Source organism: Manis pentadactyla, chromosome 5 (genome assembly GCF_030020395.1).
Source record: "Manis pentadactyla isolate mManPen7 chromosome 5, mManPen7.hap1, whole genome shotgun sequence".
NCBI classification, from domain to species: Eukaryota; Metazoa; Chordata; class Mammalia; order Pholidota; family Manidae; genus Manis; species Manis pentadactyla.
Genome location: NC_080023.1, coordinates 167,600,889 through 167,741,396, shown reverse-complemented (window position 1 = coordinate 167,741,396; position 140,508 = coordinate 167,600,889). Strand labels below are relative to the sequence as shown.

The 140,508-nt window shown below is 42.9% G+C and overlaps 1 protein-coding gene across 2 annotated transcripts; it reads left to right on the top strand.

Moving 5' to 3' along the window:
• Nucleotides 1-46,057: 46,057 nt before the first annotated feature.
• B4GALT5 (beta-1,4-galactosyltransferase 5) lies at nucleotides 46,058-116,114 on the top strand. Of its 2 annotated transcripts, XM_036902019.2 has the most exons (10): nucleotides 46,552-46,691; nucleotides 70,341-70,455; nucleotides 96,531-96,665; nucleotides 105,825-105,938; nucleotides 106,870-106,994; nucleotides 107,988-108,104; nucleotides 108,655-108,842; nucleotides 109,533-109,655; nucleotides 111,900-112,001; nucleotides 112,940-116,114. In XM_036902019.2, coding segments are annotated over exons 2-10 (1,053 nt in total). In that variant the 5' UTR covers nucleotides 46,552-46,691; nucleotides 70,341-70,454; the 3' UTR covers nucleotides 113,088-116,114. The 2 variants fall into 2 exon arrangements, with proteins under 2 accessions (XP_036757912.2, XP_036757914.1); XM_036902017.2 differs by lacking the exon at nucleotides 70,341-70,455 and having other exon boundaries at nucleotides 46,058-46,691.
• Nucleotides 116,115-140,508: the final 24,394 nt, after the last annotated feature.

Here is a 140,508-nt window from a genome sequence, read left to right as displayed (position 1 = left end):
TACCTGGCACATAACAAATATTATGTGGATGTTTTGCAAGTTAAAGTAACCCCCCAGACCAATACCTGTGTGCACAGAGGGGTGATTGCTTCCAAGTGGTGTGAGCCTCTTAATTGCTTCTCCTGGGTTAGAAACACCAGTTGTGGTGACATCTAGCCACAGTTATCTTACCTTATTTAAAGACCAAAAGGGAAATTCCTCTCTATTTCCTAATAGGGGAAAAAAATCCCAGTTATCCATTAATAGAAGAATAAATACAGATACTGAAAATGATTACTCAGTGATGATTTTGGAAGGGGCTTGCACTCTGCCTTGGCGATGTAATGTAGTGGTTAAGGTCAAGGGGCCTTGAAGCCAGACTACCTGTGTCTGGATCCCAGCTTGGCCACCCAAAGCTGTGTGAACTTGGCAAAATAATTTAACCTTTCTGTGTCTCATTTTTCCCATCTGTAAAATGGGGTTGATAATAAATAGTGCTTATCACACAGTACTATTGTTAGGACAAAATGAGTTAATACACAGAAAGCAACTAGCATATGCATTGTAAGTACTCAATAATCTTAGCCATTACTGTTTAATAATAATACTACTAATAATAAAATAATACAAAATTACTTTAAGATTTAAGTATATGTGTATGCATTGAAAAAATTTATGAGATAACTTATAAAATGCTCTAAAATTATGACTGTTTTTTACTCTGCATGCTTTTCTGTATTGTCTGAATTTTTAAAATAATAATAAGCCAATATTACTTTTATAATCAGAAAAAAAATTAAGGTAATTCCATTTGGGGTTGGAGGGTTTACTAAATAATTTCATCCTCCAGTGTTGAGGCAGTCAATGCATGCATTATTTGTCTGTCCTTACCTTTGTTTGTTTGAGGACTGTTTTTTCCTGGAAAATTCTTGCTAGAACATGAAGCTGCCCATGTTTACTCAAGTCCTCTCCCTGCCAATCAGGATGAACCTGTTAAAGTCTGAGGGGGTTCTCTGTCCCCCCATCCTTCTCTGTGTTTGTGATCATACTCCCCAGTTAAAACAAATGAACCAATTATACAATGATCTTTATTCAACGAATAGACATTGAATATCTAGCCACTCTGTTCAAGGCACTGGGGACACAGCAATGTTAAGCAGGGAACAATCCCTGCCCTCTTAGAGCTAATATTCTGGAAGAAGAAAAAGACAGTGCACAAGAAAACTAAATAAGTTAATTGAGATAATGAAAAACTCTATGATGCAAGAGAGTGGGATGGACGCAGAGCTACTTAGATGGGGTGGTCATGGAAGGTCTCTCTGAAGAGGTAGTATTTGAACTCAGAATGTATAGTGTGATCTCATTTTTGTATAAATATTCCTCAGTGTATGTGTATATGTCTGTTTATTTTAAGCATAGAGAAAAAGTCTGGAGGGTCACTCACCAGACTGTTTGCACTTTTAATTCCAGATACTTCTGGAATTCTGTTCCATGCATTGGCCTGGGCAAAATTCTCAGGACACCACATGAATTTGGGCAGGCATGGCCCTGTCCCCAGAGGACTGCCTCCTTTTCTGGTTCCTCCCTCCACTGGCCCAGGCTGGACTCTGAACTCATCATTACAAGCAACAGAACAGCAAACTAGTTTAAAGGAGAATTGGCTCAGATAAAGAAAAGTCCAGTGGTATGACTCATTCAGGAATGGCTGAATCCAGGAGCTCAAGAGTGTCAGCAGGTCTCTGCCTCTCTCCATTTCCCATCTCTGCTTTCCTTTCTGTGGGCTTCACTCCCAGACAGCCTCTTCTTATGAGGTGACCAAGAGGGTCTCCAGCAGCTGCCAGCTTCTGTTCTTTAGGCTCAGCAATCTTAGAAGAAAGCACCCTTTTCCATGACAAGACCAGCTGAGTTCTAGAGCAGCCTACCATTGGTCTAGTTAGGATCACATGCTTTCCCTGCACCAATCCCATTGGCCTGCAGATGTAGGAATCCAAGTGGATAATGCATCTACTCTTGAAGCCAGAAGGCCTCCCAAATGGCTACTGGGAAAGCAAAATATTAAATTTAAAAAGGCATTATCAGCACAGATTGAACATTAAGTATTTGCCACACAATAATGACACAGGATAGGAACACTTACCTTTTCCATTTTACAGAGTAGAACCGAAGGTCAGCAACTTTATTAAGGCCACACAGCTAAAAAGGGGACAAACTGTTTAATGGAATTTATCTGATGTCAAGACCCCCAAATGATGATGATGTTGATAATTATAGTAATAAGAACTGTTATTTGTCGAGCACCTATAATGTGCTAAGCTTTGCAAGCATGATCTCATTCATTTCTCATCCAACCCACTGAGGGGGGTGAAACTGTTGGTTCCTTGACAAGGAGCGTAGTTGCCTCCTTGACATTCATTCATTCCAGCCAGTCATGGGCCTGGGAGCCAATTAGTCTATGTCGATCATAGGAATTGCATCCCTTTGCCAGAGATTGATTCAGAAATGGGCATGTGATGCAAATCTGGCCAGTGAGAAGTGAGGAGATGTTCACCAGAAACGTTCCTCCTCGTTCCTCCAGGAGAGGGTAGGCAAGTGAACCTGTTTTCCTATTGGGCTGAAAGAGGATGACTGTAACCCGGATAGCTCTTGGCAGTCATGCTACCATTAAGAGGAGAACCAGCCTTAGGGTGAAACTATTACCGTGGACAGCAAAACAGGGGGAAAGAGCTCAGGTCCTTGAGATGCAGGTTTCTCTGCCCTCTGAAAGCAGAGCATTCTTTTGTAAGCCAGTGTGGTGTAAAACAAAGAGTCCCATGCTTTCTGCAAGTTTCATTGGGCCACTTCACTTTTACAAAAGACCTACATTAGGACCTGTTTTTGCTAACCAAAAGAAACCCAAAGAGGATTTTTGCTTTTATGAAAAAGCCGTTACCTTACTAATGTTGGTCTTTGGTAAAAGTGAAGTGGCCTAAGGCAAATGTGAGGAAAGCAGAGTTACCTGTATCAGATTCCCGTTGGCCTGCAGCTGGCCTGGCCTGGATATCCTGCAAGGGGAGGCAGGGTGGTCTGTTCTGGTTAAGCCAGGTTGAGTTTTATTAGCTCTTCTTTCTTGCAAAAGGACTCAGTATGGATTTTTAAAATGTTTTTTTCACAGATGGTAAAACTGAGGCTCAGAGAGGTCAAGTGAGTTGCCTAAGATCACACAGTGAGCTTGGTTTGGTCCAGGATTTGTTTGATTCCAGATTCACTAGCAGTATGGTTCCCACACAGCTGCAGCCTTTCTTCTGCTGGCTGAATCCTCATAACTACCCTGCCAAGTAAGTGCTTTTATTATCCCCATTTTGCAGGTCAGAAATTTCCATAGGGGAGAGGAGGCTGCTTAGTGGAGAGGCTTTTGCATGTGAGGCTTTGCTTTTAGGTTTATGATTCAGAGCCAAGGGCAGACCATGGTCAGGTGGAAAGGGATGGGAGGGGGAGTGGGGAGTAAGGAAATCCTGGAGGTTGTAAAATTCTAGGATATTATCTCAATCCTGTTCAAGTATTGAGCAGGAGGATTGGGAAACAGAGCCCCAGAAACTCATCTGTCCTCTCTCAGGGTTGGCTCTTAATTAATTTTCAATTTGAGTTAAGAAAAATCATGTAGGGAATCCATCACCATTTTAGAAAAAAATTGGAAACATAGGCACATAAGATAGCATAATTCATAAATCTTACCCATGCTCCAGCTGTTTAATTATTGAGCAGTTATGCTCAATCTCTTCGTGCCTCTGTTTCCTCTAAACAGGGAAGTCGGGAAAGCCTCTCTGTGGAGGTGGCATTTGAGCTGAGACCTGAAGGATGAGACGGAGCTGCCATGGGAAGAATGTTCCAGGCAGGGAACAGCATGTGCAAAGGCCCTGGGGTGGGAGTGAAGTTGGCTGACTGAAGAGATGGGAGGATGGCTAGTGGGGTTCATGAGAAACAAGGGCATGAGAGAGTCAAAGGAGAAATAGTCAGATCACAGAGAGGGAAATGGGTTTGGGGCTAGGGAGCTGCTCCTGTGCCTGGAACACAGATGATCGGCCAGTAATATAAGCAGGTTAAAAAAACAGCATCAGGCTTCTGGGAGGAAGGGAGAGTAAGAGACGCTGCTGTTCTGTCTAGTACTTTTTACCAAGTGCCCACTCTGTGCCAGGCCCTTCCAAGTTCTTGGCTCGAGGAACATTTGCTGGAAGGTCAGAAATTCAGAGGCAGTCAAGGCTATAAAGAAGCATTTTTCCAAAGGGGACACCTGACTGTCCAACAAATGGATGAAAAGATCTTCAAGGTCCCTCCAAAGCAGGACATGCAAGCTAAAGCACTTAGAGAAGACTTTCACAGCCATGGACTGACAACACTTTGGAAATCAGGAATACTCAAGTATAGAAGAGTATTTAACAGCTCAGACTCTGGAACCAGCCTCTCTGGGTTCACACCACACTGCCGTTCCTAGCTGAGTGCTTTGGGGCTAGTTACTTCACCTCTTTGTGCCTCCATTTCTTTATCTGCCAAATGCGGATGATGATTGTCTTTACATCAGAGTTTCTTGGGAGGGTTATATGAGTTATTTCATGTTAAATGCTGAGAAAGCTACCCGGCATACAATTAGTGCCGTGTGTGATGGTGGTATACTATTACCGGTGAAGAAGCCAGGAAACGGGAACCCTCGTACACTGCTCTTTGGCAACTGAAATGCACCCACCCTGTGTCCAGCAATCCCACTTCCAGGTAGCCACCCTAGAGGAGCTCTAGCATGTACAAGAGTGGGTATGGTGGCTTCACCCATGATAGGCCAAAAGTGGAATCAATTGCTTACGTGTCAGTGGGTGAGTGGGTAAATAAACTGTGGCATACTCCCATAAAGGAACACCAATGAGCAGTAAAAATGATTAAGCCAGATCTAAATAGGTCTTAAATGTCTATTGTTGAATGAGAAAAGAAACTTTCAGAAGTAAACTCTTAGTATGATACCTTTTCTGTAAATGTTAAAGCCACAATATAATGTTACGTATCCATAGTAACAGGAAGGGTGGTATTGAAATATTTTAAAACTGGCATGACACAGACACCAACCAATGAGAACTGAGGCTGAACATATGGGTCCCCATGGGTGGGCTGTGGTGCCCATTGCCCCTAGGATAAAGATGTGGCTTCTTCATGCTCACCAGCTCTCCCACCCACCCAGCCCTGTCTGTCCTTTCTATTGCTTATTACCTGTGTGTTGTTAGGCAGGTTGATTAATCTCTCTGAGCTTCAGCTTTTTTATTTATCAAATAGCATAATGGTTGCAAAAGCTAACCCATATACAGTTTTCCATGTGCCACACTCATTATAATCCTTGTAATAATCCTTTGTGAGTCCTCTTATTACTCTCATTGTACATATGTGGAAACTGAGCCACTGAGGATCCCAGAAACTTGTTCATGGTCTGTAGAACCCAACTTACAGGATCATTGCAAATATATACTACATGATACATGGTAAGAGCTTAGAGAAAGGTTTGGCACTGAATAAGCGCTCAGTAAATATTAGCAGTGGTTATTACATCACTGCTCTGATGTGTCTTTGTAGTTCTCTGTTTTCCTTAGGAGACAGTTTGAACGCCTCAGCACAGACTACAAGGTTATGATCTGTTCGCTTCCCATCCCTCTACCCTCTACCCCATTTCCCTTTGTTCTCTGTTCTCCAGTCAACTGACTTGTCAGTTCCTCCCACAGCCCTCCCCTTCCCTGCCACTGGGCCTTTGCGCCTGATAGTTTCCCTTGCAGGAAATGCTGTTCCTTCCTGCTCTTTTACCTGGTTAGCCTCTGAATGCCTTCATGAGTCACATAAAATGATCCTTCTTTCAGGAGGTCCCACTGGAATGGGTTAAGTCCTCCTGGTCTATGTTCTCATAACTTTCTAACATTTACCTTAACTAATGCTTATTATCCTTCTTAGAATCACTTTTTTGGTGTTTCTTTCCCCTCTTAACTATGAGCTCCTGAAAAGCAGGAAACTTTTCTGACTTCATCATTATTGTGGACCTATGGCAGGCATTACAGGCCTGCCTCTCTTATCCCAATCCCCTTCAAGTGTGGTTTCCTATACCTTTAAGGTTAGAAAGTGAAAAAACACATTTCCCAGACTTCCTTGCAACAGGAGTGAATCATGTGGCCCAGGTTCCCCTGGTGAGCCTTGGAGGCAGTAACAAGCTGTGGGATGCCAAGTGCTGGCATCGTTGGCAAGCTCAGTGGTAGAGATACCTGGTTCTTCTAGAGAACGGTAGGAGGGTTTCAGCAGCCAGTTTTTAGCTTCCTCAGGCCTGGGCGAGGCTGCAGTGCAGCAGTGATGTTTCTGTTGGACTGGTTCAGCAGGGAAGTAGGTAGTTCTGGCTGTGATGCTCCTGCCTGCAGTGTGTGTGGTGGTTAAACATCTGCGATGCTACCTAATACCTTTAATAAATCCCTTGCTATTTAAGCTGGCTCTAATTGATTTTATTGTCTGCAATTCCGAATGGCTTGCCCCAAGCACTCAATAAATATTTGTTGAATGAATGAGTGAATGGTGACCTCTTAGGAACCTCCCTGTTCTTACTGCTTTTATCCCCAAGAAGTAACGTCACAGGCCCTGGATGGGTACCATTCTTTCAAAGGTCAGGGACAGGGAGATGACGCAGCATGCCTTATCACTGGCAGGATGGAACACTGTGGCCTTACAGATGAAAGAGTCCGAGAAAGGAACTGAGGCTCTCCCCTGGGGCAGGCAGGGTTGCTGGCTGGTTCCCTGGGTTGAATGAGCTCAAGGAAAGGTGGATGTGTGTGAAGGAGAGAGCAGGCGAGTGGAGCACTGAGCTGTCCCGGGGCCAGCCTTCTCTTGTTGGGGCCCTTTCTGCCATGCACACCAGTAGGCCAGGGCATGCACTGCCTGCGAGCTGAAAAGCAGGTTGGAAAATATAGTTACGAGGCAAATATTCTTTTTTTTTCCCCTGTCAGAATACTTTTTATTTTCTTTCTAATTTCTTTTATTAAGTTATTATTGATATACACTCTTATGAAGCTTTCACATGAGTAATATTGTGGTTACTAGATTCCCCCCATTATCAAGTCCCCACCACATACCCCATTACAGTCACTGTCCATCAGCATAGTAAGATGCTATAGAGTCACTACTTGTCTTCTCTGTGCTATACTGCCTTCCCCGTGACCCCCTTAATTATATGTGTTAATCATAATGCCCTTTAATCTCCCCTTCTCCCTCCCTCCCTCCCCACTCCCTTCCCTTTGGAAACCTCTAGTCTCTTCTTAGAGTCTGTGAGTCTGCTGCTATTTTGTTCCTTCAGTTTTGCTTTGTTGTTATACTCCACAAATGAGTGAAATCATTTGGTACTTGTCTTTCTCGGCCTGGCTTATTTCACTGAGCATAATACCCTCTAGCTCCATCCATGTTGTTGCAAATGGTAGGATTTGTTTTCTTCTTATGGCTGAATAATATTCTACTGTGTATATGTGCCACATCTTCTTTATCCATTCATCTACTGATGGACACTTAGGTTGCTTCCGTATCTTGGCTATTGTAAATAGAGCTGCAATAAACATAGGGATACACGTGTCTTTTCTTCTGGTAAATTCCTCAGAGTGGAATTCCTGGGTCAAATGGTAATTCTATTTTTAGTTTTTTGAGGAACCTCCATACTGCTTTCCACAATGGTTGAACTAATGTACATTCCCACTAACAGTGTAGGAGAGGCAAATATTCTTAAAGAATTCTTGAACTGTGTGTCAGCCAGAGCACGTTTGGCTGTGAGTGACAGAAAACTGATCTTAAGAAATGCTTCAGCTGATTACCTGCAGCAGCAGGTCTGAGACAAAGATTTGTGTGCCAGTTAGCTATCTAGGAAGTGATCCCAGGGAGCTCCACTGGGGGAAGCAGGAAGTGCTACAGGGAAGGGAAAGAAGCCAATATGAAGAGAACTGCTGAGCAGGTGATCACTCTGGGCAACTGAGGCTCAGCCCTACCATGGAACTCCAGGAAAGAGAATAGAACACATAACAGAACTGTCCACTCAGTGGGCAAGAAAGTAAGGGTGTTTAGCCACCAACTCTGGCCAATTCTTGGCTAAATGGTCCTCCTATGGGAGGATGAACTGGGAGCACCCTAGGCTCGTTTGTGCTGAATGCGTAAGGGGGCAAAGCCCTCAGGCAGAGAGCACAGGGGCTGGGAATTGGAAGCCATCAGGTTGTTGAGGGTCAAATGGTGAGTGCCAAGGGCATCCAGGCAGAGGAAGTCCGCTACAGGAAATTAATCCAAAAAAGGAACCATATTGGTTCCTGGAGAATAACATGTCTAAGCCTAGTGGTTCAGGTACAGCTAGACTCAGGGATTCATCAGTTATGGGGCTGAGTCTCTCACTCTCTCAAGAGCTACAGGCCCTCATCACACTCGTCTAGCACAGCAGAAGGAAAACAATGCAGTGTCAGTGATTCCCAAACCCAAGGCTGACTCATTGGTTTGCTTGGGGTGCAGCCCATCCCTGAACCAGTCTCTGGGGACAGAGGAATGAAGCACTGCTGGCCAGCTGAGGGCATTTGGCCTCCCCTGGAGCCAAGGATGGAGTTAGCCCCATATGCTTCACAGGGACAGAGTAAGGAAGGGAGTTCCCAGGGAAATTGGGGTGCTGTTATGAGAGGATAGGGAATTAATAGATGAAATGGACAAAACCAAGAGGGCAGATGTCCGACCCCACCATGTGCAGATGAGAACCAGCAGCCCAGGGAGGGGAAGGAACTTGCCCGGGTCGTTCAGTTTGCAAGCAGCCAGCCTGTCTGTCTTACCCCAGCATCTCTGCTCCAGGAGCTGTGGCCTCGCAATAAATAGGGTCTGTTTGACCAACACAAACCCTTTAGTGTCCCCCAGTTCTAGCTCCTTCTCTTGATCCAAACCCTATGTGACTCTAACACATATATTCCTGCATCTGTTAAATATTTAAACCCCCGTTTCCCAGGCAGAGAAACAGAAATTTTTTTTTAAATGGTGTGACACAGAAGTTGACAAACCTTTTCTGTAAAGGGTCAAATAGTAAATGTTTTAGGTTTTACAGATCACCTATGGTCTCTGCATATTCTTCTTCCTCCTCTGCCTCTTTTCTTCAACTCTTTAAAAATGTAAAGCCATCCTTAGAGGGCCACCGGGCCAGTTTGCCTTCCCTGGTATAATGGAAGAACATAAGAGTTGGTGTCACAGACAGTGGGCTCTGGCACTTCCTAGCTGCGTAATCTAGAGCAAATCCCGTCATCTCTGGGCCTTCGTCCCTCAGCTATTAAAGAGAGACCATACGCCTTCTCGATGAGGCTGATCTGAGAAGGAAAGATTATGAACCTAAGGTGCTCGATAGTAGAGTACAAACTGCAGACCCCAAATAATCATGGCTTCCCAAAGGAAAACTTTGTGTTTTAAAAACTGAGATAACATTCACAGTTTAGTCACTTAAAAAAACATACAATTCAGTGAAGAGAGAAGTTTTTAAAATTTTTTGGAAAATTCTTCTTGGAACTATGTGGGCATCAGTGCTCCAGGACCAGGACAGCATGACCCCAGGGGGTGGCGGCTCAGGCTCCTGTCACCCTGGTGCTCCTCCAACCCTAGAGAGGCATCCTTGTCCGCATGGTCCAGGATGGCTCCCCAACAGCAGGTCCGTCATTCCAGCCAGCAGGCAGGGGATGAATAAAGGGAAGAGCATTACTGATTCCTTGTAAAGTGCAGGATACAGACGTGGGTCCTGTGGCTATGTGGAGGAAGAGCTTTTCCAGGTGTTCTTTTACTAAGAGAGTGGAGGCAGAGACAGACATTCCTAATTTTCCCCAAAATATCTGACTCAGAGAAGCTCTAAAAAGATAACTGCTATTGTTGTCTCTTCTTTGGAAAGTCCAGTAGGTATCTTTGAAAGGTGCACATAAATGCTGAGTACCAGTACCACCCTGCATGGACTTTGAATCAATACACTGGGTTTAAATCTTTATTTTCAAGCCTTCCTAGGCTGTGTGACCTTGGACAGATTATTTAATCTCTCTGAATTCTGCTTTCGTCGTCTGTCAAGCAGATATAAAGGTATATTACTCATGGAGAAGCTGGAAAAATCAAGTAAGACAATGAACAGAAAGCTCAAGCACAATGTCCTGTTCAAAGTGAGTCCTCAGTGCTTGATTTTATTGATAAGAAATGAAATGTATATGGTGGATAAGAACATGAGCTTTCAACCTAGCTCAAATATAGACTCTTCTACTTCCTATAACCTCTCAATGCCCTCATCTGTGAAATGTGAGTGATAAAAGTTCCAGCCCACTAAAGGTTCTGAGGCTTCAAGGAATGGCTGGCTCATTGCACTGGTTAAGCAAGGTGAGTTACTATTAGGTTCCCATTTCCACTCTGAGCTCATGGAGGACGAGGCAGGGTCAAAAGGCTATTGCTGCAAACATAACATTGGTGTTGGAAATCAAGAGAGTGGTTACCATTGGGGTGGTGGAACAGACTAGACTCGAAGGAGGCTTCTTAGGGACGGGGTATGTTCTGTTCCTTGATCTAGGAGCTGGTTACCTTATGTGTTGCCTTGTGAAAACGTATCGCCCTTTTGTGTGCACTTTTCGGTGTGTATGGTACACTTCAATAAAAGTTTCCTCCAAAAAGTATTTGTGGTCTCTGGGAAGCCAACAGAGGCTGAGGGGCCAAGGCGTACAGGCTGGAGAATCGTTTCCTGCCAACCACCATAGTTTCTGTTTTGGCCCGAGGTACAGGCGATTGCTTCCCTTCCAAATGCTTGACTTGGCACCCACCCCTGGAGCCTTGGGCCTCAAAGTTACCCTTCCCCCTTGTGATGTGGCCTGATTAACACATCTGGGTCTGGTTCTCATGCCTGTCAGACTGACTGTCCATATTATCAGCTCCTGGGAGAGACTTGTTTAGACAGGGAACTCTTAACAAGTGTCTGTAAATGGCAGCCTCATGTAATTGATCTCAGAAGTGGGATTGGTGCTGTCCATTATTCATTTCATTAATTCCAACAATTTGGGGGGTACCCACTATGTATACTCTAGGCAAAGTTTGTGGTTGGTACAAAAACGGTTCATTAATTCATTAATTCATGTGATAAATATTAATTGAACACCTACCAGGCACTGTGGTGAGTGCCAGCCAGAGGCCAGCATCTTCTGCCAGATACATCAGTGAACGAGCCGGATACCTCCAGCCCCCAGGCTTTGCGTTTTCCAGCTGAGGTCCCAGCTATAGGCATATTTAAGCCTTCTCCAGTAAGCCCTTTCTGAATTCCTAACCTATAGGAATTGGGGTAATTTGTTACACAGCAGTATTAAGCAGACAAACTCCAAATGAGGAACATTCTATTGAAACACTGACCTGTGTACTTCAAAAATGTTCATTTCATAAAAGACAAAGAAAAGCTAAGGAATCATTCCATGTCAGAGAAAGCTGAAGAGACATAACTAAAGGTAAAACGTGGTTTTGAACTGCATCCAGTACTAGAGGGACAAAATGCTCTAAAAGACATGAACTGTGATAATTGATAAAATAGAAATATAGATGAAGTATTGTGTCAAGGTAAATTTTCTGCATTTGGTAACTGTGCTTAGTTATATACAGTAATATCCTGTTTGTAGGAAGTATATGCTGAAAAATTAAGGAGTAAATGGGGCATGATGCTATGTAATCTCTTCTCAAATGGTTCAGAAAAATAAATATGAATAATGATATACATATATACATGAAAAGAGGATGACAAAACAAACATGGCAAAATATTGAAAACTAGTAAATCTAGGTACAAGTACACTGGAATTCTCTGAACTATTCTTGTAACATTTCTATAAATTTGAAACTATATTGCAGCCTGTAATTATGGGTGCATCTGGGGAGGAGAGATGGGTGAGAAAAGGAATAGGGAGGAAGATTCACTTTTCACCCTTTTGTACTTTTCAGAAGTATTACCAAGTCAAATAAATCAGTACAAAGTGAAATATATATTATTCACTTAAATCAGTCAAATAAATCAGTAAAAAGTGAAATATATAAGTTCATTTATTAGACACATATTCTAGGCACTGTGTGAAGTCATTCACATGCTTGAGATGATTCTCAATTATTCCTCTCCTCTGTGAATGCAATGGAGGAGGAAACTGAGGCTCAAAGAAGGGAGGTGATTCACCCATGACCGAGCCCAGAACTAGGAACGAACCCAGGTCAGTCTCATCTCAGAGCCCTCAAAATCAGTTGGGCAGGATCTTTGCCTTTATGGACAAGAGATTTCTCAAAACCTTTTGTATTGTTTAAAGGAGAGAAAAAGCATCAGGCTCTTAGCTATGCAGGTGTGGGTTGTCCATTGTGAAGATTAATCAGGGTGTAGCTATTTGACAGATTAGTCATTCAACAGACGTTGATTGAAAATCTTTATTAGGCCCAAAAGCAGATTGACCAGTACTGGGAGGTTTTAGGAATTCTAGAGAGTTTCTGGGTAAGGGGCAGCCAGGGAAGCATTTCTATATAAATTGCCTAAAGAGATCTCAGAAGAAGAAGGTCCTAACTCCCCAAGTGTCTAATAATTTGAGATGAGTTATGTTTTTGTCAATAAATACTCATGTTCCTACCTATTTCGTATTTATAGTTTTGTATTCTTTTTCTAAAATGACATGAACTTTAAAACCCTAACCATTAAGAGTCGAAGAGGGAGCCCGCGGTCTGATGGGACTGAGCAGTTACAGCACAGTGACAGCTGCTCTGCAGGGGAAGTGGGGGCCCCAATCCAGCCACAGAACAAGTCCGGGGTTTCTTTTCTCCTTTCCTCACCTTTGCCTCCAAACTCCTATTTGACCAGCAGCTGATGTTTTTATTACCTGATTTCCTGCTGCCCTGTAAGACATGGGTAACAGATGACGGCTCTATAACATGTGTGTGATAATATTAGATAATATAGTGACTGTTCATTGTGTGCTAGGCATCCCTTCAAGTCATTTACTGAATTCATCTCTTAAGCCTCAGAACAATCTTTTGAGGGACATACTATTACTATCTCCATTTTACAGATGAAGACATTGAGACATGGAAAGGTTAAGTACTTTGCCAAAGTCCCACAGCAAGCACTTGGAAGAAACAGGTGTCAAACCTGCGCAGTGGGTCCACTGTCCCCCCATTACAGTGGTGTGGGTAAAATTGTAATATTTCCAGAATGTCTCGCCTGGCTTTAGTACATCTGCATATCAACAGATGCTCAAGGGTGGAGAGAAGTATGGCTTTAGGTCATTTGCATCATTCCTCAGGAGTGGAGAGAAGTTCATCTCCATATCAATGGGTATTTACCTAGGCAACCGAGGGCGTGTCAACCTGAGAGGTTAAGGGGAGGGGGCTGGCCTGCTTGCTGGATTGCTTCTTCCAGAGCAGAGGAGAGAGATGGCTGCAGACTGCAGTTTGTAGATGAGGGGGAGGGCTGGTTTTGCTTCTGCTGGAGCAGGAAAGAGAAAGCCCAGGACTGCAGTTTGTAAGCAACAAATGGATTTTAAACTTTATTTCTCCCTTTGACTGATTTCTGTTTTTAGAGGTATTTTGCCCTGGGATTTCTTCTCCCCGGACTTACAAGTGGTATCTGTGGCTTGCACCTGCTCAAAATCCCAGTTATCCTTTGGGGATGCACCCACCCCTACTTCAGACTCTGTCATTAGTTGGAGCTGGCCACATTCCTTGGTTCTAGGGTGTGTTGTGTCATAGTCCTAACCCATCAGAGCAATAAATTTTCCTGGCCACAGTGATTAATTCAAAGGTGACCCCAGTCAGATCAATGAGAATCCTCCCTCAAACCTTTACTAAAACTATGCAAAAAGAAGTTTTTCCCAAAGTGGTGGGAATGTGAGAGAGAGGTAGCCTGGAATTGCCAAGGCCATGTTTGTCACCTGCTTGAGAAGGAAGGAACACAGGCAAATCTGAGCATGACAAAGCCCCGTTGACATTGCTGGGCCTGGTTCCAGCTATGCCTGAAATGCCCATGGACTTTTCCACTGGGTGAGCTAATACATTCTGCCTCCTTCCCCCCTTTCACTGGCTCAGGCTAGTTAAGCCCAAAGTAGTATATGGACGAACATCAGTTGTAGTGTCTTCATGGCCACAGCCCCATCCCCTTCGTTTTTTGTTTTTTCTTTTTTTTACATTAAAAAAAATTAAGATAATAATCCACATACCATATAATCCACCCATTTAAAGTGTACAATTCAATGGGTTTGGGTATATTCAGAGTCATGCAGCCATCTCCACAATTTTAGAAACATTTGCATCACCCTAAATAGAAACCTCATACCCATTACTAATCACTCTCCATTTCCCTCTAACCCCTTCCCACCCCACCCAGCCCCTGGTAACCACTAATCTACTTTCTTCCTCTATAGATTTGCCTCTTCTGGACTTTTCACATAAATGTGATCATAGCATATGTACTCCTTTCCCTTAACATGTTTTCAGGGATCCTTTTTGCTGCTGAATCCACCCATTGTGTGGATATACCACAGTGTATTAACCCATTCATCAGTTGTTGAACATTTGGGTTGTTTCTGTCTTGAGCTTTAATAAATAACACTGTTATAAACCTACATGTACATGCTTTTGCGTGGATATATGTTTATCATTCTTGGAGGTATATCTGGGAGTGGGACTGCTGGATGATATGATAATGCTATGTTTAACCTTTGGAGGAACTGCCAAACTGTTTCAAAGTGGCTGCACCATTTTTTATTTCCACCAGCCATGTAGGAGCCGCCCCAACCTCCTACCAGCCAACACACACATCTTACTTTTGTTCTGTGACTCTGGCAAGTTGTTTCAATTATCTGGGCCTTAGTTTTCCTGTATTTGAAATGGGGGTGCACTGTTGTGAGGATTACAAAGAGATTTGGGGCAAATCTCTTAAATTCTGGGCCTCAGTTCTCATCTGTGAAATGGGGATAGTAAAAGCATTTCCCTCGTACGGTTCTTCTTCTGAGGAGACTCAGCTGCTAGAGACAGGACACACTCAATAGAGGGGGCTACAGACCCAGCTGTAATGTGATTACCCTCTTTCAAAATGAACACAGCTTGCCTGTGCCCTGTGCCTCTGGCTGCAGCATATGTATTGATGCTCCTGTGGTTTTCAAACTGGAATTCGTGTGTCATATGAGACTCTGGAAGATTTGTGGTCCATTCCGTGATGATCAGCTGACATTCAGGAACCCACAGAATGGATCAGCGGGGCGATGTGATCTACTGATAAATGACACATTCACTGAGATATGGAAACTGTGCTAAGCTTGAAGGAGGAGCGTGTGAAAACCCCATGACTGAGTCATGGTCCCAGGACTGGAATGGGGGTGGGGAGGTGGGAGGAAGGGCAGGAGGGCGCCTGGATAAAATCAAAATCCTCTGAAGGCAATCTGACTTCTCTCTGATTTCATCACTTCCTCTCCCTCCACCCACAGTACCCAGTCAGACTAAATCATTTACATTTTCTAGAGCAATGAATGCTCTCCAGACTTCTGCACATGCTGTTGCTTCTGCCAGGAGCACCCTTTCTGTTCCTTTTCTCCCTGTCACCTGGCATAGTCTAGTTCAGCCTTGAGTTTTTAGCATAGAGGTCGACTTCTCCAGGAAACTTTCTACAGTGGAGATCTTTATTCTTGCTTGTGCAACATTTATTTCCTAAACACACAAAGGATCAATTTTCCTTTGGGGAAACCACCCTTTCGCTCACTCATATCCTTGGGGTTCCAGTATGGGCCACTGGCTCTATGGGTGAGCTGGCCAGTCAACATATTTTATCCCCTTGGCGACAGTGATTGGTGCTTTGATGGGCATGTCATTCCCAAAAGGCTGATGAGACTCATTCCTGGGACTTTTGCTGGAATTGTTGGAAAAAAGGATTTCCCTTTCTGCTGGGGCTGCCGGTTACAAGAACACAGTGGCTGGCTGCTGGCCGTCTCTGCCACCATGTGCAGAAAGCTTATCTGAAAGTAAATCCGAAGCAGAGGAATGTGGAGCTGAAAGAGGGAGAGAGAAAGAGAGAGATGAAAAGAGACAGAGACATATTTTTTTACATTATTTCATCCTCTGGATCCAGTCATGCCTGAGGTCAGTTTTATAATATGATTTCTTATAAACCAATAAATCACCCCCTCCCCCTTTATTTATTTTACTAGTTTAGTTAGTATTCTGTCATAACTTAAATATACCTAATACTCCCGACCTCATACATGCCTGGGCTAGGGTAGGTCCCCCTTTTTGGGCTTTCACATAGCCCCTTTCCCTCCACTTTCATTGTACTTACTGGATTGTATTCTAATGATCTCTTTATTTGGTTGTATCTCCCCCTGGACACAAGAAGCAGTTGTATCTTGTTTACTGCTTTATCTCTAGCACTTAGTCATGCCTGGCACATAAAACACTTCAATAAATTCACTTTTAATTTCTTTTTTAAAAATGACAAACTATTGGAAAAAAAGAAAAAAGGAAAAAAAAAGACTAACCCATGACAGCATATATGCAAATACACCCAAAACAGTTCTGTAACTTTTCTACGGGTCCACATGGAAATGCACGAAAAAACTCTGGAAAGATACCACCATGCATCTTGGTGTAAATCACCCGGCATCGTGGGTGGTTACAAGAAGAAAAGAATGCCCCACTCATTATTAAAATGAATTAAAAGAAAACTTAACAAAAAAAAAGCAGCACATGCTTTTTGTAATAAGGAGTGCAAACAAGTCAAGTGTATAGCTAAAAGTGAGTTACCTTGCCCCTCCCAATAACATTTGTTGAATGAGGGACTAAAAGTCATAATTATAAATAGCTGATGAATGATTGAATAAGAAAATAGTTCCGTCCAGAGAGACCACAATTCAAGGTGACAGCCCCCACCCCAGCCGCTGCCCAATGGGCCAGCTGGTTTCCCTGAAAGTCTGGGCCTTGGGCCAAGGTTTTATGTCTTTCTGGGATGGGCCCCTCTCTGGGAATTCTATTTCGCTGGAGCCTCAGAGAATGATTCACAGGGTTTTGCGTGAGTGAGTCCCCTAGGGACCAGGGGGTCACCTTCCGTTCCTTAAGCAGGTGGTTTCTGGGAAGGCTCTCCAGGGGGTGGGCTGTCGGGACATGGGGCTCCTGTGTGGCTCTGTGGCCAGTGGCTGGTTGCTATTCCCAAGGAAACAGCCCTTCAGTCCCTAGTTGTGACAGACAGTGTGGACAGTCCGCTGGCCCAGACCCTGGGCTCAAGGTCCAGTCCTGACAATTAACATGCCGTGGGCCCTTCCCACACATAAAATGAAGGAGGAATATGACAGACACTGGCGGTTGCCTATCTAAGAACCATCCTGCCCCTTCCCTTTTGCTTACAGAACCTCAGTTGGGGTGGGAGGCATTGCATGGCCATTTGTTTAAGAAGAAGACTGGGTGTCTTCCCAGTCCCAATTTTCTGTGCTCAAGTGAGTGTATCTATTCACATACATGTACACACACACATAATTCTTATATACCCTAAGTGGATTATAATAACTCTATAACATATAATTGCCAGAAACAGCTTAAAGCATGTAATGATATTTTTCTCACTTTCTATGTAGTTTTGGGCAAGTCACTTAATCTCTTTATGCCTCAGTTTATTCTTTAAAATGGGAATGGTTCTTACATTTCGATGTTTGCTGTGGGTCTTCAAAACAACCCAGCTATAGGGCCCAACATTTAGCAGGAGCTAAAGTAACAATTCTTAGACAAACACTAATGGCTTATCTATTATGAGGACACCTTTGTTCTTTTCATAGACATTCAATGAGTAACTATTACTTTACTACTTGATATTTGAATCCAGCCAATCCCATTTGGAAGATGTAAGAATTATTGCTTTAAAATTAGACTTTGTTCAATGAGCAAGGTAATTTCAAAATGTTGGGGGTGCATATGAAGAGAAAAGCTGTGAGGACAGAAGATGTGGGATGTGAAGTGCTGAGAATTGCTGGTCTCTGGGAAGTCATCTTGTAGGTATACAGAAACTACCAGCCCCTCCCCTAAAGGTTTGATGCAATGGGCCCCAGACACTGGGGCCTCTGTTAAGGATTTATCAGCTGCAGAACTGGGGAATCATTGGTTTAGAAGGTTAATTCTAACCCTGACTTTGCTCTTTATCATCTGGGCAAATCATCCTACTTCCATAAAGCCTGGTCTCCTCGTCTATAAAACGATGATGAATTACCAATTTCAGAGGTTTGTAGGATAGTTTGACAATGGTTTCCCACTGGGGGTGATTTTTGTACCCCAGAGGACATGTGGCAATATCTAGCGACATTTTTGGTTGTCACAACTCGGGGAGGGGTGCTACTGGCTTCTCATGGGTAGAGGCCAGGGATACTGCCAAACACCTGGCAGTGCCCAGGGCAGACCCCAGCAGAAAATTATCTGGCCCCAAATGTTAATTGTGCCGTGGATGAGAAACTCTGGGTAAATGTATTAATGTGCCACGAGGCTGGAGGCCAAGCAGACAGACTATTGCCTTAGCACACAGTTGCCCACAGCATAAAGGTCTCCTCCAGTCCAAGAAAACAGAGTTAAGTTGGGGGTGTGGAGAAGATTGGAGACCCAGAGAGAACCACATTGTTCTGGGTGAAGGGGGTTGGCGAGAGTGGCAGTAGCGCCAGAATCGCTGTGTGTGACCCACTGGGAGGAGCCCAGGCTGACGGGGGTTGCCAGGGCCTCTACTCCAAGGTGCGTTTGTGTCAGGAGCTTGAGATGTTTACACAGATGGTGCCTATGGCTCAGTGAAACGACTGTGTTTTCTAAGTTGCTTATTTCTACGTTTTATAGAATATTAAGAAAATGTCAACCATCTGTATCAGTGGTTCTCATCCAGGGTGGGGGGTTTGCCTCCTAGGGGACATTTGGCAATGTTGGAGTCATGTTTTGATTGTCGCAACAGTGGGGGAAGCTACTGGTATCTATCAGGTAGAGGCTGGGAAGCTGATAAACAGCCTATAAAGCACAGGACCCTCTCCCCTACCCAAGAATTATTTGGCCCAAAATGGTAATAGTGATGATGTTGAGAAGCCCCACTTTATATTAGAATGTCATTGTTATTAGGGTCTAAAAGCTACCCCCAGCTATCAGGGGATGCTGGGGGACAAGTTTGAGGGGGTAGAAATGATGAATTCATTTTTGGACAGGTCAAGTAGACCCTGAGATCATTTGGGAGCCAGAGGGGGCCCTAGAACTATTTTGCAGTGGTTTCTTGAGACCCCACTATATGCCATGCCTTCTGCTTTCTGCTGACTCCAAGGGTGTCTTAGAGGGAACTCATCTCAGCTGTGGAGAAATTTCCAGTTAGCTGAATGACAGACACTAAGGATTTTGAAGGGTGCAAAAGGAAGAAACCTGGGCTGGGAGTCAGAGTCCTGACTTTGTTTCTGTGAGACCAGCAAGTGCCTTCTCTCCCCGGGTCCTTCCTTTCTAGCCCTGCAAGCCTTGGACTCCGAGGGGGTGAGATGATCAAGAGACATCATGGGAGGGACATAGGGGATTCTGGGAGTTGGGCAGAGGTTCTCTGGGGTTCCCAGGAGGCAGGGTGCAGTGAGGGCCAAGAAGGCTCAACAATGAGGACAGAGTCTGAGCAGAAACAGGGCAGGGCAGAAGACCTGGCCACCTTTTAGCCAAAGAGGAAGTGGTGAAGGGAAAGAGGAGGTTGTAAGGAGCAGGAGGCCATACAGAGGATATACTCCTTGGACTGGAGTTAGGGGATGGTGGAAGATCCTGTAGTTGGCTTTAGTATTAAATGTCCTGTGTCCCCAGAAGCCCCTTAGTGCCAAGAAAACTGGGGGTCTGGCCACCCTGCTCAAGCTGCCCATTTCCAATCTCCTTTCCCCTTGCCTTCCTCTACTAGAGAGGTCAGGAAGCTAAATATTTAATTTTCCTAGCTACCTTCTGGCCAGTGGAGGCCATGAGGCACAGTTTAGGCCAACAAGATATAATAAGCTGAAGTCCATTAGAAAGGCTCTCCCTCTGGAAAATAAAGACAAAGCCTTAACCCATCTCCTTCTTTTATTAGCAGAATCCCTAAAATTTAGCTGGACAGCCAAAGACAACATTCCCCAGTACTCCTTGCAGATAGGTATAGCCACTAACTTGTGTGCTGGCTAATGGGATGTGAACAAAAATGATAAGCGGTTTCCACACCATTTCCTTAAAGCAACAGGGCGTGCCTTTCCTATTCCTGCAGGCTGGCAAGTGCGTATGTTGGTGGGAACTGGAGCAGCCATCCTGAAAAGCTGGAAGCCATGTGTTAAATACAGCAGAGCAACCAGCTACAGGAGAGCCTGAGTCCTGGGCACAGTGGAGCCATCTTAGCCCTGGATTGTTTAACTTACATTATTATGCAATAGAGAAATACACTCCTTTTTGAAGTTACAGTTATTTTGGGCCTTTAATCTTTAAGGCTGGATCTTTAATACTGGAGCCAAGCCTGTATCTTAATCCATATACCATCTTATGTACATAAGGTGAAAATCATGGTCCTTAAAAAAACTGAAATCATGACAAAATAGGGTTTGTATGCATAGTGGCTCTCCATATGGCTGAACACTGCTAAGCTGGTCACTCACTGCCAGCACTGGAACACATTAAAATTAGTCGAGCTCCGGATGAAGAATGGCTTGTTTTAGGGCAATACTGAATAAAAATATGTGGCTCACACCATAAGATCAGATGAAGTGAGAGCAGCTGAGGAGCTATCAGATCCGTGTCTCCCACTGCATATATACCCTGAACCAAATGGCAATGGTGGAAGCATTGTTACTATTTAAACCACCGTGGGACTTTTTAGCCTCCTCTCTCATCATTCTCCGAATGAAGTGCTCATCCTGTGGCCTTAGCTCTCCTGCCATCATGTTCACATTCCTGCAAGCAGTCAGAAGAATCACTACCAACTCTAAGGACAAATTCTACAAGTTGGACACATTATCTTACATCCTGTTGACTAGACTGTAGTCACATGGTCACATCTAGTGTCAAGGGAGGCTGGGAAACGTAGTCTTTATTCCAGGTGTCCATGGGCCTAACTAAACTTGAGGTTTCTATTACTCATGAAAAAGAAACAGGGATTGGCGTCATGGGCGTGTCTGATACAATGAGCTGCTACTTATTGAGCTCCATTTGTATACCAGATGCTTGGCACCTTTGTCCATTTAATCCTCACAGTACCTATAGCAGATAAAAATTATGATCTCCATTTTATGATCATAGTTCCTTATAATTCTTTATAAGGAAACCAAATCTTGGAGAGGCAAGGGACTACCCACAGTTACAAAGCTGGAAATGTCCACACAAAATTCCATCTCAGGTCTCTGTATGCTACCCTGCCATTGCTTGTTTGATAGACTCAAAGATGACATGCCTATCAGTCGGTTCCTTAGATCACTATCTGTTTGGTCTGCCTAACACCAGTGCCTTCTTCGGATGACGGCACCCCAGTTTTCCTTTGGAGAAGACAGCAAATGCTATCAGTGCTCTGGCGATTGCCCTATCCTTCAGCTCACACTGGCCCCAGCTCATTTCTTTGTCTGAGGTCACCAGGGACCACTTTGTTCTTGCATTCTGAAAGCTCTGGGAAATTAACCCTGGAAGCAGCTCTCAGACAACGACTCACAGGAGTTGGTAGATAAACCCTTCAGTGCCCCCAACCCTAAAACTGGATAACTCTGAGGTATGTGTTCTATACTGGCTCTGAGTTCCCTGATGGGATTAAGCTCCAACTGCCCACAGTGGTAACTTGCTCAGTAATATATCCTCTATTGACTGCCTTCCCTTCCCTGTCTCATTCCTCAGTCCCATAGTGGTGCTGCCGGGGATCATCTCCCAATCTACTTGTATCTCAAATCCTGTCTTGGAGTCTACATTAAGGGATGAAACTATTCTCCCCATTCTCAGGTCTCCGTGTGTATGGTTAAAGTGGGACTGACCCTGCCTGCCAACTCCAGGAATGGGCACACGACTCAGGCCTGACCAACCACATCTACATACCGCTTTAGCCACGGTGATTGGTTCACAGATTGCCATGTGACTTCAAGCCAGCCCAATGACAGCTTCTTCCGAGATTTGTGCTGAAACAATTGAGAAAGATAATAAGCTTTCTCTGTGATGGCTTCTAAACTGTTAGGACATTGGCTTGGGGGCCCACATTCTCTAAGAATGAAGCCACCTCAGAAAACAGCAGTGCTGAAATGAAAAAGAGAAATCGGATCCTGATGGCTTTATGTGCATCCCTGTTTCCAGTGCTGTGCATTAGTAATTTTAAATGTCATTTATTTGCCTGGAACATGATGAGCTCTTCTGTTTGCCACAAGCAGGACTACCCCTTATTGCTTCATGGGTTTGCCCACCCTGTTTGGCCCCCAGGGGTGGCTGGGCTTGCAATCTCTGGGTTTGACTGGGAAGTAGCTCTTGCTTGAGTGTTCGGAGTGGTTTTAGCAACTCTGGAGCAAGGAGAGTTACCAAAGGGTAACTTGGGGCAGAACCTGATTGAGAAATTGCTTTTCATTTCCGCAACTCCAGAGTCATTGGGAAAGAATGAAAGGTATTTCCCCTACTCTTTGTGATTGAAAGGTTCAGGTTTCTTTTAGCCCCAGGCCTGTTCAACAGGCCACCCTCTCCCCAAGTCACAGAGTCTCAGATTGTGGTTGTACAACCACCTGCCTTGGGGGCCCTGAAGGAACTTGTTCTAAAGTGGAGTCTTAGGCCCCAGCCCAGGTGACCTGGCCACAATCTTTGGGAATTTCCCTTTCAAACATGCTTCTCCAAAGGTTGTGACACTTGGGATTCTTTTATTTGTAAATAACAGAAAACACATTTGAAACTGGCTTATGCAAACAAGGCAACTGATTGGCTTAAGTAACTGAACTCTGGCTTTAGGCCTGGTTGGACCCATGAGCTCAAATGAGGTTGCCAGATAGTCTCTTGCCATCTTTTGGCTTTGCTCTCCAATGATATGGCTCTGTTCTCAGTCTCCACTTGACAAGACGGCAACCAGTAGCTCCAGGCCTGTATCCTGCCAGGTCCAAGTCTGATGGGAAAGAGAAGATCATTTCCTGGAAACTCTGCTGAAGTTCCAGCATTCACTCTGATTGGACTAACTTAAGTCATGGTCCATCTCTGAACCAATCATATTACTCATGGAACACAGTGCTTGATTGTCCAGGCCTGGTCACATGCCTGTTGGGGGAGAGAATTGAACTACTGGGACTGAAAGTGGGGTAGGGGAAGTTCCCCAAAGAAATACTGGTTGCTGTGAGCAAACATGGGAGACAGGCAGAGACAGGTGGTGTCCAGTGTCTGGTCCCTGGTCTAGACCATAAATCTTGAGGGCTCTGGGCTTCTAGGCAGCCTTGTGAGTCCAAGTCGTTCTTTGGTTCGGATCACAAAAGGACAGCCAAGGCACCCACTTGAGAGACCACCGATGCCATGCAGCGGACCTGCTGATTGTTTCATTCCCCTTCCTGCTTGCCAACAGGACTCAGTTATGTTCAGGTGAGAAGCAACATGCAGGGCCGGGCCCTGAGAACCAGGGAGGCCCCTTGGAGGAGATAAGAAACCCTGGGCAGACCAGGAGTGTAAAGTGGCTAAACTAAGTTCATACAGGCAGACAGGAGAATTCCTGGCAACTCCCACCCTGTCATCAACTGACTTTCTGTGACCTTGAAATAAAATCCCGCTTCCTGACTTATAAAACAGATGACAACCTCATCTTTGAGGTCCCTTCACTTGCCAGCAGCTTTCTCTACCGTTTTTGAAGAGGAGTCAGGCTGATGCATTTGAAGTAGACATTTAAAAGAACTTCAAGGCTGTGGGGGGGTAGGCAGCTAGTGCCAGTTTTCTGGAAATCCTTTGAAACATCAGGCTGGGCTGGCTGAGCTGCTAGGTGGCAGGAAAGCTTCTGAATGTCCCTTGAGCTCCACGGTACTGAGCCCCAGATCACCTTCCAACCTTTTAGTAACTGAATTTGTCAACATTTCTTTTGCACTCTAACAGCCTCTCTGAGACTATTTTGGCAATAAACTTACCAGATTAAGTTTATTCATTCCGTGTCTTCAAAAGAAATGTAAAACTCCACTGACTTTTGAAGTTTTATTTTCCAGCTTCTGAAATAGTGAAAGCTGACCCAAGGTAAACAAAATTCAAACGGAAGAAAAATATCCAGAAAAAGTAAGCCTCCTCACCTCCCCTTCTCACTGCCTCCTGTCCGCCTCCCGAGAGGCATTCCCCATTACCAGTCTTGCATCTCTCCTTCCTGGTAAACTTGAGCCATATATAAGCTTATATTGTATTTATTGAGGTGCTTTTGACTGTAAGTACAAAACAATACCAACCTACAAATGCATGACAAACTTATGAGAGGTCTGAACATAGAAGAGTTTCACAGCTGGTTCATTTAGGGGAGCAGTGATGTCATCAGGGATCCAGATTCTTTCCATCTCTCTGCTCCATCCTCCTCAGCAGTATGACCTCTGGCCCTCTACCTTTGTGTCCCAATATTGGGTGGGTCAGTATGTGGGCAGTAGGCGCATCCTAGAAGCCACTCCCAGGACAACAGGAAATATCTTCACTGTGCATAGAGGAGTTTGCGGCCTGATGATTACATCCACTCAACTCAAACTGAATGGATTCCCAATTTGGCTTATCTTTAGCTGATACCTCCCAAACGCCCACGGCTCTCCAATGCCACCTGATGCTGGGGCAGGAACGTGGGGGAGTTAGACTGTGGTCTTGCTGATTGCAGTTAAAACACCTTTACCTTTGCAGATGTTGCAAAATTACATGACCCTATGGCTACACTAAAAGGGCTGTGCAACTGAAGGGCCCTGAATTTTTGCTTCATTCACTTCGTTGAGATCTGCCTCTAGATTTGTAGGAAAGCCAGATAGGACTGGGTGATGGATTGAATATAAAAAGTGAGCGAAAGAGAGAAACTGAGAGTGTTTCTAAGAGCTTTTGGGCTTGAGCAACCAGGGGTTTAGTAAGGGAGATATGGGTTTTGGGGGGTCAGGAATCAGAAGTTCAATTTTGACCATGTTAAATTTGAGATTTCCATTAGACATCAATTACTGGACACATGAAACAGGCATTGATTATCTCCAGACTTCTTGATAAGTAAATCATATTTGTAGATTTGTTTTTTTTGTACTTATAGCCAAAAGCATCCTACCAGGTATAAGATGCACATACATATATATGTGTGTGTATATATGTTATATATATATTTGTCATCTATCTTTTCTAAAATTTACTTGGGGGGTGAGGTATGAACCTAGCAATAGTGCCTGAATTCTGGGGCTGGGAGACGAGGAGCAGTGAGTGAGATGGGAGTAGGAGAGACACTGAGAGACTTACTTTTTCTGGATACTTTTATTTTGTTTGAACAAGGAAATGGAGGCTCAGATGTAACTTGCCTAAGGTCACACAGCAAGTGGGTGACAGAGCTGCCATTTGAAAGGAGGTTGGCCTGGCCTCAGAGAGCAGGCTCCTTCTATTTGAACAGGCTCCCTCCTAATGGAAGGGGAAATGAGTTCCTCCAGGATAAATGCTTGTCTTCTTGCCTGCTTCTCCCTCAGCTGAATCCTCTGTGTGACTCACTGTGGCTGATCATCATTAACTGCCTGAAAGTATTCCTGTCTGTGGCTGGGAAAGACTGTGTGCATTCTTCTCCTCTCTGTTATGAAAACCACAAAGCCTGTGGCTATAGCTGCAAGTGAAAATAGTCCTGGATGGTCCTGAACTACACACCTGCCCCAGATGGATGAATTCCTCTTGCCTTTCTTTATCTGAGGATTAGAGCTGCTTGGGACTTGGCCAGAGAGGCCTGGGTTCTAACCCCAGTTCTACTACTGCTGATGGAGCTACATGTCTTTAGACAAGTTACTTACCTTCTCAGTGCCTTAATTTCCTCATCTGCAAAATGATACTAAAAACAGTAACTATCTCACTGGATTATTGGCAGGGTTCAGTGAGTCAGCAGATGTACATTGCTTGGTTCTCTGTCTACCTGGCTCATCATTAGTCTAGCTGCATTGTTCCTTGCTTGACACGCTCCTGCCCTCTCAGGGCCTGAGCACATGCTTTTCCCTCTACCTGGCATGCTTTTCCCTTCTCTTTTTGCCTAATTAACATCCGCTTCTCTTTCGGATCCTCCAACATTTGACTGTAACCTTCATGAGGGCAGTATCATTTTTGCTCCCTGCTGTGGTCCCAACATCCAGCACATACAAGTTTGGCATACAGTCAGTGTTCATTAAATATTTTTAGAGAGTGAATGAATGGCTAAATGAATAAGTGGGGTAAGTGATCTGTTAATGTTCAACAAATGTTCTTTAAATGAAGATAATAAGTACCTACTTCAGTGTATCATTGAGAAGATGAAAAATGTTACACGTTTAAAATATCTAGAATGATGCCTGGTCATAGCATTGGATAAGGAATACCATTAGCATTATTTTATGTCTTATCATGATTGTTATTTCCCATAGGTGATCTTGTGGCCTCTTGGTGGAATGAGGTCTTCCTGACCTTGTTTTGATTATATACTCCCCCAGGCCCTACAAAGCTCTACCCAGACCTCCCAAAAAGCCTCAGCCCTTCCCCAGAGGCAAGGATGGGTCCTGTCCCAAGGAAACAAATTCTTGGCTCCTGGCATAGGTTCTGCCCACCACCTATTTGTTTGTTTCCTAGATGAGAGGTTCATATTTTATTTTTCCAGTGACATATTTACAGTTGAACATAAATGGGAGGCCTGTTTGCACACCAAAGCCAGGTTCTTTGGGTAGTCATTGCTTGTTTTTATATGGCGCTTGAGCTCAGACATTTTTTACATTTTTTAATGCTTTTAAAAAATCTTAAGAGGGGCAATATGGGTGACACATGAAAATTATATGAAATTCAAATTTTGATGTACAAAAATAAAGTTTTCCTGGCACACAACTATACCCATTTGTTTTCTTATTTTCCTGGCACACAACTACACCCATTTGTTTTCTTATTGCCTACGTCTACTTTGGCCCACAGTGGCAGAGCTGAGGAGATGTACTAGAGACCATAAGCAAAGCCTAAGATATTTACTAAGTTGCTTTTACCTCAAAGATTTGCAGATCTCTGTCTTACTCTATTCTTACAACCTTTGTATCCCCTTGGTACCAATCCTATTTCTGTCTACTATCCCAGTTTATTCCCTTTTTACTAATGAGACAACTGAAAGGTCATGCTACACCGAGGGTCACACAGCTGGAAAAGCTCACCTGGAACCCAGGTATCCTGGCTTCTGAGTTCAGGACCAGCTACTGGCCTGGAACCCTCCTCACAAGCGGTCTCTGGGCTTGAGACTCACGCTGGGAATCCCCAAGCTCACGGCCCATCGGCCCAGTTATAGTTTAGGCCAGGTCCAGCGTGAGAGACTGCAGTCTCCTCTAATGGCCTCACAGGGCACCTTGCCAGGCCCATTTTTCCTCTGGAGCCTGGCCTAGCTTACACAGGCGGCTCTGTGAGGCTGCGGGTACGAGGCCTCTCTCGCCAGCAGGTTCAGTTACCCCAGTGACATTCAATTGTTCCTAAGAGAGGAGGTCTGTTTCTGGCAGCTGCTAGAACTGGATTCCGGGAAGCTCTGCCTGACTCCTTTCCTGTTTGTTTCCAATAAGCAAGTCAGCCTGTATCACTTTCTACCAGGTTGCATAAGTCCACGCCTGCCATTCTTTCTGACCCTTGGTGTCATCTCCATACCACTCTGAGCTCATCGCTGGCCAGGGAGGAAGCCATGGAACTTGGAGGGGGAAGGCACGTCAGCAGGAGTTTATTGCTGCCCAGAGAGAGCCGAAGAGCAGCTTGGCCCAGTCCCAAAGGTTCCAGGGAGATGTGTTTTACCCCAGAGAGAGGAGCCCAGGGTTCTAGCCCTGAAAAGAGGTCCCTGGGGTGGCAGTTCAGCCCTATGGCTAAAGGACCCATGTGTGTGTATCCACTGGCACAGCCCCTCTTCCCTCTGCAGGGTAGTTTGGCAAGAGCTAGGAAAACTGAAATTGGACATGCAACTCTGGAAGTAACTGCCTGAGTTCAAATTCTGACTCTTCCACTTACTGGCTGGCTGTGTGACTTTGGGCAAATTACTGAATCTCCCTGTGTTTCAGTTTCCACATCTGTACTATGCACATAATCATAACTCCCTTCTCCCAATTAGATTAGTAAGAATTGAACATTTAACACATGTAAAGGGCTTAGTCAATGGCTGGCACATAAATAAAGTTTCAATAAGTACAGCGATTATTATTATTGTTGTTATAATAAATAATATTTATTGATATTCACCGGAAAGAAAAGGTCATATTTGTGCCCAAGTAGATATGAACAGTAATATTCATTGCAGCACTACTTTCAATAGTGGCAGATTGAAAACCATCCAAATAGCGTTCAACAGGAAATGGTAAACAAATGTGGTGGTGCATCTACACTATGTGATTCTGGACAGCATTTAAAAAGAATGGGGCAGATCTATATGGCCTGATTGGAAAAGACTTCCAAAATGTAAAGTTTAGAGAAAAAAAGCAGGAAGAAGGATATACAGAGCATGAAAATTTATGTAAAACACAAAAATGTAAAACAGCCCATGAGGAACCTACATATGTAAATGCACAGGAAGAAGTCAAGAGCAGCAGCATCTCATAGGACTGTCACTAGCTATATATAACTATTTACATTAAAATATAAATCCATTAAAATTAAAATTCAGTTCCTCATTGGCATCGGTCACACTACAAGTTTTCAATAGCCCCACGTGGCTAATGGCTAGTGTATCTGACAGTCCAGATACAGAATATCTTCATCCTTGCAGAACATTCTCTTGGATGGTGCTGGTCTGGATGGGTAAAAAAGCCAAACTGAGAAGAGCAATTATCTATCTAATGATCCTTCCCTATGGGTTGCAGGGCATCATTTATTCTTTTAACAGATGTTTATTGAGCATTTAATTGGTGCCACAGCAATGAATAGAACAGACCCAACCCCCTGCTCTCCTGGAGTTTTCATTCCAGTGGGTGGTATATCAAGCGGAAATGGGTGCTTTAGTGAAAAATAGAGTAAGGGGTGTGAATAAATAATGTTGGGAGATGGCATAGGGGGATCATTAAAGACATTTTTTATACCTACCTGCATTTTTTAAAGATGAGGAGACCACCTTACTTGTGTAATTAAAAACTTATAAAGTACCTCAGCCCTGGAGAGAGGAATCCCAGGTTCCCGCCCTGATTCCGTCCCTAATGAGAGCATCCTGTGTCTACTGGCTTAAGCTTTCTGGTCCCCCATTTCTTTATCTCAGTATGCTTCAGACAAGGGCTCTCAGGCCCCGCCAGCTTCCGCGTCCTGCGGTTGGGCGCTTCCATGGGTCTCTCCACCTGTCCAGGAAGCCCATGGATCACTGGAGTCCTTTGGAAGTGGTAATATGTAAAAACTCCTAAGGAACCTGTTCTAAGATCACAACAAATCAAGAAGGAGGAGGAGGAGGAGGAGGAGGGAGAGGAGGGATAGGAAGAGATTTCCCCCAGTCGGGGGAGGCTTCAATGTCCACCAAACTTGCCTGAGGGCTGCCTCCATGTACTGGGGTGAAATCAACACGAAGTTCCTGAGAAATTTCTGTTACAGTAGTGCAGGTGACACTTGGTAATAATAGCTAATATTTATTGAGCACTGACCATGCTCCAGACACTCTTTACATGGATTAAGCTTTTATTAGCCTCTCAACAACTCTATGGAGGTTGGTACAGTTTATCAACCTCATTTTACAGACAAAAAACCTGAGGTTCCTAGAAACTAAATAACACCCAATTATTAGGTGGAGAGGCTGGTCTTCAACCCAGAGCCCACCTCCAGAGCCTTGGCCTTAATCCTTGTTTTAGTCTCTGTCGCTCATAGTCAGCAAGAACGCAAAACAGAAGGAATAAAGGCTTTGCTTGTTTAAAGCAATCCGTACATGTGTTCAGGGTGCCTAGACCAAGAAGAGATTAATTCTGACTGGTTCCAGGGGAAAGGTGTCGCAGAGGCAGAGGAACAGAGAATGGCTCCTTCAAGGGACATAAAGAAAACTAGTGAGGTCCACGTTGCTGAGAAAAGAAACAGAGTGGAAAATGGTGAAGAGGAGTGAGAGAGGTGGGCAGAGAGCATTGGTATGGGGCCTGGCAAATGTGTAAGGGTATTTGGATTTTTTCTTGATGCCAGAGGATTGCTACGGAAGAGTTCTGAGCAAGGACGTATTTGGATTTTCTTTTCCTCAGCCCACTGATCTTCCCAGGAGGCCATGGCTTGACATCCATCTGGGCTACAGGTGACCCTCAGTCCCACCTCCATCACTAACTCATTTAATACAAGTTTTAAAAATTACGTCTTTTTCCATCTTGAGCTGAGTATGTGTGTGTGTTTAAGATTTAATTTCTTTGAAAAGTTTGAGGTTCACAGCAAAATTGAGAGGGAGGTACAGAGATTTCCCTATGCCTCCTGCCTCCCCACATGCACAGCCTACCCTATTATCAACATCCCCCACCAGAGGGTACATTTTTTACCAAAGATGAACCTATAGTGACACATCATAATCACCCAAAGTCTATGGTTTACCTTAGGGTTGTACATTCACCCTTGGTGGTATACATTCTATGGGTCTGGACAAAAATTACAACATATATCCATTATAATAATATCATACAGAGTATTTTCACTGTCCTAAAATTCCTCTGTGCTCTGCCTATTTATCTTCCCCCACCAACTCCCACCTCTACCCCTGGCAACTGATCTTTATATTGCCTCCATAGTTTTTGCCTTTTCCAGACTGTTGTATAATTGGAATCATACAGCATTGCAGCCCTTTCAAATTGGCTTCTTTCACTTAGTAATGTGCATTTAAGTTTCTACTTTTAGCTCTTATGACTAATGCTATGAACATCTGTGTACAAGTTTTTGTATGGACACATATTTTCAATTCTTTTGGGTATATAGCCTAGGAGTGAAATTTCTGGTCACATGGTGACTCTGAGTTTAATCATTCAAGGAACTGCCAGACTGTTTCCCAGAGTGGCTACTTCACTTTACATTCCCACCAGCAGTGTTTGCGGGTTGATTTTTTGATACTTTTCATGTGTGTTGTTTTTTGAGTTACACAACTGTATGCAGGATATGTAGAAAAAGAGCTGAACAAAGGTAGGGATAAGTAGGACCAGAAGAGGCTGAAAAGAAAGGCTGGTAGCTGATCATGCAGGGCCTGTAGGCCTCAGTGAAGTGTGGATTATTGTGATTTCGGGGGGGGCGACTCTCAGAGGCTTTTAAGCAGGGAAGAAACAGCAACTGATTTGCATGTGCAAATGTATGTTTTCATTGTTTTTAAATTTAATCCCTAAACGGGTAATAATTCATATGGTTCTCCCTCTCTGCAACAGGTAACTACTATTTTATTTTCTTATGGTGTTCATTGAGAGTTTTTTTTTGCATACAGAAACAAAAACACACATTCTTGTTCTTGACTGTTTTTATACAAGGAAGACACTATCATACCAGCTTTTCTGCATAACAACATATCACAGACTTTTCCATATCAGTATGTAGGGCATGTCATCATTCTTTTGTTACTGCTGCATAGTATTCTATGATTTGATTAATCACAATTATTCTACCCAACTCCCCTTTTTAACTTAATGTTTTAATTTCATCAAATGTACATCACAGTGGTTCAACAGTCCCCCTCCCCCAACTCCCACCCACTCCCCTCCTCTTCCCCTTGGTAACCACTAGTCACTTCTCAGTGTCTATTGCTATTTTGTTCCTTCTGCTTTGCTTTGTTTTTATAGCCCACAAATAAGTGAAATTATTTGTTATTTGTCTTCCTCTGCCTGGCTTATTTCATGAGCATAATACCCTCTAGATCCATCCATGTTGTTGCAAACGGGAGGATTTCTTTTCTTTTGATGGCTGAATAATATTCCACTGTGTATATATATATATATATACCACCTCTTCTTTATCCATTCATCTATTGATGGATGCTTAGGTTGCTTCCATATCTTGGCTATTGCAAACAGTGCTGCGATAAACATAGGGGTGCATATATCTTTTTGAGTCAGGGATTTTGTTTTCTTCAGGTAAATTCCTAGGAGTAGAATTACTGGGTCTAATGGCATTTCTATTTTTAGTTTTTTGAGGAACCTCCATACTGCTTTCCATAGTGGTTGCACCAATTTGCAGTCCCACCAACAGTGCAGAAGGGGTCCTGTTTCTCCACACCCTCTCCAGCATTCATTATTTCTTGTCCTGGATAGGGCCACCCATCCCATCTCCTCTTAATGGGTTGTTTTCAATTTTTTTTTTTTGCTGTTACAAAGCCCATACTTTTGATAAATCCATACAAATGTCATCTCACACATATGCAGAATTATTTGTAGGATAAATTCCCAGAAATGGAATTGGTGGATCAAATAAAGGTAGATACACTTATCATTTTGATAGATTTTTTGCCAAATTGCCCTTCAGAGAGGCTGGGCCTATTTATGCCCCACGAGGAGTGATGAAGTTACCTGTTGCCTCAAACTCTTACCTCCCAGCTTGTTATCAAGCTTCTGGAATTTGCCAATGTGATAGATGGAATATGGTGGTTCCTGTGATTTTTCATTTGCATTTCTTAGAATGGGAGAAGCTGGGAAGCTTTTCATATGTTTAACAGTCACTTGAATTTCCTTCTCTATGAACTGTCTGTTTACATCCTTTGTTCATTTTTCTGTTGGGTTGTTGTCTATTTTTTTGTTTTATCTGTTTCCAAGTGCTCTTCTTACCTGAGGGAGAGTAGCTCTTTGTGGTGTGAGTTGCAAGAAATTTTCCCTGGCTTGTCAGTTTTGTTTTGACTTTTCCTATGCTGTTTTTTGCTCCCTCTCTTTCTTTTTGCCATAAACTTTTTTTATTTAATGTAGTCAAACTCAACAATATTTTCTTTTATGGCACCTGGACATCAAATCATAGTTAGAAAGGCTTCTTTCACATTTTCTAATATCTATAGTTTATAATTTATAATATAAAATTTATGCTTTATAATATAAAACTATAATATCTATAGTTTATAATTCAGCCAAATTTATCCTTTCTGTCTCATTCTGTAGCTTGCTGTTTTCCCATATTTTTATTGATCATAGAGAAAAGCCGTAGTTCATTCATTTTATCTGCTGCATAGTGTGCCACCAGGTGACTAATAAAACCACATTTTTTTACAGTATATCATAATTGCTCTTTTTATTTTATTTTACTATTTTTTTATTAAAGGATCATTGATATAAAATCTTATCATGGTTTCACATAAACAACACTGTGGTTTCAACATTCACCTGTATTATCAAGTCCTCTCCCCCTCCAGTATAGTCACTGTCCATCAGCATAGTAAGGTGTTATAGAGTCATTACTTGATAAAACCACACTTTATTCATCCATTTCCCTAATAGTGGGATATTGGTTGCTTGCACTTTTTCACTGCTACACTCAACACTGCACTGAACACCCCTGTATATATTTCCTTATATTCAATTGCCAGAATTTCTTTGGAGCACATATCTAGAAGTAGAATTTCTGTCAATCTCTCAAATACAATGTAGAAGAGTATCTGATTCTGATTTTTTTTTCTTTCTTTCTTTCTTTCTTTATTTTTTTGGTATCATTAATTTACAATTACATGAAGAACACTATGTTTACCAGGCTCCCCACCTCACCAAGTCCCCCCCCCCACACCCCACTACAGTCACTACAGTCCATCAGCGTAGCAAGATGCTGTATAATCATCACCTGTCTTCTCTGTGTTGCACAGCCCTCCCTGTGCCCCCCACCAACACTATACATGCTAATCCTAATGCCCCTTTTCTTTTTCCCCACCCTTATCCCTCCCTTCCCACCCATCCTCCCCAGTCCCTTTCCCTTTGGTAACTGTTAGTCCATTCTTGGGTTCTGTGATTCTGCTGCTGTTTTGTTCCTTCAGTTTTTCTTTGTTCTTGTACTCCACATATGAGTGAAGTCATTTGGTACTTGTCTTTCTCTGCCTGGCTTATTTCACTGAGCATAATACCCTGTAGCTCCATCCATGTTGTTGCAAATGGTAGAATTTATTTTCTTCTTATGGCTGAATAATATTCCATTGTGTATATGTACCACATCTTCTTTATCTATTCATCTACTGATGGACATTTAGGTTGTTTCCATTTCTTGGCTATTATAAATAGTGCTGCGATAAACATAGGGGTGCATCTGTCTTTTTCAAACTGGGCTGCTACATTCTTAGGGTAAATTCCTAGAAGTGGAATTCCTGGGTCAAATGGTATTTCTATTTTGAGCATTTTGAGGAAATTCCATACTGCTTTCCACAATGGTTGAACTAATTTACATTCCCACCAGCAGTGTAGGAGGGTTCCCCTTTCTCCACAACCTCGCCAACATTTGTTGTTGTTTGTCTTTTGGATGGTAGCTGATTCTGATTTTAATGTGCATTTCCCTCATTAACCTTGGGACTAAGCATCATTTTCTATGTTTATGGGCCCACTGGGTTTCTTCTCACTGAAATGCCTTTTCAAATCTTAAAGTCCTTTTTCACTGGCATGGTTGCCCTTTCTTACTGACTTATAAGAGCTCTTTATAAATATTTGATATAATTCCTTTGATATATTGACCGTGAGCATCTTCTCCTGGCGTGTCACTTGTTTTTTCCCTCTGTGAGGTCTTTCATCACAAAGGAATATTCATTTTGGAGACACTCCAATATACTAATCTTTTCCTTTATAGCTCATGTTTGTGGTGACTGGTTTAGGAAATCCCTTTCTCTCCAAGGTCATAAAGCTATCCTTCTATATGTTCCTTTAATCATTTTAGAGTCTTTGAAAGCAATTCTTTTTTGAAATCTAAAATGATGCTAAAGGAGACTGAGATGCTTTTATGCTCATTGCAAGGGGGTATTATGGGTTAAGAAAATCGAGCAACAGCTAGAACTTCTGTCCATCCTGTGGCCTCTCACTCAGGGCAGTATTACATTTGCTGTTATTTGGGTTGATTTACTATGGCCAAGCTCTGGGACGGTAAGACCCTAAACTCGCATTTTCTCTCACTGCCTTTGATAACACTCCTCACTCCTGCCTGTGACCCTGAGGCTTAGCTGTGGCCACAGCTCCCCACTCTGGCCCCCATTACTCTCCTCCAAGCAACGCTGCTGCCTCAAAGCCCTCCCCTGGGCCTCTGGGGAAGCGAAAGGGGGAGCGGGAGGAGAGTCAGAAACAGCTGTTTCTCCTTCCTGAGACCATGACAATATCTGATTCCTCCAGACACCTGCCACAGCATAATGTCCTTGGCTAACTGGTTTAATGTGTTGCCAGTGCGGCAGCCTTTCCCCCAACTGGTGGGTGATGTTTGGAGCCCAGTCCATCTCTTGGGAGTTGGGATATTTCCTCACCCCAGCAGTGAATGAACCAAGCCCAGCTTCGGTACGTCGGCATTCTGTTCAGGAGCTGGGCTGGACAGGGGCAGCTGTGGCTTGGAGATGGGAGTCCTCTGACCTTCTCATGGGAACTTACCAGCAACTTCCCTATCAGGGTCCATTTTAGGATCTTCCTGGGCTCCTGACATTGTTAATTTTAAGACCCCATCCACATCCTCTTAAACATAAGAAAATGCACCCATGGTCCACTAGAGACAATTGAGCGTAATCATGTGAATTCAGAGGCAGTTGACTAGTTGACATAATATTATATTTTCTAGACATTTTAGTTAAACATTGATTAATTTCAATGTTTTTACATCTTCCTTTTTATATTTTGGAGTCAATAATGTTTTCAGGTCTCAAACTTCTTTATGTGCACAGAAATATTTGGAGACTCTGGCCTTTGGCCTGTGGTGTCCATTGGTAAAATTGCCCAGCTTTTCTTCATAAGACCGGATTTGCTAAGCCCATTATGGCCCACAGAATCCCCAAGCATTTGTCAAGCACATTTCTGTGTATTAAGTCATGAACTGCTTCCAAATCTTCCTCCTGTGTGTAATAATGAGAGGTATTTGGAGAGATTCTTTGTCCTCTCAACAGAATCGAGGAGTATTTTTGGGACCCCCTTCATCAGTGTAAGATCTTGGAATTCCTTCTAACCCCTCTCCCACATATAACATCGTGAGATCTTTGCAGAATGCCATCTTGTGTGTACAGTCATGGCCTGTTTGCACTGCCCCCTCCTCTGTGTGAAATCTAGAAATATTTGCAGAACATTCTCCTATCTGTAGCATCACTAAGTACATGTAGAGTCTCCTGCCTAGTACCATGAATCTTTACAGGGCACCTCTGTTCTAGGTAGAATCTGGGAAATTAATACCCTTCCCTGAGCAGAATAATTAATTGTTTGCAGAGGTCTCTCCAGGATCACCAAGTGTTTAGAAGGCACATTGGAAAATCAAGCAAGATCTACAGAGCCCTTTTCTATCCATAGAATTATGTAATATTTGTAAAGTTTCCTCCTAGGTATAAAATCATTAAATGTTGACAGAGCACTCCTGTGTATAGAATCTTGGGGTGTTTGCACTGGGTTTGTGTTCAGATGGGGAAATTCTCTAAACTTTTACAACCCGGTTTATTTTTTGACCAGGTATGAATATTTACTATATATAAACCTTACCGAGGCCAGTAGAGAGAACACTAAATAATAAAAATGATTTGTCTCTTTGGAGTAACAGGAATTATAATGAGTTTTGATAATACATTTCAATTCCTGTTGATGGGCATAAAAAACATTAATGATAATTAAAAAAAAGAACTTTGGGATGTTTGAGCAACTTTTCCTTTCTGTATATAAAATTATCAGCTATTTTTGAGGAATACCTTGTGTATATAGAATCATGGAATGTTTGCAGAGGCCCTTCTTATGGTTTGAATCTTATACTGTTTGTAGAACACCCACCTCTATAAAACCATTGAATGCTTACAGAGCCGTTTTACTTATCATTATGGAATGTCTACAGAGCTTTGTCATCTGTATGGCCTCAAGGAATGTTAGTTGAACACACTTCTGTGTAGAATCATGGAATATTGACTGAGCCTCCTACAGTATAGAATCATAGAATGATACTAAGCATACTCCTCAGTATAAAACCTGAAATGTTTACATCCCAACTTACATGTTGGAGAGAAGAGATGCAAAGGGTTCTGGCCAGGTCATGAAAGGTCTTAAAGGTCAAGTGAAGATTAGGCTTTAATCTATAAAGCCTTTGGGAGCCACCAAATTTTGGGAGGCAGAAGAGTAACATGATCAGAATTATGTCCTAGGAATCTTAATATAGTGAAGGATGTAAATGGGATAAATTGAAGAATGGTGACTTTAAAAAATATTTCTTTAAAACAGAACAAAAATTGAGATATTGATTGGCTTTATCAACTGCAGTAATCTGTAGTTAATACTTTGATAAAATACTCATTCTCTAGTGCTGGGGGGTCAGCAAACTACAATCTGGCCCACTGCCTGTCTTTGAAAATAAAGTTTTATTGGAACAAAGACACATGTTTGTAACTGCTTTTGTACTATAACAGCAGAATTAAGTGGTTGTGAAAGAGACTGTATGGCCTGCAAAACCAAAAATATTTACTATCTGGCCCTTTACAAAAGAAGTTTGCTTACCCCTGCCCTAGTGAGGCAGAAATACCCTGAAAAATATTTTAATGTTTGGATTCTTTTTTTCTCACAGCAGATAAGTTGAATTTATAAACAGTTTCATTCATTCATTCATTCATTCATTCATTCAACACCTATTTATTAAGATCTAGCATGTTCCAGGTCCTGTTGTAGGTATTGGGGGTGTAAAGATAAAAAAGAGACAACCCTTGCTCTTAAGGAAATGTGTAATCTACCCACAACTGACATATTTTATGAGAAACCAGCTGTGTGACCTTGGGTAATTTCCTTAATCCTTCTAGACTTCAGTTTCCTCATCTTTAAATGAGGGTGGTGATGTACTATTTCAAGATGTTGTAAAGATTAAGTAAGTTAGTATTTATAAAGTGTTTAGAACAGCCTGACACAGAGTAAGTGTTATTTCAGGGCTTGTTGGATTATATACATACAACATAAACATACATCCACATGTATGGATGTACATGTAAAACAATGTGAGTAGTGCTCTAAAAGAGGTGTCTACAGTCCCTATAACATAGGAGAATTTTATCTGTCAGGATATAGTTCAGGAAATAGTAACCACTTCAGGTATTTTAGGCAAGAAAGGATTTAATCGAGGGACTTAGGTGTTACAAAATCATCAGAAGGGCTGAGAAAGTGGTTGGGGTGACCATTTTATGCTTTTGATTTTAAAGTTCCTCCACCATGGCGATGCTCCATCAAACCACTGCCACTCCTGCCATCACCACTGCCACATTCTACTGCCTCACATGCTCCAAACTGGGGGCTAGATGGTAGTGTCTACTGCACATGTTTCTCCCAAACCCAGAACCAGCTGGTCAGCTGCCACAGCCACAGGAGGAGAACCATGTCTCCCTCCCACCCTCCAGATCTGCAAATGCATCTAATTGACAGAACTTAATTTACCACTGGCCTCCTAGCTGCAAGGGAGTCTGGGGAATGTCGTTTTAAGCTATTGAGCCTCTTCCAATAGAAAGAGAGTGAAATGGAGGTTCAGAGCATACTTCCAAGAATTCTGTGAGATTTCATGATTGGGAAAAATATTTGAGCTGAGTCTTATAGAATGGGGAGAAATGAGAACACAGGGTAGCAGAAACAGAGTATGTAAAGTCATGAAGGCATAAAAAAAAACTTGGTATGGTCCACATATATCTGTTGTTTTTGCTTGCCTAGAATCTATTTTACTGCAGTAACTACATGTTGATTTCCCTTTGAGGAGTTACCCCTCCCCACTATGTGAAGTTGATCTTGTCCCTTGGTTCAAGGTTGTGGGCATGTGACCAGGTCTGGCTAATCAGTATATTCCATCCCCTTATTCACAGTGATTGGTTCAGGGATAGACATATGACTGAAGCCAGACCAGTGAGACTTGATTATAAAAGTTGTTTTTGGCTAGGGATTCCGTAGCTGTGGGGACCACCTGGTCAGGGGGAGCAGGTGAATCCAATGAAGCCAAACCAGAGGAAAGCAGAGCTAAGATATGGAGAGAAATTGAGTGCTGATGGTAGGTATCACATGAGCCCCAGGATCCAGCTATGCCTGAAGTCATGTAGCCCTGCTTTAGGTCATTACTGTAGTCATTTGAGCTAACACATTGCCTTTTTGCTTAAGCCAGTTTGCACTGAAAGTCCTAATACAATATATCAAGAGAGTAGTTTACTAGTATGAAGCCACTGTACTAGAGAGTTTATAGCAGCATTATTCATGGCAGCCTCCAACTAGAAACTATCCAAATGTTGATGATAGTTGACTGGATAATGAACTGTGGTATAGTCATACAATGGAATACTATTCAGCAATTAAAACGAATGACTTCCAGCCTCACTCATCAATGTGAATAAATCTCATAAACATAAGGCTGAGCAAAGTAAGTGAGACATAACTGTATATACTCTATGACTGCATTGATATAAAGTGAGTGCTCTATTTCTTGATCTGTGTGTTTGTTAAATGGGTATATTTGGTTTTAAAAATTCAGCAAGTGATACACTTGTGATATGTATATTTTTCTGTATGTGTGTTAATACTCCCCAGGAACACCCTTGTCACTCAGTAGGCCTTCCCATCCAGGATAGAAAAGACAGTGGCAGAGTTTACAAAAGGGAAGTAAATCAGTCTTTTGACTGCAAAGACTTATCCCTTTATAGAATCAATGTTCCTAGAGGGCTTTTGCTAACTCTTTTTTTATACCAGTTCATTTCTAACTCTCTTCAGAGGGGTTTTGTGACATAAGTATAGAGTCCTGGAAAAGTCTGATTGTGGCAACTGTGGTGAGACAGGAAGTCATGGGAACCCTTGTTCACTGCTTCAGGGAGTGTAAATTGGCACCCCATTTTGGAGAACAATTTGGAAATAGTTAAGCAGAAGATGGCACATTCTATTGCTCGGCAAGTCCACTCTTGTATGTATGTGCTCTGGAGAAACTCTTGCCCTGGTTCACAGGATACAGCATAAAGGTGCTGATATAGTTACTATTGCTATGTCACAAACCACCCCAAAATTGGTGGTACAAACAACCATTTTATTATGCTCACGGATTTGGAAAGGTCATGATGGGGACTGCTTGTCTGGAGGTTCAGTTCAGAAGACTTGAAGGTAAGGTATCAAAGGTTTGTTCTCACATGTCTGGTTATTGATGCTATCAGCTGGGACCTCTGCTGGGACCCTTGACCAGAGAACCTGTATGTGGCCTATCCATGTGGCCTGGGCTTCCTTACAGCATGGGGGACTAAAGGCTCCAAACGTGGGTGTTCTAACCAACATGTCAGAAGCAGCATTACCAAAAGTTGTGCAGTGTCATTTCCACATTTTTTTTAAATTGGCTATAAAGGATTCACAATCCCACCTAGATGCAAAGGGAGGGGAATTAAAAGATGTTCTAGAAGAGCCTGGGGACGGGAAATACTGTCGAGGAAATATTATCTTTGGAAAATACATTCCACCACAGATGTTCATTGCAGCAGTGTTTGTACTAGGCTACCATACCTTATCCAAACTCCCTGAGGCCAGATATGTTTTGCAATTTAGAAAATCTCAGAATTTTGAAAGGTAATATGGTATATACACTGAATATGCATATAATGTCCTTTAAGAGGGAGAGGTCTTCCTGTAAGCAGGCATCTAAATATTTCCTCAGGGGAACATATGAATATTCACATAATGTAGGATAAAGATTATAGATAACTTTCTGTTTATTGAGGTCAGGTTTTGCCACTAAAGGATCAACAGGGTTAAGTCATAACAGCCAAAGGTCACAAGTGACACAGTGCCCTTTCCACCCCCTCAAACTCTACTGGAGAAGCTTCTAAGCACTAACGTTTTTGCCACTAAAGAATTTCAGGTAAGGTCAGGTTTTGCTGCCAAATACATTATGAAAAAACTTTTAGGTTTTAGATTTATTTTAGATTTTGATGTGGTTAAGGCTCTATGGATCAGAAATATAAAAAAAAAAATGGGAACAACCTAAATAGACATCATCAAGAAAACGACTTTAAACAGTGTGGCCTAGTTACATGGTGAAATACTATACAGCAGTAAAAATGAAAAACTTGAGCTATGTTTCATTATGGTTATAACTTATAAAAATAACATTGAGAAAAAGCAAGCTGTAGAAGAGTATACTCATGATCAGTTAATATAAGCCAGGTTGTGCTGTAGTAACAGATAGCTGCTGTATCTCAGAGGCTTAAAACAAAGTTTTCTTTCTTGGTCACGCTACAGGTTTATCACTGCCCAGATGGGGTTGAGGGAGTTTCCTCTTTACTTTGTAACTCCACTGATGGGGCAGCTGTTCTGTGGAACATTAATGGTTATGGAGATAGAAAAGAATAGCAAAAGACGTACCGGCTTTTAAAGCTGCTGGCGGAAGTGATACCTGCCACTTTCGCGTTGAGCCTCAGTTTCCTCTGAAGTGAGCTGATTAGTCACTGCCAGACTAGAAGTTACTAGGCTGAACCTTATAGTCAGTGGTCAGCCAGCTAGGCATTCCTGGCACTGGAGCACTCAGTGCTGAAGCTCCTGGCTGCAGAGCAGTTATGCACATGTCAATGATATTACATTGCATCTGAGACAGTCCTTTCTATATTATCTGCTCATGCCTCTGAGATAGTCCTTTCTCTGTGATGTTATCACACTACTGGTGATTAGTGTTTATAGATTATGCAGTGGCTTCCTCAGAACTGGTGCCTGGAACCTTCTCCAGTACAGTTTGGGGGGTGGGAAGGCATGATGTTACTTGTGACCTTCAACCTTAAGCTGTTGATGCTTTTCTTTATGTGTTTGATTTGAGCAAGCTTGTAAATGGGTGTTGACAAGCACATGAGGCCCAACTTGTGCTGTCCTGGGATTTCTCCAGGGACCTCCCTTTCTTTAGGTCACTTCCCTCCTCTTAAATTTTCAAGGGCTTCCCATGGCCCATAGGAAAACGTGTGAGCGTAATGGCAGCTCCCATTGATTGAGCACCTGCTACCTGCCAGACACTTTATAGATACTCTCTCAACTCCTCACAGCAACCCCAGGAAGAAGGAACCAAATGATCCCCATTTTACAGATGTGAAAATGGTGGCTCAGAGAGGTGAAATGACTTGCTAAGATCACAGAGTGAGGGTGAGGAAGAGGCCTGACTGGTTGGTCACCAGACCAACTCTGACTCCAGAGACCCTGCTGAGCCGCAGGGTCAGGCCCCCTCCACCTCACCCCTTCCCTTTTCCTTTTCCTTGGAGGGACCAGCTGCTCTAGCCAGGCAGGCTGCCTCTCACTGCCCCTAGAGCAAGCCTGTCTCAACTGCCCTTCAAAGACCACCTAGAATCCCTCAGGATGCCCACCCTGACTGCTGGCCCCATGCACTCCACCATGCTCATCGCATTGTATCACAGTTCCCCACTTCCCTGTTGGTCCTGCCACAGGGCTTTGAGAACATCCCCCTCTGTAACTGCCATGCCCAGCATGTGCTTAGTGTACAGTTGCTATTCTTTCAGCATTCCTTCAGCAGTTATTGTGTAGCTGCTGGGCTCCAGGCACCATGTTACAGGCAAGGATACAGCAGGGAATGAAGTAAAATCCTGATCTCACGGAGCATATGTTCTGATACGGGAGACAGAAAACAAAGAAATAAACAAATTATCTATTATGTATAATATAATGTCAGGGGATGAAAAGTGCAATGAAGAAAAATAAAGCTGGGTAAGGTGATAGAGAGTTCTGGGGTGGGGAGAAGGAAGATATTTTAGAGAAAATGTATCTGAGAGGAGGTAACATTTGAGCAGAGACCAGAATGCAGTGAGCTTCTTTGACTGAGCAACTGAAGAGTGAATAAATGAATGAATGAATGCGTGCTGAGTGAGTCAGAAACCTCATCTGGAAAGGAAAAGACAGTGTGAAGGGAGGAATTTGAAGTAGGGACCTTCTGACATCTATCTTTATTCCCCCTTCCATTTAAAAAAATAACCAGTCATTTTCAATGCCTTATTTCAGATGGGACATGAGTAGAGATTAGTTATCAGTATACAGTCCAGATGTAGAAAGTCCTCCTGTCTTTTTTTACAAGGGAACAGGGGAATTCCTTGTCCATCTAGACTAGGGTAGAAGTGGGTGGTAGGGGAATCCAGTTGTAGAGGACATTTCCTGCTTTGAGTCTGCTAGATCCCCACCACCCCGTTCCTAATTGGGTCCATTTTGTGTCAACTAAAGGGGCTAGATCCTCTTTGCCTCTGTCCCAGCATGGTCAGGAGGAAGTCCATCCTACAGATGGGGAATGATGGAGTGAGGGGTCCCAAAAGATTCATCCAAGGCCAGTTAGGGGCCACCTTTGACCAATTCACCAGGGCAGTGGCATTTTTTCCCTTGGCTTTGCCTCTTGTTTCCCCAGCTCCTTGGCAGAGTGACAAAACTACAAAGTCCTCTACAGTTGGATTCCCTTACCACCACTTCTACCCTAGTCTCGATGGGCAAGGGATTCCCCCGTTCCCCTTTTAATGAAGAGAAATTCTTCTTTTAAGGTTGCCCAATTTATCAACATTGTCTCTTTCGGTTGGTGTTTGTGTTCTCTTTAACAAATCTTCACCTACCCCAAGGACATAAGATATTTTTCTGTTTCATTTAAAGCTTTTTCATTTAATTGTTCACATTTAGATTTACAGTCCATCTTGAATTGATTTTGTGGATAGTGTGAGGTAGGAGTGAAGTCTTGTTTTTTTTTTCCCCACTTGGAAATCCAACTGACCTAGCACAAGTTCAATTAAACAAAACATTGCCTGGCCTGTAGGTGTGCCGGTCCATTCTTTCAACTTCCCTATAGGTTTAAAAATATTTTAAATAAAATATTAGGAGAAAGTGCAAAAAAAAAGTAGTGGGGTTATGGGAAATACACAAACACTATGGAAATTATTCCAAATGTAATGTGTAAGGGTTGATTTGATACTGTTTTTTTTTTTTAAAAAAAAAACCAGCTATGAAAGACATTCTTTAAATAAATAGGGAAATTGAGGAATGGACTGCATATTATAGGATATTATGTGTGACTGTTCATTTTCTTGGGTGTGATGATATTATTATGGTTATCTAGGAGAATGGAACTTTCTTTGAGTTTCTCCTGAAGTGCTGAGACATGAAGTACCCAGAAGGCAGCAATTTACTTCTAAATAATTAAAAAAAACCAAAACACTGTACAAATATAAGTAGAAAAACCTGACAAATTGTCAAATCTAGGGGGAAAGTGTACAGGTGTCCCTTGTTCTATTCTTTCATCTTTTCTGTATGTTTGAAAATGTTCATTAAAGACACGATGGGGGAGGGGCCATTGTGTGGGCCAAATGAAAAGCAGCTGCAGGTCAGATTATTCCAGCTCGTTTGGGATTTCTGGTTTAGGCCTCATCTCTGCTATCTCACTTACCAGCCACATTCCTGAGAGTTAAGCAATACTGGGCCCATTTCACAGGTAATGAATAGAAATTCATAGGGGTAAGTGACTTGCCCAGGGGCACATAGCCAGTTGAGACCAAGCTAAGATTTGAACCCACATCTGTTTGAGTCAAAATTCTCTGCTTTTCTTTTTTGTTGTTTAAGCCTGTTTTCTCCCATCCCATTTCTCACATTTTTGGTGAGGTGAGAGCTACGTGCATTAACTATGTGCCAGGGTTTGTTTGTATTACTCAAATTCTCACAATAAACTGATGAAGTGGTAACTAATAATACCTCCCATTTTTACTGTGAGGCACAGAGAGGTTAAGTAACTTGCCCAAGGCCACTCAGCTAAGAATAGAAGAGATGGGAGTCAGGGAACCTGGGTAGTCTGGATCTAGAACCCTCACTATAAGGGCCAATGAAACACCATGAGCTTTTTCATTTAATTGTTAATATAAATCACCTAAGGATCATAAAAAAGGATTACTGTCGGTTTTCACTGAATACCTGCAAAGTCCTCTCTCCTGACTGCTTCTGAAATTCCAAGATAGTGCCCCAGGTTCAGATATATCTGCACAGAGGTCATTTGCTTCCCCAATTCAGAGGGTAGCTTCTGGAAGCTAGGGCTGTCTCTCATGGCCCTCACCAGGAGTCTTTATTGACTGCTTATGGCCTTTGGAGGTCTTCTAGCCTGGGGCGGATCTTAAAGCATTGTTTTGGATGTGGTCTCTGATTATCCTATTGAGTGGGATACCAATTTGCCTTCAGGATGAGAATTAGGGGCCAAATGGAATGCTGAGGCAGTTGCAATTTACTGGTCAAGGGTTTGCCTTGGGAGAATTATTTTTGAACCCTCACTGCAGGACTTGGGTGAATTGCTTCCCCATCTAATAGCTTTAGTTTCCTCATTTGTGTGATAGGAACAAGAGTACACATCTCAGGGCTGTAGAGGGCATTCATTAGATAAGCAAAGCTCAATGTATCTCGAAGAGTCTTCTCATTCATAGCTGTTATCATTATGCTCTTTATGTGCACCCTGAGCTCCAACGTCAACCCTGACACTCTCTTTGCCTCACAAGATTTTATCCATGCTGCTTTTGGGGTCAACCTAGGGACAGACCAGGTCTTTAACCTCAGGACCTTTGCACCTGATATTCACCCTTTCATGTCACCTGCTCAGTGAGGCCTTCCTTGATTACCCTAGCCTGCCTCCCCACACATTCTTCTGTTTTATTGTCTTCACTTATCAGTACCTGATATTATGAATTGATGTTTCTTTTTCTCCTCTCATTTGAGCATAAGTTCAAGAAGAGATTTTGTTTTGTTCTCTGTAGCATCCCCAGCACTAAGAACAGTGTCTGACATATGTCTGGCTTTGAATAAATAGTGAGTTGAATGAATAAATGAATGAATGAAGGTGTATACGGAGCCCCTATGCTTTCACTCCTCGCTCTCATGTCGCAGTGGGCTACTGGCAGCGTCACATGTTACAGACCGCCGTTTCTGCCGGGTTGGGGGCGCCCTTGCGCGGAACCAACCAGCACTAGAGCGACGCTCGCGGAAAGCCTGGGCGGTGGCCGCGCCGGGAGAGGGGCTGTCGCCATTTGTCGACGTTCCCTGCGGGCTGCCGCGCCGCCGCGGGGGCCGGACAGGGGGTCGGGCGGCGGGCGTGCGCGCTGGTTTTTTGCGACGGTGCCCGGCGGGGCTGGCCCCGCCCCCTCCCGCCCCCGCGGCCCGGTCCGCCCCGCCCTCGCCGCTGCGCTCGCTCCGGGCCGCTCAGGCCCCCCGCCCGCTTCATGTGGCCGGGCCCGCGGTGGCCGGCGGCTGGGAGCGGCGAGGCGGCGGCGGCCGGCGAGGCCCGGGAGGTGGTGGCCGAGGCCCAGGCAGCGGCGGCGGCCCAGGAGGCGGCGGACGGGGAGCAGGCCCGGCCCGGCCCTCGAGCGGCCTCCTGGCTGCAGCATGCGCGTCCGCCGGGGGCTGCTGCGGCTGCCGCGCCGCTCACTGCTCGCCGCGCTCTTCTTCTTCTCGCTGTCGTCCTCGCTGCTCTACTTCGTCTATGTGGCGCCCGGCATAGGTAGGAAGGGGGTCTGGGCCCCCGGGGAGATGCTGCTCTGGCCGCAGGGGCGGCCCGGGAATCTCTGCCCCGCCCTGAGGGGACCTCAGCCCTCGGAAGCCCTCCGCCGGGTGGCGACCCCGATCCTGGCCCTCAGCAGACCCCCGGGTTCCCGGCCCGAGCCTCGGGAGCCCCCACGCCTGGCCCTCGGGGGACGCTAGGATATTCCCGCCCTCAGCACCCCGGCCAGGCTCCGGAACCCACCTACGCCGGCCGGCCTCCCGCCCCCGCCCTGCCCTCCTAACCTCACTCCCCGCGAACCCGACGGTGCCTTCCTCACACACCCCCGCTTCGAGCCAGGACGCCCCTTAACCGCCGTTGCCTCCTTGGAACCCCCGCTTCCCGCTCCCCGGCCGGAGAACTCCCGCTCCTCCTCCCCCGGGGTCTCCTCAAGCCCGGTTCCCGGCATTCCGCGGACCCGACCCCCGCCGCCCGCCCACCCCTGTTTGGTCGGCCCTCGGACCGGGTCTCGAGGCGCCCCACCTTCCCGGGTCCCCTCCATCCTTGCCCTGCTGCCAGGGCGACTCCACCGTTTCCTGCTCCCCTAACCTACCCTTCCTTCCCTCCACTTTGCCCTGTTATGTCCACCTCCAGGTCCTGCTCCCCAGCTCACACGTTCTCCTGCAAGCGGCCGGATCCCTTTCCTCGCCGGGGGCCCTGCCCACCCCCCATTCGGTCTACTAACCCCTTCTAACCCCTGACGTCCCTCGCTGCCTCCCCGCCCCGCCTACCCCCAAGGGCACACCCTTGTCACCGCCGCCCCCGTACTAATTACCCTTCCCCAAATCGGCCCCGCCTCGGGTCCTCAGCCAGTTTCCTCCTGAATGAAGACTTGGGAAGGGGTGCTGTCTGGGCTGTTCCTTTATTTCATTTCGTCCCTTTTCTAGCCTTGAGGGCAAAAGGTGGCCCTTCGTATCCTATGGTTCCTGCTCTGGGGACAGAGGGACTTTTAAATTGGCCCTAGAGGAGGAGATATGATAAGGGCCTTGGGGAAATGGTGCCAGGTGGGAAGGAGGAGCATGGAGAAAAGATGAAATGGGTACTTAACTCTTCTCAAAGGCATGTCCTTTAAAGGAAAGACGGCCGATGGAAAAACTGAACCCTGCCCAAACATAGACTTTATAAGACCACAGAGCAGACATTTAGGATGAAGAAGGAGATTAGTAGGAGATACAGCATGAGAGTTAAAGTCAGAGGACATTGAGGTCACACTTGTATTCAAATCCCCATCCTGTATGACCTTGGGCAAGTTACTAAGTCTCACCTTTTCTGCTCTGTAAAATGGGGGTACTAATCCTAATCTCAGGGTTTTAAGGATGGGAATAGATAGATTACCTTTTAAAGCACTTATCACTGTATCGGATGCATAGAGAATTAAAGAAAAACAGTTATAGGTAACTTTAGAGAAAGAAAGGAGTAGGTAGAAGGTTTAAGGAATGTGTTTACCTGACTTGGCATCACCACAGGGCTCTAGAGAGAACTTCAGTTTATGGTGAAAAATGATCAGAAGATACTGTTGCAGGTGGGGCAAGGAAAATAATTCTGCTATAAAAAGTCTAGGTTGTTCAGATGTTAAGAAAGAGTCGATGGTTTGACTATGGATGAGTGCCCCTTAGGATGGTAGTGATGACTGGTGCCATTCTCTCGACCTGTCAACACTGAGCCAGCTGAATACAGAGATTTCCAGATAGAGCAGGAGATTCTCTACTGATTTTTTTTTAAGCCTATCATTTGATGCTTAATATTGATTATTTATTCTAGAAGCTAGGTTTAGGAAAATAGAACAAGCAACATCAGATTGCCCTAACAGTTTCTAAACTGTCTTGGGAAAAGCATCGTCCTACAAAGGTACAGTATGTGTGGTCTAATGGATCAGATGAGGAGGTAGGAATTTTGGCAGAATAAGAACAAGTGAGTTATTAGTGGAATTAATTTAGAAAAGAGTTCATTAGTATATTTGATATTCAACTCTTAATAAAAATGAGTGTGAAATGATGGATTTGGACCTAGAGGCAGTCTTGGAGCCATACCCCTCTTGTGAAACTGACAGATTATTTCTGGTGCGGGTGAATAAATAGCCATATCTAAACAGCAAAATATATCCCACTGGGATGGTAAGCACCCTTTTGCTTAGAAAAGTTAGAAGCCAGATTCTCCAACAAAAATGGAATTTATCAACTTCATTAAAATTTCTCAACAGTAGATTTTTTGGTCAGTGGAACCCCAGTGTCAAGTGATGGGGCTGCTCCCATGCTTAGATTCCTGTCACTGATAACTGAAAAAGATGCAAAGTGCTTATATTTTCACTAGTTTATCCAGAAGTGAAAATACCGTCAAAAAGGTATTTTAGGATTCAAATTCTGTTAGTGAAAAAGGGGAACAGTAAAAAGGATGTGTAGTGGTTTTAGGGCTCTTGAAGCCTAGTTACATTGAGCATTTTGGTGGTTTTGTTTATCTTGACTTTTCTGTTAATGAATTTAGTTTTTCAAATGACCAGCTTTGGACAGTGGGGTAGTAAATCTCAAAAGGTTAAGGTAGTCTACAGAAATACAAGGTTTTATTTGCCTTGGGATAAGACCGTCCATGAGACAATTATTAAAATGAGCTTAGAAAACAATACTAGGTTGAACCATATGAAGTTTCCATTTTTGCAGGTCAAAACAGTTGTATATTTAGGTCGACCTAATACATTTCCAGATAATGACAGTTCTGTTTTCTGGCATAATGGAAAGTGTCAGACCTGTATTTCCTTCCAGGTTTAATTTTTTTCCAGTCTGGCTTTGATTTGTTTTGTATACCCTATGACCATGTTTTGTTCAAGGTCTAAAGAGAAATCATCCCTCCAAGAAAGTGTTACAACTATATTCAGAAATAGGTAGACTTGAGTTTGAGGTTAAAGTCATATTAGTTAAAAATGTTTTATAGTTGTTCATGTACACTGTAACACAGCCACAATTTTAGCCTAACCGTTAACTTAGTATTTTTGAGATCTGTGCCAGCTTTTAATATTAGTGACCCATAGTCTTGAGAGCAAAGGGAAATTTTCTTGGACTTAAGGGTCATCTGAAATGAGGGTAATGGTATCATTTAACCTTGAAAATTGGTTGTGTGGAATATTACTAAATATGACTATATACAGAGTGCTCTTAGTTACTTTAATATCCCCATTTAGTTAGTAATTTTTAAATATGGCTTCATTGGACATTATGTCTTCGTTATTCATTCAGAAGCATGTCTTACCAGTTTAAAAGTGGAAATGAAAAGGATGGGGGCAAAAAATGTGAAGGAGGTGGTGGATTAGAAAAAAGAAGAGGAAGTTGATAATGATAAAAATGCATACATTTTCTGTAGCCTCCTCCCCACAGCCTGAGTGATTCTCCTTAACTTGATCACTTGTTTCATCTGCACTGGTGAAGTATTATTTCAGGGTTCTGAAGAAAACTTTGAACTGACTTATGATCCTTTAACTTAAAAAAAAAAATCTAAGAGCTCAGTACATCTACCTTCCAGTCTGACCAGGTCTTTTCTAAGATAAGAGAAGTGAACTATTTATAGATTGTACATCTATAAAGTGCTGATTTAAAAACATCTTAGTAAGTTTATGGTGCTGTCATAATGGAAGGTTGTATGGAGGTTACTGACCTTTGCAAATTGTTAAAAAAGGTACCAATTTTGAGAGAGGTGCTGGTGCATGGTTAGAGGTAATAGTCACTGCATTGATGAAATTTGATTGAAGTTCTGTCATTTAAACTGATTTTTCTTTTGTCCTTAGATTATTGAGGAGAGGAAATGGGGAATGGTATTTCTCTTTTGGCCTGCTTAGTTCCAAGAAAAGTTTGATTTATGGTAGGAACCAGTCATTCTGGTCCCACCTAATTTGACCAAATGACCTTGAGCAAGACACTTGATTCTCTGATCATATGTTTGGCTAAAAAAAAAAAAGAGAGATGCTTGAAAACTAAAACTGCATCTTAACCAAACTTCTAATGAGATGGTTTTACACATGGAAAATTGTTAATTCATTCATGTTGCATACATACATTGAACCTAAGATTTTAGATAAAATAGGTTTTATATAATCAAAGGCAATATGTTCTAATAACCACATGAAAATTTTAGATTCCTTTCAGTTAATTACATTATGAAAATAGCCTTTTGTTGTTGCTGTTCCTCACATGAAAATGCCTTATAATTGCCTGAGTGCACTTAGTTCCTGAGCTTTTCTGAAATGAAATACATGTGGTGAAGTGTAGGTTATTTTATTTTAGAAAATTAAAAAGCCTCACCCTGTTAAAGACATCTGCCACCCCTGGCCCCCCACAGTGTGTTCTGTACACACTCACTGAAATATTTCCTTTGAGTATTCTGTGGTGTCTGTCTTCTTAGAAGGAAACCTTATTTGGAGAGCAGGTTGAAGTTACAAAATGAAACAGCACCACTTTTGACCAGGACTTTGATGATGCTCTGTGTTCTTCTTTCCTGTGCATAATTTTGCTATGTTGGAAACAAGGTCTTGGGTTTGGAGTTGAAGTGTCTTTAACAGTGAAAATATGCTAGTCTTGGACAATCTTTGGAGGCAGCCATCCAAAGAGTATCAGTTCCAGTTGCAGGCCATCAATACTCCAGCCAGTAGATGATTCTGCTCCAGTCCTGACATTTCCCCCCAAGTGTGACTGGCTAGTGGGAGCAGCATATAATAAATCACTAGGAGAGAGAGAGGGTCCCTTTGTGTTGCCATGACTCTTTAGAGCTCTTCAAGACAGTGGAAATTCCAAACAGGAGAAGCCAAAATGCTGCTGATCAACTTTTTAGTCATGGAAGATATGTTGGACACATCCAACTGTATAAAGCAAATAGAAGTTTAGCAAGCAAGAAGTAAGGAATGTGATGCTGCTGAGGCCTGTCCAAAGAAATAGAGAAAACTGGAGGTTAACATTGGTCAAGATAAAGATATCAGAAGCAAACAGATTGGGTGTTGGCTTGAAAGAGGTTAATGGAACTGTCATGAGAAGAGGCAGGCCTGCGTGTACTATTGATGCACTTTTTTAGCTTCTAATACTAGCCAAATGAAGGTATGTCTGCCTTTGCACATGAGGTGTATTCTTACTGAAAGTTGTGAGAGAACTAAAGAGACTTGAGTTGTGTAGGTCAATAATAATCCAGTATTTGAGTGCCTCCCTGTCTTATTACTGGTTATGGGAGATACTTGAATAGTATATTTTTAACTGCTGCTTTCATTTTATAGATAATCACATAAGCCCAGGTTGAGTCATTAGTTGCCCAAAGTTGACAGTTACATCTTTGAGGCACATACACTCTGGTTGTAAAGACAAGATTAATTACAATAAACAACTAAAGAAATACAGAAGATAGTATATAATCAACTGTTAAATTACATGATGCTGGCCCTTAATGAGATGGAAGTTCAGACACAGGCATTCATTCCTTTATTCAACAGATAGTTTTTTAGAGTACCTCTTCTTGTCATATACCTTTTCAGCTTTTGGGCAGTCTAGAAATGAATAAGGCAGAACATTTCTGCCATTATGGTGCTTTCATTTTAGTGGGACGTTTTTGTGGTGCTTTCATTTTAGAGGGACGTTTTGTGCTGCTCCTATTCTAATGGGGAGACAGCCAATGTACAACATAATTTCAGATAGTGGTAGGGGTGATTGAGGATCTGTTTAAATTGAGTGGTTAGGGAAAGCCTCATTGAAGAGGTGGTATTTGACCTGGAGGGTAGAACCATACTCAGATCTGGGGATTGGGGTTTGATGGGAATGGGGGGCACCCAGCACATGCAAAGGCCCTGAGGCTGGGATGAGCTTGGTGAAGGTTGACTGGATTTTTGTAGTGATGGGAGAGTGATAGATTAGTTCAGAAAGGTAGGAGGGGTCGGGCCATGCGGGACCCTGTGGACCATGGTAGGATGTAGAACAGGAGTGAACATTAGCTTAGCAATCAGCCAGAGCTGGGTTTGAATCAACCCTGACTGAGGGGGCAAATTATTTTCAAGTTTTTCACCTGTGAGATACAGAAGATATTATCTTTCTCGGGGTTGTTGTGAGAATTAAGTAGAATGTGCATGTGAAAGGGCTTAGCACAGAGCTTGATGTAAAGTCCCATATATTTATAATGCTTATTTGTAACCATAGGAGATGTCCTCTTGGTCTAATGCTAGCAGGAAATAGCAGAATTGGGCTTCAGTTGGACTTTAACAATAATGAGATAAGAACCTTTCAGTTTTCTCATCCATAAGCTGAGGAAATGGACAATAGTACAGATTCCAGGGTCCCTTTCAGACCTGAAGTTACACGATTCTGATCAGGTGTGATTCTTGACATAGAAGAAGGAATAATGGCTTACACAGGTAAAGAAACTCCATTTAAAAAATTCGTATTTCTCCTTTGTTTAGCCTCCCACTGGTAATGGAACACTGAGCCATAGATTCTGTGGTGCTGCGGAACTGGGGAAGTGTTTGCATGTAGCCATCAGACTTGAGTTTCACTCTTCCAGTGAATGGAGAGGTTCACACTGTGTAGTGCTATTGTTTTAGGGCTATTTGCCCTAAAAAGAAGACTTAAAATTTCTAATTTGAAGTCTGTTTTTGAAATCACTGTGACAAAAGGAAAAAAAAACTATGTTGTCTTGGACAAAGGAAAGAGTTTTATAGGAATATCTCTGGGTTGTTAAGACCTTTTTTTATTTTGCCCTTTTTTGTCCTCTGGGTTATCCTTTTAAATTTTAATCTGCTTAATCAGTTCTTTCCTCTAGTCACTTTTGCTTTTTAAGCATGAAATAGCACCCTGGACTCATTAGCTCCTGTCCTATCCTCAGGCCTCTAGGTAATTGAATGTTAAATGAAAATGAATATTAAATATTCCATTTTGACCCAGTGACTCTTTCTATGTTGTGGCTTTAGTGAAGAACATTCGTACCTCCTGCTGATCCCATGAATTCAGTGTTTTCCCAGGCATGGGAATCACACTGAATAATTTAAAGTGCTGTCTTCTCGGATTCCCTCTCCCCCCACCCTATTAAATGTAAGCAGTTGTTAGACTCCAGGTGTTGTTCCTCCTCCTTCCCAGGTTACAGATGCTCAGGGACTTTGCAGTAACCAGAAGGGAACCTGGGCATTGTTTCTGAGTTACCCTCATCAATTATGAACAGTTCTCTCAGGTGATTAGTGGCCTAATTATGATGATGAAAAATGTTGTGGAGTATCAGGTACAGGAAAGTGTAGATTGTAGAGAGCTCAGTGTTGTGTTTTAAACAGGTTAATCTAGGGTATACTAGTGAGGACAGTGTTTTTATTGAAGAGCTATAAAACATTTATATATCGGTAAAGAGGGAACTGTTTTTTCATCCTTCAGTTGGTCCTAAAATTATGATAAATAGACATTTAAACCTTTTGTTTCATTCTCATATGTTGAAAAATCATACACTTGGAAAGATGGGAAAACAGGAATATTTTTTCCTCATGGAATCACTAGTTACCCCATTTTGAGGAGTTCTGCTTTTAGCATCAAACTTAAATTATACACATGATTGTGATGTATATATTTTATGACTGGTAGGCATAGGCTTCTGAAGGTCAGAAAATGGTATTTTCCCAAATGCTGTGTTGTGCAGTTAAAAAAAGAAAAGTCCTTTATTCCAGTTCTGAAAAATGACAAAATTGCCAATTTAAGGAAGTTAAACTAGGTGGACAAGATGATAGTAGACTGGCTTTAGGATTCTTGATGTACTTATGAATCTGTGTATTTCATATAAAAGCATTTAATATTTTCACTTTTTAAGAAAAACTCATTTTATTCATATCCTCAGAACTTACAGAGTAATGATAGTGAAGTTTTCTGGATTGTAATTTCCTTGTGTCTGGAACAATGTCTAGCACATAGTATGCACTTAACTATTTAATGAAATGAATGAAGGACTCTTGTCTGGGCAATCTAGCCTCTTCATTTTTGGTTTGCATTTACTCTGGTGAAGGATTGTTTTTCCTATTAGTCCTGATTTTGCAGCCACTTGACTTTGTACTTTTTTTTGTTTACTATTTCTTTGGGGAGAAATGTATGTAACAAAGTTTGGCATGTAATTTGGTAATTTAGTGTGTAATTAAGTGGCTTTAGTTACATTCAGTGTTATGTAACCATTACCACTATTTCCAAAATTTTTCATCACATCTAACTGAAACTGTTTCTGTGAAGCAATGACTCCCGATTTCCTTCTCTCCCAGCCCCTGGTAACTTCTAATTACTTTCTGTTCCTATGAATTTGCCTTTTCTAGGTATTTCATATCATACATAAACAAAGTAAGTTTGGCTTATTTCACTTAACATTTGCTCTTAAGATTCCTCCAACTGATAGCAAGTATCAGAAGTTTATTCTTTTTATGGCTGAATAATATTCCATTGTATGAATATACCACATTTTGTTCATCTTTAATGAACACTTGAATTATTTCTACCTTTTGGTATGTGAATAATGCTGCTGTGAATATTAGTTTACAATATGTATATGAATCCATGTTTTTAATTCTTTTGGGTATATACTTAGGAGTATATACCTACGAGTGGAATTGTTGTGTCAAATGGTAACTATTTAATTTTTTGAGGAACTGCCATAATTTTCCACAGAAACTGCACCAGTTCACATTCCCACCAGAAATATATGAGGCTTCGATTTGTTCATATCCTGGCCAACACTTGTTATTTTGAGGGGCTTTTTGTTTGTTTTTGTTTTCTGAAGTATAGGCTTCCTGGAAGGTGTGAAATGTTAGCTCATTGTGGTTTTGCTTTGTATTTCCTTAATGACTGAGTGATAAGTTGTTGTCTTTTCATGTGTTTATTGGGCATTTGTATATTTTATTTAGAAAAATGTCTATTCTGCTCTTTTGTCCATTTTTAAACTGGATTGTCTGTTGAGCTGTTAGTTCTTTGTATATTCTGAATGTTAACCTGTTACCAGACAGATGATTTGCAAATATTTTCTGCCATTCTGTGAGTTGTCTTTTCACTCTCTTGATAGTGTCTTTTGATGTTCAAAAGTTTTTAATTTTAATGAGGTCCAATTTATCTTTTGTTTGTACTTTTAAAACTCTAATTTGTAAATATTATCACTTAACTTCTGCTTCCTATAGTGTGCAGATTCCCTTTTCTGCCTGTGAAGTTCTGATAGAGATTTCTAAAGTCTGAGTTACTGATACATAGGCATGTCTTATTTGAGCTAGTACTGATCTGCTATTCAGAAAACAGGAGTCAAGGTTTTTTTGGTTTAACTTGAAGAGTTCTGTGACCTTTACTGATGAAAGGGGACTATGCATTTCTTACTTGATGTTTCTTGTTTGTTGATGATTTTGTTCAGTGGGACTGAAATTTAAGCTCAACGTTTTCTGCTTCTAATTGCAGTTCTCTGAAAGTCCACATAAGGTAGGGCCAGATGTTGGGACACCACATTTTTGGTGTTGGAGGCAGTAGAGTTTACCAATTAAACATATGAAAAAGAAGAAAAATTTGGAAAATTTTAAGGATTGGTGAATATAGTTAATGAAGCACTGGCTCATTTTTTTCCATACAGAAATGGAAGAACCTGATGGTTTTGAATGTAGGGAAAAGTAAATTCTGCTTGCTTTTTTTGACCCCAAATTTCCATTAACCAGTACCTTTTATATTTTGTTATTTAATAATAATAGAATGTAGGCCCAGAGGCATGACTTTGGAGTTTGATATTAAGTGTTTTGTTTTGGGTTTTTTGGTCTTCTTTGAAAACTGCTAATTCTTTTTCCACCAGAGTATTCTCTGGTGAATCCCTGCCCAGTCCATGACCCAGGCACAGGATGGCAGGTGGTGGTGAGAGACAGGCGACTGGGATGTTCGCTGGATGACTAGGAGGTGTGTGATGTTAGCACAGTATTTTTTTTCCTGTTTTCTTCATAACATTGTCAGAAAATGAATAGTACTAACGAATGAAGAAATAGAAAAATCTAACATGTAAAATCTGCTTGATTCCCCCAACTCTGACATGGTAAAATTTGGCAATTCGATTTTTTCTTTTCCTGGTATCAGCCGAGCTGCAGTGTATTTATCTAAATGTGAGTGACAGTGGTAGTGATTAAAGACAGGTGGCAGTTAGAAAATTTTTATGTTTCGGGGCCTGTGATAAAAGAAAAAAATTACAAACTTGGCTTTGCCTTTGTCTGATTGGGTGAGCTAATTTCATTAAGTTCTCTGAGTTACATCCACCCCTGCAGTGTGCTAGGCTTAGGATGCAGGGATGAGTGAAGCAGGCGCTGTAGCTCTGTTACTCTTTTAAGTCTTCTGTTAGGGAACACAGCTTCACTTGAGTTAGAGATTGTCAGTTTTCAATGATTTTGTATTCCTGGATGAAGGTGTTCAGTTGAGGGTCAGTTCAACTGGTGTTCAGTTCTTTAATTCTTCATTCCTTAATTGCCAGGAATAATAGTAAATACATTTTATTTTATTTATTTATTTGTTTGTTTATTTATTTATATCATTAATGTACAATTACATGAACAACATTATTGTTACTAGACTCCCCCTATTATCAAGTCCCCATCACATACCCCTTTACAGTCACTGTCCATCAGCATAGTAAGATGCTATAGAATCACTACTTGCCTTCTCTGTGTTATACTGCCTTCCCCGTGTCCCCCCCTACATTATACATGCTAATCATAATGCCCCCTTTTCCCCCTTATCCCTCCCTTCCCACCCATCCTCCCCAGTCCCTTTCCCTTTGGTAACTGTTAGTCCATTCTTGGGTTCTGTGAGTCTGCTGCTGTTTTGTTCCTTCAGTTTTGTCTTTGTTCTTATACTCCACAGATGAGTGAAATCATTTGATACTTGTCTTTCTCTGCCTGGCTTATAGTAAATACATTTTAATTGTAGATGTTGAAAACCACAAAAATATTTTAAGCAATTCTTGGGAAGTCATTTAGTTTAATTTCTTACCCCATTAAGCCCTATTGATTGTGCCAGTTGGTGATGGTGATCATATTTACAGGAACTGTTTCTGCTGTTCAACAGAGTCATGGTGATTGTGGTGAACAATGACTGTGTTTCTTAATAACACAGATGCTTTTTGGACCAGTGGAGGAAGGATGCATTCATATGCTGAGGCCTCCTTTCCACTTTGAAGAGTACCATACTTCGCATAGAAATCTGGCCCTGAGTAGTGCTGTGGAGCATTTGTTAGATATGATGAATCTGTCTCCTCCTCTTCAGTGGCTTTCATTGCCCATAGGATAAAGTTCAGAATCCTTATTGTAGCCTAAAAGCGTTTTCGTGATCTGGCCTCTGCCTCCCTCTCCACTCCTCTATTTGTCTCTACTTGGTTTCCAGCAGAGACTGCCCCCTTTCCTTACTGTTTTCATTGGCTAACTCCTGTACTCCTGCCCACCCCCAGACCTGGAATTCAGTGTTAAATGCATGGGCTTTACAGTTCTTGTTCACTGTTGTGTCCCTGCCTAGAACATTGTTTTGGCATACAATAGGTACTCAAATACTTGGTGTCAGTGAAATAAAGTGGAAGTGGACAGATCTGAGGTCCTGCAAAGTACAAATGGATATATTGGTGGTTTGTCTGGTATCTAAACTTGACATCTAGATGAAAAAAATTGATAAACATAGGAAATCAGTCAGTCCTGATTTAGGATGAGGCATATACAATAATTGCTATATATTGCTATAAGAACATTGTTTCTAATTTTTGATTTTTAATTATATAAGTATTTAGGTTAATGGCTTATTGTTTTCAAATTTATGATAAAAGTTATACCTTTATTTCTTAATGTGCTTGCCAGTCTTTAATTTGAGAGATAATTTTTGTCTAGAAAATTTGAAATTGTTTTATATTTTACTTTCTTCCAAGGAGAGATGAGGAAAAAATCCTTTCTGAAATTGGAAGTCCATATGGATGGTGTGAAAAGTAAGACTGTTATTCATAAACAGCTAGTCTCTTGAGCTCATGCTATTGGATGGAAGGTGGAAATAACCTTGCTTCTATTGCAAAGATCATTTTTTCAGAAGAAGCTTGAGCTTTAGGCCAGCACCCATCAGTTGCTTTGTCTGTAAGGGACAACTGTAATCCTTCATTGCACTGTGTGTGTGTCTGAATGTGAGAGTGTGAGCAAGTGAAATGTTTTGGTTTGGGGATTGGCTTGTTTTTCTATTTCATTGTTGACTTGGCATGCCTGGCTTTCTCATTCTGGTTTTAAGTATTCAGAAATCTTTAAGATTTGTGTGAATTAGAAGATTTGGATTTATTTGAATTTCATTAGGCACTAGAAGAAATTAACTTTAGGTAAGAGCTACTTCTTTGGTTTGCTTTAAGAAAATTTTTTTTCCTTAGTTTATTATTGAAAATTCCAAATAAATACAAAAGTAGAGTGAATAGTGTAATGGGTCCTTATGAACAAAGGTAATTTTTTTTTTATTAAAGCATCATTGATACACAATCTTACGTTGGTTTCAAGTAAACAACACAGTGGTTCAGCATTTATATTACACCCCCTCCAGTGTGGTCACTGTCCATCAACATAGTAAGATGTTACAGAATCATTATTTGCATTCTCTGTGCTGTACTACTGTCCCCATTACCAATCTGCATTGTGATTGCAAATTACTGTGCCCCTTAATCCCCTCACCCCTCTCCCCCATGTCTCCAACCCCCTCTTTTGGTAACTACTAGTCTCTTCTCATTGTCTATGAGTCTACTGTTTTGTTCCTTCTGTTTTGCTTTGTTTTTACACTCCACAAATAAGCGAAATCATTTGGTATTTGTCTTTCTTTGCCTGGCTTATTTCACTGAGCATAAAACCCTCTAGGTCCATCCATGTTGTTGCAAATGGGAGGATTTCTTTTCTTTTGATGGCTGAATAATATTCCATTGTATATATTACCACATCTTCTTTATCCATTCATCTATCGATGGACACTTAGGTTGCTTCCATATCTTGGCTATTGTAAATAGTGCAGTGATAAACATAAGGATGCATTTGTCTTTTTGAATCAGGGATCTTGTTTTCTTTAGGTAAATTCCTAGGAGTGGAATTCCTGGGTCAAATGGTATTTCTGTTTTAATTTTTTGAGGAACCCCCATATTGCTTTCCACAGTTGCACCAATTTACATTTCCACTAACAGGGTAGGAAGGTTCCCCTTTCTCTGCATCCTCGTCAGAATTTGTTATTTCTTGTCTTTTGGATAGTGGCTATCCTAACTGGTGTGAGGTCATATCTCATTGTGGTTTTAATTTGCATTTCCCTGATGATTAGTGTTGTGGAGCATCTTTTCATGTGCCTGTTAGCCATCTGTATTTCTTCTTTGGAGAAGTCTGTTTAGGTCCTCCTTCCATTTTTTAATTGGGTTATTTGGTTTTTGGGTGTTGAGGCTTGTAAGTTCTTTACATATTTTGGATGTTAACCCCTTAACAGATAAATCTTTTATGAATATATTCTCCCATACTGTAGTAGGATGCCTTTTTGTTCTGCTTATGGTGTCCTTTGCTGTACAGAAGCTTTTTGGTTTGATGTAGTCCCACTTGTTCATTTTTTATTTTGTTTCCCTTGCCCAAGTGGATGGGTTCAGGAAAAAGTTGTTCCTGTTTATATTCAAGAGATTTTTGCCTATGTTTTCTTCTAAGAGTTTTATAGTTTCATGACTTACATTCAGGTCTTTGATCCATTTTGAGTATACTTTTGTGTATGGAGTTAGACTAATCCAGTTTCATTCTCTTACATGTAGTTGTCCATTTTTCTAGACACCAGTTGTTGAAAAGGCTTTTTCCCATTGTATATTCATGGCTCCATTATCATATATTAATTGACCATATACCTATGGGTTTATATCTGGGCTCTCTATTCTGTTCCATTGATCTATGGGTATGTTGTACCAGTACCAAATTTGTTTTGATTACTATGGCTTTGTAGTAGAGCTTTAAAGTCAGGGAATGTAATCCCCCTAGCTTTGTTCTTTCTCAGGATTGCTTTGGCTATTCAGGGTCCTTTGTGGTTCTATGTGAATTTTAGAACAAAGGTAATTTTTTGATGTGATCTCTATGAAAAATAAATTTATATTTATGAAAATATAAAGGTGAAAAGGGCAAAGATACCTCCCTCCAAAAAATAAACAAAACCCAAAGTAAAGCTTAGGCTAATTAATAATCTAGATTTTTAAAGCTTTTGGATAATTATATTTCTTTTTTTTTAGATGTCTTGCTGATCCAGTTACCTAAATAAGTGTTTCTTAATATGTAAAAAGGGAAGACAAACAGTCTGTAAACACAGGATAATTGTGGGGATTAAAGGAGAGACTCTTTGTCAGATATTTGCAAGTCTTGGTACTAGTTAGGTATTCAACAGATCAATGTTCCCTTCCCCTTTTGAAATCCCTTAATCACAGGGCTCAGTGGGAGCAGAGAGGGCAGGAAGGGAAAGAAGGAAACTTCCTACCAGCTCCACCGGACCAGTAGTGTAGAAAGGCAGGGTGGGAATAATTGATAACTGTGAAGCTTCCAGAGAATTTGATTTTTTTTCATTACCCTGTCCTTCATTTAAACCCTTGAAATTTAGAGTGGGAAGAACAAGGGTCAGCACATTTGCAAAGGCTAAGCCTTTCCATGCTGTGGTGTTACCTCGAAGGCTCTGCTGAACTTGAGGAGCAGATGCGGTGGCCGAGGAAGCTGAAGTCTCTGAGGCACCCTGGCAGCAGGTGATTACCTGGCAGTCAGCGTGTGTACCACCTGTGTTCTTTTGGTTCCCTTGGCCTTTTTTCCTGACAGTATATTGCTAATTTATGGAGCTATTTGGTCAAAAATGACCAAAGCCAAAGCTTTTAAGGGGAATGGAAGAAGGGCAAAAATACCTCTTTTAGGACTTGTTTTGGCACACATCTTGTGGTTGTGTTTAGTGACATTACCCAGTAACCACAAAATAAACACCACACCACTGATTTAATTGTAGCATTATCAGTTCTGGTAATTTAATAGTTCTATAATTAAAATAGTAAAAGAATTTGCATAGGTCGAAGCTGTAGTTTCAGGTGGTATTGTATGTGTGAAAACTGACTCTCTTCATTGTGGTATTTGAACAAACTTAGCAGTAGTTTTATATAAGTTTGTGTCATAAGAAACATTCCAGAATGAATCATGCTTAATTAGGATCTAACAAATGTTAACCACCATTGTTCTGTTGAACAATATTTTTAAACTATTAAATTTAAGAACAATAAAAGGAAATTACAACAATTTATTCATAATTATCTTTTCACCACAAATATTTTCATTTCTTTGTTTCTTTCTCATCTTTTACACACAGATATTTGAAACATTTGTACCTTGGGAATTGCTAAGCTGAAATGATTGATTTAATAATTGAAATAATTGCTTTCTTCCTATAGACTGCACATTTTTAGCTAACCAGAGGTTGACACAGTGAAACATTTAACCCCGATATTATGAGCACCCCTCCCCCGTACTAGCCCCCCCCCCCGCCCCTTCAGTCTTTTCTGGGACTTAGGCTTTCTCAAACTCCACAGTCCCTATTTCCCAGAAGTGACTATCTTGGTCAGTAGTTTGTATTTCTCTCCCTCCTGTTCTGGCTGGTAATCAGTCCATCTTCCTCTGTGTCCCAACATGGTAGTGGCAGCAGGTGCCACTTCCATTTGTTGAGGCCTTTCTGTAGGCGATGTGTATGTATGATCCTATTAATTAAAGCTCTAGCTTTGTGAGATGTAGGTGTTTTACAGATGAGGACACCAAATAATTTGTTCAATGTCACATAACATATAAGGGGGTGGAGACGTAATTTGAGTCCAAGCCTGCTTATTTTCTAGAGCCTATGCCCTTGAACAAGTCTATGCTGCCTCTATGGGTTTAGGAAAAATTTGATAATATTGAGTTTTTCAGCCACTGTTTTTGATTCCATGTGATTTAGGAAGAGGAAGAATAAACTCTTAAAAGTTATAGTTGGAAGAAGAAAAATAGATGCTAATTAGTTACCTGGAAACACACTTAAATGGCTATGTTACTGGAATGGGCCCAAAGGAGTGGTAGCTGGGAAGCCAAGATAAGCCTGTTTCTTTTCTGATATGGGCACAATTCCTCTTCTATTCATAAAGGGCACTTTGAAGCATGAGGATAAAAACTTTTCTAACTTCTCTTTGGAAACTAATATGAAAATTAAGGTTTAAAAAAGTACTTAAGCTCTTTGATGCTTTTTAAGAAAGAGCAGCTTAGACTTTTGCTGAGCTTACTATCAACCCATCTATCTCAGTTCTCTCTCTCTCTCTCTCTCTCTCTCTCTCTTTTTTTTTTTGCAAGTGGAGTGATGCGGCTAATTTTTAGTTTAAAATGGTTGACCATCACGTGGTTTTGAGTTGTTTTCCAGTGCAGAGATTAATAGTTTTGTGCCTTTTCCCCCCTTCACAGCAGCTGCCCCTTGTGACTGGTGTTAGGCATTTGCGAAGTGGCTCTCTGGGATTGGGGCAGGCTACTTCAAATGCACAGAGTTGTTCTTTATGCAGAACTGCAGGACTGCTCTGGAGGTAAATTGGCACTGTAACCTTTTGCTCTGCTCTCTAACCATGGAGCTGAGCTCATCATATCTGAGCATAAGCATACTGTCAGCCAGGCTTTTTGAAAGTGGTGAGGAAAGTCAGCTTGTTTATTGATGATTTATAACCATGAGAATAGTTTATTTATATAGATATAAATATATTTTTATATATTTATTTAAATTTCTATGAGAACAGGATAGTTATATTTCATACCTAGACTCCCAAGAAATCAGAGGTGTAGAAGAAACCTAGCTATCTTGCTTGCTTCCCCCAACCTCTTTGTCTGTCTCTTTTATCTGTCGATTGATCTATCAGTCCATCATCTGGTTTACAGCCATTAGAAACATCTAAGTTATACAGTATTGTGTCATGTTGTGTTTAAGACAAAGGAAATTCACCTGTACCTGGAAGATAGAAACCACAGTGAGCTCTGGAGCCATACCTCTGACCTCATGTCCCAGCTCTGCAGTTTGCTGATTTTGTGACTTGGGGCAAGTTACTGAACCATTCTGTTACTCCTTCAGTTTCTTCATGAGGTATGAATGACGTGCTTAGCAAGGTCCCTGGTAATGGTGAGCATACCCAATAAAATGTTAGCTGCTACTATGTTTGATATTCCACCTATTTGGAGATTGTAATTTTAGATATGTTTTGGGGACTAATTTATTCATATATACAGGATTTAACAGGATCTGAAGAATTACAACCTAAAAGAGTAGAATAGGCTATTCAGTACTATTGAAACAACCTCTGTATTTTACAGATGGGGAAATAGAATCTTATAGATGGTAAAGGATTTACTCAGTCTCCCAGGAAATACCAAGACTAGAACTCATTCCCAATCTAGTTGTTAAACCAAGGATTTTCATAAAGTTGGCATTGGATGGTGGTGGTCATGATGATAATGTTGATACCAGGTTTTTTCTTTTTGGTTGAGGGCAAGGCACAAAGAGGCTTGTGTATAAATAGAAAAAGCACATTCAACATACTTATTGTTTTTATAATGCAGACTGCAGTGAATAAGCTTCAAAAAAACTTGGCAGCTAGGAATACACCAAAGATGGTGAGAAAGCATGATTGTAGGGTTATAGGTTTAAAACAGTTAAAATACTGTCTGCTGTCCTTATACATGTTGGGTAAGTGGGATGCCAAGGTGTTCTGTTGATGGGACAAGCAGGTTATATGCATCTTTGGGGCAGGCAGTAAGGATCAACAGGTACAAAAGGCATCGTAGTTCCATAATCAGAGTGTGATGAGCATCATTACAGTTCAGTTACTGCTAGGGTTCTGTTTTTTTCCTCCAAGAGATTCCTATTTATTTTGGATTATAAAAGTAATGTATTCAATGTATTAAAATTTGGAAAATACAGCAAAGCATAAAGAAAATAAAGATTAGCCTAAAATCTACATGAACATTTTAGTGATTTTGTTTCATATGTGTATAATTTTTCAAAAACATAGTTGAGCTCACATTATATGTACAGTTTTATATTCCAATATAATGCTAAAGTACAATCTAGAGACAAAGTGACTATCAGGTTTTCAGTCCTATAAAAAAATGTGCACTTTACCATATGCCGTAGAAGAACATTATCTGGTGTGCATTTTATATCATAGTAACATCTAAAGCAGGCTGATTGTGCTGCACCTTTGGTTTTATCAGAATGACTCATATTTTCCCATCTGTGTAGTATCAGAAATGAAAATAATAATAAATTAATCCTCAAGGATATTTTGCCTGGTTCAGCAAACACCATTTTGATCATTTACAGCTCTTATCTCCTGTTAAATAATATTCTAGGACCAGAGCACAGGCATAATCTGTATTTATGTTAAATTAGCTGGTTAATTTAACCAGATTAAACCCAGGTCACTACAGTTCACAGTAGAGAGAGCAATCCATTCTTGCCGAGAGAGGTTCGTTTTCATCATACGCAAAAAAGAAAACCAAGTAGTCAAGGAATATAAATTATATATAATTAAGGTAAATTATAGATAAAATTGAGAACCTTGGGTGAGGATTCTTCCCTAGAATATTTTGTGCTTCCATAAAAAAAAAAAAAATTTCAGGAAATAAGAACAGTTGTTAAATAAAGGTTATATATATATAGTTGGACATACCATCGGTGTGCCTTCTTTGGAGTTAAATACTATTTCATTGAAAGATAATGGCAGTAAATTAGATACGACATTAATATCACTTAAAGTGGTTTATAGGAATTTAAAGGTGTCACTTTTTTTTCCTACTTTATATATAAGCATATTAAGTAAACTTAAGGAATGTGCTTTCATTTAGTATTTCATAATTTAAATTATTGACCTTTTTAAACATTTTTAAAAGATTGACTTTTCATGCTATAGACTTGAAGATTGTTCAAAATGCAGTTCTGAAAAATAATACTTGTTCTGGGAAGGGGAAATGAACATGAAATTGACTGGGAAGGGGCTTGGGGAGACTTTCAGGGATGATGGTAATGTTTCATGTTTTACTGAGGATTTGGATCACATAGCTGTGTATTTTTGTCAAAACTCAGGAAATACACTATTACTCATTTTATGAAATTCTGCACCAAAAGGGTAAGTTTTTGCAAATACTGATCTCTTATTAATAATATATATGCTGAAGTATTTAGGGAGTGGTATATTGGTTTTTGCAGTTTACTTGGAAATGTATGAAAATATAAGATGAGTTGATGAATGGATAGATGGTTATATTTGTGATAAAGTTAAGAGTAGAATCAAGATAATGAGTATATGGGTGTTAACTGTAAAATTCTTTGAACTTTGCTGTATGTTTGAAATTTGTCATAATAAAATGTTGGCTTACAAAAAAGCCAAATTAGTACCTTTAATGTTCTAGTTATCAGAAATGCAGCCATTATGAATCTGACCACTGCCTTGATTATTTTAACTTTGAGACTAATAAAGAGCTAATAATTGTTGGATTCTTTATCTTCTTCATGTGTTAAGGATGTCTCACTGTCTTTCTCGTTGAGTCCAAAGGTTATTTTTCTGATTATTTACTATCCTGGAGATAAGTATCATAAGCTCTGTATAGTTGTTAAAGAGGTAGCACCTGTATTTACTTCTACATACAATATCCAATGCATACGTAAGCACTGTTTTGCCAGGGCACTTTCTAAGGCTAGAATACAAATCTGTATTTTTCTGTTTTCCTCCCCTACTCTTCCAACTTCAGTCTGGTTATATTCTGTTGTCTTGACTTCTAGTTCACTAATTCTCCTTTCTGCAGTATGTCATCCAATATTAAACTCATTTGTTAAGTTCTTAATTTCAGTTAATGTTTTTCTCAGTTCTAGAGTGTTTATCTAATACTTTTTATACATTCCCTTTCTCCCCATCTTTTTTCTTTATTTTTAACCTCTGTCTTGATAGTTACTTTTAAATCCCATGAGTGACAACTCCAATATCTGCAGACACTTTTCCTGTTGTCTGGTTCATCTTCAGATATTCAGTATTTGGTCCTGTCTCTTGGCACGTCTGGTAATTTTGATTGAAAACTGGATGTTGTGTATGAAAAAAAAGAGGCCTTAGATGGTTCATGCTACTCTAGAGAGGGCTCACTCCATTTGCTTGGCAAATGGCATGGGGACTAATCCCATTTATCCTGTCAGGATTGAGCTGCTCAAAGCTAGGATGTGGTTTTGGTAAAGCTCTGTTAACTTCTTGTTTGCCCACACTTAGGGAGTAGCCCTACGGGAGTTCCAGCTGAAGACATGGGGTGTTCATCACAGCCTTTCTCTCATGCTGTGTTCTGAACTTTAATCTTTGTCCTCTCAGCACATAGAGTGGATGACAACTCTCCTGTGCTCTTCAGAGGCTTTCTCCTTGTTTTCTTAGCCTCCTGACCTATGAAACTTAGGGATTCTACAAATCTCTTAAGGGAAAAACAGGCTCAATTCTTTTCACCAGGATCCTGGCCCCTTAAGTCTGTGTTTTTCTCAGGCCTGAGATACTGCCAAAAGTTCTGCCGGTCTCTCTGCCTCTTAGTAGTGGCTCCAATCCTGTGTCCAGACTGCCTGCCTGCTTCCTCAGCCTTGCTTCTGGTACCCTGAGTTGACAGATGCCCTGAGGGACAAACCAGCTGCAGTGTGCTGGCTCACATTCTGGGTTTCACTCTTCTCCAGGATTTTGTCCTTTCAAGCCCTGGTTGCCTCCGCTGCTCTCTCAAAGTCTTGAAGCTTTTTTTGGGTATTTTGTCTAGATTCTCTAGTTGTTCTCTAAGGGATCCTGTCTACAGCAAGCTACTCAATATTCAGAAGCAGGAGTTACTTTGTATAAATCTTGTTCATGTGTTTTATTTCTTATGTTGTAGGAAAGATATTATATTAGTTTATGCTACATTTATTAAGGAAGACGACATGTTCAGTTCAAAGGAAATTGAAAAGAATATCATGTTGATTAAAAATGAACCGGCCAGTATAAACTTACGTACACATTACCACTGTGCTTTTGTCTAGCAGTATAAATAGTCAATTTAAAAGTAAGTATTAGCATAAAGAAGTTAAATGATTTGCCTAAGGCAGGATTTCTTGATCCCAGCAGTAGTGACATTTTGGGCTGGATAAATCCTCTGTTGTTGGAGGGGGTTGGGGGCGTCCTGTGTGTGCACTGTAGGGTGTTTAGCAGCATCCCTGGCCTTTTAGGACCTGATAGCATCCCTGTCCCTCAGCTGTGACAACTGAAAATGTCTCCAGTTTTTGACAGATGTCCCCTGGGGAGCAAAATCACCCTGTGGTTGATAAACACAGGCCTAAGAGGAGGGGTTAGTTGGTTTTCTTATTTGACACATTACCTGAAAAGTGAAATTCTCAGTTACTCAGGATTGTCTTTCACCATTGGAGTGTTTTACAGCTTCATTCTTGCCTGATCATTGGTAGACACTGGGGCCCTAAAATCGTATGAAGAGTCATTGGGGTTTTTTTCACCATTAGCTTGCCTGCTGTGAATTGGGAGCTTAGGTCCCTTGTTTGCTTGGTGTAGGGTTGAGAAGACTCTGGTGTCTGGGTGGTGGTGGAGCTGTTCTAGCCTGTGTGTGCTCTGCCTGGGCTCCTGTGGAGTGCTGTGGTAGTGTGCCTTCACTGTGATCTAATACATGCACTGTCTTCAGGGTGACAAGAGCAGATTAACACAGATCCACTCAGACAGTGTAAACAGCCATATGTAATTTAAGATAGCAAGGCCAGAAGGAGATCAGAATCAGGGCTAAAACTAAGGGTTAAAAGAGAAAAAGACCACTTAGAAGAAAAATGACTTAGAGTGGACATTCATGAATGCTATGACACTGCCCGAAATGATTTAAGCTGTTTGCTACTCTCTTACTCTGCAGACATTTTCATGTTTTCCAGATCATTCTGCTTTGATGCCAAGGTTCTTATTAATAATGCATGGCTTTTTTATGGTACTCCCTTCCCATCGTGCCTTTTAGGTGCTGAGTCAGAGAAGAGTCTAACAGTAGCGGCTCAGCAGCACCGAAGAGGAGAAATCCCTCTGCAATGCTCAAATGCTGCTGTTTTTCTTGCACATGTATCTTGTAGCAAGCTTTTCACCTAATTACTCTAAAGCTTTCATTCAGAGGATGCATTCTTATTATTCTTAAAGAATAAGGCTTTAAAAACTATCCAGAAATGTCTATGACATGAGTTATTTAAGAGCTCTTGAAAGAGGGTTCAAAAAAGGGAAGAAAAATTGGTTTAGTGTTCATGTGAATTGCATTCGTTTTTTGGGAGTACAGCTGTGATTTGCCCACTTTTCTAGCTGTTGTCTGCATATGTCTCTTCTGAGCCCCTGATTTCTCTTTTGTAGAATTTAAAAAGATATTTTCACATTACCTTTATAATAGGCTGTTGCTGCCCATAAACAGAGATGAGAGAATGGGACAGGTGATCAAATCGTTTGGTGAGCTAGGATCCAGGCTTGGATCCAGCATTTTTCTCCCCCACCATTGCCAGCCCACAGCATTCTGGATGGCCACTCAGAGTCTGACCTTCCAGAGCTGGGCAGCTGCTCTCCCTGTTGCTTTGAAATGCAGGTCCCCCTGGGCCACAGAGTTTTTCACTTTCTGGTTGGTTAGGAAATACTGTGTTAGGTTCAGCCCTGGACCGAAAAGAAAATTTGAAGCCGTTGGATTTGTGGTATGAGCTGAGGCAGTGGATACCCACCACACCCGAAACTCCTGGTGGAGACGGCAACATGGGGAAGGTATTGCTAAGTTGATGGTGCTAACTGTGGCCTCTTACTCATGTCTGCTTTTAAACTATGACACATCTTAACAGACTTGTTAAATCAGTTCACTAATGTGGTGTGGTGTGTTTGAGTGCTTGAATCAGGATTTTCCCGGAGTGACAGTCTCATTGTTGTCATGGGTTTTAAAGACAGCTTGAAAGTTACTTCTCTCTCTTCACAATCAGAATAACAATATGGATAAAAATAATAATTGTATGGGAACTCTTTGTAATAGCTTCACAATTTTTCTATAAATGTGAAATTATTCTCAGTGGAAGCCTTTAAAGTAATAACTGTGACTTACTGAAGGCACTCTGTTTTAATCACTGACTTCTCGGTCTGACATTTGTTATTTCTGACCCTTACAAGAAGTTCAGTTACGAGCTCAAGACCACACAGCTGAACAGGGTCCAGATCAACAGACCTTGGTCTGCTCTCTGTGAAACATTAATCCTACCCCATTTCTTGTCCCCTCTGTTCACTGGGGAGTGGGAATAGAATCATTTGAACAAGTGGCTTTTCAGTGTGTCATTTAACTACATATATGCTTTCTTTCTGTTAGAGCACTAATACCATCATGTGGCACTTAACTGATTTGCATGCTTGTGTTCTTGGTATGTGGCTTCTGTCAGTTCAGGGACCAATTTTTTTCATTTTTATTAAATTAAAATAAGTTCTGAACTAATATGAGAGTGTTAACCGTATACCAGGTCCTGGTCTTAGAGCTTTGTCTGTGTTGTTTATGTTCCTAACCCAGCGAGGTAGGTGATTTATTTCCTTGTTTCATAGGTGAGAAAATTGAGGAACAGAGTCTAAGGAACTTGTTCAAGGTTACACACTTAATATGTGACAAAGCCATCACCCAAGTCCAGATGGCCTTATTCCAGGGACAGGCTCTTAACCAGTAAGCTGTAGTCCCATTTTAATGTCTTTGGATCCCCATTGCTTCATAGTAGACACTCAGATGTTGATGGATGGTTAGATTAATAAATTAATGAATGTAAAAGTAACTCCTTGGAGGGTAGAAGCAATGAAATTCTTATTTTATCAAGTATTTTCCTTTTTCAGGTTAGAGCAGAGAGCATAAGCTCAAATGTTATAATTGTAAGGACCTAGGCAGGCCCTTAGGAGTTGAGTCAACTGAAAAAAATAGTGTTCTCTTAAAAAGAGAGAGCCACTAGGCTACACAGCACCTGATAATTGCATAACCTGGGACTTACATGCTCATTTTTGCTAGATCTTACAAGATTTCAAGAGAAACTAGACATCTGGGTCTTTATGTGCATAATAATAATAATAATTGCAAAATTTAAATAAACTTATAGTCCTTATTATGTTCCAGGATTTTTTCCTAGTGTTTTACAAATACGAACTTAATCCTTAATGAGGTGGGGATATTATCCTCATTTTATGGATGAAGAAACGGAGGCACAGAATAGTTAACTAGTTTGCCCAAAGTCATTCAGTTGACTAGGATTTAACCCTAGGTAGTTTCCCTCCAAAGTTAATGCTCTTAACCACCAGACTGTTTTTCTGGCAGTTAATTCAGTGGTTTGGTTTTGGACAAGTTAAGTGTGGGAGGACTGTTAGACGTCCAAGTGAAGACTACAGACTGAGCACTCAGGGTAGAAATCAAGGCTGGGCTTAAAAATCTTTGCATCTTCAGCACACATATGATACTTAAAATCAGGAGACTGGATGAGAGAAGAGTGAGTGATGTAGCTTTGTCTGGACTGTTTTGGTGCTTTGGGAGTGTTAAATCTTCTGACTCTTTAAGTGGATTTTAAGTACAGGATCCTTATGCCCTCTGGGTTAGGTTTATTATTTACTACCTATAATTTTATTAAGTTATAATTATAGTTTTTACATGCAGCTTTTTAAAATTGTGGTAAAAGATGCACAACATGAAATGTACCATTGTAATCATGTTAAGTGTTCAATCTAGTGCTATCAAGTATTCATTATTATGCAACCATCACCACTGTCCATTTCCAGAACTTCATCATGCCAAACAGAGACTCTGCACCAATTAAACAGTTCCCCAGTTCCTCTTTCTCCTGATCCCTTATAAACACACTTCTACTTCCTGTCTCTCTGAATTTGCCTATTCTGTGTACCTAAGTGAGATCATAAAATATTTGTGCTTTTCTGCCTGGCTTATTTCACTTGGAGTCATGTTTTTAAGGTTTCATCCACATTGTAGCAGGTGTCAGTGCTTTTATATATTTTTTAAAACCTCGTTGAATAATTAATATAAAGCTCTTGTATTGAGTCTTCTTTTTAAGAGGAATTCTTTGCTACAGAGAAATGATAACTCAGCCTTGCATTTCAAAGTACTCATGGTTTGTGTGTCTGGAAAGCCATCAGTGCTTATGGATGTGCCTCTGCAGCCTTCTTTCTTACTTGTGCCAACTAGTTAAGTAATGAAATGACATTAAGTAGCCAGTGGTTTACTCTCAAGCTAGCATGGGATTTGATGGATTTATTTATATTATATGGCATTTTTAATCAAAGGATAAGCTTGTCTCATTTGAAATGGAAAACCTGGAAAAGTGACTGCCTAAAGGTAGCAATCAACTCAGAATATATCCTTCTGGAAATGGAATGAGAGGTATTTTGAAGAGTGTAACTTTACAGTAAGCTTGCTCATTTGATGAATTGCTGAGCTTGGCCCTGTAATGTTTGCCTCTTGCATTTGTGTTGTTGTTTGCCATATCTCCTAAATAACCTCTTTACTCTCAGCTTGAGAATAGCTATGCCAGTGGCAATGAGGCATTGAAGGAAACCTGGCTCTCCTGGGTTCAGGAGTTAAAACCACCAAAAGCTCAGTTGACATGTGCACAAGGCATTGTTTGTTTAACCAACACTTGGTCTTAGGCAAGGCTCAGTAACGTTCTTGACTGTGGCAGCAGAAAATGATGAAGGATAGAATGAAAATTAATTTTTAGCTTCACTTCAGGACCAGCAATTGCAAAACAAAACAAAACAAAAACAAAAAAACCCCCAACCATTGTTAGTTAAAAAAAAAACTGAGAAGAAAATAAGAGGCCAGAGGTTTTTTTCAAGACACAGCCCCAGTTTGGTGTTTCAGCAGACCTTTCAGGTCATTTCCCATAAGTCATTGAGTCATCCCAACAGTGCTGGAAACAATCAGCTATAACAAAAGTTGAAAAGAAAGATCAAAGTATCCCTTGTTCTCTCTTTTTAAATTGTGGCTCCCTTTGGGTCTTGGCCCTAGGCTTTAAAGTTTCTCTTTTTTCTTTTTTTATGTAATTAATTGTAGGGAAGGGGTTATATCTGGGAGAATGGAAGGGAACTTTGCTTTGGGCTCCAGGAACCCTGAGAACCTCTCAGTTACCCTGTTAGCAGTAACAGCAGTAACTGTATTGAAGTACATACAGAGGACAAGGATCTCTGAGGTCTTCATAGCAAGCTTAGTGGGAGCTTCTCAGCCAGATCAAAGCAATGATGACTCTCAGCCTACATATATAAAATGGAAATAATGATACTTCATCAACATTAAACGAAATTCCTAAACTCTTAGTTTTCTTCTTGATTAAGGCTTGTGCAAGGAGGAAGTTGGAGAGGAGTGTGTCCTTGTTATATTTCTGTTTTAATTAGTCCTCCCCAAGACCCTGTGTCCTGGATGGCTTCCAGGGTTCAGTGATAATGTATCTTATCAAGCATGCATTGTTAGGCTCTTTTCAAGACCTCGTAGCCAGCTGACTGTAAGTGTTGCTCTTCAAAGGCAGCACCTATACTCGTGGGTGTGTCCATGTAGGCATCCGTGGCTGGTGCCTGTCCTGTGGCTGCAGTGGGAAGGCATCTGCACTCTCTGAACAGTAGATTACGTAAACTCATGAAAGGGCCTCAACTCTTGTCCAGCCAAATTATTACCCACCTGTCCCGGACTATAATGATGTGACATGCATTATTTAATCCTATTTGAGTTCCAGTGTTGGTTCTGCTTTTCTATCTTAATTCCCTTGGGCTGTCTCTGGAAAATTAGGAAACAAGTTAACCTTCATTTTTTAATTTAGCTCAGGAGCCCCAAGCTGTATCTTACTAGCATATCAGGAGGGGTGAGATCTAGGCTCACTTCCAGTGTCTGATTCTCTCTACCTTGCCTTTCTCTGCTCTGTAGGAACACAATTTGTTTATTCCATCCTAAGGTAGAAATGTCTTTTAGAGCACATGCTAGGTTCTTTTGTAAAGGCTGTAGGAATACTTCACTGAACAAAAGATATTTCACCTATCACATTAGTCAAATCCATGTGTAATTTAGAGGGTATGACTCTTATTTTGTATTACATTCTGGTTATATTTAATTTTTGTCTTAGCCATTCAGCTGCATAATTTTTTTAAAAAAGGCAATTTCCACTCTTCCCTTGCAGACAGTTCCAGCTCAGAAATCGGAAATAGACCGAATAGAATCAAAGCCTTACTTTAACACAATTACTAAGTATTTGCACCCAGCATTTGGGATCAGAGATGGGTGTGTTTACACAGTCTAAATGGTGTGAAAGAGGCTAAAAAATAGAAGAGTATACTTTAGCCAGTGTTGAAGTTGTCAGTGGATTAAAGAATAGTGCTGTCCTGGAAATGCTGTTTTGGGGGAAACTGGAGCACTGGTGTGGAGCTGAGGTGAAGACCAGGAGGTAGGAGGAGATTATGAGCATTTTACCAGATTTAGAATCTTTGGAGTTATTTTAGGGCCAGATTTATAGAGGCAGATCACTTTAAGACTTCTCACTCTCAGGATGAACTTGCACTTTAGTTGAGTGTGGGTCATTCTTGCAATAGGTGGTTTGGTTATGGCTGACTCTGAAGCCCTGGGGTTCCTCTCTAGCCTGTGCCCACCAGATGACATTAGAAAGTTACAGTGCTCACCTGCTTGTCCTCTAAGATTCTTCTGAAAAGGCTGCATAGATATCCCCAGGGAATAAAGAAGTCAGCAACTCTACGTCTTTTTAAAAGCTAGGGATACATACCTCTTAGGGTGGTATTGGAATGTACCAGTCCTGTAATTTTGGAATGATTATGCCTTTGGGTTGAGGAATACAGAAGTAATTCCCTGCTTCTCAGGATGCCTGCCCATCATTACTCACCGGAGAGAAGCATGTCCGAGTCACCTTAAACCTGGAGCGTTAATGCCATTTAAACTTGTTCTTTTGAGGAGTGAAAACCATTGCTGTGTAGTTTTCCCTGTCTCCATCCCTCTAGATGGGCCAGGCCAGGCCTTTCACTGTCTTCAACCTTGCTGGGCCTCTCCTCACTTCAACAGGCTTCCTAGTATTTCATATGTGCCTGCTCTAGTCCTAGTACCATGAGATCTTCACTACTTCACCACAGCCACTGCATAGCTGCTGATTACAAAACTCGTTGCCCGTAAGAGCAGCAGGGCTTTTCTCAAGAAGGAAGAGATCAAGTGGCAGGGATGTTGGCGCTGACTCTTGAAAGTCCTCATCATCCTTCTCTTTTTGGACAAGGTTGGTACAGTCTTCAATCAATAGTTTAACTTCATCTCTGCTTTTATCATTGCTCCCAGCATAAATTATTTAGCACAAATGCAGGCATAATCTCATAAAATTACTTAGTATTAGTGTCCTGCTGTGAGCATCATCTTGAGTATTGTGTGTTGTAATCTAACCACAAATTAGCAAAAGACACTTGAAGAAAACCTTTTGGTGGATCCATTTAGAGGGGCCCTTAGGGTAGAAGGTTGTAGTTAGCGCTGTCTGATCATTTTTTTTCCTTTTAGGGAATTTTCTTTTTATTGTTACACAATAAAAGTTGACAGCTTTCCTAGAATGATAAATACATTTTAAAAAATTCACCTTTTGCCTGATTATCTTTTGTGTTTTTTTTTTATTAAGGTATCATTGATATACACTCTTAGGAAAGTTTCACAAGAAAAACAATGATTATTACATTCACCCTTATTATCGATTCCCTCCCCATAACCTGTTGTAGTCACTGTCCATCAGTGTAGTAAGATGCCACAGAGTCCCTATTTGTCTTCTCTGAGCTATACTGTCTTCCCCATGACCCCCCACACATCATGTGTACCAAACATGATACCTCACAATCCCCTTCTCCCTCCTTCCCACCCCACCCTCCCCCACCCCAGCCCAATTTGTTCCTTTAGTTTAGTGTTGTTGTTATACTCCACAAATGAGGGAAATCATTTAGTATTTGTCTTTCTCTGCCTGACTTATTTCACTGAGCATAATACTGTCTAGCTCCATCCATGTTGTTGCAAATGGTAGGATTTGTTTCTTTCTTATGGCTGAATAGTATTCCATTGTGTATGTGTTTTTATAGTATTCCATTATGTATATTTTACTTGGGTCAAATGGTATTTGTATTTTTAGTTTTTTGAGAACCTCCATATTGCTTTCCACAATGGTTGAACTAGCTTACATTCCCACCAGCAGTGTAGGAGGGTTCCCCTTTCTCCGCATCCTCGCCAACATTTGTTGTTCCTAGTCTTTTCTATGTTGACCATCCTAACTGGTGTGAGGTGATATCTCATTGTGGTTTTAATTTGCATTTCTCTGATAATTAGCGATGTGGAACACCTTTTCATGTGCCTGTTGGCCATCTGAATTTCTTCTTTGGAGAAGTGTCTGTTCATATCCTCTGCCCATTTTTTAATAAGGTTATTTGCTTTTTGGGTGTTGAGGCATGTGAGTTCTTTATATATTTTGGATGTTAAACCCTTATTGGATATGTCATTTACATATATATTCTCCCATACTGTAGGATGCCTTTTTGTTCTGCTGATGGTGTCCTTGCTGTATAGAAATTTTTTAGCTTGATGTAGTCCCATTTGTTCATTTTTTATTTTGCTTCCCTTGCCCGAGGAGATGCGTTCAGGAAAAAGTTGCTCATGTTTATATTCAAGAGATTTTTGCCCATGTTTTTTTTCTAAGAGTTTTATGGTTTCATGACTTATTGAGGTCTTTGATCCATTTTGAGTTTACTTTTGTGTATGGGCTTAGACAATAATCCAGTTTCATTCTCTTGCATGTAGCTGTCCAGTTTTGCCAACACCAGCTGTTGAAGAGGCTGTCATTTCCCCATTGTATATCCATGGCTCCTTTATTGTATATTAATTGACCATATGCTTGGGTTTATATCTGGGCTCTCTAGTCTGTTCCATTGGTCTATGGGTCTGTTCTTGTACCAGTACCAAATTGTCTTGATTACTGTGGCTTTGCAGTAGAGCTTGAAGTTAGGGAGCATAATCCCCCCCACTTTATTCTTCCTTCTCAGGATTTTTTTGGCTGTTTGGGGTCTTTTGTAGTTCCATATGAATTTTAGAACTATTTGCTCTAGTTTGCTTTGAAGAATGCTGTTGGCATTTTGATTTGCCTGATTATCTTTTAATCCCTTAAAAATCTGCCAGTTACCCATCTGTGGATTTTAGTCATTTTATGAGGAGGGATCCAGAAAGTACCAAGTTTTTTGGGAGGAGCTGGAGTTGGGGTAGGGGAACAGCAGTAATAAAACTCTGTAACCTGGATTCAGGGCCTACAGTTGCTTAAAAATTAGGTTTATTATAGGGTGGCCATCATGCAGTGACCCTGCTCTAAAGTCACTCACTCATCCGTTTAATGATTTGCCAGATTGTTGAAGTAGTCTAGAGCTGAAAATTTTGCTCTATTCAAACAGTGATCTAATTGTGAAAAGCACAGATGGCTACTGACAGTTTATGAATGTTAGTAGGCATTTGCTGATTTTAAAAATAACTGTGAGAAGAGAAAACCAAGGTGAGAAGAGAGACAAAAAAAATCAAACAGCCACATTAGGTTTTATCTTCAGACAACAACAGAAAACAAAACTACAGGCATACTATACAAAATTTGCTGAGGTAGTTAAAATAGTTCAGGTTTTGCCTCCCTGTACACCTAGCCCCTAGTGCATTGAGTGCAGTAGGTTATTGGTCAGAGGCCTCTGCTGACAAACCCTCAGGGTCATAAGCAACTTGGAACCCTGAGAGAGTGTAGTTGTTGGGCACAGTGGGAAATGTTAATTGGCCTCTGAGTGAACTAGGAGTACTGCTAGGATTCTTATCCCTTGATAAACTTACTCCCTCTGGCAGTCTTGTTAATAAATAAAAATAAAGTGCTAAATCTATTATAAAGCACCGTAATTTAATTTTTGTGACATTTCAGTGCTGTATGGTTGCCAGCAGAGGGTCAGTATCATAAGGTCTTTGGGTGTAAGAAGTTTTAAGAAACTCTTAACCTCTGCAGTTTTTTAATTTGGGGTATACAGGCCTAGAAATTGAATTTTGTTTGAGAGTAAGACCAGTCTCAGGAATTCGTAATTTTCTTTTGGTGAATTTACGAATGTAATCGAAGAGCCCCAAAGAAGCCAACCATAGGAATGCTACGTAAAAGGGAGAAGTGCAGCTGGGCTTGTTCTTCCCGGAAATCTTTTCCTCTCCCTTCCATTTTCATCCCTAGCTTTTGTTATGATAAGTGATTTTTCTGAGACTTTTTCCTTGTCTTCTTTTTGGGTTTTGTGTCTTTAAGTTCCAGGCAATAGGAACAATGTTGCCTGAGATCTTGGCTGGTTCCAGAGAATTGCTGATATCCCTGTGGCTGGAACTGGGGAGTGGCAGGAGCTGAAACAGCAGAGATAAGAGAGGGGTCTGGTTTGGGGGACTCTTCTGTATGCTGACCATGAGGAATTTGAACTTGACCTCGAAGGCATTGGAAAGCCATTCAAAGATAAAAGTGAAGGAGCAACAGATTTATTTACAATTTCTCTTAATCTCTCCTATGAAATTGTATGTAAAGAGTAAGTGTAATTCTTGGTTCCAAAAGTAAAGAATTTATTTTTTTTGTGATAGAGTAGACACTAAATGCTTTCAGTTCTTAGGAGCACATTACTAAGGTACATTAATTTTTGACCCATTTATAGTATTCTTAGTGTAGTATTAGTATACTTTAATTTAGAAACATCCAAAATCAAATTTCTTCCCCCAATTTTTATTATTAAAAAATTAAAACATACAGGAAAGTTAAAAGAATAACAGTGAACACATTACCCTCCACCTTGAGTCAACAATTATTACCATTATGCTTTGTTCAATTTTGGCTTTCTTCTTTTCCCTGAAATTAAATTGTAGATAGATATATCAAGGTTTTTTAACCTCCAAAATACCTCAGCATGTGTCTTTTTAAAAAATAAGGGTATTTCCTAAATAATCACAATAATACTGTTACAACTAAGAAGAAGAAGACTGACAATGTCTTTTAATATCTAGTCCATATCCAAATTTCCTCACTAGTGCTCATAATGTTATTTATAGCTGCCCTCCCCCAAAGCACATATTTATTATGTCCCTTTGGTTTCTTAGTCAATAGCTACTGCCCCCTCACTCCCCAACCCTTCCCCTTATAGTAACTTTGTGAAGAGTACAGGCCTGTTGTTTTATAGAATGTCCTACATTCTGGAATTGCCTGGCGTCAGTTTGATGTGCTCCTTAATTCCCCAAAGTTTTGTAAATTTTGTTTAAATCTAGGTTAAAAGTTTTTGGCACCAATACTCTAAAGGTAGTGTTAGCTTGTTTCAGAGTTACTGTCTTGGCCAAGTGGTGCTTGTCTGAACTTTCCAGTGTAATGTATATTTTCTTCTTTGCAATCAGGTAATCAATAGGAAGAATTTGTTTTTAGTGTCCCAGGGCAGTCTTACAAGTTTTGACTGTGTGTTACGCTTTCCAACATTGCCTTACAGAGTACGTAAGGCCAAACAGAGTTGACCCTTCTGTTTCTGTGGACTTAGTGGGTCGTGCATTGCTTTAACATGAGTATCACTCATCTAAAGAAGGAAAAGTCAATACCTGATCATTCTGGATCAAGTGAAACACAGAACTCTATAAATAGATCACAGAACATGAGTCCAGCATTCTGCATAGCTCAGAGGACCCCTTTCGAGGACTACAATTTGATGTTTGCTAAAGACAAGCCATCTGATCTGGAGGAAGGGTTTCATAACCATAGGACCAAAATGGAAGACCTTGTTTTCCTAAGTTTGCTATGGCTTAAAGTCAAGACATTTTCAAGTGCTTTCTCTCATAATTTTTGCCTTTCTGTGGAAATCATGGCTCTGATTTCGTGTGTTTGATAATTTGGGTGTTAGTATCAGCTATTATGCCTTCTGGAAACACTTAAATTTGCAGAGTAGATAACCCTATTAGTTATATTAAAACCTTCCAGGCTAACAATAATATGATTATAATACATTATCCCCATAGGATATGGAGAATAATCTCCTTTCCAACAGAGGATGAAGAGGGAGATGAAAGAACTGTCTGTGGAAAGAACACTGTGGGATTGTAGGCTAGAGAAGGAAACTTGCCTGGCGAAGATGTAACTAGAAGCACCAGAAAGAAGTTTTAGGATAATTGTGATCATTTGAGGGTAGGAGAAGGTAGAATAATGGCTTGGGATTGGGGAAGTTTCGGTCTGGAGCAGTAGCGGGGGAAGCCTTCATAAGCAAAAAGCCTGTATGTGTGCTCCCCTTCCCACCCACCCGTAAAAATGTATGATCATTGTTTAAAAAAATGAGAAGAAAGAAGAAGGACCATGCCCTAATGCAGTATTCCTACAGTGTGTTCATAATCAGTAGGTGCTGTGTGAAAAAGGCACTTTCAGTAACTCTGGAAACTGAAGTTTTTTGTCAATTTGAACAAAATCGGCTACTGCAAGAATTTTCACTGGTGGAACAGAGAACCTCTATCATACAAGGGTTTTTCTGATGGTCATGGAAATACTGCATTGTAACAAAGAAGAAAGTGCAGATGACTCAAAATTCTGTTAAGCAGAGATGACACTGAACATCATGATACACAATTCCTAAAATTGTTTTCTGCATATATTTTCCTCTGTTTTTCTATAACACAAATGTGATATATCTTGTATGCAATGTTCAGTGTACAGCTTTTATTTCTGTGTTATCTGCTGTGATTATTCCTTCTTCAATTCTGATTCTGTTTATGTACATTGTCTTTTTTTCTTGATAAGTCTGACTAGGGGTTTATCTATTTTGTTTATTGTCTCAAAGAACCAGCTACTGGTTTCTTTTATTTCTTTCTATTATTTTACTCTTCTCTGTTCTATTTATTTCTGCTCTGATCTTTATTATGTCCCTCCTTCTACTGACTTTGGGCTTCATTTGTTCTTCTTTTTCTAGTTTCTTTAGTTGTAATTTTAGACTGTTTATTTGGGATTGTTCTTGTTTCTTGAGGTAAGCCTGTGTTGCTGTGTACTTTCCTCTTAGAACTGCTTTTGCTGCCTCACACAGATTTTGGGCTGTTGTATTTTTGTTTTCATTTGTCTCCATATATTGCTTGACTTCTATTTTAGTTTATTCATTGATCCATTGATTATTTAGAAACATGTTGTTTAGCCTCCATGTGTTTGTAGGTCTTCTTACTTATTTTGTTTAATTTATTTGTAGTTTCATACCATTGTAGTCTGAGAAGTTGATTGATACAATTTTGACCTTTCAATTTATTGAGGCTCTTTTTGTGGCCTAGCATGTGATCTGTTCTGGAGAACGTTCCATGTACACTTGAGAAAAATGTATATCTTGCTGCTTTTAGCTGGAGTTTCTGTAGATAATCTGTTAAGTCCATTTGATCTAATGTGTTGTTCAGTGCCTCTGTTTCTTTCTTTATTTTCTGTGTGGTTAATCTGTTGTTGTGAGTGGTGTGTTAAAGTCTCCTAAAATGAATCTGTTACAATCTGTTGCCCCCTTTAATTCTGTTAGTATTTGTTTTACATATTTAGGTGCTCCAGTGTTGGATGCATAAGATATTCATAATGGTTATATCCTCTTGTTGTACTGATCCCTTTATCATTATGTAATGTCCTTCTTTGTCTCTTGTTATTTTCTTTGTTTTGAAATCAATTTTGTCTGATATAAGTACTGCTAATCCTGTTTTTTTCTCCCTATTATTTACATGGAGTATCTTTTTCCATCCCTTCACTTTTAGTCTGTGTCTTTGGGTTTGAAATGAGTCTATTGTAGGCAGCGTATAGATGGGTCTTGTTTCCTTATCCATTCTGCCACTCTGTGTCTTTTGATTGGTGCATTCAGTACATTTACATTTAAGGTGATTATTGATATGTACTTATTGCCATTTTATTAATTGCTTTCTGGCTGTCTTTTATAGCTCCTCTCTGTTCCTTTCATCGTCTCTTATACTCTTCTGTTACTGATGGCTTTCTTTAGTGTTGTAACTGGATTTCCCTCTTCTTTTTTTAATTAGTTTATTTTTGTGTATGTGTATTTACTGTAGGCTTTAGTTTTGTGGTTACCAAAGGTTCGAGGATAGCTTCCTTGCTGTATAATTGTCTACCTTAAATTGCTGATTGCTCTATTTCAAAAACAATCTAAAGGTGTTTTTTCCTTCTTCCTCACATTTTTTTGTATTAGATGTCATAATCTGCACTTTTTGTGTATCCTTTGATTTTGTGTATAGTTGATTTTGTGTCTTTTGGTTTAATTTCATGCTTGCTTGGTAATTAGTTGGTCTACTACCTTTACTGTGGGTTTATTTTCACTGGTGTCATTTCCATCTATAGCAGTCCCTTTAACATACCCTGTAAGGCTGGCTTAGTTGTGGCGAATTCCTTCAACTTTTGTTTATCTGGAAATTGTTTAATACGTACTTCAAATTTAAATGATAATCTTGCTGGGTAGAGGTTTCTTGGTTAGAGGTCCTTCTGTTTCAGTACATTAAATATATCATGCCACTCCCTTCTGGCCTGCAGAGTTTCTGTTGAGAGGTCTGTTGCTAGCCTGATGGGATGATTTCCTTTATAAATAATCTTTGTCCTCTCTCTGGCTGCTTTCAACACTCTCCCCTTATCCTTAGTCTTTGCCATTTTAATTGTTATACATCTTGGTGTTGTCTTCCTGGGATTCCTTTTCTTAGGGGGTCTCCGTGCTTCCTTGACCTGCGTGTCTATTTCCTTCCCCAGACTGGGGAAATTTTCAACAATTATTTCCTTAAAGAGACTTTCCCTTTGTCTTTCTCTTCTCCTTCTCATACCCCTATTATGTAAATATTGTTCTGTTTTGATTGGTCAAATAGCTCTCTTATCATTCTTTCACTCCTAGAGATCCATTTTTCTTTCTGTTCCTCAGCTTATTTTTCCTCTTCTCTAATTTCTGTTTAATTTACCATCTCCTCTACATGTTCTAGTCTCTTAAATCCTTCCATTGTATGTTTCATTTCAGATACTGTATTCTTCAGCTCTTTCTCAGGTTTTCTGTCTTTTGTTGAAGTCCTCCCTGAGATCTTGAATACTTTTCTGTAAATCTGTGAGCATGTTTATGACTTTTATTTTGAAATCTTTATCAAGAAGATTGGTGAGCTTTCTTTCACTTAGCCCTCTTTCTGGGATTCTGTCTTGGAGTTTTGTTTGGATCGAATACCTCTGCCTACTCATTCTGTCAGGGTTTCTGTGTTTCTTCCTTTGTATTAGATGTCACTGCTATGTTTCCTAGACTATAGAGTGATAGCTTTATGAAGAAGGTGTACTATGGTGCCCAGAAGCCCAAGATCCTTTACTCTCTAGTGCATGGTCTATTCTGCAGGGACCCCAGCTGTGGGCATGCTCTGGGCAGGCCTGCCTTTCTGTCTGGCTTCTGTAGTAGTCTCAGTCTGGACAGGCAGTTTGCTTCCACATTGCCTTCTGATCAGCTCAGGAATCTTCTGAGCTCACTGTGCACAGGGCTGCCCTCTGCCTGGCCTGCAGCAATGGTGTGGCTGCAGGGTTAATGGGGAGGGTGGGACAATGTCTGTGTGGCTCTGCCTCAGCTGGAACTGCAGCACCAGGTTTGGACACCTGCAGGGATGAAGGAACTCTTGGGGTTGGCTCCTGCAGGCACCTCTTTGGTTGGGCTGAAACGGAGCCAAGGAAGCAGGGAGAATCTCCTTCGGCCTGCCAGGCAGCAAAGTCTGATGCTGCCTCTGGGCCAGGTGGATTGGCTTCCAGCAGCACATGCAGGAAGGATCCTTGGGTTTGTGTTGCTAGCAAAGGGAGATGGAACATCTGGGGCTCCTGAGAGTTCCTGATCTGTTGGGCTGAGAAAGGGCTGGGGATATGTCCTCCACCTGCCCCTTCTCCTGAGGAGAGAGTTCTGTCCAACCCTTGTCCCCTCTGATATCCCTCCCACTGTTGGCAAGTCTTTTGAATTGCTGCTGCCTCTGCTTTGGATCTCAGGACTGGTGGAGCATGCCTATCCTCCACACTGGCTGGAGTCTCAGCCTCCCGGAGTGTTCCACCTGCCCCTGGTGTCCAGCCCTGCTAATTACCAGAACCCAATGTAATGTGGGCTTGTGCTCCCGGAGCAGATTTCCAGGGTTAGGTGTGCAGTGCTCCGGACTCCTACCTGCTCCCTGCTTCATTCCTCTTTCTCCTGCCTTTAGGCTGGGGTAAGGGGAGGACTTGGGTCCCACTCAATCTCAGCTTTGCCACCTCACCCTTTTCTGTGTAGTCCTCTCTTCTTCCTCAAGTGTGGGGGGTCTGTTCTGCAGTCTTCAGGTCATTTTCAGGTCTGGTTGCATTTGCTGTATTTTCCTTTTCTATATGTTTTTGGGAGGAGGTTTCCATCTTGTCCTCTTATACTGCCATTTTTAATCCTCCATTATTTTGTTTTTCTGTATCCAGCCAGACTTTATTTGCTGTATTTCTGATGGTTTAACATCTGGAGCCTTGCTGAACCTGTCTCTCCCAGGGCTAGTCAGCTCAGCAAATTCCAGTAGGCATCAGCAGATTTTGTCCACGAGTCTACAGCTACAACAGTCAGGACATACAATTCCTTAAACACTATCAGGTTTGTCTTGGGTGCTGCAAGACTGATAGATCTCCAAACTGCCCACCAGCATCACTATAATGGATTATATTGAGGCCTGAACAGGGTTCAGTTACAGATTCGGTCCAGATGGCCCCAACACCATATTGGTCTCTCAAGGCTGCATCCTTGAAAATGACATTATGACTTTTTTTTTTTTGACATTAGGACTTTTTAAATGAAATGATTGCTTAGTTTTCTATGGTATCACTTTGCCGTGTTTTTACCCTAGTTCTTTTGTTGCACGTTTAAGGTTGATTTGAGGTTTTGCTTTTATGAATAATACTGAGATTAAATCCCTTGAATATACTTATTTGTCCAGAGTGGAAATTGTTGGGTTAAAGAGTATGGGCATTTCCCAGGTTGCCCTGTATGGGTTATGCCAGTTTATGTTTCCTTAACAAAGTACAGGATAGCTATTTCCCCACATTCTTACCAACATTCATTGTTAACAGTCTTTTGAATAATTTAAACAGGCGACTTTTGGCTTTATCCTAAAATCTTATGTTACATATTTGCAAAGGGATTGAAGAAATTTAATTGTAGGCAGATAGCATTTCAGAGTTGAAGAAATTCGACTGTTTGCTGTAGAATTGCATTATTTTAAATTGTTGCTTAAAATGTAATTTTTCAGCATGGTAGAGAGAAAGAGAGGAAAAACAGAATAGAAACTCATTTATGATCCTTGTCCCTCCAGGTAGCTTGTGTAAGTTGCTGACCCATATGTGTGGAGAAGGAGGTGGTGGCTTTGGGAATGTGCTTTTCCATGTAATTAAGGCGCCACTCCCCAGCTTTATCATGAAGAGGACTAAAGTTTCATTGTTTTGGAAAGCAAGGCCAACAGTGTAGGGTAGTCAAACCGTAACACCCTGTGGAAATGGAGAAGAGAGAAGGCAGAAACGTGTAAATCTGAGGTGATTGTAAGCTGGTTTTTCCAAAAGAAGAGAGGAAAAAACAATGAATTTATAATTGTAGGATTTTTAGTTACAGTCTAATGATTGTCAAGGTCCAAAAGGAAGGGAGAAGAATCAGAGTTTTCAAGGGTTTATGTAATTTTAAAAGTATATTTGAAATTATGTAATTTTATATTTTGGAAACATTTGGTGTAAATTAAACATTTCTGTTTGCAGATCTCATGTGTTAGTGATAGGGGTCCGGGCTTGGTAAAAAAGAATGAGAAAACCACATTTAGTTCAATAATGCCATCATACAGATGGGAGGCCAAGGTCTGGAGAGGACCACAGAGCCAGCCGGGACAGGACTCATACCACTGTTTTTGGCTTCCTCAGTTCAGGAGGCCAACCAACCCCCATGTCTTTGCCTTGGAAGGAAGATTTTTCAGTCTGGCTGAAGGAATCCTTTATTTTTTCCCATATTATATATTTTAAAAATTGTAGGGAAAAATGGGAAAAACAAAAGAAAAAGAGACAATTCGTATCTGTTAACCCCTAACACCTAAGCATGTTGGTAAATTTGCTTCTGGCCTTTTTTGACCATATACATGGTGCTTATTCTTTAGCGGTAATTAGCATAATGTGACGGACCCTTTTCATGTTAGTGTGATAGTCTGTGCTAGGTATTCTACATTTGTTCTGTTTACAGGTTTCATAGCTTTTACTTTCAAAGCTGTATAAGACTATCAAGTGTATGTATCACAGTTATCTGTCATTTTGTTGCTTTTGAGTTGTTCCCCAAGTTTTTGCTTTTAGAAGTAATCTAATAAAAAACTTTGTGTATAGAATGTCCTCATATTTGGGGTAATTTCCTTGAAATTGCTAGATCAGAGGGTGTGAGCATTTTTATGGCCCTTTGTTGAATTTGCAAATTGTTTTCCCAAAGGGTTTTAAATCGATTTACACTTGCGCTCTCAAAGTTAGTCAGTGTTGGTTTCACCTTGCTCTTTCCTGGCTTATAGAATCTTTCTGTGAGGTTGCAGAGAAATCAGTATACTTCTGATTTAAGAAACAGACCTCCACCAAATGGCCGTAACAGCATGCTGTGTGCTGAACTGTAATTTGTTAACTTAATAAATAGCTAAGTGTCTACTATTTATCGGACATTATAGATGATAAAAAGAGTAAGGCAGTCCACTCTTAAGGAGTTTACAGCCCACTGAAAAGAGACATGCTGGAAGGAAGAGACTTGCTCAGATTTATAGGAATCATGTGTAGCAGTTTATATATCAGTTGGGAAAGAGTCAAGACAGTTCTAATCTTGGGGGTGGAATGACAGGGGGCAAAGCTCAGAAAAGAGCCATTAAAGCTTAGTATGAGCAGGTGCCAGCAGAGTGCATTCACAGTTAGCAGCAGCAGGAAGCAGGGTTCTGCCTGGCTAGTAGGATGGAAATGGGAAGAGGTTAGGCTCAGGAGGTGGGCAGAGCCCTTGTCTAGAGTCAGCCACAGAGAGCAGTGTTGTTGTGCTGGTCTGTGTCTCCAGCACATTCCTGTCTGTGACATCTCTGCTCACTCTATGACTTTGTTCCCAGGGCAGAGCCAGGGTAGGTGCAGGCATTCAGTGCAAACAGTGCCAGAAAGGTAATTTATAGATTTCTCTGACCCAGGGTTCCATTCCATCCAGGTTACACAGTGCAAGATTTGGGCATCCTTGTTTGCTGAGCCTCTCTTGTGGGTGTGTACTTCCTGGAGGGTGGTAATTGATCATGCTGTTAAGGATTTTTTGGAAACAAAGCTGAAGCTTAGATTATTTAAGTGATTACCTTAGGCTACTCAGCCAACTAATATGTTTAGGCAGCAGTTTCATGTCTAACCTCATGTGTAGTTTAATAATTTAACATAATAGACTAACAGGTCAGTGGAAATGGAAATGTTTATGGGGTATTTTATAGCTGTTAATTTTTACCACTTGGTTTTTTTTTTTTTAATAGCTAGGAATAATAACTAGAGAAGGTAGAAGACATAACCTATGATTGACTTGGTGGTTTTTCTGCCTCAAATGGGAAGCTAGACCAAAATAATTTGTGAGATTCCTTACTATCTTAATTAATATGTCCCCCATCCCAGTTTTCTTTAAATGCTTTTTGTGTGAAAAGTGTCATGCAGTTCCTCTTGAACATTAAAGCAGATGTGCCAAAGGTGAATTTATTGTCAAAAAATTCCTTGCATCTTAAAAAAAAAGTGTTATTTTCTTTCTTAAATATGTGTTGCTTCACTGTGCATCTACAACCTTGGGTCCTAATACCTTTCAGGATATAGGATGAGTATCCAACATTTTAAGTAAACCTGAAATGAAAATTTGGTATTCACATTAGAGCTTTGAACTTAAAAATAAAGCTTAGTAAAATTTCAGGGATGCCCCAAACTATATTAAGAGCGTTGGCACCCACTCCGGAAGTGGAACATAGGAAGCTAGTCATACATAAGTTCTTGACAATTAAGATCCAGATAAAAGGAATCAGTAAGCAATGTGTGGGAGTGAGAGCTGTGGATTCAAGGGACTCCTAGGCATTGAGGACCTGAGAGGCAACAGAACACATTTATTAAAAACTTGGAGTTTGGAGACCAAGGGTTGAAATCTTGAGACAAGTGAAATCTTGGTTCCACGTCGTGGAGTTACTTATCCAGACCTCAGACCCCTCATCCGTCAAACCTACAATAACTGACATCTCATTTTATTGTAGGATGAAATGAGTTAACACATACAGGTATTGGGAAAGGCACTGATGTGTAGGGACTCCATAAATGTATTGTTTTTTACAAGAAGCCATCTTATAAGCAGAATAAGTAGATTCATTCTTCACAGAACACCTGTTGTGCAGAGCAGTGGAGACTGATAATCTCTGGGGGGGGTAAAAATAAATTATTTTTTAGGTTCTGGTTTTTCTCAGACAATATTTAGTCAGAAAATCTGCTAGTGCAGTCTTGTGCAGATCTTCTGGCATGGCAGAACTCAAACATCAACATTCGTGACACATTTCTGTTCTTTATTTCCCTAAGTTTTTATTGTATCTTGTATATGGGAGTGGGGGAGAAAAAGCAACCTTGCTGTTTTCTTCTGTTTATTCCTTTTCTGCTTCTGTTCCCTTTTTATTCTCTCCCTTTCTCAAGGATGGGCATATAATGGGGTATAACCCCTGGTCCATAGATTTGTTCCAGTGTTTTCTTGGAATGTACTTGGCGCTGTTAAAAATCAGACATTGTGTGGTCTCTAGGTGGTGTTCAGAACAAAGGTGCACAGTGTGAGTAAACCCAGAGAAGGAACACCTAGTCTGGCAGGTCTGCCCTGAACACCAGGCGGCACCTCTGCTGACTGTCAGTGCCCATCCCCTGCCCCAGTCTCCCTGGCTGTGGTTAGTAGTGGTGGTTGCCAGCTTTATATTTTGACACCTTCACTCCATCTGCTTGCCACAAGATGTGACAGACAGGGTATTCCTCCTGCATCACGTAGAGCGAAAATACAGTCTTTGTTAAAGATTTGGACACCCAGCTTTTAGTAACCAAATGGGATTCTATGTACAGAACCTCATTCAGTTCACCTAAATAAATTCCTTCCTTTAAGCAACTTAGGTCTGGATACAGAAAAGCTCAGTTCTGTATCTGAAGCCATGAATTTGAGTAGGGATAAATTTACTTGTCTTGATTAATACCTACTAGTTAGCCCACCCAAAACCTGATCCTGGAGTATTTCTTCAGTGTCAGGCCCCTAAGTATGTACATAAAGTCCTTTTTTATCTTGTCCTCTCTGTTTTTCTAGCCTCCTGTCATGTTCATGCCACACATACCATCCATACCAGACTGCCTTTAGTCACTCAGATGCATCTTCTCCCTTGGTCTTCATTTGTGCTGTTCCCTTTCCTGTTTCATTACTCTTTTTTCAAGACCATGTCTTAGAGTCACTTTTTCCGGAGGCTGTTTTCGGGATCCCTGCCCTCGCGATAAGATTTTTGACCACTCTCGTGTGCTCCCTTACCAGCTTGCCTCGTTAGGGATTTCTTGTCTGGCTCCTCTACTAAAGATAATGGCAATGACTGTATCTTATTTATGATTATCTTTTTATCCAAACAGTAGAGGGCAGTTCCTGGCACATAATAAGTATATAATGGATGTTTTACCTGGTTTCTTTTTATAAAAATAGGTGTGTGTGTATAAAATGTCACCTGCCTTCTTAATCTGTAGTATAATACACACATATGCATGCTATTACTCTGCTTTTTTTTCAGTTAAGAATATATCCTGGAAATAAATTCATAGATTTTCCCTTTTTTTGGTAAATATTTTTTAACTATAATATGCATATTAAAATGTGCACAAATAAGTGAACAGCTTGATGATCTCTTAAAAAATTAATACGCTTCTGTAACCTACACTGCCCAGGTCAAATAAAAGATTACCACCCGCATATACCCCCCCGCACCTTGTCCCCTACCCCAAGGATACCTAGTCTCCTGACTTCTAACACCATACATTAGTTGTGGCTGGTTTTGGACTCTTTTTTTTTTTTTTAGGTATGATTGATATACAGTCTTTCCTCATTCCTTTTTTTTTTATTAAAGTATGATTGAATACACTCTTACAAAGGTTTCACATGAAAAAACAATGTGATCACTACATTTACCCATATTATCAATTTCCCACCCATACCCCAATGCAGTCACTGTCCATCAGTGCAGCAAGATGCCACAGATCCACTATTTGCCTTTTCTGTGCTACACTGTTCGCCTCGTGATCCCCCACACCTTGTGTACTAAACGTAATACTCCTCAATCCCCTTCTCCCTCCCTCCCCACCCACCCTCCCAGACCCCTCTCCTTTGGTAACCACTAGTTCATTCTTGGAGTCTCTGAGTCTGCTGCTATTTTGTTCCTTCAGTTTTGCTTCATTGTTATACTCCACAAATGAGGAAAATCATTTGGCACTTCTCTTTCTCCACCTGGCTTATTTCACTGAGCATAATGTCCTCCAGCTCCATCCATGTTGTTGCAAATTGTAGGATTTGTTTCTTTCTTATGGCTGAATAGTATTCCATTGTGTATATGTACCACCTCTTCTTTATCCATTCATCTACAGATGGACACTTAGGTTGATTCCATATCTTGGCTATTGTAAATAGTGCTGCGATAAGCATAGGGGTGCATCTGTCTTTTTGAATCTGAGAAGTTGTATTCTTTGGGTCAGATTCCAAGGAGTGGGATTCCCAGGTCAAATGGTATTTCTATTTTTAGTTTTTTGAGGAACCTCCATATTGCTTTCCACAATGGTTGAACTAGCTTACATTCCCACCAGCAGTGTGGGAGGGTTCCCCTTTCTCTGCATCCTTGCCAGCATTTGTTCTTAGTCTTTTCGATGCTGGCCATCCTTACCTGGTGTGAGGTGATATCTCATTGTGGTTTTAATTTGCATTTCCCTGATGATTAGTGATGAGGAGCATCTTTTCATGTGTCTGTTGGCCTCCTCAGTCCTTTTTATAGCATCAGCAATACTCCCATCTGTGTGGATGTACAATAAGTTATTCAACTAGTCTCTTTTGGAAGGACATACAGATTTCCCCCCCCTTTTTTTAAATAAAAAATAATGTTGCACATGGTTTTGAATAAAATTATGCATTATTATATTAAGGAGCATTAAAAAACCAAACAACTTTGTGAAGAGTGAGCATACCAGAGAACATTTTTTGGGAAAAACTTAACTATTTGGCAACTCTGGGGTCAGTGGTAAAATTGAACTTAGAAACAGGTTAATTCAGTGAAGCTGGTTGATGCCATTTTGGGTGTCTCTCAGAAAAAACTAGGGAGCTAATACAAGAGAGGGCTCAGAATCCCATATCCATGCCTCTGCAGGCACAGCAAGTTCAGAAGATAAAATCGTTTATTGTCCTAACTTAGGTACTCATTTATCCAAACATTTATTGTGCATCTTCTGTGTTCCACACACATTCCTGTAGCTCTCATGGATGTTGCCCCATGCCCTTGTAGAGCTCACATTCTAGTGACGGAGATAACAATAGATGAGACAAGTAAGAAAATGTGTAATACGTACAACAGAAAAATAAAACCCAGGAGGACAGTTTGGAGTTTGCACACATGTGTGCCTGGAGTATTGCGGGTCAGACACAGATTTTAAAGAGTGGTCAGGAAAGGCATGGTTTTCTTTTTCTACTTAGCTCTCTTCTAGTTTACCAAGATAAATGTAACACATTAAAGATTCATGTGTTAAGGACAAAAAAATTACGAATTCTTTATATAGAATCTAGTAATACTGTCTTTCCTCTTGGATTCATTTTATCAAATTATTTTGCTCCTGATCTGGAATGTCAGATTTCATTATCTTGTGAAGAATTTTTATGAGTCAGCCATTTATTAATGTATGTGTTCAAGTGAAAATCGTGATACCTGATACATACGGATGCAGAGGCTGACTGGAATTCTAGTGGCGAGGGGAGAGTATGTCTTCTGTTGGGAGACCCAGTGCTTATTCTCAGAAACGCTCCAGGGAGAGCCATGGGCCAAGGCTGCATCCTTTGGCATCTGGATGGAAATTTCTGATTGTGTAAATCTGAATGTGGCTGATTTTTTTCAACTGAATTATAGTCATAAGAGATCCCTCAGTCTAGATACTGGGGCTGAATAATGATTACACTTCCTCATGAAGGTGTGAAAAAAGTTATTATGAAGTCTGAATTTGTAGTGAATCTTATTTTAGCATTTATCACACTGTGCTGTAATTTCTTGTTTAATTGTGTCTGTACCTTATTCTGTGCTTACTCATCCTTGGCCCCTACTGGCCTGGTATGTGTGTAAAAAGTACACTGGAAAGTAGGTGCCCAGTAGATACTTGTTGGCACAATGGAGGATTTAACAACTATGCCAACTTAAATTGTTTTTTAGCTGTGATTCAGCAACTATTGATCAGGACAGTAATATCAGAAAGTGCCATTTTCCCAAAAGTTCATCAAAATGTGGAATACCCAACCTCATCTCTGTTTTTGACTTCACTAACCTTGGGGAAATTACTTCTGGAGGACTTGACTTCCTTATCTAAAATAAGAAATGAAGATGATACCTACTTCACAAAGATAGGAATTTTAATGAGATAATTTAGATCAAAAGCAGTGTGTGTGCATATACATTTCATAGTTAAGGCCAGAGCCATTGGCTAAATTTAGTATAATAGGGCTTCAGTTGAGATACTTGTCAGGTCCTACAGTTTGATCTGTACAGCCAGCTGCATGAGCAGAGAACAGGAGAGGGGCAGCTTGGCTGCAACATACTAAAAAGATTGAGGATTTTTCCTCCAGCTAGCTTAATGTGAAACTAGTAATATAATGTGACTGCTATTTACCACCAAGGTTTAGCACTTACCTATGGATTACCTACCATGTAAAGGAAGTTTTAAATTCTATTAATATAAATAAACCAAGACACAATTTTCCAAAGTGAGTTTTGCACAGAACCACTCTGTATGATATTAGTAGCTATTACTGGGGGTAAGGGCTGGTCTGGGAAGTGGCAGGTTAGATAATTGAACATCTTGGTTGTAGTTTCTTTGGCCTTGGTTATTGTGTATGGTGGGTCTCCAAGAGGGAGCTCCAGACAACAGCTTGGTAACAGATGCCGCAGGGCCGCTGCTAGTTCTCCTTGTTTCTGGGCCCATCAGCCTACACTTGCACCCGGCTGCCAGCATGAGCACCACCCTCTGTCAAGTGTAGACAATGAACCAGCAGCATCCAGAGGAGAGCAGCCAGGATGGGGAGGGAAGGAGCACCTACAGGGAGTGGGGCTGTCCAGCCTGGGGGCACAGGAAGGTTAGGTGGGCCAGAGGTGGGCGCGAGGGTGAGAGAGATTGAAAATGCCTATCTGCCAGTATCTGAAGTGTGGGAAAGGGATTTGACTGTTCTGTCAAGGGGCTGACCGAGAACCAGTGGGTAAAAGTGACTGGGAAGCATTCTGGGCCTAACCCAATGAAGAATTTTCTTTGGAGGTGACTGTATTTTACATACTGACTCTGTTCTTGGAAGGCGTAGTTTTTGGGTGGTGTGGAAGCATTAGATGGTAGAGAAAACTGTTCCTAAAACCCCATCCAATCCGGAGTCTGTGAATTAGTAATAATTTTCTTTTGTTTGCCAAAACGTATTTCTTCAGCCTTTTATTTTTTTCAGCATTGTGTTAATTCCTGTGGATAATTAGAAAAAGCATTGATAATATGTGGTTTGTGTCTGTTCATTGAATGACAAGAGTAACCCATGGGACAATTGTTCACAAGCTAAGACAAAATATAAACAAAAGGCAAAATTTTGGTAATCTGTAACAGTACCATGGAAGTTTAAGAAGGGGGAAACTAGAGAATGTATAAACCAGGGTTTGGGAATTAATAGGATTTGCATGGCAGGAAGGAGAGCAGAAGTCCTTGCAGATCAGCAGAAACTCAAGGGGCAAGAGAACATAGAAGGCTTTTTAAGAAGGAGCCGTGTGGATAAACCTGTAATTAGGAAAGATCAATCTGGCAGCTTTGTGTAGGAGATAAAGATTTGAGAACCATCTGTGTAAGAGTAATCATTTAAGCCATGTGGGTGCTTGAGATCTTTGAGGGAGAGGCTGTGGCTAGAACAGGGATGAGCGAGGGTTTATAGTTTAGTGGGTTAGAGCAGAGGTACACCTATCAGATCCATCCCTCAGTTGACCTTGTGAAGCTACATGGAGAAACTGAACCTTGAATTGACTGTAAATTAGATAGTATTACTTGCTCTTAGGATAATCATGAGGATTAAATGAGATAAAGAATTATGTAGTTAAGTGCTCCTTAAATGTTACTTATTTATTATGTAGCTAGTTCCCTAGAGCAGTAGTTCTGGAAATGTGGTCCTAAGACCAGCCAGCCACCTTGGTATCATCTGTGAGCTCCACTCAGACACACTGAAGGATAGGAACAGGGATTGTTAGGAAAAAGTCTTCCAAGTGCTCTCCAGCTGATAGCCTGGGGACAGTTTGAATTTGCCCTGGAGGAATCCTACATTTGGGATTCTGAGAACTAAGAAAGGGAGAGAATTTAGGAGGCGTTAACAACAGTGTCCTTTGTAGTACTGAAGATAAAAAGTGCAGAGGAAGCTTAGTAAACATAATGTCCTTCGTGTAATTGTAGATTAATGATACCAAAAAAAAAAAAGTGCAGAGGAGATGATGAATGGGGGGGCGGTAGTGCAATTTTTGCTGCCAGCTAACAGCTTTACACAACGTTCAATGAATGCTTGGTTTTAATATTATTGAAGACAACTGGTTTAGAAGTATATTGGAGATGGAAGATTTCAGGGCTGTTACATATAATATGTATGATATACATACTGTATAGCCCAATGATCAAAAAAATACCACAGAACCACATTATAAATTTGATACTGGATGAAGTTTAAATCTTCTGTTTAACAGGTATTTATGGAGCCTGCCTACCATGACCAGGCACTCTGCTACTGCTGTAGATAGAAAATCAGATAGAACTCTTGTTTTCAGAGACTTAACAGAATTAATACCTTTTCGGGATTTGATGCTACTTTTTTCCATAACTTCTTCATGTTACAGAGAATAAACACCGTCTAGGATCTGTTCTCTGCTGATGCTGAAAGTTAAGGGTATGGTTGTCTTCCAGCCAATACAAGGCCTAACTTGAAGCTACCACATTTCTGAAAGCATTCTGAACACTGACTTCTTTCATTTATTATTTTATGGCTCTGGATATACCTTAGAGATAATTGGAATCTTTTGAAAGATTGTATGTCCCCATTTAATGTGGGCCTTTTGGGGTTTTCCACATGTACAGATGTGCCAGTTGGCTTGTGCCCAATCCTACCTCCATCACCAGCACAAGTACCAAATACAGTAGCCTGAAATAAAGGAAACTGACTTCTGTGCTTCATCCATTTAGTCATTATTTACTGCCCATTACGTACAGGGCACTGATGGTAATGGTGAAACTGTGTCAACAAAATATGTCTTGGTGAAGAGCCAGTTCAGCCAGCAGCCATGTATTTTGTGTCTAGAGGAGTGGCCCAGGCTCTTGGTAGTACCTGACTGAGGCCTGTTGAAGGTCAGCCAAGCATTCAGAGGATCTCCAGTGCACAGTGGAGTTTAGGTTTGTGAATGAGCCACCACTGTAAGACATCCATCCTCCTTTTACAAATGGCCAGGTGAAAGTGAGTAAATTAGGATGATTGGTCAGGAAACTGTTTTTAAACCTTACAACTTCCTGAAAATAGATGGCATAGTATTTGAGAGTACAAGGGGAAAACAGGAACCATTTTTGCTTGTATTTATGATCTCCTGGTTTCACATCAGAGACTTAAAACCCAAGTGGAGATCACTCTCCAAGGCTGATGGTAATTGAGCAGTTAATTTGAATAATAATTTGTCAACAATTTGTTCCTTGTTTTTTTTTATAGAGTATATATACTCTATAAAACTCTATACTGTTTTATAACAGTATATTAGTTTTAGCTGTACAATGTACCATATATTTGTATATATTGCGCAAGGAATATATTTTAATTGACACTTGGACCAAGCCTCCTGCCCTTCTCCCATTGCTTTGGACTTGGGGGCTGAGTGGGTGGGTGGTGAGGACTGCTGACATTCTTTCATTATCTTCTTTTTCTCTCCAAATCCCCCATAGAAAAGTAGCTGGAGCCTTAGCCCACCCCTTTAAAAAGGTTGGATCTGAGTGTTCCTAGAGGGCAGAATAATCAGACTCCCTTCTCTGAGAGCAGCCATTGGATCAAGAAGGTGATCCAAAGAGAGCAGAGATCTTTTAAAAATGTAGTAATTGATCTATTAAGGTCTTCCTGATCACAGGTGCTAGAATACAGATGGCATATTTGAAGACCTGGTTAGAATATAATTTTTTAAATTTATGGTTTTTCTAAAACTGCTGAATATTAACAGAAATTCCCATAGGTCCTACTAGGTACCCAAGGAATGTTAGTGCCTAAAAATGTAGAACCCAGTATGGAAAGTAGAGTTATGGCTTTTGTAGGGTTTTAGAGCTGGAAGGAGGTTTAAAAAGGGAAAACCCAAAGTTATGTGAATTCTGTAAAACAAAACAGTTTTAATAAGTGCTTTTGAATTCACCCTTTTCCCTTCTCTTCTGTTTTCTGCAGTGAACACCTACCTCTTCATGATGCAAGCTCAAGGTATTCTGATCCGGGACAACATGAGAACAATAGGTGCTCAGGTGTATGAGCAGGTGGTTCGGAGTGCTTATGCCAAGAGGAATAGCAGCGTTAATGACTCAGGTATATTTTTAGTAAAGAAGTGGGCTGATTAGGATGTCTCCTTCCAGGAGAGGTAAATACAGTTGGAATAATTATTTTTGGTGGAAAAAAAGTACATGGTAAAAGAGGGAAGATTTGGCTGAGCCTTCCCTTAATCCTAAAAAAGAAGCTCTTGCAAAATGAATCTTTGTTCATTTGCTAACAGTGTATTAAGGGTGACTGGGTGATTCCCATTTCTCTTCTAGTACTTTTCCAAGAGGGGGAGGTAAGGACTATCTTTCAAGACCCCTTTTTGTCAGTGTAGTTGCCCCTAGTGGGAAGTTTAAGTATATTTTTAGGACACCAGCAAAACAGGAGCTCCAAAAGCTGTTTCTGGGAATAATTTGATTTCAAAAAGTGTATCCATACAACCAACAAGGAAAAACAGAACTTGGTTGGACTTCCTTACACTTATTATATGGCTTAACATTGTGGGGTTGATTTGTTTGTTTTGGTGTTGTAGTTATATGTGATGGTGTTGGTGACGGTTCATAGTATCTTCAAAGCAAATCTGGTCCTGGTAACCGTAAAGGAAAAGTTGCCTCAGTTCTGTTCCTCCTACTGGACTCTACTTGGATTTGTTCAGCCCAGTAGTAGGGCTTGTTTACCTCGTTGTTTATGAATGCTTTAATTGAAACTTAACAAATTTCCATTTCATAATATTCATGTAATCTGGAACAGTTTCCACAAATTACAAAAAGCAACTTCCAGAAGAAAAGTTTAATAGGTTACCTGGTTTACCTTCTCCACTCAGGTGTGGTTTTCATCGCTATATGACTGAGTTTGGTGGTCAGATTCATTCAGCTTTGAAGAAAGCTTTTCAGACTATTCAGCTAAACATAGCAATGATGGACACAGGAGTGAACATTGCTGCCTTAATCTTTGGAAGTTTTACCTGAGGTTTTTATTATCTTATAAGCACTAATTATATAAAGAGGATAAAAGAACACAGCAGTTAGATGACTTGCCTAACATTGTATTATAAGAACTTGTTCCTGAATCGTGGTTTTTTACTTTAACTATTTTTATAGAACTCTATACATGGCAAGTTCTTTACCTTTGAGAGAAAGCTATCTTTTTTATGTCTCTTTTTAACTCTCCCAAAAATTGAACATAGAAAGTATTTCCAGATGGTTAAATGGGACTGTCATGTGGGGCTTCTCCAGTCTGGTGAGGGATGGTTTTTATTTAAAAAATAAGTTCTGAGATTTCATTTGACTAAGCATTCACAATTTGCCTCATTTCTTTAACTGAGGACTAATGTGCTTTCCATTGGCTTCTTACAGAGTTCATTTAAGCCTAGTACAGTATTATAAAATATGTGTATTTTTAACAATATTCTTTCATTCATATCAGTCTTTTTTTCTTCTGTAGTAAGTTCTAAGATTGTCTAGAGCTTACTGCAGAATGTGAAATCGCTCTGCAAACATTACAGATGTGAGTTATTCTGTGGTGCTTGGGATCTCAAGAGAAAGCACTGCCTCTCAAAAGGAAGTTAAATCCTTAAGGTAATTGACCACATCCTAATTTATCAGTCTGCCCTACTGGCTAACTAAGCAGCAATAAAGGACTAAAGTTAGCAAACTGATACACTTTGATACTTCCTTTCTTTTTGTTTGGAAAGAGTAAGTAATTGGCTTTTCAGAGCTTTTTTTAAAGCCAGATTGTGGTCTCACTGGACAAATTGCCTGAGCTCTGAACCATACCCCGAGGAGGAATCCCGGTAGTTCCCAAAGGGAGAAGGCTGAGCACATTTTGGTTCCTAATTCATGCTGTGGTGTTAAAGTTTTGCAAATGATTCCCACACGCATTGTCTCACTTGACTTGAATAAGGCCCTGTCACATAGGCAGGATTTTATGTTACTGCTATTTTTCACATGTAGTACAAATAATCTTGGGGGTTTTGGAAGTGGCTTGGTCATGTAATTTTCCTAAATTCTGCCTCAGACCTGCTTCTTCTTGTGTGATGAAACTAGGGAGTCCTTTGACTATCATTCCAAAGCTCTTTCCCCATCTCTCTCTGGGTAAAGGACACTTGTGCTGTCAGGACATTTATCCATTCCAAGTGTTCATGCCTGTCCAAAGTTAAACAATGCTAGGACTTCTGTCTGGGCATTTGGTGAGGTGGTCTGTTATGTTTGGCAAGGCAGAAGTTAGAGGGGCATCCAGCAGCCCTGGTGTATATCTTGTAACATAGTTACAAGTGCTCATCTTGTAACACAGGCTTTCCCTAATTCCCTGAGGGGCTGTTGTCCTTGAAAACTGAGCACAGAGTGAACTGCACCCTTGGAAGGCATCCGGGGACCATTATTACTCTCCTTCCCAGCCCTCTGGTTGGAGTAATCATCCATTTTGCGTTATGTTTGTTTCCTTTGTAACTTGGAAGTCTTCGCCATTGGGGGTTTGTCTTGGGCTAGACACTTTACTGGCATTGTCGTGTGGAATCCTCACAAGAACTCAGTAACATAACTACCGTGTCCCCATTTTAGGGATGAAGAGGTCAGAGTACACAGGGGTCATAGGACTCAGTGCAGGAGTGGAGTGAGGATTTGCTGATCTCCGTGTCCCCTCACTCATTGCCTTTATCATCCTTGTGTCCCTAGTACCTTGCCCACCACCTAGCATGTAGGAGGTACTCAGTAAATGATTTTTGAGTGTATGAGCGAAGAGATTTAACAAGAAAGTGTGATTGAAGTGTAACCTAATGCTGAGATTACTTTTTTGATTGGCTTCTGTGTTAACTGGCATGTCCTTGGGGAATAAGAATTAAAAAGGAAATAGAGTTTCATTGGAAATGTACCCAGTGAAAACCCACCATTGTTAGTCATTGCAAAGCAGTGGTATGCCTAGCACAGTCAAGAAGCGGTATTCTGGGCCTAACTGCTGGGTAGATAGCTAGATAACCATCATTTCTGATCTGGCCTCCCTTCCAGGAACACTGTCTTGCCAAGAGTAGACCAGACCAAGAGAGAGTCCATGAGTTCCACTGCGCCACCCTGGAAAGAGTGCTGTGGCACACACCCACATTCAGAGGTCCTCATAGGCCAAGTGTAGCCAAAAAGCTTAGTGTGGTGTTGGAGAATGCTAGCTTTCTTCATACTGGAAAGCAAAAGTGGTGATTGTGTTATAAGATTGAACTTATGGGGATCAGGACTGTGAGCCTAGAAATAAGCCTGAAGTAATGACCTGAAGAAGCTTCTTGTTTGTCACTAAAGCCACCGGTACGTGAGATCGGGAATCCCGCCAAACTCTCTGAGCAGGGTGGGGAGATGCTCAGTGGAGTATCGGCATCAGATGTGAATTCTCTGGAGTCGTCCAGTTTGGCCACTTAGCATTATAGATGAGATGAGTGGGTGGGTGGCCTGGTGTTTCTCTTTCTTAAATATGAACTTCCGGGTGCCATTCTACCTAGTAGCTTTTAGCCAGAGGGAGATGTCTTACCTCTGTACACACGTGCACACAAACCTCCCCACACTCATGGCCCCATCCCCTTCTAGTCATATGCACGTCCTTCAAAACAGGTCTGTTGCTGTAAGGCAAATAAAATGAATGACGTTGTTGGCAGGGCACCTCACAGTATATTCAGTGGGCTGAGTATTCTTAACCTTCTCTCTAGTTTTTAAATGTTCAGTCTATAGTTTTCTTTATGTCTGCTGTCCAGTGTGTAGTCATCCTTAAGCATTGCTAACTGTGAATGCTAATTCTTTGTATCATAGATACTCGTTCTGATGTCTTTCTAGTATATATAAACCTCTACATTTCTCAAGCAGAGGCAAGTGTTGGGTCTTTTCTCAAATGTGGGGGGAAAGTGGTAGTTCTTCCTGCAAGCAGTAGGTCGGCACTTTCCAATTCCTGCTCAACTGGATTTGGTAATGCAAGGGAGAAAGCAGAGTTGTGTATTGGGGTAGCCAAATCAACCCAGGTGTACACTAGAAACCCCCCAGGGTGGGGGGACTTAAAAAAATACTAATGCCTGCACTGTCACTCCCAGTGGTTCTTACTTAATTAGTCTGGGGTGTAGCCTGGCCATTAGGTTTTTAAAAGCTTCTTAGATGATTCTAATGTACAACCAAGACTGCAGAACCACTGGTGTAAAGCCAGGTTGAATAATCAGGCCATTAGATTCTGCAGATAGTAAGGACACCTGTTGTTTCCCATTTTGCAAATAAATATAAAAGCAGCTGCCTTCATCACCCTACCTCCCTCGCTGGAGGAACATGTCCTGATTTGAAATAGATTAGATTTAAATTAAAAAGCAAAGCTTGTGGCCATAGAAATTCAGCAGGTTTGTTTTTTTCTCTCAGTAGTTCCCTCATTCAGTAGGGACATGCTTTAGAAAAATAAGAATCCGTATGTGGAACCCCTGCGGAAGGCAAGTAGTATGATGTGCCTCTTTCTGGGCAGCTGGAGAGAACTAGAACCCAAAGATAACAGTGCACAGTTTTACCAGTTTGTGAGCAATTAGTTTCCTGTCCCTCTTCCACTTACTTAAAAGGCTTCTATTGCTGGTGAGAAAGTAGTTTTTATTTAAAATTTTATGTGAATAATTTCAAATTATAAGTGAGGGCTTTTGTGGGGGTTTTTTCCTCCCAAATTGTAAGGCACAGTTATGGAGGACTCCTACTTATGAGTTGTGTATTGTGTGTTTAATGACATCATTAGGTTACTGGTCAGAAGGAAAAATACATGGTGTTTTGATTTGTTTCATGCTAGTTGCTGCCAGGCTTATTACATTAGTGTTGAAAGGAAGCAGAAAGGAAATTCATCTGTCTTGAAATCCCCCAAAATGGGATCATTAACGTTAGGAAGTGTCTTGTCTCCTCTCCTACATGTTTGTTTGTTTCTTTAACTTATTTCCTGTTTAGGTTGTAGCCTAAGGCATGGTTTTATCATTGCCTGGAATTATTTTTCTCTTCTGTTGGTTTGCTATAATATTATAGTACCTCTGGGAATTTCTTTGCCTTCTAGGCAAATGTAATTACTGTGATGCTGTTTCTAATCAGCTTCTCCCTTCACACATACATAGACCTATCATGTACATATACATTGTCGTGTGGAATCCTCACAAGAACTCAGTAACATAACTACTGCGTCCCCACGGTACACATGAAAACCTTAAGATTTTCTAGTACACATGAAAACTTTAAGATTTTTTTTCCTTAGAAGAACACATTAGGGTGTGTATGTGTCTATATTTGTATAAAGTTAAGAAGCAAAATTAGAGTCATCCAGAGTAGCGGTTTGTATTGGAGGTTCTCTTGACATACCTTTTTGAACTATTAATACATTAGAAAAAGGATCAGTTTAGGACAGGTTTGCATGTGTGAACTGAGGACTTTGGGGCTAATTTCTGTGTAAATGTCATTTTACTTTTAGGGTTCATGCTGGCTTGGTTTATGTGTTTATAGAAATGCAGGCTTAGTGTTTTTCAGGAAATCTGCAACTAAAAAGGACAGAAAGCACTCTGTTTCTTTCTTCCCCTGTTGAAAGACTTAAAATTCTCTTCAAGTTGCCTCTCATTGAGTTTTGTCCTTTGAGTATTGTAGAGTAGGCAGCCATGTGCCTGTATTAAAGGATACACTGTAATAGCCACTTGATTCTTGGAAGACCTCTCATAGTGCTTTAAAAAAGAAATGAGTTGAAGATTCTAGAATTCCAGGGTGTGAAGTAAATTTGAATGGGATGTTTTACTTTTCATAGAATCACCATGACTCCAAATGGGTTATTGAGAGCGATGTTAATACTCTGAAGAAATAGTACAGTGTAATGGAAAAATCACTAACCCAGAGTTTAGTTGGATTTCTGTCACGCATTAGCCAAGTTTCCTCGTATGAATTGTGTATATGGTGCCTCAGTTTCTTTATCTGTAAAAAAAAAAGAAGTTGGGCACCCTTCCTACAGTTTCCTAGGAAAAGAGCATCTGCATCACACTTTTAAACCTCCCTTAGAAAGACGGCAAAGAGGGGTATGTGTGTGTACGTACACGTGCATGCACGTCTGATAGCCTAAACCCTTAAGAATGAGGATAGGAAAGGAGACCACAGCAAAAATATCTTGGAAGTGAAAAAACAGGTGGAACAGTGATAAAGGATTTAACAGATCCAAGAAAACTGACTGTTAATTTGGCAGCAGAGAAAGCTAGCAACCACTCCATTTTATATCCCAGAATCCTCCAGGATTAGGAATTAGCAGTCCTCCCAGGAATTAGCAATATCAGATTCTTTTGGAGATAAGAATAAAGGTGGCAACTGAGATAATGGTTGGAAGCTATTTCAGAAGGAGGGTCCCTTTCCCCATCCTGCCAAAGGACTTGCACACTTGATAACCTCTAGATATGGTAAAACTGAGGGTCCTTCAACTGGGGGACACCTGGCTTAGCTCAGGGTGCCCCCAGGCCTTTACTCTTCCTCAATTCCAGGACTGCACCATTCTTGCAGGAGACTAGGAGACTTCCCTGGGGAATCTGACCAGAACAAGAGGAAAGACCCTAGATGTTGACGCAGGAGGTTTCCAAACCAGATTTCCAGGCAGAACACCCTACGGTGAAGAGCCGCAGTCCGAACCCTTCCAGTTAGCTGATTCGTGCCCACTCTAAAATACTAGCAGATGACCAAGAGTCACTGTGCTAGAGCTCAAAACAAACCAGCAGCAGCAAACTGGAAGACACAGACCATGCTGGGAGAAGACGATGTAAAGCAGCCACTGCATACTTATCAAGGGCAAGAGGAAAGGGATTGCAAACACAAAACAGCAGAAATGATAATAAAGGGAGGCTGGGTAAAATTTCTTAGGAGGTAGAGCAGAAAAATGGCAAAATGGAAAGTAGGATGAAAAAAGATGAGAAAATTAGAAGACCAGGAGGTCCAACATCTAAGTCATGTTTTCTCTTCTCCAGAAAGAGAGCACAGAATACAGAAGGGAGGAACTGATCACCACAATAATATTTTCTCCCTGTCCCAAATTCTAGAGCAGGGAGACATGAATTTCTAGACTTTAAAGGCCTGCCAAATGACTGCTAATGTGGCAGCAGAGAAAACCAGTATATCCCTAGCCAGCACACTGGTATGAAATTTCTTGAACCAAAAGAAAGTTCTTTACACTTGCAAGAAAAAGAAATTAGTGGTCAACTTTTACAAAGGTCAGGAATTAGAATGGCTTTGGACTTACAGGCACTGTGGAATCTGAAGGCAAATGGGATGGCACTTACATAACTCTAGTGAAAAATTATTGCTAGCCTAGAATTCTGTAAACCCAGCCAGTCTGTGAATCCACTGAGGAAGAATAAAAACATATATTCATGGTTTCAGAGTCACTTCCCATTCCCTCTTCTTAGGAAGCCACATGGAGGATGTGTTCCAGCAAGAAAAAGGGAGAGGTTGAACTTGGGAAAAACGAGAATTGATACTGTGGAGATTTCAAGCTATACTACAAAACTACTCTGATAAAAACAGTATGGTACTGACAAAGAATAAACACATGTAGATCAATGGAACAGAATGTAGAGTCCAGAAATAAATCCATGCATATATAGTCAATATGTGACAAAGGAGGCAAGAATGTACATTGCGGAAAGTACAGTCTCTTCATTAAATGGTGTTGGGAAAACAGGATGGAAGAGAATGAAACTGAATCACTGTCTTACACTATACACAAAAGTAAACTCTAAATGGACTAAAGACCTAAATATAAGACATGAAACCATAAAACTTACAGAAGAAAACATAGGCAGAAATCTCTTGAATATCAACTTGAGTAATTTTTTCTGGATACATCTTCCTGGGCAAGGGAAACAAAAGCTGAAAAACTTCTGTACAGCAGAAGAATCCATCAATGAAACAAAAAGGCAGCCTACTGTATGGGAGAATATATTTGCAATGATATATCTGATAAAGGGCTAATATCCAAAATACATAACTCATACACCTCAACACCAAAAAAACAGAAATAGACTCATGCACTAAGAAGAAACTAATGGTTACCATGGAGTTAGGAGTTGGAGTGAGTGGGTAAACAGGTAAAGGGGATAAAGAGGCACAAAATCTCAATCATAATATAAATTAGTCATGGGGATGAACATATAGAGAATATATATAGTCCATAATTCTATAACATCACTCCACATTGACAGATAGTAACTACATTAGTTGGGGTGAGCATCTAATAATGTACTTAACTGTTGAATCACTGTTGTATACTTGAAACCAATATAATACGGTATATCAACTGCACTTCAACAAAATAATACTAGAAGAGACTATCCAGCACTTGCTTCTTTCAGTGAGTTCAAGTGAATACCAAACTCTAATTTTAAAAAAACCCACTGTAGAGAGATGCAGGGGATCTTGAGGTCGCTGCCACTGAGGAGGGGAGGTCCGAGGACAACAGCTGCACATTAGGCACAGAGGACAGCCAGTCCAGGTGCAATGGGTCACATGTGCTGCACCCCCTTTGGGGAGATGATGCTGAGAGAACACCTGAGCCTGTGAGAGTCGAAAGAGGAAATACAGCAGGAAAGGCCTAGTGTTGGGTTAGTCATGATGCCACATAAAACTGAGCAAACAGAAAACAAAACAGTAACTGAGGAGGAGAGGAAGAGTGATCATACATTTCTCGGCTCTAAATAGTATTTAAAGAATGGTCATATTAAGACTGAAGATGATGATGGTCCCACCCGCTGCAGGGAGGTGGAGGACAGGACAGGTATGTGTGTAGTGTGAGCAGGGGAGGAAGGAGCACAGTCTCCACCCCCCATAGTGGAACCTCAACAGACAAGGCCTGAAACGGCAACATCAAGATTGACTGTGTAGGCCAATGTACAGGTGGCTAAAAGAAGTGAAAATAGTTCCTTAAGGGAGTAAGACATGGAAGAGGGAGTGCTGTTTATAAAATTATGTTGTAGACTTGGTTGATTGTCAGCTGAGTACATAAAAAGCTACAATCACAATAAGAACAGAAACACCCAGTAAAATGGTATCTGGTTAATATATTTTTTTTATGGGTTCAAATTTTTAACTGCAGTGAAGAGCTAATCCAGAGTCCTGATTCAACAAAAGATGATATCAAAGAAAAATGTTTCTTTGGTATGCATCTAAGAATTGTCTAATTGATTACAGGTCCAGTCTTTTTTTCTTACCTTTCTAGATTATCCACTTGACTTGAACCACAGCGAAACCTTCCTTCAAACCACAACTTTTCTTCCTGAAGATTTCACCTACTTTGCAAACCATACTTGCCCTGAAAGGCTCCCTTCCATGAGTGAGTAGAGCTCTCGCTTATCTTCCTCTGCCTTTAAAACTGATGTGTATTTTTATTTGATTAAAATATAAGGGGGCGTGTTCTTGACCTCCAGTATGTCTGCCTATATAGAGAATACAAATGCTTCCCTGCCATTGGAAACAGGAATTATGGAAGTTACTTGTGTCCTGATGCCTCTTCAGCCCTTCTGCAAGGTTGCCTGTGTTCTTGGTGCTATTTTTGCCAGTTTTCACTCTTTGCATGTGCCACCTCCTTTGTAACTAGGGGTCCATTAAGATATCCTAGAGAAAGTACAAGCAGCCAGCTTGGGCTTCTATTATAAATGTCACACTGATTGTAACTTCTTCGATACAAGAGAAGTTACTTTCTTAAAGTCCCAGTTCAAAAAATTCTTGAATCGATCTTTTCTTTCTCTCTTTTCTCTTGGAATCTCATGTGTAATCTAAAGATTCGACAACGAAGTGTTAGCCTTTTCCTGCCCTTTTGGGCTTCTCAGGCAGTTCTGCTTCTTGACTTAAGTCAGAGATGATGAGTGTTGAGTTTGGATGTCACCAGTCAGGGTCACTGAAAAATGGAGTGGGACAGTGTGTCTATACTTGTCCCAGGAGCATGCAGGGTTGGCTCCAAGCTCAGTCATTTCTCCTTTGTCTTTGAGTTCAGCTGCCGCTTTACTTAGTCTTGATTTCTTTCTGTGCCCTTGGCAGAAGCAGAACTCTCAAGTCTTCATTTCTTAATTTGCTGCTTTTCCCAGGAAGAGTGAGCAATTGAAATGCAGTGAGTAGAGAAGCAGAGAAGGGTCTCCCATTGCTGTTAAAAGCAAAATCAGCTGAAAAAGGCATTGAACTTTTCCAGAGAATCATACCCTGAACATAGGGAGAAAGAATCTTTTGTTTTCTGGCCTCTTAATTCTCCCTCCCCACTGTCTGTTCAGAGGGCCCAATAGACATAAACATGAGTGAAATTGGAATGGATGACATTCATGAACTCTTCTCCAAAGACCCAGCCATCAAGCTCGGAGGTCACTGGAAGCCTTCGGATTGCATGCCTCGATGGAAGGTAGGGTGTGAAGTCAGACCCTACTGGACATGCCAGTGTTCCAAATAACCACGGGATTTGCTGACTATGACATTTCGTAATTTTGTGCCCTACCACCCAAACCAAGTGTTTGCAGTTGATGGAAACATTTTGGAGGAATAGGTTTCCCTGAGGACTTTTCTGTAGCTGTAGAATTTGCATTGTTCTGATGACCAAGCCAGGACCCTTTTGTCTCCTTTACAAGACTGTTGGCTAAGCAAGGGGGAGGGTTGGTAGGTCTCTTGGGACACTTTTGCAGAAGCCATCTTCACAAATTCAGTGCTTCATGCCTTATTTGGCATTACTGTTGAGTTTTATTGGAATAAAAAGTGGACTTAAACTAGATTGACACTGGCAAGTGCTTGGTGTTTCTCTGCACAACTATAGTCAGGAGACATCAGTAGTGAGGATCAAAGTTATGACACCAGCTTAAGGCCATTCTCCAACAAGCATTAAAGCATTTACTGTGTACCAGCCCTGTGAGCTACTGTGGTGCAGTAACTGATGCAGGTCTGGGACAGAGCAGTGCTTAAAACCCATCACTAGGGGTGTAAATCAATTTAATGACCAGCATTTTTTTTTAAAGTGTATACACAAGCACATATATATAAAGTGCATCACACATTGTAAGGAAAAGTAACTTTGTGAAGTGTATTTCAGTTGCATGTTTATATATCTGGATAGATTTGTGTACTGGGTCACTGTGTAGAATATATGACTTCCTCCAGGATGTGGTCCAGAATTTCATTCATTCAACAGGCCCACTCTGTACACATTATGGCAAGTGTAAGAACAAGGTCCACTTACTCCCAAGAGAGTTAACTGGCCAACGTGAGTTTTCATTTAGAGGAGGTTGGGGACAAGGCAGCCTCCCCAAACTCCCTGAGAGTTGGTTACCGATTCTGCAGAGTGTCCTACAAAGCAGAAGTTGAGGGGGACTAAAGGGCAACTTCCTTTTGCTGTGACCCACTCCAGGTGGCGATCCTTATCCCCTTCCGGAACCGCCATGAGCACCTCCCAGTCCTGCTCAGACACCTGATTCCCATGCTTCAACGCCAGCGCCTGTGGTTTGCATTTTATGTGGTTGAACAAGTGAGTGTTCTTTCTTTTCTATTCTTTCTCTCCTGACACATCAATTTAGAATGCTTCAAGCTAATCCATGTTTGGTGCAAAGAGCCAATGAAACTGAAATCTTAAAGACTGAGTCATTCATTCATAGGTGAGAAGGTTTTACCCTTGAACAAAGGCCTCTTGTTTGGTAATTTTGCTAGTGCTGCTCTGGGTGGTGTTTTCAGGCTCCAGACCCAGGAAAGATAAGGAACCACAAGTAAGAGTAGCAGTTTTGTTCTCTGTTCCCTTTATGGAGCTGGGTCCTCTTCCAAATGCTGTTACGTGGTTGAATGTCTGCCCTTACCAACAGTCTCAGGAGAGAGGAGTGTGGATTTATGATCATCATCCCTTTCATTTCTAAGGAACTGGGGGTCAGAGGCAAGTTACATGTGAGTCCTGATGAGTGGTGCTGAGCTGCTCAGCTTCTGGCCCAGGGGTCTCTCTGGCTGGGTTTCTATATGCTCTCCCTTAGGCAGGCTGAGGCAGCCAAGATTTTGCTTCGAGTCCTTTTATAAAGTTCTGCTTCTTGTAGGTTGGCACCCAACCCTTTAATCGAGCCATGCTTTTCAACGTCGGTTTTCAAGAAGCAATGAAGGACTTGGACTGGGACTGTCTTATTTTTCATGACGTGGATCATATACCAGAAAATGATCGTAACTACTATGGGTGTGGACAGATGCCAAGGCACTTTGCGACTAAATTGGACAAGTATATGTATCTGTGAGTCTCATTTCCTCTTAATTAAAGAGGTTGAATCTAAAAGACTGGTGAGAGATGGAAAGATGGCAAAACCCGATTAGCTCCAACCCAAAGGTCCACCAGCTAATGAACAAGGGTGGTACATCCATAACAAGGGAATTCAGCTTATCAATAGAAAGGAATGACATACCGAGACATGTGACAACACGGGTGAACCATGGAAACATGCTAAATGTGAAAGAAACTGATTACAAAAGACCACATATTGTATGATTCCATATATGAAATGTCCAGAATAGGCAAATCTTTAGGGAAGAAAAGGGAATCATGGTTACAGGTTTGAGGGGAATAGGGGTAAAGGAGGAATGACAGCTAATGGATACAAGGCTTCTTTTTCGGGTGGTGAAATGTATTGAAGTTGATCGTAGTCATGGTTACACAACTTGTCAATAAAAAACCCATTGGGTTATATACTTTAAATGGGTGAGTTCCATGGTATGTCCATTATGGCTCAAAAGTTGTTATGAAAAAATCAATTAACTACTCCGGTTGATGTATCTCAGCACTAGGAAACCATTTCAGGTGGTTCAGGGCAATAGCACAGAGAGTATTGTTTTACTTACGACTTCACTCTCCAGTTGGATGGTCTGTTCTGGGGAAAAAAAATCACCCTTTAATGCACAGATGATTGATCTATACATCTTTTCTTAGGCTTCCTTATACCGAGTTCTTCGGCGGAGTGAGCGGCTTAACAGTGGAACAGTTTCAAAAAATTAATGGCTTTCCCAATGCTTTCTGGGGCTGGGGTGGAGAAGATGACGACCTGTGGAACAGGTACTGCCTTATCTTCTGGTGTCTTCTAAAAATGCTACTTGAGACTCCAGACCAGCATTACCCAGTAGAAATATGATACAAACCATGTATGTAATTTAACTGTTCTAGTAGCCACATTGAAAAAGGTGAAATTAATGCTAACATATTAATAAAATATGTTGATAATATATTTATCATAACATATCCAAGATAATGTCACTTAAACATGTAATCAATATAAAATGTTAATGAGACATTTCACATTCATTTTTTTCTCACTAAATCTTTGAAATCTGGTGTGTATTTTAGACTCATAGGCACATTTCACTAAAACCTCCACAAACCAGAGGTCAAATATTAGTGATAGGTATACACAGATTTATCCATACTACCAGATAAGGTTTGTATTTTACAGGTTTTTATGAACAGTCCTGTGTGTGAGTAATACAGACAAATATTTTTACAGAGTAAGTAAGTGTAATTAAGTAGAAACCTAGTAAGGGACAAATAAGCAGAAGAAATTCCACCTTGTATCTGTTTATATTCTAGATCATCTTTAAAAAAGAAGGTACATGTTGGTTGTAAATTACAAAGTAATATTTCCTGGTAAAAATTCAAATGATTTAAAAGTGCATAAACCAGAATATAAATCTCAATCCCCACTGGTATCTTATTTCATTCCCAGCAAGTAGTCATTTTAACAAGCTCTTTCTTTCTATTCTACCCATTCATATAAAAACAACCCAGACACTTCCCTTCTCCCCATCCCACCATGTTCATAGGGAGAACCACTTCACTATTTTTAGCAGCTGTGGTATTCCTTCATTTTGATGAACAGGAATTTATTTTAATCCTTTCCTCTTGGTGAACATTGCAGTTTACAGTTTTGACATTGTTTGGTCATATGTGCAAATACTTCTTGAGATAATATTCCTAGTTGTGGAATTGCAGAGTCAAGAAGTAAATGTACCTTTAAATTTTGATCGTTATTACCATGTTTTCCTCCAAAAAGAGATCACAAAAAGATTCTGTCCAACCATGCACCAGCATGCCCATTTTCTTACACCACTGCCAATATCGGATTGTAAACCTTTCAAATTCTTGCCACGTTTCAGCCCTTAAGGAGCCACACGTGGCTTGTGGCTACTGTGTTGAACATAGCAGCTCCAGACAGTTCTTTCTCAGTCCAAGAGGTAAAAAGTGGCATCTTATCCTTTTAATTATGGACCTCTTAACCCAGTAAAGATGAACAGCTTGGCTCATTTGATTGGTCTTTTAATCCTTTTGAGCTCTCCCAGGATCTGTCATAATTCTCACCTGGCTCTCTCCCCAGCTCAGCAGGGACCCTTCCAGTGCAGGAATATGGCTGGCTTTCCCCAGCACCCAGTATGATTCCAAGCACACAGTGGGCATTGCATATATATTTATCAAATGAGTGTGAGAACACATCTTCATACATCCCATAAAATGGGAGTATAATTTGAAGTCAACAGGTGGATGCTGAATAATATTTTCCCACATTTTAAAAATATGAAAATGCCATAAATTTCCCATAGAAATCCACATTCTTCCTCCATGTATTAATTATTTCTTGGAGCCTTATCAATTTTCTGGTAAACCCAGCTTGGGAAATCTTATCTTTATCATATTAAGGATAAGTATCCTGAACACCTCCCCTTAGAGTTGACCTTTCATAAATGAAGTTTTACATCTAGATCAGGTAAATGAGTTCCTTTCCTTGGTGATGGGGAAGGTGGGCAGAGACATAAGTTCTCCCTAAGTAGGGAAAATACATTGCAACTCTGACTTGGCTGGCTCACTTTATAGCACGTCATGGAAGCGAAAGGTGCTGTCCACCAGCGAGAAGATACTTGTGACAGGACCCAAGCCACCCAGCTGAGAGAGGTGGCTCGTGCCCTTGCCTGCCGGGGACACTTGCTCTTGTGCCTGGCACAGAACCTGAGTCAAACCCTACACTCAAGAATTTTGAATTTCTTTTTTTTTTTTAATTGAAATACAATTTATATACAATATTATATTGGCTTTGAGTTTCTTTAAGAATTTAGAATTTCCTCTTTTTCAAAACTCTTTTTGTGTTGTAGACTTTACTAAAACCATGAACTTATCCAGAGGGTAGCAATTTGAATATTTAGATGTAGAAGAGGTTCTGTCATTAACTTGGGGTTTTTCAACTTCGGCATAGGTTTGATCACTTACAGGACATGATCATTTTATCTCAAAGCCTGTTCTCTTTGTCTTGGACAGAGTACAGAATGCAGGCTATTCTGTAAGCCGGCCGGAAGGTGACACAGGGAAGTACAAGTCCATTCCTCATCACCATCGAGGAGAAGTCCAGTTTCTGGGAAGGTTGGTGCAGTGTATTTATTACTCTTACAAATATCCTCTATACTTTGTGTTTCCAGATGTCCCAGAGCATATTATAACCCCTCGTCTTATCCCACCTCCTCTCCCAGGTCCTGTTCGGACAGCTGTTGCATAGTCCTATGGGTATTTAACTACAAGGTAGACACTTGGGGGTGAAGTCAGACCATTGGTGAACTTTGATAGTAAGATCTTTTAAGGAAATCACCCATTTTGCATCTGAAGCTGTGTAGTCTCCTCTGTAGCCTTCAGGGAGTTGGAGAAAAATCCACTGGGGTAAAAGGTCCCTGTATAACTTACACTGACGTGACATGGTAGAGTTGGCACCCTTTCCAGGAACTCTGGTTCTGGAAGGGTGTCCCAGCTTCTCACTGTGTGGTTGCTGTTGCTTTGTTACCTCTTCACTTTCACTAAGGAAATTCCAGATCGGACTAAGTGGGGCATGTGACGGGCTGACATCTCTGTGTTCTCAGGAGTGGCTCTTTTTCTCTTTTGTTAACTGAGGAGGACTGTTCTCTAGACAAGCGATCCTGACTGCATCAACTATGTTTTCATGGGAGTAAGAGGGCACTGAATATAGGCTCTGACCTTCCTCAACTGACATATTTTTAATATCTGACCTCCCATTTCCCTACCCCATGACGTTGGGCGAGTCACTTACCACTGTGAGCCTTGGTTTCCTCACTTGGCTAAGGACAGGTGCATTAAATGAAATACTGTGAAAAATAAGGCACATGTATATGAAGTAGGGGGTGTCTCTAGTAATTGCATTTAGCATGGAGAAGCTCAGCATCCAGTCACCGCCTGTGGCACAGAAGTCCACCTTGGGGTCTGCCCCCACCTGCCGTCACCCTGATCCAACCTGTGTCACGAGGAAGATGGGCCCTCGCTCAGAGCCACCCCTCTGTTCTCTGCTTACGCAGGTATGCTCTGCTGAGGAAGTCCAAAGAACGGCAAGGGCTGGATGGCCTCAACAACTTGAACTACTTTGCAAACATCACATACGACGCCTTGTATAAAAACATTACTGTCAACTTGACACCCGAGCTGGCTCAGGTGACCGAGTACTGAGCTGAGGAGAAAACACAGCGTTTGCTTTACCCACCACCACCAGGAAAGCAGCCTGACGAGAGGTCTCAGCGCTCCACACGGGAAGAGAACAGAAATACAGCATCTAATGAAGGGTCACATGGCTCGAGGAAAAACTGTGAACAGAGCAGACGCACAAAACGCCTCCACCGTGTGGACCCCCTGGGACTGAGGGAGAAAGCTGGCAACGTCCCTCGTCTCTTCACAAGACAGACGCCTGTCCTGCTGCTCAGCTCCCTGTCTCCTCCCCCACGTCCCGTCTTAGCCACAATCTGCAGAACCAGAATTGTGGTGTGTCACAGTCCCGCCTCGGAGCCTGTCCTGTGAATGGCCTTTGGAGCGCTTGGGCCTCGAAGGCCAAGAGGCGAACCCACCACAGGGCAGCTGCGTTTCAGGAGGAGTAAATGAAACTCCGCACACCATTCTTCTCCATCTCTGGTGTTCTCTTTGGTTTCATTTTTTAAATACAATTTACCTGCTTTGGGTGGGGGTTGAGGGTGGCAGGGAGGGGTTGGGAAGATAAATAGACATATAACAATCACTTCTTGAAGAAGTATAACTGTAAATAAGCCATGTAAAATGCCTTTTTAAAATTTAATTTTATAGCTGGCTCTAATTCAAACTGAGTATTTATACATTAGATCACTATTTGGTTGGCAAATGTGGGAACTCGGTTAAAATGCAGTGGAAGAATATCATCTCCCAAATTGCTGTCACTTTGGAAGAGAGTGGATATAGGGCATGTCTCAAAAAGAACAAAACAGGCCCAACTTTATCACTGGAAGCTAATCTCTTCTGCCCCCTCCCGTCCCTCTCTTCCAAAAGTCTTGCTTTTGACTTTTGCTCTGGATTCCCTCTTTCCTGGTGGGCACAGACCCTGAACCCAGTCTCTTGCTAAACAGGAGTCTGCTGTTTCAGAGCAAGCTGCTCTCCCTGCTCAAAGCAGATTCAGGGGCTCACTGTGCACGCGCGTGCGCACGCACACACGCACGCACGCACACACACACATGCACGCACACACACATGCACGCACACACACTTCATCATCATTTAGAAGGGAAGGGGTTTGGGCCTCTTCTTTCATCCTTCTCTTTCTCTTGTGAAACGTGGCCCAATTTCTGAACTCTGTGCCTAAATTACCAACAATCTTCAGTGATGCCTCTGAATATTTCCCTTTTTGGTTTCTGGAAAGGTTCTTTGTTGATATTAGCTAGTACATAGAACTATTAGCTAGTACATAGAACTAATGAGCAATTGAATTAATGAAGGATTCAGTCAGGGAGCAGGAGATACCGATGTGCTGTGGGTCAGCTGGAATCCAGGTTAGAGCAAATCAGAGCTTTGAAATCAGATTAACAGCTTCAGGATAGGAGAGCCCAAGTGCTCTGTTCACACCCCTGTGCTTTTCGAAGTCACAGTCTAGATTGCATTTGAATTTGTGCCTCTGTTTTCCATGAGCCAAATCCCTGAAGTCATAGTCTTGTATTCTGAATTCGGAAAAATGCCAGTTTTTTCCCCTCCTTTTCCATAAGACATATTTATATATTGTGATGAAGAGTACTTTGTAAAGAGTACTTCGTATTTTTTTTAATTGCCTTCTTTGCCTCAACTTCCTTAATTTTCATGGTTTACATGGACGATGTGCGTGTAGGGGGTATATTTGTATATATATGTGTGTGGGTTGGGGTCTTTTCCATTGCATATGTTGGTTTCGTGGACATATGATCCCCACAGGCTGTGGGAGTGATTGGCCAGGCCTTGTTTATTGTTCATGTTTTCGTTCTTTTAAAGAATACAGTGGTATGTAGAAAATAAATTGCATCGCAGAGCTCTTATCAGCTTGTATGAGAGAGCAGGCTCCTGCCCTTGAAAATGCTGGTAAGTTGTATCATATGTTTTAAAAGAACTTTGAGCATTTCATGCTTTGAAAGACCTTTATGAGGGAACATTACACACAGAAATTCATTTGATTTTCCTTTGAATTATGGTGCCTACAGCAGTTAAGATTTCTTTCTTCTTTCCTCCCCCCACACCCTCAGGCCTCTAGCCAGCCTTGGCTTCTGTCACTGAAGGCTGTGAGCTGCTTTCGGTATGACAAAACTTTGATGTCATTTGGAAGAATTTGCCGAACAGACTGATTCTTGGTTAAAGATGATCTGTGCATACATGGCAGTGTTGTAAAATAATCTTGTTTGAAGCTTTTTCATAACATATTTACCACCAAGAACAAAATGTTGACAAAAGGCTGACACCTGATTTAAAAACAAATGCTAATTTGATGACAAAAGGAAAAGGTTTTTTTTCACTGCTCAAGTAAGGCCACTATTTTATAATCACATGTACTTTTGGTTTTATTAGTGTAAAACCTCTTTGCACTGTTAGTAGTCAGTTAGCCACCAAGTTGAGTATTGTATGGGAAACAGAATTTTAAAACATATCGCCAGGCCCAAGTGCTGTTAATGGTGTGAAATTCTCATGTTAAGAAAAAAAGAACAATAAGATCCAAATAAGATCTTGTGCTTATTTTGGCCGCTGAAATTCTTTCAGGCTGCTGATGGGTGACTCCTTAAATGGCCTTGCCTTTGATGGCTGTGGCAGGGAAAGGTTTCTCCTTCCACACTGTTCTATTTTGGGGGTTAGGGAGGGGTCATTATTCACAAAATCATTTTGACATTAAGGGACTCTTATGTTAGAGCTCCTCTACCACAGACATTAATAGCTGTACAACATTCACCTGTACTGATTGTATCCACTCACCGGTGACGATGGCATTGAACGTAGCTAGCTTATTTCCATCACTACTTTTTTGTTTTTGTTTTTGAGCTTGCTCTTATGTTTTAAGAGGTGTCAGGGGTACATTTTTGCACTGAAATCTAAAGATGTTTTAAAAAACACTTTTCACAAAAATAGTCCTTTGTCATTACATTATTTACTCATGTGTTTGTACATTTTTGTATGTTAATTTATGAATGATTTTTTCAGTAAAAAATACATATCCCAAGAACCAAACCTTGGTGGTCGTGTCTGTCTCTGTAGGGCAGTTTGGCTTCTTGGGGCTTTTCCTTTCCTTTCTCTTGGGAGTTTGTCTCTGGTGTGTTGCTTCAGGTAGCTCCCGCTTTGCTCCGCCAGCCTCTGGTGCTCCCGAGAGCCACTGCCCACTGCCCACCTGACCCGTGCAGCCAGACCAGGGGAGCAAAAAGCTCAGCATGGAACCCTCTGTGCTCTCCAGGTATCCTCCCACACTTGGGAATTCTTTCAAGAACCGGCCCTGGGGAAGTCCGGTCAGGTTGCATAAGCCACCTGGGCAATGGGGCGGGGGGGAGGGGGAGATGCAGTTTGGATCAGAAAGTCCTCTGGGGCCAGAACTGAGTGTGCCATCTGCCTGATTTTGCTCTGAGATTGTGATCGTCCCTTCTCAATTTGTTGAGTGTTGACCAGTCACTAAATTTACTGAGTGTAAGGTGTGCCCAGGTGCTGGGGATATAATGATGAGCAAAAGAAGACAGGGTCAGTGGTCTCTTAGAGCTTACTGCCCTTCCCACCACCTCCCATACCTCCAGGTGGAGGGTATGATTACAATCACAGGCACAATGAGGGCTGTGAAGGAGACTCTGCATCCAAGAGGCCTGTGAGGAAGGCAAACATGGGGGGCGGTGGGTGAACCGAGGGGAGGCAAGCCGGCAACCTGTGAGCTGCAGGAGCAGGGAGCCAGTAAGGCCAGCGCAGCAAGGGCAGAGGGACACCCGGCACTGTTATGCTGGGAGACGACGGGGCCAATCCTTGCAGTGCAGGGCCTTGTGGACCAAGGTAAGGAGTTTGGGTTTTAACCGAAGAGCAATCGGTTCGAGAGTTCCCATCAGGGCTGTGGCTGATGCAATCGGACAGTCATTCTATTAGATGGCCTCAGCTACAGGGAGAGTGGGGGATGGTAGAGGCAAAGGAGAAGGAGGGAAACCAGTTGAGTGAGTGCAGTGAAGGGGGGGCGGCACAGGACTGCTGAGGAAATGCTCACAGGACCGGGTGCTGAGGAGTCTACAGAGCTGGCTTCCCCACTTGCATGCCCAGCAAGGCCGTTTCCTGAGACGAGGGCACTAGGATCTGACGGGTTTCATGGGGAAGATCAAGAGATCAGTGTTGAGTGTGCTGAATTCAGCAGGTTTTGAGACAACCAGGCAGAAGCAGCGAATAGATGGGTGAGTGGTTTCTGGTTGGCAGGGACCACCGAGGGGCTGTGAGTCTGGTGCAGGAGAAAGTGCAGATCTAGGCGTGGATGAGACTGGGGGACTGAGTAGAGTAGGAACACAGGTAAAGGGGAGTGTGTTCCGGTTGAGCCAAGATCGCCTAGTAGCAGCTGAGAAGAGGATGGGCCAGCAGGCAGAGCAGAGCCGAGGAGAAAAGCAGGGCAGGTGGCACAGGAAAGTCAAGGGAAGAGAAGTTGAGGGAGTGGAAAACCTCGCTGAGTGCAGCCAGGAAGTGATGGAGATGAGCGAGAGCACATCAGCAGTGGGGAGAACACCGGCCGGACAGGAGCTGAACTGGGGGCTGGGCCGGGACGGAGGCAGCAGGGCAGCCACGGTGTGGCCCGGGAGCATGGTGTGAAGGGGTGGAAAGAAGCCTGGCAGCCGGAGGAAGTGTGTAAGGCTCCTGGAGGGCTTTGATCTTGGTTTTCCACCTAGAGAAACCTGAGCGGACAATGGGATATGTCCACCGGAGAAAGATCGTTGAATATACAAGAGACAAGGAATAACCCAGCAGGAATGTTCCTGCACTTAGTGTCAGGGCATGAGACTAAAACACAAAAGCCAGGAGGAATTAGGAGCCCTTCATAAGCCATCGCTAATTCAGAGACACAGACACCTAGGAAGACCAGTGTGACCATTAAAAAAAACATCAAGAATCCCTTTCAGTGAGTCACTGGAATTGGAATTTGACAGAATCGATTTCTGGTACTACCACTTCCTCTCCACTCAAAATATTTTTAATTTGGGGTAAGTCCAGTCATAAAAAGAGTAGTTCCCATTTACTGAGCACTTGTTCTGTGCCTGGGGCTGTGCTGGGCTGAAAGCAGGGTTTCTCAACCTCTTCTCCTGACATTTGGGGACCGATTGTTCTTTGTATGGGACTCGGGAGAGGGTTGCTGCTCTCTGCACTCTGGGATATTTAGCTGCAGCCTCAGCCTCTGCTAAGTGCCAGTAGCAATAGTCCCTTCTCCTGAGTTGTGACAGCCCAAGATGTCACCAGACATTGCCGAATGACCCTGGGGAGAGGAAGATATCCTGCTAGGGAACCGCTGCCCTGGAGCCAGGGGAACAGACTCACCAAAGCCGCTGCTCACCTGAGGTTCAATGTCAGTCCCCACGCAGCCACCAGGTGCTTTTTCCCCCAAGGTAAATGCTCTGCACCCTTGGCTACTTCTGAGCCAACTTTTTTTTTTTCTTTTTTGCATAGTGCTCTTAAGGGCTTTTGTTCACAGGCCCAGTTTACAAATACTTTTATTATAAAAGTAATACATAAGTAAATTTTAAGTCTCCCTTTAATGTCAGCAGTTTGAAGTAACTGCGTCTATACCTATATGCCTACCTGTGTGTATAGGAAGATAGACATGTATGCTCTTTAAGAAAACACAAATTGTCCTGCAATTATGTTCAGTTTTTAATCTGAATGTTTCTTGGAGACCTCTTTTCTGTGAGTGAAGAGCTTGCTCAGATAAAGCCCAATGTCCCCTCCTCAGAGAGGCATCACATGAGCACCCTGTCTAAAATGCCTCTATTTTGCTCCAAAGATTTCTTACTCTGAATTCTGTATTCTCATTGGTTCTTTGTTCATTGACTGTCAACCCCACTAAAATGCAATCCCTCAGGAAGGCAGACTGTTTTGTTCTCTGCTCTGTCCTCAGTGCCAATAATGGGTGCTGGTGCGTAGTAGGTGCTCAGTAGATATTTGTTGAGTGAACCCTTCTTACTCCTTTGAATGGCTGCATGTAATAACCCAGTGTTTGGACAGAGGTCATTTATTTAGCTAGTCCCCTCCTGATGGACATGGAAGTTGACTCATTTTCTACCATCATGTGATATGCGCCACAATGTACATAGGCCAACATGAGAAAGACCAGTAAGTGAAGGGAAATAGAGTGGTGGTGATAACAGGATTTTATTTTTGCGAGATGGAAAAGTTCTGGAGATAGGTTGCACCACAATGTGAATGTACTTAACAATACTGAACTACTGAACTGTATACATAGAAATGGTTAAGATGATAACTTTTATGTTATGTGCATCATACCACAACTTAAACTAAGGGTAAAATCTACTTCTGAACCCCATCCAGTAGCAAGTGTCATTATTCCCATCTTAAGTCTTGGTAGCCCTTAACACAGTAGGCCCTTATTATATTTGTTGAATTCATTTTTAAATTGAAAAAAAAAAACCTGTTTGCCTCTATACTGTTTTTGACCATCTGTTCAGGCAGAATGACAGGCACAAACACGTGATGTCCCCCATTGCCTTAAATCTTGAGTCAGCTCTCTCTAGCGATGTGCCAGGATCGTACGGTTTCATACTGGATCAGCATGTCCTTCCTGGGGTGTGTCCTGTCCTCATCAAGCTTGCCTTTCCATGTTTCTGTGTAATCTGTCACTCTTCACTGTCACTTCCTTTTCCTTTGCATCGACAGAGCCTAGATTGTCTAACCTCTTGCTGGGCGGCTCGATTTCCTTCCACGGTATTGCCATTATGTATTACATGCTGATAAACCAGCCGGTACATGTTGGTTTTATTGTTCCTGGACTCCTTCCTTGTTCTGTGATCCTCCTTCACCATTCATATTTGTTTTAATTGTTAGCCTAACTCAGGGGTTGGCAAATTGTGGTCAGCCAGCTGCCTGTCTGTGTAACCATGGAACACAGCCATGACCTTTTGCTTACATAGTGCCCGTGGCTCCTTCGATGTTACGATGTTACCTAAGTTAGGATGGCAGAATTCAGTAGCTGTGACATAGACTACATATGGCCCCCAAAGCTTGAAATATTTACTCTCTGGCCCTTTACAAGAAAATTTTGTCAGCCTCTTAAGTAATTCAGCTTAAAGTACAAAAGATTAAATTTTGCATTTAAGCCTGGCACTTCTTATGTATGGAGTGTGTTTAAAGCCAACACCGGACATTAGCTTTAGGGGATTTTTCCTTGTTTCTCTTTCTGCTGAGAGCACTCTTGATTTCAGATGTTAGATGTGTTCCCTGAACATCTGATCCGAAGCAGCCGACTGTCCCAGTCCTGTGTAATTTTTTTTCATGCCACGTAACTAGATGAATCTACTTGTTCCTTTAATTGTTCGCTGGTTTATTAATCAGTGTAAATTTCCTGAGGGCAAGAATCTCAGCTCTCCTCACCATCCAGAGCTGTGTGTGGAAATAGATGGTGTTAACATTATTTGTTGATTGAAAAAGAGAAAGGGAGGAAGAAGGGAGGGAGGGAGACCTGCCCAGACTTACTGGCTTTTCAAATTGTCCTTCTTGCAAAAATATGCACCACCCCTGGTTTTATCTTACTTCTCTTTATTTGACTTCTAGGAAATGGAGTCCCAAAGAAATGGTGTTCCCCAAGCTGTGGAGCTCTGGTTTCAGAAGTGGAATCCGCCTCTAGAGCAGATTTCTCCCCCACTGCTCGGGATTCCTTACCCCCCAGCCTCTCCACAGAGCAGGGAGCTCTTTCCCATTTGGCTACTTCACCAAGCCATCCACCATTGGCCTAGAAGTAACTCAAACAGCATCTATCTGAGCCTGTCCGGCAGTGGTGGGGACCTGAGGGGCAGGGCCAAGTGGCGAAGAGGGTGCCTTTGGTGGTGAGGATGTCAGGCTGTGCTTCCTCAAGGAGTGCACAGTTCATAACCTCCCAGGGAAGTGTTCTGCCAGCAATGAGCAGAATTATTCTTGCAGGTGGCATAAATTATCCTTAACTGTTTATTTTCCCAACTAATTCACTGTGATAGTAAATATGAACCATTACTCAGTAATCACAGTCATTCAGGGAACAGCTCCCCCAACTCCCGGAGCATGATGGACACCAGGTTAGTAGGGAGCATTTGCATCTGTCAAGCACCAGAAGATTTATGTCAGGCCTGGGTGTTGTCCTGCTGCTCAGTGTAGCATCAAAGGATGGCTTAGGGCTGTAGGGAAGGGCCTTTTGTCTCTTCCTCATAATTTTAATGCCCCCAAAGCTACCCCAGATAAACATACAGCATAAGTAAAGACAGCATGTTTGCTAAGCAGTGGCAGCTTCAAGACAAGTCCTCTACTTTAGCTTTTGACCTGATGGCCACAGACCCCTCTTACATAGAAACTCTTCAGCCACTGTCTGTTGTGCCCACTTTACAGCTAAGCAGATAGGCTCGGAGAGGCAAAGTAACTTGGCCTACTCAGAGCTGGTAAGGGGCAGAGTCAAGATTCCAAGTCACATTCTTATTTTGTAATCCAATATAATTAAGAATAAATCCTCAAAAGAGTCCCCAAATTCTTATTGAAAAATCAGAGCTGCTCTTCTAAATAACCCCTGAATCAGAGAAAAATCAAAATTGAAATGGCAAATTATCTAGACTGTAGAGTAATAAGTAGATAATGATCATTCCAAACCAAAAATGATGTAGCCAATGCTACTCACAGAGGAAATTTACAGCTTTGAGAATTTTTATTATTAAAAAAAATTGAAAACAAATGGAGTGTTTAACTTTAAAAAATAGAAGATAGAATTTTTTTAAAGAGTAGGAGTGAGAAAGGTCAGTTCCGCAATTAATGAAATAAAAACAAATTAGTAGAAATGATAAAAAAATTTTTTCAAGGATTCTTTGAGAAAGAATACCACAAAATAGATGAATCCTGGCAAATCTGATTAAGGAGGAAAAAAAGCAATATTAAGAATAAGGAAACAATCACAGAATCAGGAAATATTTATCAATCCATTCAAAAATAAATGTTATAGTCAATGGTTTAGGTGCTGCATGTAACAGAAGCAGAAAGGCAGACAAGATTCCTACCCCTCATCAAATTTATTCTAGTGGGAAGACACAGGAAGTAAAGTAAGAAGACAGTTTAAGATGGTACAAAGTTTAAAAGAAAGGTAATATCTGAGGGCATTACTGGAATGTAGGAATCTCTTAGGTCGGGTGGTTGGGGATAGTTCAGGTGAGACTTGAAGGGTGTGGAATCATGGGAGGATCTGAGCAGGGGAGCGTTAGGCAGAGGGAACAGCAAGTGCAAAGGCCCTGAGGTGGAACAGCACTGCCTCAAGGAAAAGAGATGGCTGTGGGCAGGTGCACCTTGAAGGAAGGGGTAGAGGCCACAGGGGGAGCTGGGCTCACTTGTGCAGGGCCTTGTGACCCTGATAAAGGGCTGGGTTTTTTTCTGAGTATATTGGGGGCCATTAGACAGTTTTAAGCAGTGGAACAAAGTAATCTGATTTATGTGTTGGAGGAGCCCTCGGGCTTTAGCCCACTGGTGATGGACTTGGTGCATTACAGGTGGAGGGTCAAGAGTGGAAGCTAAGACACCAGTGAGGAGCCTAAGGCAGCCTCCAGGTGACAGGTGGGGGGCTAGCTCTGGGCGGTAAAGGCGAAGAGAAGTGGACCTGGACCATCATGGACACTCTGTGCATCCCCCAGCTCCCTTCTTGGGATCCAGACTGGTCCTCCAGCTCTGGTGGGGGGTGGGGTCCCTCTAGGGCTCACCTTCAGCCTGAGACCATGACCCCTTCATCCACATCCAGTGCCTGTTTGACATGGCAGCCTCCAGCCCCCATCCCCTTGCCCTGATGGGGACAACGTGGGCCATCCCAGCCTCAGGGCTCTGCTGAGCCCTCGTGACTGCAGCACAGCCCGCATCTCCCTCCACCCCAGCTTGCCACCCTTATGCCCTCAGAGGTGATGTCCGTGGGTGCGTTCCAGTTAACTGCCTGTGTGCAAAGTCTGCTCGGTGACTTCCCAGTGAGCCCAGCCAAAGATGGGGACCAATTAAAGAGCCATAAATATAGGATATGACACTGGTGACAAGTCCATACTCCAGAGATGATAACTCAAGGGAGGGCCCTACCCACGTCACACAGCTGCTGCTCCTCCATCACAGCTCTGCTCCTGTCCCACCTGAAAAACAAGAGATGTGAGCTTGAGGGGGCCTGAGGGGTGTGCAAAGTCCTTTTGGAAGTCCTGAGAACCTTCACTCCCATGCTGGGGGTCTTCGTGGTTTTGGAAAATCACATGGGAGTGGCTACTAATCTGACGCTGCACAGCTTTTGTAGTGGAAGGGTTGGTCATTATCATATACACCGTCCCCTCCTGAGAGACACTGCCGGCCTGATTTCTGGTAAGTTTCAAAGTTTCCCTGACACCACAAAGCCTCAGCTTTACATAATTTTGAAACTCCGACCAGGAACCTGAACCAGTGAAACTACTCCTAAATTCTAAATTTGTAAAGGTCCGCTCTCTGGGCTGAAGCTCCCTCCTCCTCAGCCTTCTCACTTGCTGGCTTCTTGTGTCAGAGCAGGGCTGCGCCCACTCACTCACTAATCTGGTATTTATTCATCAGTCCCCTTGATGGTGCTGACCTGGGGCTAACTGCCGAGATACAGACATGAAGAGTACCAACACCTTGTTCTCAAGTGACTCAGAGCCAGGAGGGGGAGGCAGGCAGCTAACTGATCCACTTCCTGATGGTCCAGGATCAGTGATGTGTTTATCTTCTGGGGGGTGCAGTGAGCATCCTACTTGGGACCAGTTCAGAAACTTGGAATGCCCACAGAAGAGTTTGCTGTCTATTCTATGGGCAATGCGGAGCCAAGGAAGGTTCTTGATGGGGAGAGGGGCATGATTAAAGGTGTAGTTTAGGTTCATTTATCTGGCTGCATATTCATCAGTCCATGCATTTGACAAATATTTACTGAGCATCAACTATGTGCAACATTGTGCTGCATATGTGGTTTCTGTCTACAGCAGTGAACCATACAGACATAAAGCCCTGCCTTCAGGAGACCAAATTCTGGAGAGGAGGGATGGGTAGACAATAAACAAGTAAATAAGTGGATTGCAGATATGCTAAAAGCTGTGAAGGAAATGGACAGGGTGATGCGGTTGAGAGAGGCCAGTGCACAGCGTGGGGCTCCTTCCACTGGGTGATCAGGGAAGAGAACTCTGGGGAGGTTAGGCTTTAGCTGAGGTTTGAAAGAAAAGAGGCAGTTATGGCAAAAACGGGAAAGAGTCACAGGAAGAGGGAAGAGCAAGTGCAAAGGCCCTGAGACTGGAAAGAACTTGGCTTGTTGGAGAAAGAGGAAGGAAACCAGTGTGGCTGAAGGGGAGGGGGAGGGAGGCTAAGATGGGGCCCTAGTGGCTGTGGTGAGAACTTTAGAATTTTTGGAAGGACAGTCAGAGGCCACTGGAAAGTTTTAGGCTCAGTGACATATTTTGATTTACATTTCTAAAAGTTCCCTCTGCCTGTTGTGGGAGCAGAGAAAGCAGCAAGGAGGCTGTAGGTGAGGGTAACTGATGGCTCCGACCAGGGGGTGGCAGTGGAGTTGGACAGAGGTGGACAATTCAGGGATGGTTCCCAGGTGGCGGTGTGGGAAATGGGAGGCTCAAGCTACCTTTGGAGCAGGAGCCTACTTGGTAGTGTCACCGAGGAGCACAGACTGGAGGTTTGAGTGGGGAAGGGGGTTTGGGGAAATCAAAATGTCTTTTTAGGATATTTCAAGTAGGCAACTAGATATCCCAGACCAGAGCCCAGGGAGAGAGCAGGGTGCTGATGGGAATCTGAGATTCATTACGCACACATTTATTTAAAGCAATGGAATGGGCGAAGTCACCAAGGATGTGGTCCAGGGCTGGTGGGGCCAAGGGGTACAAATGTGGGCTCGGCATGAACGTTGCTGAGAGGTGACCACAAGCATGGGACGCCGTGGTTGGACTTGGCAGCAGGAATCATGACATCAAAGTCACCTGGTGGCACAGGGGGTGGAGACCTAGTTGAAGGGCACTGAGGAGGGGTGGGGTGAGAAGCAGGTCAGGGAGTCTGTGTGGGAGGGATGGAGGGATGGGGCTGCCAGGTGCCAGAGTTGGGAGCCTCCCTTCTCTTGAGTCCTGCTATCTGGGTGGGGCCTGGGCCCTTGGGGTTCTGGTGAGGCAGCCTTGGCTCTGCTGCACCCACAAGGGTTGGGCTGGAGAGGGCTGGTGGGGCTCCCCACTGCCTGCATTTATCTGTCCTGCCCTTCTGCCCTCTGGTCTGGACCCAGCATCAGCAAATGGCCAGCATTCCGTATGGTACAAAGAGAGAGGCACTGTGCACTGGGGGTCAGGCCAGCCACATTGAGCCCAGAGAAGGCATGGGGCTTGCCCAAGGGGTTAGTGGCTGGAACAGCTTGGGGAATGGAAAGGGCGTGGATGCACTTGGTAGCCTCTGGGGCACTGTGAGGGACCCTCCCAGGCTGCTCCTGGTTGCTAGCAATTAGCTCTGGACACAGCCTGACGACTCACGAGACCTGTGTTGGGTCCAGTGAGCGTCTTTCAAATCCCCCCAGCGCTGCAGGTCCCAGAGCCGGACAGGCTGGGGTTGGAGCCTGCCTCTCGGTAGCCGGGTGACCTAAGGTTAAGTCATTAGACCTCTGGAGCTTCAATTTCCATTACCTGCCAAATGGGGATGATAGTAATGATTAAACCCTTTACAGGAGGATTTAAAATGCACATAAGATGGAGCCATTCCCCTGTCAAAGCCCTCCAGAGGCGCCCTCCTTGGGGGGCTGGGCCCTCTCTCTTGTTTTCTCTGTTGCTGCTGATCTGACCTCCTCCACCTCACTGAGTACATTCTCACCTCTGGGCATTTGCCCTCGCTGGTCCCTCTGCCTGGTCTGCCCTTTCCTCTGATATTCCCGTGACTGCCTTGACTTGTGAATGTGAGAGAGAAAGTGGGGTGACTTGACCAAGGTCACTTGGTCACAGCTGCTCTGTGTGTCCAGGTGACAAGGCCACCTGTGTTTCTCTCCCCACCCCAGGGAAACATGAGTCTGCTGGGAAGCTCCAAACTTAACAATTGTTCCCAGCCAGAGCTTCCTGGGAGCTGACAAGGGAAGCTCAGCTTGGGCTGCCCTAGGTCCTTCCTATCTGGCTGTCCATGGGCCTTTGTGTGGCCAGGTCTAGCCCAGCCCCTGTTCATACCAAAGGCTTTCAGTCCAGCAACTGCACACGGCCTGGGAGCCTGCCACCAAAATGAGCAGATCCTGCCTGAACAGGCATACTGCTCTAAGGCAGCTTTGGGAACTGAGCAGCCCCTGGGCCTTTGCACTTACTGTGTCCTCTGCCAGAAAAGATCTTTCCTCATTCTCCTGTAACCAGTCTCTTCTCATCTGTCAAGTCACCACTCAAATGTCACCACTCAAAGAGGCCCTTCCCAACCATCCAGCTCACCAGAATGTGAGCTCCAAGTGGGAAGGGGTGGGGGAGACTGACAATAAGGGAGTTAACATTTCAACAACGTCCTTTCTGCTAATGATGTGTGTAGTAAAAATAATCAGACAATGGGTAGAGTGGGTCTGGGACTGGGGGCCTCTCAGGCGGTGACGTCTGAGCAAAGCCCTGGATGAAAGGGAGGAGCTGTGCAGTTTCTGAGGGGAAGAGAGCTCTAGGCAGAGGGAACAGCAAGTGAAAAGGTGCTGAGGCAGGGATGTGCTGGCATGGGAGGAGCTGAGAGGAGGCCCACGTGTCTGGCGCAGAGCAACTGAGATCAGGGTTGGGAGGAATGAGGTCAGGGAGATGAGGCTGGCGGTGGGATAGCCCATGCAGGGCTTTACAGGCTGGTGGGGAGGGCTCTGGCCTTCACTCTTTGAGTGGGAAGAGCTGAAGGGACATGGTCTGATGTAGGTTTCCACAGGACCCTCATGTTGAGAGTGGACTCTGTGGTGGCAAACTGGAAGGAGAGGATTTCCTCATCCAACCAAATGGAGCCCCTACCCTCTGCCAGGCACCATCCTGGCCCTGGAGATACAGCACTGAATGATTTTGACCAAAACCTCTACCCTCAGGGAGCTCACATCTTGAGTTGGGAGCCTAATGATAAGCCAGAGAAATGTGTAAAATAATTAGTATGTCCAGTGATGATATGGGGCAAATGGAGGCAGGGGAATGTCGGGGTTCACATATTCACTGGCATTTGCAGTATTCACACTGTGGGTGCCATTGTCCAGACCTGTGGGCTCCTGGAGGGGGCAGTGGCCTTCCTATGCTGGGTGCCTGACCTCAGCCTGAGGCTTGGCTCTGAAATGGACTCTGAGCTCATTCCATGTACGGGGAAACTGAGGCTCAGAGAGCTGCCACGACTTGCCCAAGATCACACAGCTAATAAATGGCGAAACCTGGATGGAACCCAGGGCACCTCTCGCCTGCGGGGTGGATGAACTTGGTTGGCTCTTGGTGTCCGGCTGTCTTGAATGTCTGCCTGTCAGTTGGCTGGGGGCGGCTCTGTCTGGTGCGATCCCTGCTGGAAGGAGGTCCTCTGGGCTGGCAGCCGAGCCTGGGCTCGGGCACACATGGGTGCCCAGTAGGTGGATGCCCTTGATCAGCACCCAGGCAGTGGCTGTGACTGCGTCTGCGATTTTTCTCTCCAGAGGACACCTGACAACGTATGAAGACAGTTTTGGTTGTCACACTGGGGAGGGCGGCGGATACTGCTGACATCACGTGCGTGGGGGCCAGAGATGCTGCTAAACTCCCCGCAATGCACAGGACAGCCACCACCACAGGGAATGATCCCGTCCGAAGGCGGCTGCCCGAGAGCTGGGCCTGGACTGCTGTGCCGGGCGCTGCCTCAGGCCTGCCGCCGGTGCGCTGGCGCCACCTGGTGGCCGAGGCCACTCAGCGGCCCCCGGAGGAGCAAGACCGCAACCGAGGCCCCCCAGCGTTCCTGCAGCAATACCACCACCGGCGGTGGCTGCAGCGATCGCCCGCTGGCGCATGGCTCTGTGCGAAGTCACCGTGAGCTGTTTAGTCAGACAAACCCACACTCCGCATTCACACTGACGGGCAACTCGGAATGGCCACGGCTGAAACCGACCTGACCTTCCTGACGCCCAGGCAGCTCCACCCCCTGCAGGTGCTCAGGGCATCGTCCCCACTCCTCTGTCTACCACCCCCATGTCTCTCCCCTGCTCAGAACCCCCCATGGCTCCCACCTCACTCCCAGTGAAAACCAAAGGCCCTAAACAGTCCACAGGCCCACCCCACTATTTGAAATTGAACTGCCCCAGCCAGCCCCCGCCCCTTCTGCACTGTGTTTTATATGATACATATTTTACTTACATACCTTGCTTTTTACCTTCCTCCTCCAGGAGACAGCTCCCTGGGGACAGGGGCGGTGTCCGGTCACTGCTGTCTCCCCAGCGTCCAGCATGCGCCTGGCAAAAACAGAACTCAATAGGCGTTTGCACAAAGCCCCCAGCCTCGCACATTGTGGGTTCTAGTCTCACCTCCTCCACCACCCGGGCTGTGCCAGCTTGGACAGGCTAGCTAACCTCTCTGGGCCTCAGCTTCCTGACAGGAATACAAATGGTCTCCATCTCGCTGTGTTCTGAGATCATTAATCCACAAGTATGTGGCACCCAGTAGGCCCTCAATAGGGCCTAACTTCAGTCACAGTTCCCAGCTTCCCCCTCCTCCTCACCCACTCCCTAAGCCCGTGAAGGGGAGGGCTCATGTCTCATCATCTTCTTTAGTCCTTTACACACAGGAGGCGCTCCTGAAACACTCGTGTTGAGGGAAGGACATAAGTGTTTGAGGCGGGCCTCCTGTTTGCCATGCAGTGGGAGGCAGGCTCTCCAGGCTCTCCTACCCGTTATGGGGGAAGAAACCGAGGCTCTCACGGGGCAGGACCTGTCCCTCGAAGCTGGTGAGTTGCCCTCCATCCTGCCAGCTCGGGGGTTGAGAGGGAAACCACCGGGGTCGGACACAGAGGGCTGTCATCTTCAGAGTGGCCAGCAGGGGGCGAGCGGAGACGCGGGACTCCGGGTCACAGGACCTCGGTCTGCACCTCAGAGTGAGCGCAGGCTTAAATTCTGAACCCCGGCACCCCACTTGCCTTACCCTAGTCCAAGCCCTGGTCTTAGAGGCCCTGTCCTGCCGGGAGATGGCTTTCTCCTGCCTGAGTCAAGCGCTTACGCTCTCCCAGGGGCTGCGCGACGGGCTTCCCACGTATAGGAAGCCGTGGAGCCTTCACGGAACCGCAGTGAGACGGGACTGTTACCGCCCCCAGGGTACAGAGGTGGTAACCAAGGCTGGGCAGATGGGGTCGCTAGCCAGAGGCAATTTCCCTTCCGCGTTGCATGTGGAGTGTGTGGAGGCAGATCTCATGCCTTCAGGTCATACGCTGTGTATACTAGACATCCGCGTGGTCTCCGCTGGGGAGGGGCGAGCGTCCCTGCCTGCCGAGGAGAGGGAGGCAGGCGTCCGTGTCCGGACGGTGGGCTGTGGGAGAGCATCAAAACTTTAAAACATTCCTGGACCGACCATATCAGAGAGTCCGAACATGTCCAAACTGGGGTGGTGGAGCAGCCCAGAGAGGCCCGACCAGCTCAGGGGATGCTTTCCGGGGAGAGGAGGAAGCCCACCTGCGTTTTCAGGGATGAACAATAGCTCCCCTGGTGGAAGCAGGAAGACAGTTCAGACAAAGGGACTATGTACAAAGGCCCCGGGGTGGTTTAAGGAACCCCAAAAGCCAAGTTTGGCTAAAATGGCATAAAAAGAGATGGGAGGAAGGCAGGATGAGACAGAGAGATTGGTGTAGGGAGGAGCTCAATTCGCTGGGACTTAGATGTACAGGGAAACCACTGGTGTCAGACACAAGCCACACAGGATGCTGGGGTCCCAGAAGACAGCCCTCTACCTCCTGTGGGAACCTCAAAGAGCTAGCAATGGCCGCCTTTTACAAATGGGGAAGCTGAGGCTCAGAGAGGTGGGGGCAACTTGCCCAGACAGAAAGTAAGTGGTGGGCTGGGCTTTGAATCTGCTCTGTGAACCGTCCTGCTTTGCTGCTTTTCCAGGAAGCACGTGAATTCAGGAGAGAGATTCAGTGAGTTCTGGCTGAATGAATGAAGTTATTGAGTCATGTGCCTGATGTTGTGCCAAGTGTTTTCCCAGCACTGTCTTAGTGACTCCTCTGAAATAACTGTGTGAGGGAAGTGCTATTACTTCCCTTTCTTCTACAGATAGAGTCAACACTCAGAGGGGTAAAGTGATTTCCCCAAGATCACACAGTCCACAGTTGTCAGAAGCAGGACTCACACCCAGGCCCCAGGCTCCGGAGTGCACCCTCCTAACTGTGGCCCCAGAGTCTCCCAAACTCCAGCTGGCTCTGAGTTTTGCGTTATCTGTGCTCCACCTTCCTTAATGTACATTTAAAATGGACTCTCTACCCATGTTTTTTTAAAAAAATGGAACCTATTTCTGTAGAAAGGAAAGCATATGTCACTAGCAGAAGTGGAAAACCTATGACATTTTTCATGGATCAAGGATACTGATGAAAGTTACAGCTGACCCTTGAACAACATGGGGTTTCAGGACACCAACCCCTCATGCAGTCAAAAATCTGCATTTTTGACTTAACTAACTTAAAACTTACTTAATTACTAATAGTTAAGTCGTAGTTAAATTAAAACTTAACTACTAATAGTTTACTACCTATTAATAGCCTGTTGTTGACTGGAAACCTTACCTAAAACATAGTCGATTAACACATATTTTGTATGTTGTATGTATCATATACTGTATTTTTACAATAAAGTTAGAGAAAAGAAGGTGTTTCTTCAAGTGGTTGCAAATCTCCAAAATCTTTTCCAATATATTTATTGAAAAAAAACCCTGAATATAAGTGGATCTGTGCAACTCAAATGTGTTATTCAAGGGTTACCTGCAAGGTAAGAGCTAAACAGCATCATTACACTGTTGCCAGGCACTTTGGTTATCTCTGCCTGGAAGTAGAGGCCTGCTAGAGCTCTGTTAAAAAGGCCATGAGAGAGAAGCAGCAAGGTGGTAAGGAGATGCTAGGTGATAAGGGAGCTTTTTATCTTGTGATGCTCAGAGCAGCTGCAAGAAAATCTTTGTTGGGAATACTGCCTCTCTGGGACTGGATGCCCTGTATGACCCAGAAGGGTCCACAGTTCTTGAGTCTCCCAGCAGCTGGGCAAGCCCGTCTATCCCAGACCAAGTGCTTTCTTCTCAACTCATTCTGGTCCTCAGGCCCTGCACCCACAGAGCCAGTGTCTGTGCCCAGGGTGGGACAGGGTATCCTGGGAACAGAGCCCCAACTGTCCATCTCATCTTTGGCTCCTCTGGCAGAGCCCCTCAAGGCAGCCTCTAGAGCCTGGGATGCAAAGACTCAGTGTTTGGTGGTTGGTTTTATTTTTTTGTTTTTAATAGAAAAATGTCCCAGCCACCACTAACTTTTCCCTGGGCAGGGCTTGGAAACCATTTCCAGATGAGAAATAATTTTAGGGAAGAGGTACAGCTAAAATTGCAGGCTCCCAGTAGGATAAGGCTTCTTTGGTCCTGGAACCTCCCCGAGGTGGGGCGGTCGGGGGTCTGAGTCAGGGAGGGAAGCCAGGATGGACTGTTGAGACTGGATATGGTCTGACCATGTGGGCACCTCCCAATAGTCTCGGCTACTGTGTTTGGGGGCTGCCTATCTGTGCCAGGCACTCCTCCTCATTCCTCAAAAATACGCCAGATCAAGCCTCTGGGTCTGGCTGCCAATTTGCAGGAAATGCCAAGGAGGCTACAGTCAGCACAAGTCCAAGGTCAAGGTGCTGACAGACCTGTTTTCTCCTGAGGCCTCTCCCCAGAGCTTGCAGATGGTCACACTATTGTTGCTTCTTCACATTGTTCAAACAAAATTTGACTGAGTAAATTTTAAAAATCTTACTGGCTTTATTCAATGATTCATGAGTTGGGCAGCACCCAATCTAGCAGATAGAAAGGAGCTCTGACAAGCTGTACAAAATGAAAGACTTTTATGAGCAGAAGGCAGCAGGAACAAGAAAGACAAAAAAGCAGGTTGGCTGTGGCAAAGTCATTTTCCTCCAGAGGATGGCAGGGGTCTCCAGGCAGATGACTTAACTAATGCAGATCAAGTAATTCCTGATTGACTGGTTTGAGATTTCCATTTCTGGGAGAGCTCAAACAGTAATTAAGTCTCAGTTTGGTGACATGGGGTTTAGCCTATGTGACCCCATTTGGGGCCAGTTGTCCTGTATTTAACAATGTGATATTCCTCTGTGCATGCACTAGTCAGATCAGACGAGGGCTCACCCTAATGGCTTCATTTAAGGGAATCGCCTCTTTAAAGACCTACTGTCCAAATTTGGTTACAATTCTGAGATACAGGGGGTTGGAACTTCAACATATAAATTTAGGAATGGGGTGTGCAGAAATGCAAATTGTTCAGCCTATAATAGGAGCCTTCTCTTCTCACTGAAGTTGCCAAGTAGACTGGACAAAAGCAGGCACTGGGATGTGTTCTCACCACTCCTAGATGCCCAGGGATGAGCTGGTGCAGGGTGCTCTGATGGTAACCGGTGCCAGGAAAGGAGTCTGCATGCCTGTGGCTGGGACATAATTTCCTCTTCAGTGCCCATGACCTCCCTAGGTCTGTAAGGAAGGGCGCCTCTCACACAACAGTTTGGCAAAAACAGTAACACCCAGTGATGGCATGGATGTGGGAAAATGAGCAGTCTCTTTCCCTTTTGGCAGTACCTAACAATAATAGAAATGCATATCCATCTTTTGACTTGGCCGTTTCACTTCTAGGAATCCATCCCACAGATGAACTAGTATATGGTTGCACATACACATCAGTGGGGCTGTTCACTTCAGTGTTTTTGTGATAGGGAAAACCTGGAGACTGCCTCAAGGCCTACCAACAGAGACTGTCCAGGGGACTACGGCTTTTCCATCTGGAGAAGCCAATACCTGAGGTCAAATCTCAACTCTACTGCTTCCTGGCTGTACATCTTGGGAAAGTCGCTGGGCCTTGCAGAGAAATGGGGATCATGACTGTTTCCACCTCTGACATCATTGTGGAGAGCTGATGAGTTCGTTCATGTAGAATACTTGGCATATAGTAATAGGATTTTATGTGTGTGCATGTCTTTTCATTTGAGAGAATGGCATTCTCTCAATTTGCATTTGTGCAGACCCCATTCTCGAAGTATGAATCAGCATTATCTGGGAGGAGGGAATTGTTGGGATTGTCCTGAGGCAGGCTGGATTTGGGACTCGGGAGTGAAAGGAGCTCCTCTTCCCTCAGTGGTGCATCCTGACCTTCTCCATCTCCCACAAGCTGTGTGACCTTGGGGTATTTACTTCACTCTCTGTGCCTTAGTTTTCTCTTCTGTGAAATTGTGACAACACCTGTCTATAGAATGGTTGTGAGGAGTAAATGAGTTAGTGTGTAAGCACTTGGCTTCTCATAAGTGCTGCAGAGTGTCAGCCACTGTCATTATTATTGTCAGTGTTATCATCATCATCTCCTTCCAAACTTCACAGCAGCGAATCCAGACTCTAGAACTCCATGCATATCTGAGTTTAACTCATGAAACTGAAAATGCTATCCATTAATCTTACTGTGACCTTGAGGGTCTCAGCCCCCTAAGATCTGGCACCCTGTACCTAGTTCTGGCGCCTCAGGACCCCTTTTAATTTACACAAAAAGAAGCATAATACAGCTCATGTCTTGCATCTTGCTTTTTCCTCTTGACATATCTTGTTGATCTTCCTAATTTGTCACGTACATGGCAGAATCATCCCTTTTAACAGCTGTGTAGCATTCCATTGTGTAGCTGGACTGTCTTTAATTTAGCCATTCCCTTATTGCTGGACCTTAGATTATTTCCAGTTTTTGCTATTCCCAAACAAAACTGTAGTAATTGCCTTTCTCCTTGATATCTTTGTGCACATGTGTGAGTCTATTTGTGGAGGAAATCCCTGGATATCAGAGTTTATGCCAGATTTGTGCACTTTCCATTTAGATCTATATGATCAAATTGCACTTTGTAGAGGTTGTTCCAATTTATTCTCTCACCAACGTGTGAGGGTGCCTGTTTCCCCACAAACTTGCTGACACTATGTATTATGAACTTTTTAAATTTTTTGTGGCTCTCATAGATGAAAACAGGTATTGTAGTATAGTTTAAATTTGTCTTCTAAAATTAAGAATGAAGCAGAGCACCTTTTGTTTATTGAGTTAAACCAGCTACCATGGGTTTGTGTCAGGACCTCCGTTGTTTAATTTTTATTTTTTCCTTCATCCTTGATGCCCAGGACCATGACATATGCCCCTGGGTGTATATGTATCTTTATAAAGCAAGTGGTATCATTTTATGTGTGAATGTTTTTAATTTACAGAAAAGTTCTTCTGTTTTTCACTTCTTTTACCTAATACTCTGTTTCCACAGTCCCTGCTTGTTGATTTATGTGGCTCAACATCTCTTGCCGAAAAGCCATTTATTTCAGCTTCCTTTCCAGTGGGCTGTTTGTTCATGTCCTTCGGCTGGAACATTTTTCAGTCATGAGGAAACCTGGGCCCAAGCCTGTCTCCTTTGAAGCCAGGAAGACATGCAGGACTTGGAGGGGAGAGCTCCAGCCGCTATGTGACTAATGTGGGGTCCTGCAGCACCCCCAGCCTGCTGGGCCCCACATGGGCAGGCTGGGCCTGGGCAGCTGTCTGCATGTACTGCCTGGCATGGCCTTGGGAGGAGAGTTCTTGAGGGTTGCAGAGGGCGCTTGCAGAGAGGGGTCAGTGCCAGGACTCCACCCTTTCCGAGCTTCCCAGACCTCAGGCCTCTCCAGGGCTCCCACCCACAGCCAGGGGCCTGTCAGAGAAATGAGAGATGTGGTTCCTTCCCAGAATGGGCAGAGCTAAGTGATAAGGGAGTGAAACCACTCATATCCTATCTGTCTTTGTGGGTACAGGGTGATGATGCAGGCTGTGCTCTGGCTGGTGTTTAAGGTCAGGGGCTAAGTCACAGCTCCCAGCCTGCAGCCTGTTGGGTCCCTCTGAACCAAGGTCTCCTTGTGAGTAAGATGGGGACGGCTCCTGGGGTGTCTGAGTCACCTCTCATACCTCTGTTGCTTCAGCCACCACATTCTGATCCATCAACCCTTCCAGTCACCAAACGTTTACTGAGTTCCCACTAAGTGCCAGGCACTGGGCACGAAGTAGTAACCAGACCAACAATAACCTGTGCCCTCCTGGAGCTGTTTCAGGGGTGTGTGGGGTGGTGGTGGGAGGTAGAATAATGACCCTCTTCCCCGCAAGATGTCTACGTCCTAAGCCCTGGAACCTGAGAATGCTGAGGGGGAAATCAAGGATGCCAAGTAGCTGACCTTCACCTGGGAGATGATCCTGGATTATCCAGTGGGCCGAGTGTAAGCACAGCGTCCTTGTAAGTGCAGGAGGGAAGTAGGAGAATGAGAGCCACAGGACGCAGCACAAGAGACACTGGCCGCTCCACTGCTGGCTTTGGAGATGGTGGACGGAGCTAAGAAACGCAGGCAGCCTGTCAAAACTGGAGAGAGCAAAGGAACAGATTCTCTCTTGAAACCTCCTGAAGGAACTCAGCCCTGCACTTGATTTTAGCCTAATGAGACCCAATTTGAACTTCTGAACTTTGGAGCTATAAGATAATACATTTATGTTGTTTTAAGTCACTAAGTTGTGGATATTGGTTGCAATTGCTATTGCAATAGAAAATTAATATACAAATAAACAGTGCAACACATAACAGCTTAGATGGTGACAGTGCTATGGGGAAAAATCAAGCCACATAGAGGATAGGGAATGTTGGGATGGCTTAAGATTTTAAACAGGGTCAACAGGCAGGCAGGGCCTCACTAAAAAGGTCACATTTAACAGAGGCCTGAAGGAGGTAAGGACCTCAGCCATATGGATAGTGGGGGAAAGTGTACCAGGTGGAGGGAACAGCAAGTGCAAAGGCCCTGAGGTGGGAGTGTGCCTGGTGTGTGCCAGGAAGCAGCAGGGCAGCCATGGTCACTGGGGCAGAGGGAGCCGGGGGGATGGACTGAGAGAGGTCAGGGGTGGTGGGGGGCCAAATGAACTCTGGTGAGATGGGCCTGGCACACAGGACCTGCTCAACAAGGTCTCTGAGGGCAGTGCTGGGCCAGAGTCCCAGCCTCAGCAGCAAACCATGTTTCTCCAGACAGGAGTGGCACCAAGGCCTGTCCCATCCCACTCTGCCCTGTCTGCTGAAGTGCTTTCCAAGCCCACCCACCTCCCCAACCCAGTTCTTGCTTCCTAGGCCAGCCTGTTGCTTGGACTTATTCTCTCCATCTCAGTGCCTGACACAGCCTGGTCTAGGTGGGGTGGGCAGAGACATTGTGACCCCTCCCTCACCCCGAACTGCCAGGCCTACGAGGAGAAGGCTGCGCTCCCTCCCCTCCCTTGGGATCACGGCCAAGCAGGTCAGCCTGTGCCTGGGCTTGCGCAGAAGAGCTGCGGCAGGGGAAGAAGGTTGCCGTATCCCCTCCACTTCCTGTGCTCTGTGAGCTGGGGCTGGCGGCTCACCCTCTCTGGGCCTCGATCTCCACATCTGTGCCATAAGGGGTTGGATTATTTGGGGATCTCAGACAGCCTGCAGTCATATCCTGCTCACAGATGTGTGCAAATGTTTTAAATTAGTTGCCAACACTTAAGAAGTTGGGAAACCTCTTGGAAAACTCTACGTTTCTGACTGCTCTTGAGAAATGGGGAGATCTGGCAGCTGGTGACTAGAGCTGAGCAGTGCTACTGCGGTCCCCCCCCCAGCCCACTCAGTCGTCTCTGACTCTTTCCTTGGGATGTTGGGGTGTCTGAATTCACAACCTGGAACTCCGATGGCCCTTTCAGCTCTGATTTCCATTCATTCAACAGCTATTCTTTTGAGTATTTAGTATGTATAAGATCTGAGAGATGAGCTTTATGACACCCATGTCACAGATGAGGGAAGGGAGGCTCAGGGAGGAGACATGGTTTCCCAGCGTCCCAGAGCCGGTGCTGGGGCTGCATCTGAGCCACAACGGACCGATCAACTAACAACTGATCCAAACGGTCTTTGGCTAAAATGTGTGGAATACTTACCATGGGCCCAACCCCAGGCCGCGGCCCTGAGCCTGACAGATGAGATCCTGCCTGCATGGGTGGATTTTGTAGTTCCTGGCGCCAAGTGATTATTAACAGGGGAGACCTGGGCTGGTGGGATAGATGCCACCAAAATTGGGGGGTGGCATGGCCAGGGGCGAGGGAGAGGGAGGTGACATTAGAGCTGTTTCCCGGGCTTTGAGGCCAGAGCCCTGGGGTCTCCCTGCCTCCGCTTGTGTCCATCGTGGGCACTTCGCTGAGGGTGGGGAGAGTGGAATGGGTCCCTCTCCATGGGGCTGCTTTCCACTAAGATGATGGTGACATGTTCCCTGGGAGCCAGGCCACTGGGGTGCAAGTCCCGACCCTGCTGCTTACCACTGTGTGACAGGGCTCAGCCTTTCTGCGTCGGTTTCCAAATCTGTAAAATGGAGACAGCATGTGTGTCTCCCACACAAGTCTGGTGGCAGTATGAAATGAATTACGAATTACAGCCTCGGACCTAGCTGGGGCGCCGTCACCTCGGGCTGTGATTAGAATGTCCTTCTGCTGGGTGGGGCAAAGGGCTCAGACTCTGGGGGATCATTCCCTGGGGGGCCCAGGAGGCATGGCAAACAGGGCTCCGTCGCCAGGTGACGCCTCGTGCAGTGGTGAGATGGGAACTCCCGAGCGACACTGTGTGCGGCGACTTCCCCCGCAGCAGGGGGTCCCAGGAGGCTGGGACTGTGTGGCCCTGTGTCCCCCGGCTGGACCCAGCCGCCCACGGTCTCAGAGGCGGTGTTTGAGGAGGAAGAAGTGAGGGAGACGGCAGTGCCTGCAGTTCCAGGACCCACTAACTTCTGGCGGGAGGAGCAGGGCTCTTGGTCAGTTTGGGGCAAACACACCAGATGCTTTCCCAACAAACAGCTGGCGCGCCGCCGCCCTGCGGGGCCCTGCCCAGCTCCTGGGCCCCCTGCCCCACCTTTGTGCAACCTCACGCGGGGTGGGGGGTGGCTGGGAGTCCTGCCCGTGCTTGCTTGGTCCTGCACCCCCAGGCTGTAGGTGTCCCCTACCACTTTGGCAGGTGACCTCATTCTTTGTCTCTCTGTCTCTGTCTCCCTTTTCCTCCCCATTTCGTTCCCCCTCTTACACACAGGCACCCCGAGCCTCCTGGCCAAAGGCACCCCATCCCAGGTCACCTCTCCACGCCTTCCCATCCCCTGCGTGCCTGGCCCCGGAGCATGACAGGGAACAAGGGGGACAAGGTCCCAGTTCCCTGGAGCTGCTGGTCAGGAGGGGAAGGCAAACAGGGATACAGACAGTTCCCAGGCAAAGAAGCCCCGGCTGGGATGGGGGAAGGAAGCCCCGGGGGCCAAGGGAGCCCAGAGGAGGCACCTGTTCCTGGAGAGGGAGTCAGGGTGGGCTTCCTCGGGGAGACAGGGTCTGAGTTGAGACCGCGGGGTGGGAAGGGGGACGGGGAGGGGACGGGTCTCTGCACAGAGGGCCCAGCCTGGACAAGGGCCCGGAGGCCAGGGAGCATGTCGGGCGGGGCAGGAGGGGCCTGGGAGGGCCGGTCACCCGCGGGGGGCGAGGGGAGCTTGGGCCGGTCCTAAGAGCAGTGGGGGGGGCTGGGACGGGAAGGACAGGGGCCAGGGGCAGGACAAGGACCTCTCCCCCACCTCTCCCTTTCTGTCTCCCCCTTTCTCTGTCTCTCCTTCTGTCTTTTTCCTTCTCTCTCTCTCTCTGCTGTTTGTCTCTCAGGCTGCGTGTGTCTGTCGTCGCCCCCCACCTCCCCCTCGGGACTGGTCCCCACTGCCCCCCACCACCGGAGAGCTGCAGCCGCCCCCGCCCAGGCCCGCTGGCTGCCGCCCCTGGGCAAAGCAAAGCTTTTCTCTTTCTCCTCGTGGTGGGGGGCCGGGGCCTCTGCAGAGAGAAACTGCTGGAGTCCACGTGCTCCCCCTTGAGCTTCTCCTGGCCTCTGGATCTCCCAGGACAGGGGTTTTCCCGAGAAGGAGGGGTGGAGGCAGGAATGAGGGACTGTGGCGCCCAAGAGAGGCCTGTCCCTCGTCTGCGCAATGCCCGCACCTCAGAGGCCCTCAGTACAGGCTGGATGGAGGGATGGGTCGGGGGTGAGGGGGAGAGGTTAGGACTTAATCCCAAGGAACACTGATCAGTGGAGGAAAATGACTGGGTCACCGTGCTCCTGACGGAGTCATCCAGGGCAGCCCCGCCCCTCCCTCCTGTCCCAGGAACCCGACGGAGAGGGTGTATCTTTGTTCAGAGATGTTTGGTTGTGTCTGTGTTCAGAGACAGGCCATGTGATGCCCTGGCTTCTATGCCACCGTGATGCCCAGCCCAGTGCATTTGTGCCTATGCCATGCTGAGTAAATGAACACAGGTGGAGTCCCGTGAGGCTTAATCAAGTATCTCTAATGTCCCAGGTGTTATACAGTCAGGGTGACACCAGATCACAGCAAGCCTGTGAGAGAGAATATTACTGTGACTCTACAGATGTTGAGGATGGATGAGGAACATGTTGAGGCTCAGAGGAGACCCCCCACTAGGAAAGGACCAGGTGACACTGAGGCTGAGCCACCATCCTCTGGCCCCCAGGTCGGTGCCTTTCCAACCGTGCCTGCGGGTGTCAGAATGGCCTCAAGTCGGGACTTGCTCTTTTAGGGGAGGCAAGAGGAGCAGAATAAGCAACCATAATGGCACTAGTATTTCTTGAGCATTTACTATGTGCCAGACTTTCTGGTATCTTGTTTATCCTTCTTGAAGCACTCAAGGTTCCACCAATTGAGAGAGAGACAGAGACAGAGAGACAGAGAAACAGAAAGAGACAGAGACAGAGAGAGAGATTGCAAGGGTCTGGCTTACGTGGTGGTGGAGTCTGGTTTGGTAGGTCTGAAATCTGCAGGGCAGGCAGTTCAGGAGGACAGGCAGGCTGTTGCTGACGCTCCTGTGCTGTTCGCAGGTGGAATTTCTTCTTGCTTCGGGAAATCTCAGTTCTGCTCTTAAGGCCTTTCAACTGATTGGGTCGGGTCTGCCCAGATGATCTAGAATACTCTCCTTCACATATAGTCCACGTTACAGATGTTAATGACGTCTACAAAACCTTCGTAGCAGCACCATCTGTGCTTGTGTTTGACTGACAGCTGAGCACCAGCGTCTAGCCATGTTGACACATTGCACTGACCATGACCCTTCCCAAGAAGCCTCGAAGGCAGGTACCATCGAGGCGTCCATTTAGGGTGGGAAAGCTGAAGCTCATAGAGCAGAA

Coding starts and splice junctions, on each gene's coding strand:
- B4GALT5 (XM_036902017.2), top strand. CDS start 46,073: ATGTCGCAGTGGGCTACTGGCAGCGTCACATGTTACAGACCGCCGTTT. Junction 96,666..105,824: donor TAGCAGCGTTAATGACTCAG/GTATATTTTTAG, acceptor TTACCTTTCTAG/ATTATCCACTTGACTTGAAC. Junction 109,656..111,899: donor GATGACGACCTGTGGAACAG/GTACTGCCTTAT, acceptor TGTCTTGGACAG/AGTACAGAATGCAGGCTATT.